The sequence below is a fragment of the Molossus molossus genome, unplaced genomic scaffold (genome assembly GCF_014108415.1).
Source record: "Molossus molossus isolate mMolMol1 unplaced genomic scaffold, mMolMol1.p scaffold_m16_p_23, whole genome shotgun sequence".
NCBI classification, from domain to species: Eukaryota; Metazoa; Chordata; class Mammalia; order Chiroptera; family Molossidae; genus Molossus; species Molossus molossus.
This window is the reverse complement of record NW_023425359.1, coordinates 25664935-25790061: the sequence shown is the minus strand read 5'-3', so window position 1 is coordinate 25790061 and position 125127 is coordinate 25664935. Positions and strand designations below refer to the sequence as shown.

At 56.3% G+C, this 125127-nt stretch overlaps 3 protein-coding genes across 10 annotated transcripts; 2 read left to right on the top strand and 1 right to left on the bottom strand.

Annotated features, from left to right (window-relative positions):
* Positions 1–5583: 5583 nt before the first annotated feature.
* SYT2 (synaptotagmin 2) lies at positions 5584–10563 on the top strand. Its single transcript, XM_036277590.1, has 8 exons — positions 5584–5767; positions 6605–6771; positions 7806–7925; positions 8203–8370; positions 8603–8770; positions 9441–9558; positions 10132–10265; positions 10357–10563. The coding sequence occupies exons 1-8, from the start codon at positions 5590–5592 to the stop codon at positions 10561–10563; spliced, it is 1260 nt and encodes a 419-aa protein (XP_036133483.1). The 5' UTR covers positions 5584–5589.
* Positions 10564–16658: 6095 nt separating this feature from the next.
* Positions 16659–105984, bottom strand: PPP1R12B (protein phosphatase 1 regulatory subunit 12B). Of its 8 annotated transcripts, none has more exons than XM_036277414.1 (25): positions 105709–105984; positions 85404–85534; positions 83632–83750; positions 82649–82808; positions 81406–81550; positions 80415–80489; positions 79930–80009; positions 79199–79335; positions 78501–78613; positions 76771–76989; positions 75871–75953; positions 74900–75022; positions 68665–68844; positions 52777–52867; positions 51390–51593; positions 49634–49787; positions 49443–49555; positions 48813–48854; positions 32008–32024; positions 29268–29412; positions 28753–28857; positions 26439–26489; positions 25581–25631; positions 22767–22936; positions 19397–19453 (listed from the first exon to the last, which is right to left on the bottom strand). In XM_036277414.1, exons 1-24 carry the CDS (start codon positions 105982–105984, stop codon positions 22802–22804), a joined length of 2949 nt encoding a protein of 982 aa, XP_036133307.1. In that variant the 3' UTR covers positions 19397–19453; positions 22767–22801. The 8 variants fall into 8 exon arrangements, 7 of the variants coding, with proteins under 7 accessions (XP_036133309.1, XP_036133312.1, XP_036133313.1 ...); XM_036277415.1 differs by having other exon boundaries at positions 76789–76989; XM_036277416.1 differs by lacking the exon at positions 22767–22936 and having other exon boundaries at positions 16659–19453.
* A 4763-nt stretch (positions 105985–110747) lies between these two features.
* On the top strand, positions 110748–116144 carry UBE2T (ubiquitin conjugating enzyme E2 T). The gene is made up of 7 exons (XM_036277542.1): positions 110748–110791; positions 113410–113580; positions 114330–114399; positions 114738–114843; positions 114939–115037; positions 115155–115238; positions 115814–116144. Exons 2-7 carry the CDS (start codon positions 113472–113474, stop codon positions 115937–115939), a joined length of 594 nt encoding a protein of 197 aa, XP_036133435.1. The 5' UTR covers positions 110748–110791; positions 113410–113471; the 3' UTR covers positions 115940–116144.
* Positions 116145–125127: the final 8983 nt, after the last annotated feature.

The window sequence follows — 125127 nt, the reverse complement described above, 5'->3', positions numbered from 1 at the left end:
TGGGGTTCACTGAGGCTCCTGGTGGTGAGGGGGGCAAGGGGCCCCGAGGAGAGAGGCCTCGGAGGGAAGGGCGGAGCTAGGTGAGGAACCACAGCAGGAGGCCTGGACAGGGCCCGATGGTGTCATCTCCTCAGGCCTCCAGTTCTGATTATGGGGAAACTGAGGCTCGGGGAGGGGTGCATCTTGCCCAGCACCACACAGCATGTTAGCCCTGGAGAAGGGCTGCACCTGCCGTTGGGGACCCTGAGCTCAGTGCCCCGTCCACTCTGTCCACTGTGCACTGAGCGGTTTTCCATCCCTTCCAAGGTCAGAGTGCGAGGTACGAAGTCTCGCTGCAGCAGGACAGGGCCGCTGGTGGGAGGTGCCTCCGGAGCCGGATGCCGAGATCGGCAAGGCCAGCGTTCCCATTTGTCAGATTGGAACACTGACGCCCCCCAAAAGGACTACTGCACGGTGGCCCAGAGTCAGAGACCCGTTTCCTGGCCATACCTTCCTCGCTGCTGGTCTGGGTCCCAGACCCCACCTGTGGGGACGGAACCAGTGGGCCCGGGCGAGGGGCAGGACAGAGGTTGTAGGACCGGGTGTTCTTCCTTTCCTGGCCCGTGTCCATGGCCCTGCTGACAGCCAGGCCCTCCGAGAGGGGAGACAGGCCCCCTCGGTTCCCAGGCCACTGGCTACACCGGGAGAACAAAGGCCGATGCTGCCCCGTGGTGGGAAGTCATCCGGCGTGGGATGCGGGCGGCTGCAGCGCCTGGACCCGGAGCACGCGACTTCCGAGGGACATGCTCAGGAGCCCTGTGTGTCCTGCGCTTTGCCACACCCCCCAGCCCAGCTCCCAGGTGACCCTGCTCCGGGGCGGAGGCCTGCGGGCCTCTGTGCAGCCACGAGGGCTGCCCCCCCCCCAGCAGAGTCCTGTCTCCGGCCTGTCTCACTGTCTCTCCTCCTCTGCACCTGCGCCCTGTGCTGTGTCCGGAGGTGAGGGGTCTGGGTGGGAGGCCCAGAGCCCACAGCTCCTCCTCAGCTGGAATGACATTCTCGAACTCTCGGCAGTTGTCAGCTGCTTTTTGGCTTTTGATTTTTTTAATCCTCACCCGAGGACATTTTTCCATATTTTGTTCAGATAGAGAGGGAGGGAGAGAGAGAGAAACATCGATGTGAAAGGGACACATCGAGTGGCTGCCACCCACGCGACCCCAACCAGGGCCGGGGACAAACTGCAACCGAGGTACATGCCCTTAGCGGGAACCGAACCCGGGTCTCCCTGGACCGCAGGCCGACGCTCCAACCGCTGAGCCAAACCGGCCAGGGCTGCTTTTCTGGCTTTTGTGATGCTGCCCGGCTGGTGATATTGCACCTTTTAGGAGGGTCCGGGCTACCCTGCAGCAGGAAGGCTCAGGGGCGGTACGAGGAAGGACTTCCGGCCATGGGATGGCCCTCTGGGTGGGATGCTGCTGAATTACCCGCCTGCGGAGTCCGCTGGCTTCCAGGGTCCTGGCTGAGTGGTCCCATCCCATCCGCCAGCTCCTCCCTAGCCCCTGGGCTCAGCTCTCCTCTTCCGGGAAGCCTCCCAGCGCCGTGCTCCCTGATCCTTGGAGTTTGGCCCCATCTTCCCAGCAGGAGCCCCTGTGTACCCTGCACCCCAGCACCACAGAGCGCCTGCCCACCTTGGGTCCTCGGTCAGGCTCCTGCTCCGCTGCGTTGCCTTGTGACTGAGGTGTAGCTGGGACTCAGCAGGTGCCTGCCTGGCTCATTGGTGGGTGTCCCCCTCACCCTGCCTGTGGTTTCTCTCCCTGGGAACCCTCTCAATGTGGATGTTCCTGTCTCTGGGTCCTGCCTGCACACTCTCCCCAGGTGACGGCAGGGGGCTGCTCTCTCCGAGCCACCCCCCCAGCAGGCCCCTCCTGCAGTGGCCGGAGGAGGAACTGTCCCTGCTCTGGGAGGACAGGGTCAGACCCTCACGCAAGAAGAACTTGGAAACAAGAGCAAACCCAGCCCAGCAGCCCGTCTTCAAGGCTGCAAGGCTGAGCTCGGAGACCAGCGAGGCCGGCAGGGCAGGGCAGGCCCGCTGGAGGGGGGCCACAGGCTGGGCAGAGCTGGGACAGGGCAGTGGCTCAGAGGGGGCCCTGCAGCCCCCGCAAGTGCTGGGCGTACCCCGGGTCATTGGGAAAGGCCCACACCTCTGCCCCCGGAGCCTCCCGTGTGCGCGCTGTGGCCTGGCCGGCCCCTCAGGAAGGGAAGCGGGCACCTGTCACACTGCCCCGCATTGTCCCGGGCCCCACGACCCTGGGAGGCAGGGTCCCTTCTCATTCTGGTTCAGGTGGAGAAGCCGCCGGCCCGAGCCCACGCGGCCGCCAGGGCAGAGCCAGCCGACCGGAGGCCGGGTTCTGGGACCTGCAGGTCAGACCTAGTCTGCCACCCGCTCCCCGGCTCCTTCCGAGGCCCCCTAGGCGGGACCCAGTAGAATGCCACACTGGGATTTTCCAATTTGGAATTTTCCCCGAGTCTCTTCCCTCCTCCAGCCTGTTGGCATTTGAGGCCTTGGCTCCCCCCCACCTGGTTTCCTGTTCCTGCCCCCAGGTTGGGGGGGGAGGAAGTGGCTTCTCCGGGGAATATAATTGTGCCCCCAGGGCTGGCTTGACCCACTTTCATTCCCGGAGGCTGCGGCCTGTCAGAGGCGCTGTCAATAAGGGCGTCTGTCTGGGTGGAGTGAGTGGCACCTCTCCCGGGCCGCCAGGTCTGGGAGGGCAGGGAACAGACTGTCCTCCGGGCTCATCCATCTGTGTCTCAACCCCTGCCGAGCCCCCCAGTCCCCAGCTCCCAAGGCCCACTCCCTGCCTCACACAGCTCGCACTCACCCAGGACCCCCAAGGCCCCAGCTTTCCAGAGCCTGCTGGTCCTCAAGCTTCCCTGTGTCCCCCACTCCGTCACCATTCGGGGACCCCACCCTTTCCAGCCTGCCCCCAAGCATCCTGGCGCTCGGCCCTGAGGGACCCTGCCTGCAGGGTGCGAGGCAGTGGGGACCCCGTGCAGGCCCAGGGCTCCAAGCCCGGAGGGAAGGTGTGGGGGCAGAAGGAGCCCCTGGGCTGACGCAGCAGGCGGCTCAGCGGGACGGGCCATGACTCAGCAGCTTCCCCTCGGTGGGGTGCACTGTGCCTGGTTCAAGCTGTGGTCCTGCTGGGTGGCATGGGGACATTCCTACCCCGCCCTCCTCACCCCCACAAGAGCTGTCCAAGATTGGGCATCACCGAAGGGCTCGCTGGGGCTACCTAGAGCAGGCCGTGGGGGGTAGGGTGGGGGTGGTGAGCCACATCCAGCCTGTTGTTTGTGTGACAGGGCGGGACCCACACCCCTCTGGGGCCTTGGTTTCTTCATTTCCATACAAGGGCTTCCTTCTGCGTTTTCCTGCAGGGTCACCCGAGCTCCCAAAAGTACCCACGCCCAGATTCTAGGTGCAGAGAGAAACCTCCGGCAGGTGTGCGGTGCTGAGGGCCAGGCCAGCAGAGCAGGGGGTGAACCCTCACTGAGGGGTGCACACAGGGAGACTCACAGGCTGGAGGCCCCACAGTGCAGCGAGCGGGGCACCGGGGAGACACCGGCCGGCCGGCCTTCAGGCTCTGAGCCTCAGGCCTCCGCCGGCCTCCTCTCCAGGCCGGGATCTGCCGAGCTCAGCCTCGTTGTAGGAGGAGGAAAACAAGTCGCGACAGCAGGAGAGACTAAAGTTAGACACTGGAAAGACTTTCCAGCTCCCGGGCGCCCTGGCGTGGGTGCGTACCCGCCTTGGCACGCAGGGAACTCAGAGACGCAGTAATTCATTTTCAAAATGTGCCTGAAAATTAATTCATTAAAACTTGATCTTCTGTCCCCCAGGGCCAGTGGGTCCAAAAAATGACACGAATGTTCACTTAAGCGCTGAGCTTGGTTGGCCTGCGCCCTGGGCGAGTGTCCAGCCGGCCAACCCGCTTCCGTCTGTGAGTGCGGCGCCTGCACACACGCAGAGGGCGGCGTCCTGTCCCCCTGGCTTCTCGTTGTCTCACCATCCCAGCCTTCAGTCCGACCCCCTCCGTGGGGTTTCCCGTCAGTCTAGACCCAGGAGTGCAACGGGCTCTTCACCGCCGGTGTTTGAGCTCAGGGGTGTCCCATCCTCTGCAACGCGACCTCTAACTGGTTAGTCCTTTGAGGCAGGTGTACGTGGCTGGTCCCCGTGGCTGCTCACTAGTGCTCAGACATGAGTGTGCAAGGACCGTACCCGCCACCTCGCCGGGTCCTGCCACCCAGTGCAGACCTGACCCACGCGGCCAGCACAGCGGGCGCCTCCGCCAGCCCCCGCTCAGCGCGGCATCTGCCTAATGGCCTGTTTCACGCTTTCCCGCTCCGCAGCTCTGAGCAGACAGAGTGCTCACTCTGTTCTGGGCCCCTGGAGCCCCAGGTCATTTATCATCCTCAGCTCTCAGCTGCCACCGTCCCAGGACTGCAGCCTGAGCGGGAGGGGGCCTGCAAAGGGACCTGCTCCAATGCCTGAGCCCGGAGCCCTGGCTGAGCCATCGCCCTGGGGCCCAGGCGGCCGCGCTGCGGGAAGGAGCGTGCGCTGTGGGGCCTTGGACCCCCTCACCTCTCTGGGCCTCTTTTCCCACCGGAGTCTTGAGAATGGGTGCTGACCCCTCTGCATCTCTGAATTGTTTTCATTTTCTTTCGCAGAGACTGAGTTTCGTGGCCATAGAATTTGAATTTTGGTAGTTCCAAATCATACAGCTCACATATTGCTGAAAGTGTTACAGATGTCCCCCTTTTTCCCACTGGCCCCCCCACCTCCCCAGCCCAGTGTCCGTGTGGATTGGTTGTGCATATTTGTGTGTCTTTGATTTGTATCCTCAGCAGGTGGGGTGAGATACCCCTTAGGCTGATCCAAAGAGGGAATACGACCTTTTTTTTTTTTATTATCCTCACCCGAGGACATTTTTCCATTTTTTGTTCAGGTAGAGTGGGAGGGAGAGAGAGGAACAGAGAGAGAGAGAGAAACATCGATGTGAAAGAAACACATTGAGTGGCTGCCACCCGCACGACCGACCAGGGCCGGGGACAAACTGCAACCAACGTACATGCCCTTAGCGGGAACCAAACCCGGGTCTCTCAGGACCGCAGGCCCGACGCTCTAACCGCTGAGCCAAACCGGCCAGGGCTACGACCCTTTGTTTTTAACAAGTGTCTGCGGTGGCCGTGGTGCGGATACCACAGTTGTTCAGGGCTGGGCAAGGTCGCATCCCAGAGCCGAGGCCTCCGCTGGGCCGTTCCTCACTGAGCACCTACCACGTGCTGTCCAGGTCCCTGCACTCGTGGGTCTTACATTCTAGTGAAGGGCAGACAACAGATAAAATCGTGTCGGTGACAAGTGCTGTGGAGAGAATTACATGGTGGGGGACGCGGGGGTCACCTCCCTGCGCTGGAGCCGGGAGCCCTGTGGGCCTGCAGGAGGAGGGGTCCAGGTCCAGGTCCAGGTGCTCGGAGGGGCTGCTGGGCTGGGAACAGCTGGGAGGGCCCTGGAGGGCCCTGGAGGGCTCACTGCTCCCCCCCCACAGCCGCCCCCTCGCCGCCATGTGGAACATCTTCAAGAAGAACCAGGAGCCCGAGGCGGCTCCTGCCGCCACCACAGCGACAATGCCCGTTGGGCCCGTGAGCAACTCCACCGAGAGTGGGGGTGCTGGGGAGAGCAAGGAGGACATGTTCGCGAAGCTGAAGGAGAAGTTCTTCAACGAGATGAACAAGATCCCCCGTGAGTGCCCCTCAGACGGGGTGGGGCACAGGGCCCGGCTGGCTGGGTTCTTTCCTAACTTCGGGTTTGGGCTGCGTTATCGGGGCACCCCTCACTAATGGGGTGTGGACTGGCTTACTGAAGGCAGCAAGGGAGTCTGTGAACCAGCCTCCCAGGAAAAAGTTCTTACACAACTTAGAAAAGTGTCAGGAGATGAAGAACTGTGGAACTGTCGTTCAGGCCCCATCACACTCCGAGACGGTGAAAGCTTTTCCTGTACACAGAGTGTCCCCAGAAGCGCACACAGGTCTCCGCAGATTCGCTGACGTTTGGAAAATAAGATGTATTTTAATGAACATGAGCTTTACAATTATTCAAAGTTGTGTCTACCTTTTTGGGGATGCTCTCTGTATAGTTACGACTTTATTGTATTGGTTTCAGGTGCACATAGAGTTACAGTGCCCCCTGCCTTCTGAATTCCTAGCTGAGTCTGTGGGAGACAGAGCCCCCCCTCAGGGGGCAGCCTCACCGGCGGGACTGGTGCAGGACCCCGGGCGGACGGCAGCCAGAGCCCCTGCTCCTGGGCCCGGGGTGGGGTGGAGGCTCCTCCCGCCCTGCCCCGGAGGACTGTACCGTCCTCTGCAATTCGACCAGGTCGTACGTAGGTCATCCTGGTCGCCACGCAGAGTCCAGCCCCCCCTTCCGCTTGTTCAGCCTGGGGGCCATCTCCCATTGGCGGGGTGGCGGGGCAGTGGGCTGGGCACCTCGGGAAGGTGGGCCGGGCACGTACTCAGGAGCGTGTGGTTGGTGGTGTGGGCTGGGCGAGCCCTGCTGACCACTGGGCTCTCCTGTGGGCAGTGCCGCCCTGGGCGCTGATCGCCATCGCCGTGGTGACCGGCCTCCTGCTCCTCACCTGCTGCTTCTGCATCTGCAAGAAGTGCTGCTGCCGGAAGAAGAAGAACAAGAAGGAGAAGGGCAAAGGCGCCAAGAACGCCATGAGCATGAAGGACATGCAGGGCGGGCAGGTAGGGCGGGCGGGGCGGGCGGGCAGCGAGGGGTGGGGGAGTGGGGGACGGCCGCGCCCCTACCCCCAGGGGCCAAACAAGGCCGCGGGCTCTGCAGCCACCCCGGGTCCCCTCCAGACTGTGCGGTCCCCACTGGCGACATCTGCAGCTTCACCTGTCTACCCAGGTGCTGGTGGGCGGGGCCGTGTGGGGGCCGTCCTGGCAGGAGCAGAGGAGCGGACGGGCGTCCACCCCAGGAGGCTGTGGGGACGAATGTTGGGAGAGAGACCCCACCACCAGTAGCCTTTCCTGGGGGCGGGTGGTGACTCGGACTAGACACCAAAGTGCAGTTTGTCTGCAGTTCTGTCATTATTCACCCGTCCTTTGGGCTGGTCAGCTGGAAGGTCCCAGGTTTCTCCTTCGAAGTCTGCACATAAAAGTGGCCCCTGAGTCCACTTTTCCCCACTGGGGTGACGGGTAGTTTCTTGCTCAAGGCAGCAGACTGCCTGTGTGTGTGTGTGCGTGCGTGTGCACATATATATGTGTGCATGTGTGCGCACGTGTTTATGTGTGTGCATGTGTGCACACGTGTATGTGTGTGTGTGCTTGTGTGCGCACATGTATATGTGTGTGGGGGGGAGGGGTCTGCAGTGTTGGGGACCGGGGGCTCCAGGGATGCTCAGGCGCAGTCCAGCCTGGTGTCCCTTTGGCTGTGACCCAGGCTGGTCTGAGCAGAGGATTTTTTCTCAACCACATTCTTTCTTCTTTCCTCCCCACCCCCATGGACCACCTGTTCCTGGACTGATGCCCGGTATGTCTTGCCCAGGGTGGGTGAGGCCTGAGCTGGGCGAATTATTGGGGGGCTGACAAGGGAAATGCTGGCCCTGCAGGGAGGGAGGCATGGGGCATGCTCAGGGGGATTGCCCCCCCCCCAGTTCCCGTCCGTCCCAACACCAGCTCTGAGCCAGAGCCGCACAGGGCCTCTCCCATTGCCCCTGCGCTGAGCCGGCTGCTGTTCTCCCCTGATTCTGTCCCTCTCTCTGAAGCCCCCCCAGGACGATGACGACGCAGAAACCGGTCTCACGGAGGGAGAGGGGGAGGGAGAGGAGGAGAAGGAGCCAGAGAACCTGGGCAAGCTGCAGTTCTCCCTGGACTATGACTTCCAGGCCAACCAGGTGTGGGCCGGAGGGATGGACACCACCCCCCATGGAGGGCGGGCACAGACCCGGCTCACCGGGCTCTGGGGAAGGGCCATGGCCAGCCTGCTCTCGATCAACCTGCCCAGTTTGGCCAGCTGGTGACCTCTCAACTGCGGGGACCCCTGTGTCATTCCGAGTTCCCGGGGGGTTGGTGGTGGAGGGAACCTACTCCTGCCCCCGCCCCAGCTGCTGGCCTCTGGGAGGCTGCTGGTGCTGGGGTCCCAGACTCAGGCCGGCCTCGCTGTCTCCACAGCTCACCGTCGGCGTTCTGCAGGCCGCGGAACTGCCCGCCCTGGACATGGGCGGCACCTCAGACCCTTACGTCAAAGTCTTCCTCCTTCCAGACAAGAAGAAGAAATATGAGACCAAAGTCCATCGGAAGACGCTGAACCCTGCCTTCAACGAAACCTTCACCTTCAAGGTGATGACGTGGAGGGCAATGGATGGGCTGCGTCCATCTCTCCTGCCTCCCGCTCACCCTCAGCTCAAGGGCGGCTGGACGGTGCCCCAGTGTTTCCTCAGAGCCTGGGTCCTCTGTCTCCACAGACTCACTGGAGTCCTGTGGGCAGTGTGGAGGGAGCTGGGACCTGCCCACAGCGGCTCCTGTGGGGGGTGAGCTGCTCTGACCCTCTGCCCCTGCCTGTGTCCTGCAGGTACCATACCAGGAGCTGGGGGGCAAGACCCTGGTGATGGCCATCTACGACTTCGACCGCTTCTCCAAACACGACATCATCGGGGAGGTGAAGGTGCCCATGAACACCGTGGATCTCGGCCAGCCCATCGAGGAGTGGAGGGACCTGCAGGGTGGGGAGAAGGAGGAGGTGAGGACAGAGACCGGGCCGGGTTAGGGTCCCGCTGTGAGACCCTGGGCTCCTCGCTTCATCTCCTGGGGCCTGGGCCCCCTCTTCAGCCTGCAGGTGAGGACGAGTGATCAGGGCTCTGTGCCTCAGTTTACCCACGAGGAAAGCCCACGTTCTGAAGGATTCTCAGCTGGGAGCTCATCCTCACTCCCTTAGATTTGTCAAGCTGTGTCCAGGCTTGCCGTCTGTCCTGGCCAAGCCCTGCAGTGTGCCCAGAGGCCCCAGCTGTGGTGGGGGGAGAGGCTCTGAGCACCTCCCGGGGACACGCGCCGCAAGCGAGGGCCCACACCTGAGCCGCAGGTGGCGGGTGGAGCCCGTCTCTGAGGCTGTGTCCGCACCTGGGCTGGCAGAGACCTTAGGAGTCAGGAGCCCGGCTCTCTCCCTGCCCCCGGGCACAGCTGTGGGGCGCTGAGCACATCCTCCCTCTGTCCATCTGTCCGTCTGTCACTGCTCCGAGGACTCCGCCCTGTCTGCCTGAAGGAGTCGCAGTGACAGTGACATAAGGAAAAGTCTCCGCACCCGCATCTGTCCACCCGCCCGGCACCCCTCAGCCCTCCAATGTGGCGCCTGGGGCGGCCATGCTGGAGGCACTGGGGGCTGAGGTGACCAGGGCTGGTGTCTCCCCCGACAGCCAGAGAAGCTGGGCGACATCTGCACCTCCCTGCGGTACGTGCCCACGGCCGGGAAGCTCACCGTGTGCATCCTGGAGGCCAAGAACCTGAAGAAGATGGACGTGGGCGGCCTGTCAGGTACCCGCAGAGCTCCAGCGCGTCCCCTGGGGGCGCAGACGTCAGGCTCCTGTCTGGGTCCCGAGGACAGGCCTGCCGCAGGCTCCCCCAGCCCCCCCTCTGAGGCCCCCAGCCAGCCCTGAGCCGCCCCTGGGCTCCCCTGTAGGGAATGGGCGGCTGTCTGCGCTGCCCCCACAGTCCACAGTCGGGGCACTTGTCCCTGGAAGGGCTGGGGGAGGGGAGTGCTCTGGGTGGGCCTGCCCACAGCGCAGGCTGCATGTTCTGGTGGGACCCACCGTCTGGCTGCCAGCCCAGTCCTGTCGCTGACCCAGTGACCTGGGGCAGGGCAGGTCTCTTCTGTGGGCCTCAGTTTCTCACCTGCCAGGTGGGGAGGACGAGGTGGGGTGGGGACCTCAGGCAGCCTCACACTTGCCCAGGGCCTGGCGGGCTCAGGGGGCCTCATGCAATGCCCGCAGCAGCCACAGGGGGGCAGAGGTGGTCTTCAAGGGAGACCAGGCCTGGGGCCCCGAACGGGGCAGCTGGCACGGCCGCGGGGAGGAGCGGGGGCACCTCTGGGCTGCTCTCCCCATGCAGACCCCTACGTGAAGATCCACCTGATGCAGAACGGCAAGCGGCTGAAGAAGAAGAAGACGACAGTGAAGAAGAAGACCCTGAACCCCTACTTCAACGAGTCCTTCAGCTTCGAGATCCCCTTCGAGCAGATCCAGGTGCCCGGGCCTCGGGGCGCGCGCGGCCGTCTGGGCGGAGGGGAGACGTTCGGTCGCGGGAGCCAACCCTGCCCTCCCTCGTTTCGCACAGAAAGTCCAGGTGGTGGTCACCGTGCTGGACTACGACAAGCTGGGCAAGAACGAGGCCATTGGCAAGATCTTTGTGGGCAGCAACGCCACGGGCACGGAGCTGCGGCACTGGTCGGACATGCTGGCCAACCCCCGGAGGCCCATCGCCCAGTGGCACTCGCTGAAGCCCGAGGAGGAGGTGGACGCTCTGCTGGGCAAGAACAAGTAGCCGCCGCGCGGACCTGCGCCGCCGGCTCGGACTGGACGAGGCCAGAGCTCTCAATACCTCAGTCCCGCCCCTGGAGCCCCTCCATCTGTTCATGGTCGCGCCCTCGTCTCCCTCCCTTTTGTCTTTTTAAAGACGCTTCCCTCTGGTGGCTCTGCGGGGAGCACCCCTGCGCGGGACCGGACCCTGGCCCCCGTCCGTCCCAGGCGCTGCCCGCTGCATGCCCGTCCGTCCCCTCAAGGCCACGCTTCACTTAAGCCTCACCGGAGCGGCGCCCCCTTGTGGCAGAGTCGCAGCACGTCCCGAGTTCTGTGTTCTGGACCAAGGACAGGGCACTTCCGGCCTCCTGTCAGGAAGGCGACACCCTGGCCAGCCCGCCGGGTGTCCGGGAAGGAGCCGGGGACGGAGCTTCTGCAGGGACGGAGGCTCGTCGGGGACCCAGACACCACGGGAGACCCTCCTCGTGGGCGGCCGTCTGGGAGGCAGGACGCGGAGCCTGGGTTTGTCCAGAGAAGGACCAGCCCCCCGACATCACAGACTGCCTGCTCCCAGCCGTGGTTTCCGGGACATTCGTGGGCTGAACTGGTCGCTAGATCCGCAGACTCCAAGAGGGACTGTCAGTCCTGGGACCTCGCTCTCGGTGACGGTTCCTGTCAAGCCAGGAAGAAACAGGAGAGGCATTGCCCGGGAGACCCCGGCACCCCCTGGCCCGCCCCGGGAGGGACCGGCTGCTCGTTTCCCATCATGCTTTGGCCTGTTTCTCTGTCATCCAAGTGGAGCAGCCTGTCGGAGGACACGTCATCTGGGCCCGAGAGCTCACGAGGGAAGGTGAACTGCTCCCGGTTCCCCTGAGGTCCAGGTGAGAGGGGAGAGTGGTGCACAGACAGACGGCAGGTTTCCCAGAGGAGGGAGATGCCCTTCCTGCCGGCGGCGGCGGCGTGTGGGCAGCCGGCTGGCCCAGCGTCTGTCGGGGGGACCCCGCCACCGTTCCTCAGGGAGGCATCTCTAAATTCCAAGAGGCAGGGCACCCTTTCAGACAGTGGAAGACATGGGGGCTCCTGCACCCCACTCCTGTGCCCGATCCATGTCCGCCGCTGTCCCCAGCATTGATAAAAAGCCATATATATGTTCCTCAAGTTTGCACTGAGTCCCCTTCCAAACCTGCAGCCTGGGCAGGAGGCAGCCCCCAGGTGCCACCCCCAGCCTTGCCCCCCCCCCCTGCAGCCTGCAGGCCCTCCCCGGCCCCCGGCCCCCGAGCTCCTTCCTAGAAGCTGCCCCACCTGGGCCCTCAGCTTGCTTGGCACCGGGCACAGGTGGCCAGTGTGGGTGGACCAGGAGTGAGGGTGCAGCGTGAACAAGGTGCAGGGTCCTTCCTTCATGGGGAGGAGGCGGTTTTGGTCTTTGCCACCTTTCGGCTGGAGTAGGGGTGAGGGAACGGCCCGGGACAGGCCGGGCGCTCAGCCTCGCCAGCCCCTGAGGCACTGCTCGAGAGCGGCCTTGGGACCCCATGTGCGCACGTGTGTGTTCTCACGATGCGGCGAGAGGCCCTGACAGGCAGGACAATGAGCATCGCGGGAACGCGGGGTGCTGTCGAGGCAGGTCGAAGGTCTGGGCGCAGCTCCCCTCCTGAGCAGTGGGTTAAGCTGTTTTCTCAGGGTGGCCCTATCCTCACCCCCTCCCTCCTCCTGTCGCCTCTTCCCAGCCCCCCTGCTCCCACGGGGAGGCTTCCCGAGCCGGGGTTGGCCCCGTCCTCAAAGGAAAGGAAGCCCTATGCACCTCTGGTGATGGTGTCCGCCTGTGCCCACCTCTGGGGGCAGCCTCAAGGGGCAGGGCAGGGGGCCGACAGACTCGTAGGTGTCAGAGCCTTTGGCTCAGATGAGCTGCCGCAGCAGACGGCACAGTCCAGCCTCCCTGTGTCCTCTCACGGGCTGAGTGACGTCACCCACGCCAGAGTGTCACCCCGAGCCCTCTGCTCTGTGGGTTTCTTCCTGGGCCGTTAGGGTGCTGGGACGCAGGCCCACCCCGTGAGCCTCCTCCGGGAGCCATGAAAACCCACCCCAGCCCCACTCTGAAACCCAGGTGAGGCCCAGCGGCTCCATTCTGTCCTTCCTCCTGGAGGGTCCTTCCAGGGTCCTTCCGGAACCCTCCGGGCCAGGGCACAGGCAGGTGTGTGGACTGTGGAGGTTGTGGGGGGAGCAGGTGCTGGGCATGAGCGGGAGGCGAATCTCTCGCTCGTCTCCTGCAGACTCCGTCTGGGGTGCCGGTGCTGGCCCCGGGCTTCAGCGGGAAGGAAGGTGGGCTGCTGCAGCCTCGAGGTAGTGGGGTGCTTGAGGGTGAGGCCAGAGGTTGAGAACCCTCCTTGGTCAGGGAGTGAGAGACCCCAAGGTCCTTTAACATCCTGAGTTAACTGGTGGTCTTGCCCAAGCTCACAGAGACAGGCTGTCCCTGGTGTCCCTCCCCCAAAGGCAGGAAGAAACTGAGCCCCGAGCTGTCCCCTCCTCCACTCGGCCTCCTCCCCCTGCCCCCAGGGGGTGGCCGATCGGGAAGTGTCCCAAGGCCTGAGCCCATGACAGATGAGTTGCCAGATCTGGTAAATCACTCAGGATGCCCAGTTAAATTTGAATTTCGGGTGAACAGTGAATACTTTTAAAGTGTAGGTATGTCCCAGGCATGACTTGGGGCCACTCCGCTGAATGTGCTTTGCTGTGTCCCCGGAATCACGACGTAGCTGGCCGGCTGTGCTCTCCTGTCCCATGCCCCACCCCTCGTCCTGGCTGAAGACTGGTCGCCAAGGGCTTCACTTTCCCTGGTTTGGGGGCTGCAACATGAAGGGGACCCTGTGACGTGAAGACATGTGAATAGACTTTATTTTTTAAGTGACAAAACCAGAACCTCCCGAAGCCGACGGAGCCTCGTCTGCCCCTCCCCGTGTGTGCAGTTCCCTGAGACGTCTGACCGACCACGTCCCGAGATGCATGTCTGCCCTTTAGTGCATGGCAGGGCCGAGCGCCCGACACCTTCGAGTCTGCGTCACTGCCCCCCTTTGCCCTGCCGAGTCTCTGGTGCCTGGAGGCCCGTCCCCCAGGGCCACCTGTCCGCAGGGCCGGCCGACCCCCGGTGCACCATGCTGTGTCCAGCCCAGTGTCTGGTGTCCCGTGTCTGTGTGGCATCCCCTCAACCCAGTGTGTGGATTCACTGAAAAGCCATAAAGGGGCCCCGCCAGGAGCCCCGTCCCCTGCCTGGCTCCCACGGACCACTCACGAAGGGCTCACCCGCTGCCTCCCTCTGCTCAGCCCGTCATGAGGACCAAGGTGTCCAGGGCTTCTGGTGGGGCCTGGCCAGCTGGCTCCCCACCCCGTCTGCACCCGCGGTGGGCAGGGCTGTGCTGGGCACGCCATGGTTTGGGCCCCTTTCCAAGGGCCAAGACAACCCGGACGCTCAGGTGCAGCCGGTCAGGGGCTCGGCCTGTGGTCAGGGTCCCGCCTCCACCCAGGGCTCACTTCACGCTGCGGGGTCAGGCCTCTGGGCAGCCAGCACAGGGCTCCGCTCCTCCACACGCCTCCCCTGTGTCCCACCGGGGGCTGCCCGGCTCCTGGGAGTGGAGGGCAGGCTGGACGGGGTCGCTCAGGCCCACGGGGCTCTGGCCTGCAGCGCCTGCCCCCTGACCCGAGGCAGGAGTCCCGGGAGCTCACTGCAGGTCTGAGGCAGGGTGACACGGGGGGGGGGGGGGGCGCAGGGGGGCGCAGGGGCCGTCTCCGAGAGGGTGGGGCCAGGGGCTGCTCTGCAGCCATCCCCCCAGCAGACAGAAGTGAAGGCCAATGTGTCTGCCGTGGCGGTGACCTGGGGACGGGCAGAGGGTCCCACCCAGGACCGTGCCAGCAGGACCAAGACCCCTCAGGGGCCTGGCCCTGCACCCTGACCCCATCTAAGGACTGGATTCGCTGCTTTCTGGAAACTTCAAAACCAGGCAGGCCGACCCTGGCCTGTCTGGTCCCCTGGTTGCTTGGCCCCACCCGGACCCCCGCTCAGCAATGCTCTCCACCCCCATGTGGACCCTCGTTCCTGTCTGATCTCTTGTCAAACTGTTATTTTGTAACAAGCTTCTCTCATTAAAGAAATGAGCTGAGAGAAACCCGAGGGAGGGGCGTCTCTGGCTGCTCGCTGGGCGGGGCCGCGGGTGGGCCAGGGCCGAGCGGTGTCTTCCTGAGGGACAGCGGCCCCTGCTCTGGGGAGTCTGGAGAGTGGGAATCTGCGGGGTCCTCAATGGCCCTGTCGCAGTCTTCAGATGTGCGGCTGGCGAGGGTCCCCATCATGGCCACTGCAGGCCCCCAGGTGACACTGTCCCCACAGAGTTGCCGACCAGGAGCCCAGGTGTCAGAAACGCTCACTGTCCTGGGTTTAGAGGGTCTGAAGGCATCAGCCGACAGCGGGCGTCTGTCCTGCTGTCCGGAGCGGAGGCCAGGCTGGAGGCGTGGGGGCGGCCTCCTCTGGGACCACCCCTTTGAGGTTGGATCTGTCCAACCTGTGACTGTCACGTGGGTGCAGAGGGCATGAGTGTCCACCCGGAAGGGCGCGGCACCTGTCACGGAGTCCTGCCCTGTTTCCATAGAAACCACACTCCTCGCCGACACTGGGTCCTCGTCCTGCCGATCCTGGTCGAGGCCTCGCCCCGGACTCCACGGACCCTGCTCTCGGTGGTGGTGGCCTGTGGTCCCGGGACAGAGGCAGGAGGGTGATGGGCCCGGACATGGGGGCCCACGGACCCCGCCAACCAAGCTGTGGACACAGTCACAAAGCTGACAGTTTATTGATTCGTTTATAAATACTGCTGTGTTCACAGGCATACAGGTGTGAATATATCCCAAACTCCCACACAGAACACTCAGTGCTGTCACATGACCACCACCAGTAAAGCAAGTCCACTCACCACAGGTGGGAAGGCCACTCAGAAGTGCATGAAGTACATTCGGTTCACAGCAGCCCCTCCCTCCCAGCCCCAGGTGTGTGCAAGGGGCTGCAGCGGGGCCTCACCTCTGTGCCCACTGATGGGGGACCGAGGGGTGGAGCGGGCGGAGACACGACAGGAGAGGCTCGGACCCGTGTGACCCAGGTCAAGGCAGAGGACACCAGAGCACACCGGGCCCCTCTCTGGACGGGCCCAAGGGTGACCGTCTCCCTCCTCGCGGCCTGCAGGTGAGCAGGTGATGTCCAGGCCTTTCCGGGTTCAGGGAGGTGGGCTCGGGGGCTGCGTCCCCCCAGAACCTCTTTTCCAGGCGTCCCTTCCTCAGGTTCTGTGCTGGTTTTGGGGAGGCCCGAGCTCCCTGCTGTCCGCAGGCCGGAGCTGCCCCAGGCTCTGACAATGTCCCAGAGAGAGGTGGCCACAGCTCAGGACACGAGCCACGGACCCTGCCAGGCGGTGAGAGTCGCAGGTCCTAGTCCGAGCTCAGGTCTGTGCAGCCGGCAGCCCCCAGGGAGCTGAGCTGGGCAGGACGCGGTGGTGGCTGGTTCACGGAAAACCTCTGCAGCACCATCAGCTCCCAGTGAGGAGGCAGGGAGCAGGGGACGTGGTAGGAGGTGCGTGGGTGGCGGTGTTGGGGCTGGAAGGGGCATAGTGTCTCGGTGCCACCTCTGGGCTGCCCAAGCTCACTAGAGCCTCAGGGGAACTCGGAGGAGAAACGAAACCTCTGCAGATCCACCCTAGTGCTAAGGGGCTGGGGGGCAGGGACAGCAGGTGACCGGGGCCAGCGCACACCCCACGCCCACGCGGGCAGACGGCGCACAGACTCACTCACTTGCCCGCCGACCAGGACTCCTTCCCAGGGCCCACTCCCACCACGGGGCAGGCTCAGGCCGCCCTCGTGCACGTGCCGAGGCACCGCCTTCCCAACTCTGACTGATGTTCCACCCGGCTGGCCCTGAAGGGCCCTGCTCCCGCCAGGTGGGCTCCCACCAGGTGGGCACCCGCCCGGGAGAGCCGCCAGCTGCCCTGCACAAGCTCCGCTGCAGACCCTGCCCCAGGCTGGCGGCCGCTGCGCTCTTCATCCCAGGGCCGGAGCTTCTGCCCCTCCCCCCTGGGGGCCCTGCCCCTCCGCCCCACCCCACCAGCCTTTCGAGAGCGAGGTCCTTGCAGGACCGGACAACCGAGTCTCCTCTGCGGACTCGTCCAGGGAAAGACCCCTAACTCTGCCCCACTCCCTGCCTTGTCCTTGTTTTGGGTCACAGGACTCATCACGGGGCAAGATCCACCTCACACACGGCGTGGGGACTGCAGCACAGTGGCCAAGCTGTGGGCAGGGACAGCTGTGTTCAGTGGGGCGGCCTGGCCTGGCCTGGCGGTGCCTTAAAGGGAGGACGGGCTCAGGCAGAGCCACCCAAGGTCCGGGCCCAGGGAACCAGCAGCCCCGTTCCCATCGGCCTGGCTGCAGGGTCCCTTCGGGGTTCCCTTCCGGGGAGCCAGCAGCCTGGACACACCACAGAGCTCTGTGCCCCATGGTCCCTCGGCCACCTCATGTGCCCAGTAGGACAGAAACACCACCTGTCTGGGCGGCCAGGGGCCAGGGGCCAGGGGCCGGTAGGCAAAGACCCAGCCCAGCGCACGGCTCTGACTTTCCCGTTCTCTCCACTCTGGCTCAATTAAAGCCCCGGGGAGACGGTCAGTAGTTCACACTTTTGTGGGGTTCACAGGCTGGTAAGCGGGGTCTCGGCTCCTTACTTCCTGAGTGCGACGTTCGGGCCAGCGCCCGTCTCGTTTAGGGCAAAAGGACGGTGAACCGACCTGACACCACCTCTGCAGGCCTCAGCGGGCAGCACATCCTGGTCTCCAAGAGCGGCCAGGGCCAGGCCCCGGCTCGAGGAGAAGCCGCCCACAGTGGGACGCGGGCCAGGCGCCAGCCAAGGAGCCTGCCCGGCAGAGCTCAGGGCCTCCTGTTCTTCAGACTGCTTGGCAGCGACAGCCGGTCAGCGTGCCCAGAGCGGTGGGGAAGGGAGGCCCCGGTGGGGCCCCTGCGGCCACCTCACCCCGCAGGTCGGCTGAGATGCCGAGGAGCACAGGGTGTGGGCTGGCCAGGGCCCTGCCCTCCCCACCGACATTCCACAGACAGCTGCCCAGTTCACCGTCCACGCAGCAGGTGGCCCTGCTGTGGCCCCAGGTCCGCGCACAGCGGGCTCTGGTCAGCGGGCGCGAGGATGTGGCGTCTGCTCCCTGGAGACACCAGAACCCAGTCCGTCTGATAAAGCCGACGGCAGGCAGCAAGGCCGGCACCCCAGGGGCTACACTTTCACGAGTTCTCGGCCATAGACCCGGTATTCCTGAGAGTGAAAAACTAGTCACTTCATCACCACAAGGAGAACTTTCTGGCAAGAAAAGGCATCTTGAAAGCGGAGGGCACAGCCGAGTCTGAGAGCCGTCCCACGTACGGAAGGCACACAGGCTGACAGCTCCGGGCCCCTCCGCCTGCCTGCTCAGGGGAGAGGGGCGGCCGTCGTCCCGATTCCACCGTCTTTTCCTGAGTAGGGGCAGCCACCCGTCCCTCCCCACACCCAGGGCGTGCCAGGGGTCGGCCAGGACTGTCCCTAGGAGGAGGTGCCTGGGGCTGAGCCCACACCGCAGGCCCGTGGTGGGTGTCCGGAGTGAGGGTCCCACGGGGCAGCGCTCATCCCGCGTGGGCGTTGGCTGAGAGCACTGTGCAGGACGTGCTGCACTTTCTGGGAGGAAGTAATACGGTGACGGAGGCCGAGAATGGACCACGCTAAGAACCATCACCAGCAGCCGCACGATGAAGAGGGCACTCAGGGGGCCTCACACGCATGGGGTGAAGCGCTGGCACAAGGCACGTGCCCAAGGGGGGTGCTGGGCCACCGTGAAAAACTGAGGTCTGATTGCAGGCAAGCCGTCCACAAGGCGGTGTTAGCCCAGGAGGAGGGCCAAGGTGACCAGCCGCCAGAGCACCCAGCTGTCCCATCTAACGGCTCAGGACGGCGGGAGCACCCCAGACCTCAACTCACATCAGAAAACTTCCTGGGTATTTGTGTGCCCCCCCCCCCCCCCACCTGGCCACAGGCTGGAGCTGTGGGGCAGTCCAGTGCAGAGCTTGGCTGAGGGCTCAGGCCCTGCAGCCCTCACCTCCAGACTGGTGACCGACTCCTTCTGCGCGTCTAGGAAACAAGCGTCTCCCCCTAAACAAATGCCCTGCAGTGCAGGCTCCAGGGCGCGGCCTCTGCCACCCACACCTGCCCCACCCGCCCCCTGCCCAGCTCTCCATCTGCCCTGGGGCATGTCCTTCTCCTCAGACCAGGAGCCAGAGCGAGCAGGACAGAGCCACCTGCCGGGGACAGTGGGAGGGAACCCAGGTGGGCACCGGTGCCTCTCGGGGACAGGGCCCGGTCCTGTGTTCAGTGCGGTGAGCGGTGGAGCAGAGGGAGGAAGTAGGAAGGACGGGACTTGGAACCAGGGCCACCGAGCCGCAGAACTACTCAGGGGTGTGACAGCTGATGACAGAAGCCGCCACCACGCGGAGCTAGGGGAACGCAGGTCCGAGGTGGCTTGAGCGGGGCAGTGCTCGCGCCCCTGGGACCTAACAAACGTGACGACCACCCCACAGCTTCTCTGTGCCGAGGGGCACAGGGCCCACAGCTGGGTGGGACACAGCGGCCCTCGCCAGGCCCTGTGAGAACTGGGGTAAATCCCGGTGCAGGTGGGGCAGGGCCAGCATGGGGGGCACAGACGGCACAGCAGGTGACGCGGGAGGGCGGGGACAGACCTTCCCGCAGCCCGAGGCGGAGGCACCGACCGCCTCTTGGCTCCTGGCTACTTGGACAGCTTGCTGATGACTCTGATGAGGGCGCCGTTCTCATCTTTTAGCCTCTGGTTGTCGGATTTCAGTTCTGTTAACACCTGTGGGGGCAGAGGGAAGGGGTGTCACAGCCTGATGTGACCAGGCCGGGCAGCCCAGGGAGCAGGCCTCTGGGGCAGCCTGTGCAGGGGGCGGCCACTGCCCTGCTCCCAGGGATGGACGCCCCAGACCTCGTGTCCCTGGTTGGCAAGGGCACAGCCTTGCACCTGGACCAGTACGTCCCGCTTCCTGGTACACGGGCCTCACGCCCCACACTGCACACCCTCGATCCCGCCCCTGAAGCCACCTGCAGCCTCAAGAAGCTGGGACAAGTGAGCTGGAGGGCCCAGGGAGGCAGTGTGTGTGTGGGGGGGGACGGGGCAGGATGCGCCCAGCCCTGGCCTCAGGGCCTCCTGTGGCAGAGCCTACGCGCCCACTTTCGACCACCGGCATCCGGACCGTCAGGTTTGATGCTCCCCCAGCTCTGCTCCCCGGTCCCCGGCACCAGGAGGCCTGAGGGTCAGGGGGGCTGTCGGCAGCTGCTCGGCGGGGCTGCCGTTCGGGAGCAGGTGCCTGGGCCACTGGGAACGTCGTGCCATCCAACTTGGGGAGCGGGGCTGCAGCGGCCCAGAGCCCGCACACGTGGGAACCCCCACGGGTCTGGCGTGCAGGCCTGTGTGGGTGCTGCCGGAGCAGGACAGCTGGGTCAGAGGCCCCAAAACCCACACCGGTGACGTCAGGGCAGGTGCCTGGTGACGGCACTAACCCAAAGGCCTGGGCAGGTGATTCTCCCAGTGATGGGGGCTGGGCACAGGGGGCACGGCCTGCAGCTAGGGGCCCCGACAGGACAGCAGCTTAATGTGTCCCCCAGGGGGCACGGGAACCCCAGAGCCAGGTGCGTGGCAGACACGTCAGGCTGGTCTAGGGAACGAAGTGGACACCATGACATGTGGGGTGGACATCACTCCTGGCCTCACTTCTCTGAGGTGCCCAGCTGCTCACACCTGATGCCGAACCTGCGTGTGCGTGACTCCAAAGGCCCCCTGTCCGCAGAGCTGGCCTGGGGCGGACAAGACCGGAGGCAGCTGAGCGCTGGCCTTGCTGTGGGCACTCTGCCCCTGGAGGGACCGCTTGACCTCCTGGTACCAAACCTGTGGGGTCCTCCCAGTGACGGGGCCGCATGTCCGAGCTGCAGGCTCTGCAGGCTCAGCTCCTGCCCCACCGCAGGCTCCCCAGGGGCTCAGTCCAGAAAATGCCGACTCAGGATCAGACCCTCCTGCCCCTGCCCCAGCCCCACCTGCTGAGCCTGTGGGGTCACACGGGCACCTGGCTGCATGTCATCCCTCCGGCCTGAGCACGCCCCCCACCCGAGGGCACCTTTTCTTTGATCTAGAGAGGGGAGGAGAAGGGGGAGCTTCCCATGCCCCCCGACTGGGGCGCTAGCCTGGAACCTGGGTATGTGGCCTGCCTGGGGATCGAACCTGGGACTCTTCAGTCTGCTCTGACCACTGAGCCAAGCTGACGAGGGCTCCATCCCTTGTAGAAACGTGCAAACTACTCGTCAGGCCTGGGTGACACAAAAAACTTAATTCTTTAAAAAGTAAAAAGCTGTGCAAGGCAACATCCCAGCTGCCCTGACCGGAGGGCAGGAAACGGGCCGGACTGCTCTCGCCTGAGTGGCCGGTCAGAACACCCCCGAGGCGTGACCGTGCTGGGTCAGTGAAACTCTGGACATCTGCTCCTAACCTCTGCCCCCAGGTGACCGCGGTCTGACGTGGTGCCTTGGACAGACAGAACAGGCAGAGACAGGGCGGGGCGCGGGGGCGGGGCTGCGCGGCACTGGGACAGGCGGCGGGACCATGGAAACCACCAGCACGGAGGCAGGGCCTGTGGCCCCCGCAGGTGTCTCTGCACGGGGCTGGGCTGTGGACAGCTCAGGTTTGGGCCACTGGCCTTGGCGGCCATCCCCAGACACAGGTGTGGCGACCACACGGACAAGCCAGCCTGCCTCAGTTCCAATAAAGTTTTATTTTTGGAAACTGAAATTTGATTCATATAATTTCATGTGTCTCGGAACATTCTTTCCATTTTCTCTAACTATGCGAATGGCTCAGGGGCCGTCCGAGGGCCAGGCCTGCCCTCCGCAGGTCAAGGGCTCGCGGGTGAGCCTTCCACAGGGGGGCGTGGGGCGTGGGTCAGGCTGGGGCTCTGGACCTCACACCCTCAGCTTGAACTTGGACCCCCACTTACTTTGAGGGATGGAGTCTGGAGCTCGGCTTTCTCGTCGGAAGGCTGACCATTCAGGCAGTGAGTGAGGAAGAGCACATATAGCGCCGGCCAGGCCTCAACACACGGCGTCACCATGGTGACCGTCACTGTGGTCACCAGCCCCTGAGGCAGATTTCACCCCCACGCTGGCGGGGCTTTGCCGGAGAGGGACCCCAAGAGCAACGAGGCCTCTGTGGCCGACCACCCAGCTCAAGTCCTCCAGAGCCTGGAGGTGACGTGGAAGCGTGAGGTCTGTGCCATGGACGTCCATCTAGCAGGCACGAGCTGCTGACCAGAAGGCACCACGAGCAGGCAGAGGCGACCCTGGCCAGGCTCACAAGGCTGCCTCGTGAATTAGACAGCCACCCAGACCCTCAGCCCTCGGGCTGCAGCACGTGGTGCCTGTGGGTTCGTCCCTCAGTCCACACTTGGGAGAGGCTCAGCTTACCACACACTTCGGTTCCCAGGGGAAAATGAGTCCCACCTGCCTCTGCAAGCTGGCCCTGGCCTGCCACCGCTGGGCCACACGACGGGGCCGGCAGGTGCCAGGACCGACTGGTGGTGGCGGGGACAGCCTGCTCCCGGGAGGGAGGATGGAGACCAGGCGGGAGTGTATCCTGTCCTACCCTGGGCCACGCAGCTCGGGCCTTCAGCTCAGCCCCCACCTGCCACATGGTCAGAGGTGGGAGCGGGCTCTGTGTGGTCCCCAAAAGGCCATGGTTCTCAACCACGTGGCTTCACAGAAGCAGCAACAGGGAGTTTTGGGTCTCGACCCAGACCCCTGCCCCTTGTGGGGTGGCCCAGACACGTCTACATGCGAGTCTGACCTCGGTCAGCCCCCAGGCCAGGCTGCACCTGGGTGGGCAGAGGAAGCGTGGACTGACCCACACTGGAGGTTGTGCCCAGCACACCTGTGTGCCGCCGAGGGGCGTGTGCCGCCGAGGGGCATGTCCCGTCAGTCTCCGGCCGCAGCTCCCCTCCCTGACCCAGGCGGTGTTGCCCTGAGGCCTCGGTCCTGCTGCTTCACGATTGACCTCTGCAGCCCCTGCGGGGCTCAGGTGGGGGCCCGGCGCTGCCGGGAGCAGCGAGAAGCGCACGGGGACCTGCCTGCACAGGTGGAGGAGGGGGTGAGGCGCAGGGCCCTAGAGCTCCTGCGACTGCGAGGACTCCATGGCCGCCGAGAGCCGGGCCACCACGCGGGCCAGGGCCCTGTTCTCAGCCTGCAGCTGCTCGTTCATCTGCTTCAGGGTTTGGATCTGTTTGAGCTGGTGGAGGTTCTGCAGGGGATGGAGGATGGACAGAGAGACAGAGACAGACAGACCAGGAGATGAGAGCAGAGCAGAGATCACATGACTGGTTAGTTCGAGTCGGTGCAGGAAAGGGCAGGAGAGAGGAGTCGTGGGCGGGGAAGCACCAGCGGGGGCCCCATTCCCGGCAGCGCCAGCCATGCACAGGCTCCGGCCCCAAAGCACGTCTGCTTGCTTTTCAGGGTGACAGCCCCCCCACGGCTGGGCCTGTGGGGCTCTGAGCTGGGTTGCTGTGGTTGAGCCACAGCCCCAGGGACCCTCCTCCATCACTGGGTGTTCAGGGTGCACCGTGGCCCTTGCTGGTGCCCCCATCTTCCCAGGGGGGCCTCTGCTCTGGCTTTCCTTTATGGGCCCTTCTTTACTGCATTGGTTTTTCCTTTAAAGGTAAAGGGGCCTCTGGGCAGGCATTCTCTGTGCAGGGCTGCTAGAAGCTGAAGTGACATGTTCAAACGTGGATGGTCCTCTGACCTCTGACCTGCTCTGAGGGAAGGTTGTCACTCCAGGACCCAGGGGCCACAGCCCACCTGCCCTGCACCGAGTTGTCCAGGGCGCCCTCCACTCCATCCAGCCCACGGAGACGCTGGGGAAGTGCACACGCAGCGACAGCAGGGGGGCTGGACGGTGCAGAGGAACCAGCCTGACTGGCCCTGACCCCTTGCGCCCTCACGGGGCCCATGAGCACTGACACGGCCGCTCACTGCTGCATGTCCCTCCTGCAGGCCGGCAGCCCCAGGCGGGGGAAGGGTTGGTGTGCGAATCGGCTTCATGAATGCAGAGACAGTCTGTGGGCGGTAGTGGCCACGGGAAGGTGCCAGGACAGATGCAGGGTTAGGGTTACAGTCGTCTGAGTGAAGAGCGAGGAGATGAGGTGGCATGAGGGGGACAGAGAAAAGGAAACACAGGCAGAGATAGACGCTGAGTACTGTTCCCAGAGGGGCATGGCCAGCTCAGAACAGCGTGGGCACCAGGTCGCCACTGAAGGGCAGGGACCAAGCACGCCGTCCTGGGCTGCAGGGAAGATGGAGCTAGGCCCCGGGCAGCACACGGAGACGCCAGCGGACGGCAGGGGCCCGGCAAGTCCCTGGCTCTCCCTCCTCTGGGCTGAAACGACCACTGCTCTCAGCACCGGCTCTGCCGCCGCACAGGCCCCGCCTCCTGGGAGGAGCAGTCCAGACGCGGACATGGAAGCCCCTGGTGCGTGCTGTGTGCCACGGACGTGGGACGCCCCTCGCATGCCTGCATACGGGTTGGGAGGTCTGGAGGGTCTCAGCAGGATGGAGGCAGGAGCTGTCTGGGGCACTCTCCAGGGGAATGGCACTGGACAGGCAGAGGCACGGGCGCGGGGGCTCAGGCAGCAGCCCTGGGGTGTTACCAGAGGAAACAGTAAACCCAGCCCCGATCAAGCATGGACGGCTGCTGGGCAAGGACCTGGGAAGGGCTGGTGCTTCTCAGAGGCTGCGGCCGAGAAGTGAGCAGGCCTGACGCAGGCACGGCCCCACCGGCGTGCACCCCGAGCCGGCCTGGCGCCTGGGCAGGACGGGCAGGCAGGGCAGGCAGCCACCACAGAGCCCGCACACGGCTCGTGGTTCTCCGTCCCGCGTCCCACCTGGCCTCATACTTGACCCACCCGAGTCAGCAACAGGGACGGGAGGCACGTCCTGTCGCCAAGCCCGGCTCTGGGAGGGTTTGCGGAGTTCCCCCCTCCGCCTGCTGGGCCCACGCTCCAAGGCGAGAGTGTCCGCGAACTGAGTGTGCAACAGTGTGGCCCTGCCCTGAGCCCGACCAGCCCAGCCTGGACGGACACTCTGGCCATGGCTCAGCACACGCGTCTGCGTGAGGAGCCTGAAAGCTAACCGGGTGCCTTCTCAGAGAGAGGCCTTCAGGGCGGTCGCACAGACTTCACACTGTGAGCCAAGGTCGTGAGGGTTCTGCCTCCAAAGGCACAGCCCTGGGCAGGTCCTGGAAGCCTTTTCCATAAACACCAACGTCCGGAGGCCAGTGCGACAACGCTCTTCCCACCTGCACGCCAAGGCACCTGCACCCCAGGGTGGGGACCACCCCTCTGTCACCAGGCAAACGCTGTCTCAGCTGAGGGATGGAGGCCCTGGAGGAAGGCGGGAAGCTGAGCCAGCTAAGCGGCTGCGGGCTGGGCATCATGCACGGCAGGGTGGGGTGCTCCCAGCCCCCAGGCGGCCGGCCACAGTTCCATGGCCCTTCCACTCAGGGACGGGCCCCTCGGGCAGCACTCTGGTCACTGCAGGCTGCAGTGGGGGGGACGACAGTGAGCCCTGAAGTGTGTCTGTGGCCTCAGTCTCTGTCCCTAGACAGACTGGACGTTACTGGGTTTTCTGGGGAACAAACAGGGCGGAGACCAGCGTGTGTGCACTCGACCTAGCTGCAGCACAGCTCAGATCGGCTCTTTCTGCCGGTGCCGCGACGGGAGGGGGGAGCTGCAGCTGTCCCCCCAGCCCCTCGATGGAGCCAGTGCCTGGGAAACCGCAACCGTCCACCCAGGTCAGCGTCCAGCGTCCCCTTGGACCCGAGGCAGCACTGCTCCCAGAGAAGCCTGTGCTTGAGGGCTCAGCCCTGGGGCGCACAGAGAGGGGACCCCTACCTTCATCTCCTCCTCCATCTCTGACATCTTCCGCTCCAGGGCACGCCTCTCCTGTGGAGACAACGTGTGACCAGCAGGGTCAAGGCTCAGGCACTGCACACAGAGGCTGCGGGCCCCGCCCTGCTCCAGGACAGAAGCCACATTCTCTGCCCCTCCCACCACAGTCAGAAGCATGCGACGGGGCAACACGGGGCACCTGAGCTCTGCCCGGGGTTCAATGGTGCAGGTGGCCAGAGCCCCTGCTCGACGGGCTGGGCTCCCTCCAGGCCCAGCGCCTCAGGGCTGCAGCACGCTGGGAGCCAGGCCGAGTGCTCCCTGCTGCTGTGGAGCCCCCCCCGCCCCCACAGGCACGGTCTCCCTGGGCAGTGAGGCTCCGTGATCAGGCCGAGGGAGACGTCATGAAGTCAGCTGCTTTCCAAGTTAACCGGAGAGCCTCCCAGGCCAGTGCCTCCAGGGTCAGTCAGAGCTCGGGCTCATCAACGAATCCGAGTCTCCCCATCTAAGGACGTCCAATCCCAGCAGAAGGTCCTGAGTGCGGTCGGGAGGTCAGCAACTGAACCGGGTACCCTCCCTTGGTCACAGCGCCGAGCTGGGCTCTGCTGAGACTCCCTCTGCTCCGTGGGGGCGGAGCCAACAGGCAGCAGGGACCCGAGGACCCCCCCCCTCCCCCGGACATGTGCAAGCACTGGCCATCTGATGGAGCCAAAGGGCCAGCACTGAGCTGCTGCCCAGCGTCAGACGGAATCTACGACCGAGCTGGGAAGGAATGTGGTGGGGCCTTGAGATGAACCTTTGCCATCGGCACAGACAAGGTCAGAGACTCCGAGGGAGGAGCAGGCGAGGGAAGGAGACGCTTACCCGCTTCTCCACCTCCAGCATCGAGGACCTGGCGGCCGTCTTCTCTTCTTTCTGCCAGAGCCAAGGAGGGACGGCCATCACTGGCTGCCCGGGCCGGGCCCCTGGGGCAGCTCCGGGGCTCCGGGCGCCGTGGGCCTGCAGCGCTGCCCCTCGGCCCACCGCCCAGAGGGCAGCAGGCTTCTCTGAAGGATGCCCTTGTGAGCGGGGTCTGGGCCCCGGCGTGGGGTCTGGCCCCCTGCACTCTGCCCTGTGCTGGGCACCGAGGCTGCCTCTCTCTGCAGCGGCTTCCCCGGCCGCGGGCTCTGGGGGCCTCAGGAGTCTCCTCGATCCCCCCGCTGGGATCATGACAGGCCCACTTCTTTTACATATGGAGCTAAGACCACATTTGTATAAAAGATAAGAACTTCACTTTAGATCATCCCTGACTTTCCATGTACGTTCTGCAGAAGCACCAGACAGACTCAGCACCGCAGCTAGAGAGCAGAGCAGCCGCAGGTCGTGGCTGCTCCCCGGGAGGAGGGGCGGCCTTGGCACCCAGAGCTGACTGGAGCCCACACTCGGCAGGCTGGGCTGACACATGGCCAGTGCAGACACTACGCTGGTCAGCTTGCAGAGGTTCCCTTTTCCAGAAAACTAAGGAACAGCCAGAAGGAGCAGTACAGCTGAGGTCTGGCCTTGGCTGGGCTCTCACGGTGTCAAGGTCACACCGTCCCCCCTGCACCTCCCCAGGCAGGAGACCCCAGGGCTCGTCTATGTCATCAGTTAGTCTTGCTTCCCTGGCTGAGAAGCAGGATCCGTGAGGACTGCACTCAGTCCACATCCACAAAGAACCGGGCTCACAGACCGTGGTGCCCGAGTTCGGTGGGCCTGGTGGGCCTGCTGTGCCGTGTGCACGAACCATACATGTCCCCGTGGGGCCGGCTCCACGAGACTGGGAACCCCGCCCCACCCTGCCAAACGCTCCATTTTTGGTCGACAGCAGAGACTTGCTTTGCAGCACCACCATTTCTTCTGAATTTCAATGACTCGTATTTGACAAGACTAAGCTATTGCCACATCTAGCCAGCAGCTGGAAAGTGACCGGAAAGGAGGACTTTATGTCCAGTGCCTTGTGTGACTGTCCATGTCAGCAACTCAGACGGCGGGCGCTCAGGCCCGAGCTGCAGGGTGGGAGGGGCAGGTGAAGCCCACCCTCCGAGGAGCAGCGCTGGGTCTGCACTGATGCAGCCCGTCTGATGAGAGGCCGCCTCGGACACCGGAGGGTCTCCTGTGGAAAAGGCCGTCTGCAGCGGCGGTGCTGGCCCAAGAGCCTGTCCTTCTGCCTCACGGTCTGTCTTTCAAACTGAGACCTGCTTTCAGGCCCCACTGCAGTCGCTCGATCCCACTGTCCTCCGTGCTGCAGCAGCCCTAGGAGTTCCCGGTGCGAGCCAGGCTGGGGCAGGACCAGGCGGCCACGCGACAGGCGTTCACCCAGGCGCAGTGGATCTTCTGCTGGGCCCCAGGCGGCTCCCCAGCCCTGTCTCCTCAGCAGGTGCCCTGCTCACTCTGCTCTGCAGGGGCTGCAACAGGTTTCAGAGGCGACGTAGCTACCCGGCCCCCCCCAAGCACGCGGTGCTGCACCCTGGTGCTTCAGTCTCTGCTGCTGTCATCGCAGCCACCTCCGGCCTTCGTTCACAGCCCGGAGAGAGCCCCATCCACGTCGCTCCAGCTCTGCAGCCTGCCGGTCCGGGCATTCCAGGGGTTGGCAGGCTTCCTGCAGAGCAGCCCAGAGCACCGGCCCCAGGACAAGGTCGTTACTTCCAGCTCTCTCCGAGTGCCACCTAGTCCCATCAGGCCTGGTAGCGGGAGGAGCGGCCAGCCTGCTGCACTGACACCCTGCCCCAGGCCGAGAGGTGCAGCGACCGGGAGGATGGGGCATTAGGCCCGAGGACAGACTTCCTGCTGGGACGGGCCCTCTGCCCACACCACCTCTGTCCTGAGCGGCCATGGTGACTTGTGACCCGTGCACTACGCTTCAGTCTCGTCTGTCTCTGGGAGGGGACACGTGGAGGGGACACGTGGATGGCCTGAGCTGGAGCCTGGTGCACGAGGCAAGGACACGTCTGGGACCAGCCTCACTGCCCGACACTCACGATCAGCACTGAGGCCACCAGGACTGTTCACGGGACGAGCAGCTGCCCCTTCAGTCAGACGCTGCTCGAAGCTGAACTCAGTCAGGTCCAGAAGGCTGTGACCTCGTCCTGAGGACACCTGCTTCCCACCCAGGTCCTCAGTCTCCTCTGCGCCCTGCTTGCCCCGCCCGCCACGCCCTCACCTGGGCCACCTGCTCCAGCCTGGACTTGACGTCTGCCAGCTGCAGCTGGGCCTCCTGCAGCTTGGTCTTCAGTTTCTGGTTCTCGGTCAGGGCGCTCTCGTACAGCTGGGGAGGGAGCGGCACTGGGTCACCTCCGGGCGCCACCCGGAGGAACCGCCTCGAGGGGAAGCCTGGGCACAGCACGTCCAGACACGGTCTCCTGCTCCCAGCATCACGGCCCCCGGCCAGCACAGATGGCGGCCCGGCTCCCACACTGCCCCAGGAGGCTGCACGGACCCCCGCAGGGCCTCGCCTCTCGGAGAACGGCTTTCCCAGGGCACCGGTCCTAGTGGCGCTGTGCTTAGCAGGACAAATGTCTCCCAGCAGGAACATTTCCTCCTGGACCCTCCTGGGAGAGGGAGGGTGGAGTGTGACTCCGTCTCTTGCAGGCCCCCTGACCGGGAATCGAACCTGCGACCTCTTGGTTCAGGGTCGACACCCAACCATGGAGCCACATGTGCCGGGCAGGACCCTACCTTTTTATAGTCCTTGCTGCTGTCCTCTTCCCCTCGGCCGGTCAGGGAGGCCAGGCGGGCCTCGCGGGCCTCCCTGCGGGCTCTTGCTGAGGCCCGGTCACCGTAGGAGTCGCTGGTCACAGGGTTGCTCCCTCCAGACTCCAACCTGTGGGGGGACATGGGGGCACGTTAGAGGTCAGAGTCCGTCTGAGAACTGGGGCGCTGATGGGCGTTTTCTGAGAAGCACTTGGGAGCTTGGCCAGAACCGTGCAGACGCCCTTCCTGAGGTTCCCTCCTCCGGCTCCTGGGACCTCAGGGCGGTGCTGCCAGCTCAGAGGAGGAGGCTGCACCGGTCCAGAGTGGAGCTGACTCGGACAACTGGTGGTTTGGACCCAAATGCTGCCTTAAACCGTAGAGCTTTTCAAACTAATTGAGGGTTGAACTGCTTCCTCAAGTGTGTGCTTTAAAAAGCGAATGTTTCTTGGATCCCTGGGGCTCTGGGAAACGACTCCGCCACCTGCAAGTGGATCAGAAACACATGCAGAGCTCGAGCGGCAGGCCAGGCGGGAGTGGCCACGGGCTGCGCCTGCGTCCTGAATGCCCCAGCGCCGGCCGGCCGGGCCTGTGCTTCCTCCCCTCTGCTCTGTGTCACCGCGTGTAGGGTTCCCACATCTTTGAGCGATGAGCTTAGACTTGAGGGTGGTTTTGGTGCCAGTGTTCCCAGAAAGGCGGGTCTCTCCGCTCTGACCTGTGCCATGACAACCAGCATCCTGACCCTCAGCTCCGGTCCACACTCTGAGTCACGCTTTCCTGGGACCTGGCTCTTTGCAAACTGAAATGTGAGGGGACACGGGCAGCAGAGCTCTGTGTCCTCGCACGCGGGGCGGAGGGTCACCGCGTGCCTCTGCCCTGTGGCAGCTGCAGCCTCAGGTGCCAGGAGCTGCACGTGAGGTGGCGGAGGAGCAGGAGGGGCAACCAAAGCCCCCTGATGCCAGCCGCCACCTCCCTTTCACTAAGTCCTACAATATTCTTCTCATCTTTAAAAAATTTTTTGTAAACAGCATTCTCTTCATGGACTTTCCTGATCTCAAAAGCAACACAGGCTTGTGGAAGACGTAAGCGTCTGAATTAGAAAGTGAAAGTCATCCCATAATCCTGCCCAAGGAATAGCCACGCTTCACAGTTCGGCTCGTACTCTTGCAGGGTGTCAAGTGCACAGACACGCTAGCACATTCTATGAGTTCAGAGCACGTGTGGTCTCCTGACGCCCCCTCCCCCTCCACGCACAGGCGGCTCCGCACCGAAGTCAAGAAATGACTGCCGTCTCCTGTGTGCTGCATGATTTAACCCTCCACCGATAAACATACTCATTGACTTGAATGTTTAAGCTAATATAATGTGACGATGAGAAGACCTGTCTATGAATCTCGGTGCATCTGTCCAGGTATTTGGGGATGAGATCTTACGAGGGGTACACAGACTTCGAATGTGGACGTGCACGTTTCCACACTGGCCCGCAGAGCTGCCGTGTTCGTGAGGCAGGGGAGAGACAGCTCCCTGTAGCTGGTGCTCTAAGCCCTGGGCCACCACCTCTGGCTGTGCGTCGGCCTCTGCCCGCCGTCCCCTGGTCGTGCTGTGGGCGTCCCGGGGCGGCAGGGCTCCGAGACCACCCTGCAGACTGCACAGGCCCCTCCCTTGCTGTCTTTTACTAGCAAGTCGTTCAGTTCACGTAAGTTTGACAACTTGTACCTTCACGACGCAATGCTTGGGAAGGGCTTTCCTAGGTACAGACTATGACTTTCTCTTCCACAACATTTGTAGTCGATACTTTTTCTCTTAAAAATTGTGATCCATCCGAAATCTATTTTGTTCTGTTTTATTGTGTTGTTTTTGGTGTGGTTTCAGGGAAAGGGATACTTTCCTGAATAGACAGTCAACTGTCCCAATAGCTGCAGGGTTGGACAGCTACCCCACACCTGCCCTTTGGGCCGCTGACCGTGTCCAGACCTGCTCACTGCCTCCCTCACTAATCCCTGCAGTTCTAGGCGTATTTTGAAGCTTGCAGAGAAAGCCTTTCACAAAAGGCCTTTACAATGTAACGGAGTTCAGGAGAGGCGACTGCAGGAGAACAGCGCCTCCCACAGGCCTGCGAGCTAGTTCCTGCAGGTGAGACGGGACCGTGTCTCCTCAGCTGGTGCGGTGAGAGGCTAAGTGGAGGAGACTCCATGCCGCTGAGCAAGACACACGGATAACCCTCCCGCCGCCGATCAAACACGAGGTCACTCCCTGTGCGACCCCAGCTCGGCCCCCTCGGTCTGCTCTCACCCCCACAGGCACAGAGGAGACGGAGCTTCACACGCGGGGCCCAGAGCCTCTGCCCCTCCTCTGGTTCTGCGGGAGGCTGGGCGCTCAGAGCAGGCGAACAGCTGCAGGGCCTCAGCTCCCAGGCTCTGACAGGCTCCTGACTCCGCAGCACTTGAAGTCAGGCACTGAGCTCATTACCACGAGGACTGGGTGCCCTGCCGGCTGCCCCTCTGCCGCCACCGGCCACAGGGCGCTGGCACCCCTGCGGCCGAGGACAGTCTCGCGGGTGAAGCACACAAACACCGGTGGCGGGAGGCGGGCGGGAGACGCCCTGAACCGCTGTGGCCGTGGGAATGGCAAGGACGTGAGGGTCACACGAAGCCAGGAAAGCCGAGCTGGATGAGACATGCACTCACAACACAAGAATTAAGCATGCGTATAAAACGATCGTTCTTACCTAGAAAGTCTTTCGTGCTAGAGAAAGGAAGAGACAAAAAAAAAAAACAAAACAAAACCAAAGATTAGAAACCAGTGTTAGCAGGGACAGTCATTCATGTTTCCTTTACAAAAACACACTTTTCAGACCAGGAGACGTGCAGCTGAGGAAGGGGTGCGAGTCGAGAGGAGCGGCTCAGGCTGCAGCACCCCCTCTGTGCCCAGAACTCCGTCCTGCAGACTGGGGACGGCACCTCCCAGAACCGGAAGCCATCCCAACCTGCCCCCACCTCACGCTCCCGGAGTGACTGACTCTGGTCTCAGCACCTTCCTATTACTTTCCCTGGGGTCACAGACCCCGCAAACATGGAGGCTCAGGACAGCGCCTGGCTGCCTCCCAGGCCTGCGGCGAATGCAGAGGGCAGCCCTCGTCCCCGGAGGGCGGCGAGAAGCTCTGGGGTCTCAGCAGACAGGACTTGGAGACGCAAACCAATCCTGGACCCAGGGTCATGGCAAATGCCTGAGCTTCACATTTACCCTCCGCATCGCCGGCCTCACCCTCCGCATCGCCCGCCTCACCCTGGTGTCTCCACAGGCAGGTGACGCCCAGCGGGGTGGAGGGCATTTACTCAGCTCCTCTTCCGAGGGTTAACCATGTCCTCAAGGACAGAAAGAAGGGCGGACAGAAACGAGGGCCCAACACCCCACAGAACAGGGAACGGATCATGCACCACGGGAGTCGCCAAGAACCTTCTGCTGAAGCGCCGCCGACACGGCACACGTGCAGCGGCCACCCGCCCGCGTGCAAAGGCGGGCCCCAGCGAGCCTGCACCGGGAACTGTCATCAGAATCCCCTCCGCCTCCATCTGGAGACTCAGCGGGTCGAGTCTCTCAAAGGCCCGTCTGTGGGCAGCCCTGGGGAGGAAGCAGGTGATGCGCCTGAGACATGCCCACGGAGGTGGGCGCAGCCCCTGGAACCGCAGCTTGAACTGCGCACACCTGCCGCCTGCAGCCCAGCTCTGCTGACTCAGCCCAGGGGAGTGAGCTCATCATTCTGCGTCAACATTCACGAGGCGGGTTTTTCTCTTATTTGAAGCCCTTTTTCAAAAAAGACATTGAATTCCCCCTCTTGAGAATGACTTCATCTACAGAGTGCTGCCTGGTCACCGGCTCTGTGATGAGATCCCGCCTCGCACGTCGGGGCGAGGTAACAGAACCCAGGGAAACTGTAAGCTGTGAAATGCTGAGGTCCACAAACCGAGAACGAGGTTCACAGGGCACCTGCCAAGGCCCCGTGTGCAAGAGCCACTGTGTGCAGAGCCCCTGGGGGAGGCGGGGGCAGGGCCGACAGCTCCGAAGCTGCGAAGGGAAACCTGAGTGCTCTGGACACCGGGGTGACAACCGGGCTCCGGCGGAGGGGAGCAGTCCTTCGGGAAGGAGACCCCCGAAGCCTTCCCATGACAGGGGGCCCAGGCTCGCTCCCACTCCTGCCCTGAAAGCCGGCCGTGTCCCTGGAGAGCCACTGGAGACGGTGAGCGGCACCGGCAGTGAGGCCGTCTGCGTGTCTCCTTCCAGGCGTTTGGTCGGTGCTGTCGGTTTCCCGCTGGGCGAGCTTCATGCGCGCACGGAACACGCAGCAGCGAGGACCCGTGCCGACCCTCGGCCTTCCCTCACTGCCCTGACACCCCAGCCTTTACCTGACGCTGGAGCCCGGGACTTGGGGGTCCTACTGCCCAGGGTGTCCGGGAGGGCCAGCCTCGCTGACCGAGGGCAGCACGGACACTCCGGAGGTGGGTGCCGCCCAGGGAGCAGCCTCGCCACAGCGAAGGGTGTTGTTTCGAAGACGACCGGGTTGCTCAGATGGCGGCCACTAGAACAGGAACGGGCCATGAGCCACCTGCAGGCGCACGGCTGGCTCGCGCGAGCACGAGCTTCCATCGACGGCTGTTCTAGACCAGACGTCCTGGACCACCCTGGCGGACAGCTCCAGAACCTGATGATCGGTGTGTGGTGACGAAGCTCTGGCTGATCTGGGAGAAGACTGGTTCCCGCTTCCTCCTGCTTTCCCACCCGAAAGCCGAGGACACCTGCAGGGGCCGGCAGACCGAGACTCCGGAGTGGACTCGGGAGTGAGGCCCAGAAATGACAGGGAAGGTTCTGGGGTCAGCCCGGGGCAGCAGAGAGGGACAGTCCCAGGGACCCAGCCGGAGAAAGGGTCACAAGCCCTCTACTGTGTCTGCAAGCTCTCGCTCTGAAGAACCCCTCTGTCTGAGCAGGGTCTGGCAGCCCATCTGTGCAGGGAGACACTCTGTCCGACTGTGGGTCACACGTGCCGTCACGCTCCAGTGAGGAGCCCGAGGAGCTGGTGCTGGAGACTCTGTCGTGTTTGGTTGCTGTGCCCTCTGCAGCCCCAGGAGCCACCGCAACAGGACAGGACTGTTCAGGACTTGTCCCCACAGCTCGACAGCCCCTGGGCAGCAGGCTGTGTGTGGAGCCGGGGGCGGGCAGCTGGGACGGAGCAGCGAGCAGAGAGCAGAGGTGGAGGACTGAGGGCTGCCGGGCCAGCTGTGAGGGCCACTCCCATCCCGAGGGGAGCTCCTTGCTCTCCCACCTCTGAAACTCCGCCAGTCTCCTCAGTGGGGCCTGTTTCTGACAAAGGGCGAAGGTCTCCATCGAGCTGAGTCGGATGGCAATCCCGGGCAGGGACAGAGCCAGGCTGGTGTCGATTTGTGGAATGTGTATGGCACACAGAACACCAGACGCTGCTTAGAAACACCTCACAAAGCTCTTAACTGGAACGTGACTGAGTTCAGGAAGGCCCTCAATGAAAATCAAACCCTCTGACCAAGTTTAACATAAAGTGGTGGCTCTGGGGAGCTGGCCCGAGGGAAGGAAGGGGACCAGGTCACGTGTCTCCTGCCGACCCCTCAGAGCTGGGCCCGACCCCACCGTGCCGGGGGAGGCCCTGCCGACAGTTCTCTGCCAAGGGACCAAGCAGGACGTTTCACGCTGTGTCCATGCACCGGTGGGCCACGGGGCAGGCTGCATTATTCTGAGGTGGCTTCAGAGAGCCAGCCCCTCCTGTGGGGCCCTTGGATCCATGACCATGGTGAGTCGGCCAGTGAGTGTGGCTGTGCGGGATCTTTCAGATTTCCAGGGCAACTGCAGCCCCAATCATTAGTAAGTCAACTGAAAAATAGCATAATTTTATAACTTTTTGAGGTTAAGGGTCACCCTGGTTTCCTGGAGGTGCCTGAGAGGGACCAAGGCTGGCCCGTGAGGAGCCCTCACGCCTCGGGCAGTGGGGTCCTCGCACCCGAGAGGCCTGCGGGTCTGCAGCTCTGGCGGCCCTTCTGCGTCTGGTGCGGCAGCAGAGTGGGACCCTGCACAACTCGGGAGCACTCTGAGCACAAGGTTCACGCAGAGTAGCAGCGGCAGAGACGAGGATGCGTCGGCTTCTCCCACACGTGAAAAAGGACATTCGTTAATATCAAGTTTCCTGCTGCAAATCACCAGACAACTCGGGCTCAAGCACCCATTTATCACCACACTGTTCGGGGCGAGGAGTCCAGTGGCTCTGCTGGGTGCCCTGCTCCGAGGCTGCTGCTCTGCTCACAGGGGTGCTGGCAGAGCCGATTCTGTGGCTGAAGGTCTGAGTCCCCGACTCGGTGCTGCCTGTCAGCAGGTGGAGGCCCTGCCTGCCTCCCTCCTGACCAGTAGGAATCTCCTCCCGACAGTCGATGGTGCCAAATAACATAACGTGGGACAGGGGTCTCCTCCTATGCACAGGCTTAGGGATGAGGCTGGACATCACTGGGGCCATTTCAGAGACTCCCAGTCACAAGGCTTCCCCTGAGGAAAAAAGTTCTGCTTCATCTGGAATGTCCTCAGTGAGTAGGATCCCTGTCACGTCCACTCACGGCAGCCGGTGCGTGTGAGCGGTGGTGACTCGGCACCGGCCTGGCCGTGCGCAGGTGCGTGTTAAAGGTGCAGCAGTGAATTCCGTCACCTCCACGTTCCTGTCCGGGTCTGTCTTCACTAAGTACCTGACACAAATAAAGCAGGCAGGAGCATCAAGGACGTGGTATGTGCTGTCTGTGACGCTCCTGCAGGCCTCCCGGCCAGGTCGCGGCCACCCCGTCGCTGCCAGGTCAAGGTCACGTGGAAATGATCTTCTAGCTCAAGTTCATACAGAATAGACGCACCGTCTGCTGCATCTGCAGGTCCTGCCACACTTCTCTGAGACCTCAGACGGCCACGTCACTTCTCTCTGTACCACCTGCTGCTCCTTCCCATCCCGTCCCTTGTCCCTTCAGTCCCTGGGCTGTACTTGAGCTGCCGCGCTCCAGGGAACGGCCGGGTTATTTGTAGTTCTGACTGTCCAGGCCCATTCCTACTCACCCTCTGACCCACTGCCCAGCCAGCCAGGTGAAGCTGACTTTGGAAACGACTCGAAGGCTGGCAAGTAGCTTTCTCGCTGAGCTGAGCGCACCTGCAGGCTGTCTCGCTCACCTGGCAGGTGCCGCTCCTGCACCGTGTGGCCAAGGGGCTGTGCTGTGGGTGCAGCGCACAGGGCGGGGGCAGCAGCAAAGGGGCTGGGACGGAGTCAAGGCCGATGGAGCCCCTCGCTGCTCCCTTCGGCCTCTGGGCTCAGGGCACCCGGGTATTAGGAGACTGGGAGGAAGAGTAGGAAGCAATGCTGAAGGATACGGGGACGACTTCAGATCCGAAGAGCTGCACCTGGTCACACAGTGCGTTATGCGCCGGAAATAAGAATAAAACTGGGAACTCCAGCTCTTAACTGACCCTGAAATGACCTGAATTTCTGCATTGAGAACTGAAGCTTATCACCAACACAAAGTTGAAACCAACCTGCCCCCCTGACATCAGGCTGTCCACCCCCTGTGCAACCCTGGGGACTGTGCGGGGACGTGCATGCCCTCTGCTGTGGCCCTGTTCATTCTCGGCTCCTTCCTTCGGCCCCACCCCCATGGCTCACTCATGAAAGTCCATGTTTTCAGCCCACGATTCTCTCCCGCGCTGCAGACCTCGTCCTGGACACCACCTCCGCACGTCCCAGAGGACCCCCACACTCGGCCCTCTGCCCTGTGTCCGCTGCTCCTCCCACGCGCCTGCACCACAGATAAGACGGCCGCTGACGGCCGCTTTGCGAGGGGTCTGACCCCCGACGCACTAGTGCAGTTGACTGGAGAGAGTGCTGAGCAAACCACAGCCTCCATCAGCATCACTCACCCAGGTACGCGTTTCTTGTGCACAACAACGAGCAACAAAGTGGGGTCAGGGGTGACTCAGACCGGCAGTGCTGTGAGCCGGCGGGGCGAGACCTCAGGGGGGCAGGCGGCAGGCCCAAGCCAGCCACGTGCCGCCCGCTGATCCGTCAGCAAAGCTGGTCACGAAGCGAGCGTGCTGGTTGGCCGTTCCCTGTGTTTGCACCGACGGCTGGAGGACAGTCAAGTGAGGCCTCGCATTTCTGCAGACGCTGGCCCTGAAGGAGCAGCCCGCAGATTAGACGGGAAATGCTACTGACTTGGTTTACAGACGCTGGTCAATCCTATTATTATAATTACCGACCAACTCAAGAACATCCGTCTCATTAGCCTCCCAGGGCTGAGCTCATGACCCGAGTACTTCCAGACTGTTCAATATAATAAAGCGAACAGTAATTAAAACGCCAGCGCTCACGGTGTGCAGTTCAGAGCTATCAACCTTCTTTGATGCTGGAAAGCGACGTCCAAAGAGACTCCGTGATGGCCGTGAGCCCTGCACCCATTAGCAGTTTCAGAGGACAGAGGCTAAGCCTCCAGACCCTCACGCACAGCGCGTGTGGTCCGGCGGAACCCAGACAGACCGGAGTGCTGTGCTCCTGAGTGGGAAAGCACGGCGAGAGACCTGGAACTCGGGGAGCTCTAGGCTTTAGAGTTAGAAGAGATGTGAACACAAGAAAATTGTTAAAAACAAACAACAAAATACATGATCTCACGACTCAGGGTCGAGACCAGACAGCAGGAGGAACCCGCCCCTGGCAGTGTGCAGCGCTGGGCCTTTGGGAAGATGGCGGTGACATTTTCCTCATGGAGAGGGGACCATGTGTAATAGTATTTCGTGTGCAGAGAATGAAAAATACTTTTGCAATGCAAACTGGAGAAAGTAAACAAAAATCTTGGCTGGTGAGGACATAGTGATGTTTCATTAGGGAGGATCTTGGTTGCACAATCTCTGGGCAAACATTAGATTTTTATGCGAACGAGGGTCCCAGGTTTCCCGAGCAGACACACTGGCCACGCAGCACCAAGAGCCCCTGAGGCTGTGGGAGTCTGGCGGGAAGGTGCAGAGACTGTGGCTTTCTAGTGGCTGAGGCTTCAAGCGGCTGGTTCTGGAGTCGCACTGGGGCCCCTGGTGCAGCCCCCAGCCGGCCACTTCCCGGCGCCCAGCAGTCCCTGTGCACAGCATGGCCTGCCTCCCGGGGAGGACGTTCTCCTTATACGGAAGCAGGAGCGCTCAGCCCTTCCACAGCGAGAGAACCGTTTGCACCCCTGGCTCTGCTCAGAGCCAGAGGAATGCTGGCCCAGAGGCACGCCCCTTTAACTCCAGAGCCCCTGGATCACATCTGCAGGGGGCAGTGCACGCTTCCCCATCTGAACACAGACACTCGGACAGGCCCAGAGCTCCCGCCACCAGAGGACATCGGAAGCCCTGCAGCCATGGTCTCTTCCAGTCCAACAGAGACCTGAGTTGGCCCCTCCCTGTTCTGTGGACACAGCTTCCCTCCTTCCTGCAACTCTGGCTCCGGGTCCCATCAGGTCTGACTGTGGGACTCCCACAGCTCCAAGCTCTCACCTGTCCTCGTGGACGCTGGCACGTCCCTAACCTCGAGACAGGTTTGATCAGAGCGCAGTGCTGTTCACGGATGCGGGTTTGCAGCTGGAGGCCGAACACTGCCTCCTGGCAGAGTGACGCTGTGAGCCAGGGTTCCCTGGGCATCTCAGGCCCCCCACCTATGAACAGCAGGCTGCCGCCTCACCTTCCAGGGAGTCAGAGTGAAGGGCCAGCACAGGCTGGGTGTTCTGGTTGTGACAGTCACGCCTGTGCTGCACCACACTTCAGAGCCCTGCCCCTGGCCCGTCCTGCAGAGGCCACAGAACAGACATTCCCTTGTCTGCCTCGCCCAGCAGCTGCCACACCTGGTGCAGTGGGGTCCCAGCAGACAGCTCGGCCCTGAGTAAGGCGCGAGCGTCCAGTCTGTGCAGTCTCGGGCTGTGGGCCGCAGGGCGTGGGGCACAGTGAGCTGGTGTCACTGAGTCACCGGTGCTTTGGTTTCCTGCACCCCAAACCCTCAGTGTCGGGTCAGGGCGAGAGGGGATGAGGCGTGAAGGTGGACAACTTGTCGAGATACAGAGGGGCGGGAGCTGGCGTCAGTGTCTGGACCTGGCTGCTGACCCGAGCGCTGAGGTGTGGGTGGTGGGATGAGGGCGCTGGGGGTGAGGGAAAGCTCCGTCTGAGGACCAGCAGCTGCTGGGAGCATCTGCGGTTTCTCGGAAAGGACAGCCCCAGCCCCGGGGAGGAGCTCGCAGTGACGGAGACACACACACACACACACACACACACACACACACACACACACGGCCTCCCGATCCCCTGGGGAGGAACTCATGAATAAACAGCTGTATAAGGAGTCGTTCTGGTGTCTGGGAACGAACACCCCTGGCCGAGGTCCTGGACCCACACGCACACCGAGCCCCACTCCGCGGTGACGGCCCCACAGCGGACAGGCTCCCGCAGGCACAGGCGCAGGCTCTGCTGGGTTCCTGCAGGCCTCCTCCACTCGGCCCCAAACAAGGAGCGAAGGCAGCACCTGCTCTGTGCACAGCGGGCTGTTCCCTGACAAGGCGCTGCTGCCCGACTGCTCCACATGCCTGCGGGCTGCTTGCCGCCCAGGGCCCCGCGGACAGGCTGCGGCGGTCTGCCCGCGACACGCTGCCCATCAACAGGCAGCAGCGGCTCCTCTGGCTTTCTAAGCGCCTTCCTGGGACGGAGGAGGAAGGCTGCGTCTAGACCCCTGGTGCACGCGGTCCGTCACGCACTCACAGGCTCGGAGCGGCACGGAAGCTCCTGCACACGGCTGCACGGCCACGGGGAGCTTCTCTCTTAAAGGCACAGTGCCGACCCAGAAAGCACAGGGAGGGGGTGCCCACAGCAGGGCACTAGGAGCGGGCCGAGGCCCCCGGATCTCACCGCCCAGTGGCTGACACGAAGGGTAGCAGGGTGGCAGGTGAGAGCCGCTGTCACTGGAGCCGTGCACGAGGCCATCACCTCCTGCACAGAGGTCAACAGGGCCTTTAACACTGTTTTCCTGCCTGACTCCCTCATGCCCTGACACACCTGTGCCCAAGCTCACATCCCAGATGCACACACTCTTCCCTGCACAGCACAGGAGCAGAGAGGAGACTCACTCGGAGCGTCTTGGCCGTTGGGGAGGGCGAGGCGGGGGGCGAGTCAGAGGCAGACTTCCTGCTCCTCGGGAACTCCTTGCTCCGGGTGTGCAGAGAGGACATGACTCCCGCTGAGGCGGCTCTGCCGGCAGAGCCCAGGGGAGGATGGAGCCACCCTGGAGTCCAGCCGCAGCTCTGGGCCCTCCCGGGGAGCCGGCTGCGTGCGTGCCCCTCCCCTCGGACGTCCAGCCAGGGTGCTCAGGATGGCGCGGGGGTGGTGCAGCTCACTGCTCGCCTAGACCGAGTCCCGGGTTCTCCCGAAAGCTCCCTGCTCGCTGAAGCCGCCCCAGCAACACCAGATTAAATCCAGAGGAAAGCGACCTTGGGTCCTGCGGGAGGAGCCTGGGAACAGCCAGTGCCCCTCACCCAGGGGGAGCAGCAGCCCTCAAGGACTGTGCTGTCGGGCCCCACGGACGGGACGGGGCGGGTGACGACTGCCGAGACAGACTTGGGTTAGCAAATAAAAAAACAAAAAAGTATAAGGCACCAAGATCTGAGAAGGAAGCAGGCGAGGGGACGGGGCTGCGAGCCCTCCTGGAGAAGCGCTCGCAGAGGCACCGGTCACACCTCCCTCCCCGACATTCCACACTGCCTCAGCCGGGGAGCTGGCGCCGAGCCAGGGGGCCGTGCTCAGCCTTGTTGGCTGGCCGAGCTCTTCAGGAGCCAGCGCAGCTCTGGGCACGCAGGGCTTTGGGAACTCAGGGGTGCACGCCGGCAGACCCTTCTCGAAGCAGGCACTCCTCCGACAGGCGTCTCTGAAGTAACAGAGCCCAGACAGGCGCATCTGTCAAAGCCCCTCAGCCCTCAGACACACGTTGAGATTTGCTCACACGTGTTGGAATCGAAACCGGGCCCCTGCAGAGGGCACGCTCGGCCTGGGACACAGCCCTTGTGTCCTCTGAGCGCCCGATGGGACGACCACGAGGGCACAGGAGGTCAGGGCAGGGGCGGCACAGACAGCAGGACACAGGACCAAGTCTCCCAGGGAGATCAGGTCAGAAGGAAAGGATGTGTTTGTGTTTGTTTGGCCTCGAGGAGTTTGGGATTTGACCACAGAGCCTCTTCTGCACTGTCCCCCCACATCCCTGCTTTTGGCCAAATGCTAAGCCATGGTCACCCCCGAGGAACAGCTCAGCTCTCCAGCCCCATCCCTTTCCCACGGGTATTCACACTTCCCTTCCCATCTTCCCAGTGTGCGCTTGCTGCCTTCTTTGGTCTTATGACCATTTTGTTTCATTAAATCAGGAGAAGTGCCTGGCTACTTGGGGGCTGGTCTGAGGATTCAGGCCGTCTAGAAACTTCCGAGGAACAGCGTCCACCACACCCTGGGGGCTCGGGCGTCCAAACATCACTCATCTCAGGCGCCACTCATCCCGGCAGAGGGCGAGGGCGAGGGCGAGCGCCTCTCCCTGAGCTCTTCAGAGGGATGGGCTGGTGGGCCCTGGATGGGAGGAGCCCCCCAGGGGACACCACTGCTCCCAGAGACGCAGCTGCTGGGCTGGGCTCCCAGGGCAGCCGGCTCCCCACAGAGCCTGTCCTCTCCCGGGGCAGGTCTCGTCGGGCAGCGCCCACAGCGGTGACCACTCACCAAGCTCAGAGAGGGAACCGAGGCTCTGAGGCCACCTGACCTGACAAAGACACACCTGCTGAGGAAGCAGCTCTGCCTGAGGCCGGGGGTCTTCAAGGACCTGACACACTTCCCCTGGAGCTTGCTAACCAGCTGTCTGTCCGGAATAGTCTTCTAACAATCATTTCTAATGGTCACTGTCCATATCAAACTCGTTCCTTGAAGCCCAGTTGTAAGCTGCAGTAAACACACATTTTCACGTCAGCAACACCTTCCTGAACACCCTGGATGGTCCCTTTGGAGCCTGGCCCTCTGTGGGTTCAGTGAGCATTTCCGGAAGAGAGGGGCCTGGCTGCCTCCGAGCCCGTGGGTCCCACAGCCGCTCCCACCTTTCAGGTGCCTTCCTGGGACAGCAGTGACCCCAACATCTTCCCTGTGTGCCTGTCAGGCTGGGAGGTTTCTACCGTGGAGATGTGGGGGCCCCCGTCCTCCACCAGCCCGTGCCTCCCATTCAGACTCCTGAGAGGGGCCCCCAAGTCTGCACAGTGAACACAGGCCAGCCTCTGGGTCTCAGCAGTGGTCTGTGAGCTGCCCACATCGCAGTCCACTGGCTTATCCCAGTGCCCTGGGAGCCCTATCGGACTGGGCACCCACTGGCCTTTACAGACAGAACTGATCTCACGTGCTTGGCGCAAGTCAGCTGTGCCTGCCGCGACAGTCCCCACACACGATGGGTCTTTACTGGGACGAGTTGCCATCAGCTTCCATCACCTTTTCCTTAAAGTGGCTGAAGAATCAGAATTCTAGCTTCTCTTTCCAAAAGCATTTCCTCTCAACTACCATTTCAAATAAGCCCAGGGCAAAGCTTTGAAGATTTCAGCCACCTCCATAAATCTCCCCAAATTCTCTGCGTGGATTCTGGAGACTGAGAATGAACCAGGCCAGAGACCAATGAGCTCCAGCACCTGCGCCTGACCCAGGCATTCCCTGACAGCCAGCGACTGCCCTCCGACAGCATCTTCCGGGAACCCAGGCTTAAGGGCCAAGTGGTCACAGAGCCCATGATCCTTTCCCAGCCTCAGAGCCAGGCCTCGGAGGGCAGGTGTGAGTGGGGTCAGAAGGGAAGAGCAGAGCGGGGCAGAACCGCCCTTTCCGAGCTTCCCCGAAAAGCAGGAGATGACCAGAAGGACGTGGAGGTGGCGAGGAGGTGCCCTCCCTGCAGCCTTCAGAGCTCAGTCCTCAGCGCGGCCAAGGTCAGTGCTCCACGTGAGAGCTGACACGCATCCCCCAAGTGCAGGGGCTGGGAAACGCTTGGCCACTGGCGAGGACACTGTCGGGGGAGGTTCTGCAGCAGCAGACACTCTGAACCTGGCCACCAGTCTGCTTTCAAATAGCAGGGTTTTTATTATTATTATTTTTGTATCCTCACCCGAGGACATTTATGCATTTATCTTCAGATAGAGCGGGAGGGAAAAAGGGGGGAAGAGAGAGAGAAAAATATCGATGTGAGAGAGACACATCGACTGGCTGCCACCCACACAACCCCAACTGGGGCCAGGGACAAACTGCAACCGAGGCACATGCTCTTAGTGGAAACCGAACCCGGGACTCTGGTCTGCAGGCTGACGCTCTGACCGCTGAGCCACACTGGCCAGGGCCATACAGCAGATTTTATCAAAACACAGCTCTCCACTGCCTGGTGTGGGCCCATAGCCGCTGGTGTCGACCCACCGTGATGGCAGAGTCAAGGAGTTCCACGGACAACGTGACCTGCAGCTGGCCGGGCCCTGGCCACGTGACCAGCTGGAGACAAGGCTCACCCCCCCCAACACACTGCTGGGGGGCAGAGCACAGGCCCCACGACAGCTGGCAGTGGCCACACGGGACACTGGAGAAAGGACAGCCTGGTGTCGGCCACCAAGGTGGCCACGATGCGCCCACATGGCATATCGCGTGTGACAATCCCCAGCACCCAAGTAAAACATCACAAAATGTTTTATTTGGTTACACAACACCCACACATGCCCTTTCCCGCTCAGAATGCTTCCATCGCGAGAGAATTCCAGAAACAACCAGAGCCACGAGCCCCAGGCGTGTCAGGGTTCAGTCTGAGCCATTGCTCTGCCGACAGGCTCCTGAACCCCCTGCCCCCCTTCTTCTCAGGAGCAGGAACATGGCAGTGTCGAGCATGGAGAAGCCGCGTGAGCCACACTCTGCTGAGAACTGTGAGCCATCGCCCGCCGGCTTTCAGGACCACGTCTGGGTGCGACTGCGTTTCTATGGAGCAGACTCACAGTGCTGAGTGGCGGCTGAGACGGCAGAGACCGCAAGCCTTCGTCTCACATCTCCCTGCACCAGCCCACCTTCAGGTCCCACCAAAATAACACCCTGCAGGCGACAACAGTCAGGGCCTGGAGCTCAGTGCTCCTGCGGGGCACCACTGTCAACACTCCGTTTACTGAGAAGACGCGAGCCCCACACTAAGCGGCTCCCCAGCCACGGGCCAGGACTCCCATCAGCCACTCCTCAGCCACCGCGAGCCCTCTGCGGCCCCGCCCCGCCGTCCTCAGAAGAAACGCACTCCCCGGACTGCCAGGAGTCACTCCTGGAGGCCATAATCAGCCGTCCCCAGACTGACGACTCTGATAATCAGAGTGGAACCCACGTGCTTTGAAGACGACCTGACCAGACTGTCATTAGGGTAATGATGGGGTCCCAGGAACACTCAGGGTGAAAATGATCCCTTTCTTAAGAATGTCATTAGCTGGTTTTGAACATGTTTTTTTTAAAAAAGCAACTTAGAAAAAATACCAGCAGGAAATTCAGCAGAATGTTAAACAGTAATTTCTTCTGAGCAGTATGATTTCGAACAATTTTTTCTTGTTTTTTATAGCAGAGAGAATTCCCTTTTGTAACAAAATTTTCTAACACACCCCAACCTTTACGACCCTAAAATGAAATCCACAGATATGAAACTTAGCTAGAACCGTAACAACCCATCGCGTGGACAAGCAGAAAGTAATCTGGGATGCGATGCATGACTCACGTTAAACTCTGGGCCAGTGACACCAGGAGGCCCGAGAGCCACTGGAGGCCCGGCGTCCTGGAGCAGACGGCAGACGCGGGCCTGGGTGCAAGCTTTCAGGGCCCCACCATCAGAGAGAAGCAAAACGAGGTAGTTTCCTCAAGTTCATGGTGGTTGAACTTTCAGAACCTCCCTCTGCGGAAAACGTGCCTTCCCATGTGAGATCAAGGGCGGTTTGGACTCGGAGAACAGAGCTTTCATCCCCGACGGTGCAGGGTGCCGGTGCCACACAGGACACCGGACACGCAGCCCCGCCCATTGCCGGACCCTAGTGGGACCCAGGACTCCACTGGGGCCCTGCGCTCCCCGGGACTTCCTGCCCCCAAGACAACCACGAGGTCCGGCAGGGCTCACGCTCCCCAGTGTCCCTCTAGCTAAGAGGCCGAAGGTCGCAGCCACCACCACACCCAGAGGCAGTGACGCACAAGGAAGGAAGGGGGACAGGAGAACCAGCAGGCGCCGGCTCCCTCCCCGGTCGCGGACACACCTTCCTCGTCCAGGCATGAGACGTTGAACAAAGTCCACACGGATCCCATGGAATCAATTTATTCTGTCTCAAGAAAGGTCCCTGCCTGGCTGGTGTGGCTCAGTGGTCAGTATGGCCTTCATACTGAAGAGTCATGCTCGATTCCCGGAAAAGGGCACATACCTGGGTTGCAGGTTTGATCCCTGATCCCAATCAGGGCACATGTGGGAGGCAGTCAATCAATGTGTCTCTCTCACATTGATGGTTCTCTCTCTCCCTCCCTCCTTTCCACTCTGTAAAAACCAATGGAGAAAATATCCGTGTCAGAATTTACAAAAAACACAAAGAAATACAGTAAGAAAGACTCCTGACTGACACAGAGCGCACTGGTGCAGCGGGCGCTGGGCCCGGCTACAGGGTCTCAGGGGAGCACATGTGAGCTCTGATGATGGGATCGCCTTGGCAACAGCATGACCTAAAATTAACCGAATCCTAAAAAGGAAGATGACAAGAGAAGCGCAGCACAGCCTGGGGTGGAAGGTCCATGTGGCCCTCGGGGTGCAGGGCCACCTCTGGGGCAGACCCCACACACAGTCTCAGACACCGGCTCTCAATTCCGCCTCCTTCCCCACGGCCCTGCCCTGGTGACTGGCCAGCAGCGCCCGGCGGACAGGACAGCGTCTCACGGAGTGGCTGTCCCCACGAGCATCGTGATACCACCCGACTCCTCGCACTCCCCAGAACGCCTGTTTCAGGAGCAGGCCGATCCCCCCTTTCTTATCGGGGTAAGATGAAGAGGCTGAGGGGGAACATCTATGTCTTATTCTCCACTCACTCTGTTCAAAGGACTGTGGCTGTTACACGGATACCGTGAGCTATGTTATTTCACTGTCTGAATAACAACCACCTCCCATGTCTTCCAACCCGGCCAGGCAGCGGCTGAGTCTCGGCAGCTTGCCGGGACATACCTAACCATATTAGGAGTCGAGATAGAAAGGGAGGTTCTCATTCCTGGATTTTACCCAGAAGGATGGAAAATCACCGGGCACCTCCAGCAAGAAAGGGGCTTCTACAGGCTAAGTGACAAGACCGAGGAGCCCTGCTCGAGAGCGGGGAAGCACCCAGCGGAAGGCCAGGAGCACAGCTGAGAACCAGAGCAGACAGGAACAGGCTGCCATTTGCTGGGAGAGGCGTGAGCTGCCGGGAACATGGACAAACAGGGACACGGCCGTTCAGGCGTCAGGTGGAGCCTCCCTGATGGAGGACAAACCTCAGGGCTCAGAGCGAGTGGGAACGTTGGCCCCACTCCTGCCCTTCCCACTCAGGTCTCTTCTCCCTCCCGGCAGCCCCTCTAGAATTTACTTCTCAAAACTCATCAGGACACTCACACCTGTTGGAGGGGCCTGAGCCACCTCTGACCCAAATGATCCCTTCTCCGCAGACAGACTAGTAAGTGACGTCCAGTCCCACAACTCTAAGGCCAACGGAAGAGTCCCTCTCACCCCGACTCAGGAGCCTGCAGCTCTGGAAGGTGGCTCAGTGGGTCTCGAGCACCCCAACCAAGTCACTCCCGTGTCTAAGGGTCGACCCGACAGCACTCCCATTCATACACGAGGGAATGGGGACACAGCCGAGCCGGGCCCAGCCGCCGGGCTGCAGTTCAGCGTGTCCACTCTCGTGCCTGCCCCACTAGGGTGTCACCTGAGACTAGAACAGACTCCAGATCCACCTGACATCCTGCAACCGCCGCAGACGAGCAGCACGGCAGTGACGCAGCAGCACTTCTCACCTCTGGGCCTCAGCTCTCATCTCGGAAGTGCGCGCTGGGTCTCGTGGCCCGGAGGCGGGCCCAGAGCTGTCTGAGTGGGGCACAGCAGCCCGAGAAGCCCGCTTCTCACAGAGCCTCCCGGGTGAGACGGGGACATTGGCTGTTCACAGGGGTCCTAAAGCTGAGGATGGTCAGGAGGGCAGAACATAGGGCAACCGTCTCAGACGTCCCTGGGCTCCGAGGCCTCGAGCGAGGTCTACAGAGAGGCCGCAGCTCGTTTCAGAAGTTTCGGAGGCTCTGGGACACCACCTGTCCTGCACCCCCAAGCTGACTCCACAGGTAATGTCCAGCAGGCGGGACTGGAGCAGCCCTCCTCACATTAGGACTCAGGTTCAGTTTGTCACTTAGCAAGACAAGGCCTCGGGGAGACGCTCACACGCCGGGGCTAGAAACCCACCAGACGGTGGGGTAGACGCGACTGCCAGGGGCTAAGGCGTGGAATCATTGCCAGGCTTGCTGGTTCACCCACTGACCAGCGGGGGCAGGTCTGACGGCCATGCAGTGCACTGGCTCGAGCATGGTCCCTGCCTTCTCAGCATCACTCCTGGTGTCTCCGCCACAGAAACTCACGGCTGGTCTGTCCTGTCCACAATGGAGGGCAGCTGGCAGGGCCCCTCCAGCCATAACCTCATCTGCGAGGTGCTGGCATCATTCAGATGACGGGCATTGCAACGACGCCGCAAACAGTGCCGGTCTCCACTTCCTTCTAAAGACTCGAAGGCACGAGTCAGGGACATTACCACAAGGGAAAGGAGACAGGCCCTGCAGCTGTGCTGGAGATCGCAGGAGACAGACACGGAGGAAGCCGCTCAAGGTGTTCACAGCACAGACAGCAGGCAGCCCCTGCGCCTGCAATGCGGCTCCAAGGAGGCGGTTTGCCAACGGCCTGTAGCCCCACTCTGCACGGCCTCCCCTCCTCCATCAAGGTGCCCACTCTGCACGGCCTCCCCTCCTCCATCAAGGTGCCCACTCTGCACGGCCTCCCCTCCTCCATCAAGGTGCCCACTCTGCACGGCCTCCCCTCCTCCATCAAGGTGCCCACTCTGCACGGCCTCCCCTCCTCCATCAAGGTGCCCACTCTGCACGGCCTCCCCTCCTCCATCAAGGTGCCTGCTCTGCACGGCCTCTCCTCCTCCTTCAAGTTGCCTGCTCTGCACGGCCTCCCCTCCTCCATCAAGGTGCCTGCTCTGCACGGCCTCCCCTCCTCCATCAAGGTGCCTGCTCTGCACAGCCTCCCCTCCTCCATCAAGGTGCCTGCTCTGCACGGCCTCCCCTCCTCCATCAAGGTGCCTGCTCTGCACGGCCTCTCCTCCTCCTTCAAGTTGCACGCGCGCAGGCCCGTGAGGGACACCTGCACTGGCTGTCACTTACCCACGCTTCCTTCACCTCTTCAGAGCCATCGGCTTCATCTTCCTGACAAAGAGAGAGGAAGAAACACAAGAGGGTCACAGTCACAGACGCCCCGACAGCAGGAGGCTTGGCCATCAGTGAGGCACCCAGGCCCGTCAGCACAGGGGTAGGCGGGGGTCGCCTGCTTCGACCGCTGCAGACAGCTCAGAGTCCTACTGTCTCAGCAGCGTCACGGTATCGATGGCGCCCCGGACGAGAGGGGAGCTTTAAGACGAACAGACCTGCCCTCCCCTCTGCCAAGTCAGTCCACTTGGTCTCCCTGTCAGAGAACTGGTCAGCCCCTGTGGTGTCCCAGAGTTCCTACTTCTGACCTCTCCCTCTCAGACCCCGGGCGGCTGACTTCCGGGGATGTGAGGAGGACTGTTGAGATGGCAGGCTGGTTCCCGGTGTGAACCTCAGTTTTCACGCATCACCTGTCATTTACTGAGCACGGACCCCGAGGAATACCCCGAGCGAGCCTCACACTAGCTCCTTCTCCTTCCTTCTCCCATGGACACCCCTGACTAGCTGCACCAGGCACCACGTGGGGACTCAGCTCCACAGAGCAGGCGCCCACGGCCAGGCCAGGTGCCCGCACAGACCGTCACTTACGTCCTTCATCCAGAAGTTGATGCCCGTGCCTCTCCGCCGCTCTCGGGGCCGCCTCCTCTCACGGATGGACAGCCCGCCAGAGGACGGGTCGTCCACACCTGCTTCCTCACTCTCTGCCAGGGAGAAAGCGAGGAGTGAGCACTCAGATTCGGGGCACACACAGGGGGCTGCATGTCCAGGGGCTCACCCACCATCTTTGTCCATGTCCTTTGTCTCCGGGTCAGGGGCTGGCGGTGTGCTTGTCCGCAGCAGGTGGGAGCTGGTGCAGAGGGCCGATGTGGACGGGGACACAGCTGTCGTGGGCTTGTCTGGCGCAGCTGCACACCTCAGGCGGCGAGGGACAGGCTGGAGGTGACCCATGGGAATGTTGCTGGTCAGGCCCGACCAAAGGATATGCACAGCAGGTTTGCTGGGAATGGGCTTTTCTACCCCAAAATGCTCCATAAATAGCTGAAGTTAGTTTATTAGCTAGAAAGGAAAGAGCTCGTGGGTCCCTACCCTGATGCTACACTGCCAAAGGGTTCCCAGGCAGCATGGCATCGGATCGAATGCCTCTATGACTCTGGAATGGGAACAGGAAGGGCAAGGACCATGGGATGAGGCCCTGGAAGCCCCGCATAGTGCCATCGGAAAGGGGGGGGGGTCTGGGAGCAGAGACCAGCGCTGCAGCCTCCACCAGAGTCTCCGCTCCCCCGACCTGCCCCAACCCGCACACTGGTGCTCGAGAAGAATCCCCATTTCTCTCGTGAATGTTTTCCCCAGGAGTTAGGACAGACAGAGCCTGACAGCAAGCCTTAACTTGGTTTATCAAAGATGCAGAGACAGAGAAATTCTTACTGCACATAGTTTTTTCGTTCATAAATCATACAGACAGAAGCGATAAAATACAGTGGACTTTGGAGTCAGAACTTGGTCCAAATTCTAGCTTCAGCATTTACTGCTGTGTGACTCGGATACGTTACTTAACCTCTCTGAGCCCCAGTGTCCTCATCTGTAAAACAGGGACCCACTCTGGGAGGGGCTGTGTGGATGGAGCATGGAGGTGCTGAGAACGAGCTCAGCAATCAGCTGCCCATGGAGCAGCCCTGCAGGCAGGTCAGAGTAGGGAGGCGTCGTCCCCGTCGCCATGGTGACACTGTGAGACTGGTTGTGTGGCTGGGACACACTGAGGGAAATGAAGTGGTTCTGACAACTGCAGAGATGACGGTGTGCTGGGACCACCTTAGGACAACCAGGAGCTACATCCACAGAAATAGGACCTCGCAGCCCTGACCGCTAACTCCAGTGGAGTGGTGGGACCACAGAGATGGCCATTCCAGCAGTGACCCCATGTGTGCATGGGGCTAAGGGGTCTGTAAGCTTGGAGGTTGGCCGGAATTTGGAGAACAACACTCTGCCCACGTCCAGATCCTCGTTTAACCACATCTCAGTGCAAGACGCTGGGCGAGCTGCCCTACCTCCATGACACTTCCTCATGCTAAAGCAGGAGTGGTGTCTGCCGCAGAGGTTTTATTAGAGGGCTAAACAAATTGATACATATGCAGCAGTTAGCATGATGCCTTGTACAAAGTAAACACCCAATAAATACTCATATTTCTATTTGCAGTCTATTAACCTACAACCTCTTTTAAGAATAGGTTAGGTTAAATTTAGATAATTAAACTCACTGTGGTGATCATTTCACAACATACACCTACCTACATCAAGTTATCACATTGTACACCTAAAACTGTTGGTGTTATATGTCAGTGAAATCTCAGTAAACCCAGAAAAAAAATCCGTTACTCCCAGAGGAAAACACCACCACTTAACTGATGGACAGCTCTGAAGCCCTCAGCTGCAGGCTCACCAGCGAGCATGAGGCTGCTTCCGGGAGCCGGCCACGCGGCATCAGGAAGACCTGCACCACCTGCCCCAGCACAGGGCGTGCGGCCGACACGAGCTCACCTCTTCATCCAGACCCCGGGCCCAGGGCTGGCGGCCCTCCCCAGCGTCCTTTGCAGGGACTGCGGAGGTCTCATGCCTCTCGGCGTGGCTCTCTGGCCCTTCGGTGCCCGCCGGCTTCTGGTCAGGCTGGTCCTGAGCCTGCCGCTCTGCCCTGGACTGGCTGAAGGTCCTCTCTGCCTCCTGCAGGTCTGTCAGGGTCACTCCCTGGGGAGATTCCACAGGTCAGAGAGGTTCCATCCTCACCATGGACCCCACAAATGCAACCCCAAGGCAGCTGTCAGAACGAGGCCATCTCAAGCAATACTGGCTCAGAGCAAACGCACGCGTGCATAGAGAACCCAGACCCGAGTCCAGGTCCATTCCAAACATGACACATTCGCTCCCCAGTCTGAGCTCCGGGGACAGTCAGCATCAGTGCCTGACCCTGGTGGGCGCACTTCCTCCCTGCCCGTGTGGCAGCACCTCCATCGGAAGCACTGCCCTCCCAAGACCAGATGCTGCCAGCAGAGCTCTGAGCAGCAGGCACCGGGGAGCCGCAATCTCACTCAGAGGAAGGAAAACCAGGCTCAGAAAAGGGACGATTCAGAGCCACTCAGGAGCCACCACCCCAGTCTCCTAACCAGCTTCCCTCCACCTTCCCTCCCAGATCACTTCAGGGCCGGTCATCCCCACACCGAGGCTCCCAGGCCCCAGGCAGCAGCTCAGTCTTCGGGAGGGGGAGGTTCCAACACTACAAGGAGCTGAGCAAGCACTAAATTCACAGCTCACACTTCTTCTTTTTAAATTATTTACTAATTTACTCCCTTATTCTCTCTTTTTTTGTACTCTTCACCCAAAGACTTTTTTCTATTGATTTTTAGAGAGAGTGAAGGGAGGGACAAGGCTCACGCTCTCATCTGGGGCCCACTATTCACTCCAACAGCTTCCCACTGGGGCCCATGAGCCAAACCTGACCGTGCTCTGCCCACCTCTCCCGTCAGCCCTGCCTCAGCCCACGGCCCACTGGTCTGCTCTGTTTGGCACTGAGGGCAGCCACGCAGCATGCTCCCTGAGTGGTGCAGCTTCACCACACGCCAGCATCAGAACATTCTCAGCCCGAAGGAACCCACACCCCCCAGCAGTCCCTTCCCCCCTCTGGCCCCAAAGGCCCCTCTGCCGTCGTCTCGGGATCTGACGGTACGTGGGGTCAGATCTGGCCTCTTTCCGCTGCCACGGAGTTTTCTTAGGTTCGCCCTTTGCAGCGTCAGCGGGTGGCAGAGCCTCACTGCTGGTCACCAGGTAACAGCCTGTTGCGCAGGCACAGACGCAGCGCCGTGTGCCGTCACCAGTGAGTGGGAACTCGGGGCTGTCACAGGCCACGAGGACACGAGGACGAAGGCACACTCACCTGCGTCGACCTTCGGGTCTGCCGGGCTTGCCTGGAGCGCGCTTTCCGCAAGGACTCGGCCTCCTCGTCGCGGACAGGGGTCAGATACGACCTGCAGGGGAGACGGCACAGGGTGAGGCCCTGCCCCGGCCGCCCTCAGGAAGACGAGGTGTCCACGCCCTCGGGTGATTCCCACCCCAAGAGTGCAGGCATGCGGAGATTATGGGAAAACGGAATAAGATAATACTGAATTCTTAGGATAAGCTTAGTGTGGTCATCTTTTTATACAGATTCAGTCTTTTTTAGTTTATGTTTTCTCCATCTGTGTTCATGCAAGAAACTAGTCTGTGATAATGTCTTATGATAACTGGCCAGGTCTGGAAATTAAGGCTATGCAAGTTGAGAAGAGTTCGCTCCTTGCCTGACATTTTCGGTATGAATCTTCATATGATAGGGGTCTTCCCTCCTTAAATAACTGGAAGAGTGCACCGATGAAGCCATCTGGGTTCAGGCGTTCTTTATCGAAAGGTTTGAAATAAGGGGTTCAACTTTTTAAAACATATTTAAGCCTATTCATATTTTGTTTTTATAATCTTAGTACAAAATGGGCACAGGATTTAAATAGACATTTTTCTGCCCAGCTGATGTGGCTCAGTGGATGGAGCGCTGTCCCAGGAGACTGAGAGGTCCTGGTTCCATTCCCAGTCAGGGCACAGGCCCGGGTTGTAGGCTTGATTCCCAGTGGGGGGCGTGCAGGAGGCAGCCGATTAATGTTTCTCACATCGATACTTTTTTTTTTTTCAAATCCTCACCTGAGGATACCTTTTTTTCCATTTATCTTCAGACAGAGTAGGAGGGAGAGAAAAAGAGAGAGAAAGAGTGAGAAACATCGACATGAGAGAGGCACAGAGACTGGCGCCTCCCACAGGACCCTGGCCAGGGCCAGGGACTGAACAGCAACCAGGCATGTGCCCTTGACTGAACCTGCCGCTCTTTGGTCCATGGGCCGATGCTCCAACCACTGAGCAAACTGGCCAGGGCATCACATTGATGTTTTCCTCTCTCTTCCTTCCTCTCTCTCTAAAAAAATCAATAAAAACATATTTTAAATATTTTTCTAAAGAAGACATACAGGTATGGTGCTAAATATCACCCAGCAGGGAAATGCAAATCAGAACATAATGACCCCGGTCAGTGTGGCTCAGTGGTTGAGCACTGACCCATGCACCAAGAAGTCACTGGTTCGGTTCTGGGTCAGGACACATGCCCACGTTGTGGGCCAAATCCCCAGTGGGGGGCATGCAGGAGGTGGCCAGTTGATGCTCTCTCTCATCGATGTCTCTCCCTCTCTCTCTAAAGTTAATAAAGAAAAAAAATTTAAAAAACAAACAAACAAAAACAATTAGATACCACTTCATGCCTGTTAGAATGGCTATTATCAATACATCAACAAACAAATGTTGGCAAGGGTGTGGAGAAGAGAAGGCCCTCAGCACTGCTGGTGGGAAATGCAGACGAATACAGCCACTGTGGAAAGCAGTATGAAGTTTCCTCAAAAAATTAAAAATGGAACTGCCATTTGACCCAGCAATCCCACTTCTAGGTATTTACCTGAAGGAAACAAACACTAACTCAAGAAGACATCTGTACCTCTATGTCCATTGCAGCACTACTCACAATAACCAAGACACGGGAACACTGATGGACGAGTTGATAAAGAAAATGTGGCATGTGCACACACAAGCACGCGCGCACACACATGCGCACACACACACACACACTTACACTCAAATATGACTCAGCAAAAAAAAAGGAAATCCTGCCATTTGCAATAACATGGATGGACCTTGAGGGCATCAGCTAAGTGAAGTAAGTCAGACAGAGAAAGACAAATAGTATAATCTCACTTGTAAGTGAAATCTAAAAAAATTCCAAACTCGGATACAGGGAACAGATGGAAGGCTGCCAGAGGCAGGGGTGGTGAGCGGGTGAATGGGTGCAGGGGTTGGAAGGTCCAGATTCCCAGCTTTCCAGCCAGTCCTGGGATGCAGTGCACAGGGCAGAGACTGGACTTAACAGCACTGCACCGAGTGGGATGCATAGACACCTGGGATGCAGTGTACAGGGCAGAGACTGGAGTGAACAGCACTGCACTGAGTGGGATGCAGTGCACAGGGCAGAGACTGGAGTGAACAGCACTGCACTGAGTGGGATGCAGTGCACAGGGCAGAGATTGGACTTAACAGTACTGCACCGAGTGGGATGCATAGACACCTGGGATGCAGTGTACAGGGCAGAGACTGGAGTGAACAGCACTGCACCGAGTGGGATGCATAGACACCTGGGATGCAGTGTACAGGGCAGAGACTGGAGTGAACAGCACTGCACTGAGTGGGATGCAGTGCACAGGGCAGAGACTGGAGTGAACAGCACTGCACTGAGTGGGATGCAGTGCACAGGGCAGAGATTGGACTTAACAGTACTGCACCGAGTGGGATGCATAGACACCTGGGATGCATTGTACAGGGCAGAGACTGGAGTGAACAGCACTGCACCGAGTGGGATGCATAGACACCTGGGATGCATTGTACAGGGCAGAGACTGGAGTGAACAGCACTGCACTGAGTGGGATGCAGTGCACAGGGCAGAGATTGGACTTAACAGTACTGCACCGAGTGGGATGCATAGACACCTGGGATGCAGTGCACAGGGCAGAGACTGGAGTGAACAGCACTGCACTGAGTGGGATGCAGTGCACAGGGCAGAGACTGGAGTGAACAGCACTGCACTGAGTGGGATGCAGTGCACAGGGCAGAGACTGGAGTGAACAGCACTGCACTGAGTGGGATGCAGTGCACAGGGCAGAGATTGGACTTAACAGTACTGCACCGAGTGGGATGCATAGACACCTGGGATGCAGTGCACAGGGCAGAGACTGGAGTGAACAGCACTGCACTGAGTGGGATGCAGTGCACAGGGCAGAGACTGGACTTAACAGCACTGCACCAAGTGGACCCTATGGTTCTCAGCACAAGGGGGAGCCTGTGACTGTATGGTGAGGGGTGCTGTCCAGCCTTGCTGTGGTGACTGTTTTACAACACACTCATCACATCGTAATGTTGCACACCCAAAGCTAGTACACTGTTATGCATCCATTACATCCCAGTAATAATAAAAACAGATAAGCAAAAATGAAAAACTGCGTTTTCTTTCTTTTTTTTTTTTTTTTTAATCCTCACCTGAGGACATTTTTCCATTTTTTGTACAGACAGAGTGGGAGGGAGAGAGAGGAAGAGAGAGAGAGGGAAACATTGATGTGAAAGGGACACATCGAGTGGCTGCCACCCGCACGACCAACCAGGGCCGGGGACAAACTGCAACCGAGGTACATGCCCTTAGCGGGAACCGAACCCGGGTCTCTCCGGACCGCAAGCGGACGCTCTAACCGCTGAGCCAAACCGGCCAGGGCGAAAAACTGCGTTTTCAATACCACGTTGATATCAGGAGTCTCTATACACTGGGCAGAAGTCGGAATCGTCACCATAGGCAGATACAAGCTTCTCAAAATCAAATTTTATAATTGTCAACAAACACTTGACGTGCCGGCTCACGCTGCGACGTCCTTTCAGGGGGATGATGCCCCCCATACCAGCAGCTCCTGCTTCCTGGGGCCTAGCAGATGTGTGCCAGATGCTCCACTTACAGCGACTACGTGTCCCCCCCCGCCCTTCCATATCCGGCTTTCACCCTGGGCACCTTCTCCTGTGCTGCTGACGAGCTCAGGGCCTCCTGCGAGCTGGTCTGCAGCCTGGCTTCCCCATCCAGCACCTGCAGTCCTCGCCCCCTCCCTTCTTTCAGGGCGAGCTTCCTGCTGAGTTCTCGCTGTGGCTCCTATGTTCTGAGCACACTGACCTGCCTGGCACAGTGAGTCCTCTGAGCTTGGCCGCGGCCGTCGCTGCGAGGACCTGGCCTGTCACCAGGGAAAGCTCTACGGTGCTTGGAAAAAAAGAGGGGCTGGGCGTGTGGTGACATCCGTCCCACAGCCATTGTTTCTGCTGTAAATGATTCATTTGGAAGAGGCCTTCGTTTCCTTGAGAATATTCTCCAGGAAGGTTCGAAGGGCAGAGCAAAATAAAACCACTTGAAGCAGAAGAACAAGAGAAATAACCACAATTTCCTAGAACGATGACAAGATACATTTCCACCTGGACTTCACCCACAGGAAGTTGGCTGTGGAACAGCAGGAAGGAGCCTGACACCTGACATCTGTCCTGAGAAGAGGGAGCACACAGAAGGGACTGAGCACGGCAGCAACTTCCACGGTACTCGGGATGTGCGCTCATTAGGCACTGGGTGTCTGCTGGCCTCGCGAGACAGCCTATCATTCCCTGGACTCCTGCACACAGGACACACAGGCCAAAATGAACTCCTCCTGTTCAACCTGGAAGCATCTATGGGAAGCTACGAAGGAGGGGGAATCCGGAGGAATCAGAGCGACAGGCTGGTGGCCAGAAGCCACCCATCAAAGTCCAAGACTCCAGGCAGAGACAACAGTGATTTCTACTATGCAGATGAGTCCGCTGGCCTAAGGGAACATTCAAATATGTAGCCAAGGCCACAGTGTTTGGCCACAGACCTGGAGGCCCTCCCGGCCGGCACCGTGCTGCCCTCACAATGTGGGTTTATGGAGCAAGACCAGGACTTATTGGCAGTGTCTCGTGCTCAACTCTCGTCAGCATCCTCAGCGTTTCCAGAGGGCAGCACCACTGGCACACTCAGCCATCGTGAGCAGAGGAGAGAGGATGGGACACGAGGACGCAGCTGGCTCCCTGCTGCTCCTGGGAACAGCCACCTGTGGTGTGGCGGAGCACACCTGCCTGGCTGCTCGCTCACTCGGCTCTGCTTAGTGTGACCTTCGGAACCTGCGCTTCCTCATCACACATCACGCTCCGGAGGCCACTCCTCAGTAGACACAGTCCAGCAGAACTCTGCACAACCTGCTGTCCAGCATGATGGTCCCTGTCAGGTGTGGCCACTGAGCACTCAAATGCAACCAGTGTGACAGAGAAGCTTGACTTTAACTTGTCTTCAATTTTTAATTAATCTAAATAGCTACACATACGACCCCACATGGGGCAGCCCAGTCCGGATGTCCCGAGGACCCACTTTGTAGACCCGAACACGGAGCAACTCATCTCCTGGAGCTGCACGACGGGCGGTCTGAGCACCTGGCGTGGTTTCTCCCCAGGGGACAAAGTCTCCTTTTCCTCCCTTGCTTCTTGGAGGCGTCGCGGCAGCAGGACCGCACTTTCACAGGGTGAGAGGCAGCGCTGGGCTGCCACCCAGACGCCCCCAGGAGCAGCTCCAGGAATTGCGGCCCCTCAGTCCCAGCTGCCCGCCCCCCCCCCCACTTCCCTCTGCCCCGGGCGATGGCTCCGAGACAGACTGTACCTCCTTGCGCAGGCCTGCATCGCAGTGTGAAGGTCAGGGGCGCGTGGGGGCAGACACAAGAAAGGTGGTGGCTCCCGGGACCGGGATGCTGGCTGCCAGCTGCCACTCGAGAGTGCCGAGAAGCTGCCGTGGAGAAGGAGCCGGAGGTGGAAAGGGAAGGGACGAGGCAGGAAGGCAGAACCCTGGGGCTCAGCAGAGCCAGGCTGGTAACAGTTCTCAAAATACCATTGCGTCTGCTGCATATTTCATCACTGTCCCGATCAATACTCCCGTCTCACGGGGAGGGGAACGCTCCTGCGTGGGAGAGCAGGCGAGCAGGGTGCAACCTCCAGTGCGGTGTCAGCTGCCCTGGCCGACGGACACGTATCAGCAGAAGAGGGACAGATCCGAACACCTCACAGACAGGTGCGGGGCCGTGTCCAGATCTGGCCCAGGTGCTCACAGATGGAGGGGGCAGGAAGAGGTCCAGGTCCCCACGTGTCACGCCCCGGGGCAGGGGCTGATTCGTGGTTCAGGACAAGAACACTCCATGCTCAGGTGTCCCAGGGCCTCCAGCTCAACACTGAGATCAGAGCTGAAGTTGAACAAGGAACCAAAGCTACACCTCCACAAAACAGAGTAATTTTTAGCCCTGGCCAGTTCGGCTCAACAGTTACAGCGTCGGTCTGCGGACCAAAGAGTCATGGGTTTGATTCCAGTCAAGGGCACATACCTCAACTGAGGTTCAATCCCTGGCCCTGGTCGGGGTCGTGTGGAAGGCAAACAGTCAATGTCTCTCTCTCACATCGATGTTTCTCTCTCCCTCCCTCCCTCCCTCCAAATCTATATGAAAATCAATGGAAAAATATCCTTGGGTGAAGATTAAAAAATACACACACACACACACACACACACACACACACACAGTAATTTTTAAGCAAGAAAACTTCCTTCTACTAAACTGGCATTTTCTGAATCCTCTAGACCAATACTCCAATACTTCTCAATAGGGGACAATTCTGCTTCCCAGGGGGCACCCACAAAGAATTACCTGGTCCAAAATGTTGATAGTGCTGAGTCTGCAAACCTTCCTGGCGAGGGGTCAGGGGCCGAGAGCTCTGCACACCCTGAGACTGCTCAACAGCTCACACTCAGTAATAAACCAACGGCGCGGCCGCCTGTGGCCATGGAGCTGCAGCAGCTGGATCCACGGTCCTCAGAGCTCAGAGGTCACTGTCTGCCCTTCAGAGGAAGTCTGCAGAGCCTGCTCCAGACTCCGCGCAGAGGATGCGTCCTTCACACACCACGTTTGGCTGTTTCTGACACACTTAGGAAGGACTAAGTCATCCCGAACTCCTGTACTTTGAAATGTCGGTTCCATGAAAACACTCCGGCCTCGAGTGCCAAAGCCACTGTCACCAATGGGACTGTTTCTGTTATGTAGGTCACCGCACAGTCAGTTCATGGGTCAGCATAGGTGTTACGGAGCCAAGAATGGCAGATTCCAGCACCAAAAAAGCCAGCTAGAGCTGCTCTATTTCACACCCACAGGCTGGACCAGCTGGACTGGCCACCTGTGGGCAGCATTTATCACTGACCATAATCAGGCCAGGTCAGACTCAGCACCAGCATGGACTTTTTAAAAAATACATTTTTATTGATTCTTTAGGGAGAGAGAGATAGAAACATTGATGTGAGAGAGAGAGACATCGATCTGCTGCCTCCTGCACACCCCCCATTGGGTACTGAGCCCACAACCTGGGCATGTGCCCTGACTGGGAATCGAACAGTTACCTTTCAGTCCATGGGATCTTGAGTATGTAAACAACTTAGAGCAATTTAAAAAAGGTAAAAACCCAACAGAAAAAAAAATCAGCAAAGCATATAATCAGGAAGTTTACAAATCTGGAAACCCAGAAGCCTGCAAACATAAGAGAACATTCAGTTCCACTAATAATCACGAAATCCAACGATAGCAGAGGCCGCTCACCGTCCTAAGACTCACAAACACTGACACTGTGAAGTGTCACGTCAGTGTAAAGAACAGGACTTAGATCCCTCCTTTGCTTCCTCAGACAACTTGTAACCTTCACAGCTAAAACTTGTCACTGTAACAAATGGTATTAAGAACAGAGTACTGTGCAAACAGTGAGAGATACACAAGACACGAATTGTATCCACACTGAGAGAGCTGTCTCACAGCTGTGCCCAGTTCTAAGGAAGGTAAACATGCCAGGAAAAAGGAAGAGGCAGGCCATCAGGTTGGTCCTGGGACAGAGGCAGTGAGGCAGAGTCAGGGGCAGACTGGCCCCCACCACTGCCCCCCCCGGAGAAGGCGCAGAGGGTGGGGATTAGGAAGACCCCCGCCCCCAGACCTGTGGTTTTAACCTGTATTGAACTCTCACCTACTTTGAACAACCAGGTGACTATACTGTCTTCCCAAAGAAGCATTTATGTCTCACAGAACCTTGCTCTCAGTTTCAGGGTTCCTGGGCCCAGTTGGGAAGGGGAGAGCCCACGTCGACCTTCCGAGAAGGCCCATGAAAAGGCCCATGAAGCAGCTTATCACCCCGTCCAACTCCCACCTCCAGCCGACCCGCATTCCTGTGATTAAGACTTGATGGCACTCCGTTTCACTGAGGTCTCCCCGGGGTCTGATCCACACAGAGGAAACCTGCCCTTTTTAGTGGACAGGTCTCTGCGTCACCCATTCTCTCATGACCCTTTGCGGTCCCCAGCCCCAGCCCAAGGAGAACTTCTTTAATTACAGAAAAGGCTTTAAAATTCACAACTGAAGGAACACACTGACTTTTTCAATCACACTAAAGTAATGTGTAGCTACTGCTGTGGCTGCTGAACCAGGGTAGCCACCAAACCAGGTTTAAACAGAAATGAGCTTCAGAGCTAGTGAAATACAATCCTTATCTCCTGTCCTGCTCCCGATGCCCACTGAGCTCCAGGCTGGTCCTCGTCGCTGCACACGAGCAGGTGCTGGCCTCAAGGCCCGGCCCCGCCTGACTGAGCAGAGCGAAGGTCATGGGGGACTGAGAGCCTGCGCTGTTACAGTTTGTCTTGGAGTTGGCCCTAAGTACCCTCACTCGTTTATTTATCAGGTAGGAGGGCAGAGCTGATGGAGAGCAGAGGCCGGAGTCGCAGGGTTCTGAAGGGGAATGAACGATGGACAGGACGTGGTGACAAGTGCGTCACTTCTTGGTGAGATGTTAAAAACTTCCAGTTTCTCAATTGGGTGACACTCATGAGAACCATTAATAAAGGTTAAAAAAACACGGGAGGACAGACAGACTTTCTTCCCTGCCTTTTTAAGGTCACAGGGAAAGAAGTGGTTTGGTTTACTTGTTTTACCCTGTTTCCAAAGAGGACGTGAGAACTCTCACACAACACCATGAATACATGAAGAAGTGTGTGTGTGTGTGGGGGGGGGCCAGCTGCAGCACAGTGGCACCCAGCAGTCAGGAAGCCTTTGGGGGAAGGGCCCTGAGAAGACGAGGGAGGCCTGGGGACCAATAGATACTGAAGGTGTTTGAAGAAGCAAAAAGCCAAAGGGACACAAGGAGCAGCAAACAAGGAAGAAGTGAGCGGGAGAGGAAGGGCTGCAGGCCAGGACGGCACGGCCCCGGGCAGCCGCCAGCACAGCGCTCACTGCCCACATTCCAGGTCTGGAACGGAGCCTCTGCCGGAGCTCTCTCTGCGCAGGCCAGTGGCGTGCAAGCTCTCCATCAGCAGGCTGGCCTTTCCCGGTGACAGTGGATGACAGGAGGGAGAGGGAGAGAAGGCCCTCCTGGAGGGCAGGGCAGCCCCGGAGGTGGGTTCATCAGGGCGGGAGGCGCGCATGGTCAAGGTCACGCCAGTCTCTGGGCAGAAGCATCCCTGCAGCACTGCCTCCATCTGGAGAATCTGCACCCTCTCTGAGAAGTGTCCTCACAAAGGAAGCAGTCCCTGTAAGATCCTGGAGCTGGGACTAGATTTTATTTACACGTCCCTGAGCTGTCCTCAGCATGAGGACGAAGTGAAGTTCTACTCCCCTTCTCAGGTTCGAGGACTAAGGGCTCTTTGGAGGAAACAAATAAAGAGCTGGTCAGCAACCAGCCAGAGTGAACTCGGGCACTGAAAGGACCTGTGAGAAGAACCAGAAACAACGGGCCATCCAGGTAACTGTTGCTGGACAGTCCCAATTTTCAAACACTTCTCAAAAGAGAGATGTGCCTGCCCTGGCCCTGGAGCTCCCCAGAAAGGAGCTCAGACCCAGCCCCCTCCCAGAGCTTGGCGCAAGTCAGCTCACCAAGACGCCTCATCGGGCTCAGGAGCCCTCGTTTGCACCTGGCTCTCGCAGAGGTCAGAAGTGTAACTCCCAGAAGTCTCGTCTCCGACCAGGATACCTGGGCGCTGCTCCGTGGGCTGAGGAGCACACACGGGCTCTGCGTCCCGACTCCTGGTCTCAGTCCTCTCTGCTTCCACCAGGGTAGTATCTGAGCCTTCATTCCCTCACATGTACTGAGAAAATAGTATCACCTGCCTCGCAAAGTCACAAGGATGAAGTGCATCTCGGAGGGTATAGGCATGGAATAAGCGTTCACAATATCAACTCAGCCCATCTAAACCTGTCACATCTGAGAGACAACTGGCCTCACGAAGCCTGTTCTAACCTCTCCACCCATGTCACTCGCCTTCTTCTCAGAACGCCCGGACACCGGCCTGAACACTGCAGGCAGGACACATGCCCCAGCTGTGTGCACCTGTGTGCTTTTTCTTCTTGTCCCACAGCTCTGAGCACACCAAGGACAACAGAAACATAAGGGAGACTGGAGAACGTAAGGGCCTGCCTGAGGAGCCCTACTGTGCGCTTGGCTGAAGAGTTATCCTCTCCTGCCAAGGGCAATTCCACCAAGGGCCTCCCCAGGTGCGGGACACTTGCGCCGTGCTCTGAAGCACCTCACCCCGCCTGGCCCACAGGCTCATGGATGGAGCCCCGCGGACGTCTCTCTGCTGCCACCTGCTGGACGTGGAGGGTACCGCATGCGAGAGACCACTGCCCTCAGTTACACTGATCCAAGCCTGCCAGGCGTTAGTTAGGCTCTGCAGTGGAAGAAACCCCAATAAAAAAGCGCCCTCACGAAGCTTCCAGTGTGGCGTTGGCTAGTCCCACCGTCCCAAGACCAGAGCTGCAGCAGCATGGTGTGGAGGCCGCCCTGGCTCTCAGAGTGAACGGGCTATGCTCAGCAGAGGGGGACAGGCATCTGGAAAGAAGCACAGCAGGGCCAGAGGGGCACACGTTAAGCACATCCAGGGTTTCTGGCGGGGTGCACAGTGCTGCAAACAGCAAAGACACAGCACCAGGGCCGTGATGAGGGGTGAGCTCGAGCCTCAGAGCCATCTGGAGCTGGGATGACCACCATTAGCCCGTGTTCTATGCACCTGACTCAGCATGATTTTGTCTTTTGCCTGGAAACTTGTCCTCCACGCATCCAAGACCAGTCAGAACATGTCTCATCTCACACGCATGGGAAACACTTCCACTGGTTCCACCTTAGCCCAGTGTGCAGTCAGCAAGCAGCCTGTACCCAGACCCCAGCCACTGGACCTCTTCACTGACAACTTCCTGTCACTGGCCGACTCCAGGAGCCGACCGCGCTGGGTCCTCCACCAGCTTCTCTATAACTGCCCTGAGGATCCGAAAACTGCTTTGCTTTATTTACTCAACACACACATTATGTAAAATAAAGACACATAATACAACCACCCAGTGCTACCATCCAAGGTAAGGGTCACGTCACTGACACATTTCCTCCTAGAGAGAAGCATGTTCCCACTTCTCGTACTCTGTTGTTCTGACCTCCTGGTGATCCTTCCGTCGGGGCACAGCTCACACTTGTCAGGAGCAGAAAGAAACTCCAGAGAGGCTCCACACTGTTACTCTGGCCTGCTCTTACTGTCCTCCCCACACCTCCCCTCCCCCATTGAACTACCACCCACAACTCTGCAACCACACTGGCCTCCCAAAGGACCATCAGGAAGAACCAAGGAGAAACGACCACAGGTGCTGAACCTCTGCACCGAGGCCTGTACCTGCCGCCGCTGTTCCTGTGAAGTCCTGGCGGTGTGGCCTGGCGCGGCCCCAAGAGGCAGAGGCTGTTTCCATGCCTAGAGCACAGAGATCAACCTGCGCCTCCGATCCCCATCACACCAGGAACGGAGGGAAGGCCGTTGAGTCACTGTAGCCGGGGCCAAGCTGCCTCGGATGCACCTGTTCGACAGCTCACCCAGAGCCCGGTGAGCAGCAGAGGGGGCCACCTGGTCGCCCTTCCCCAGCAAACACAGAGCTCACCTCATGGGACTGCCACAATTGACTGTCTTGTTCTAACATGGGAAACCGACTGGAAGAAGGGGGTGGGGATGAGGGCACAACATTTTGGTCCCTCCTGTGTGTCACTAATACTCACAGTTCTGAAAAAGGAACCACCTTATCAGAAGGAGATTAACTGTAAAAACTGCCTGATAAGGACCCTGAGCAGCAGGGGTCAGGTGACGGCTGGCTCCACTCCCAGGTGCTGGGGGGCGGGGACAGAGCCACGAGACTGGGCGGCACAGAGGGCTCTTGGCCTTCCTTGGTGTGAGAAGAACTGTGACAAATGCCACTCTCTTGGGGAAATGGAGTTGGTGCCTCAATCGCAGTGTTCAGCAACAGAAATACAGGGAAAAAATGAGACTTTAGTTCAAGACCTTAAATCTCCTCCAGTAAGTAGCAGGCATGCCCAGTCTTCTCTCCCCAGGCGCTAGGGCCCAGAGCCATCAAACTGCCTCATCGCGATGCAGTTTACGTTGTCAGCACACATTCAACGTCTGCAGTGAGCTCACGGGCATGCAGCTGTCGACACAACACACTTGAGAACATTCTTCACCCCCAGAGACTCCATCCGCACCAGCAGTCACTTTCCACCTCTGTCACCGGCTCAATGGGACGTCACCATCGAACAGAGACATCATCACTGCGGCCCCTGCTCGCACGGCTGTTTCTTTCCTTTCACCCTGTGATGTAAGTTACCGAATGGACGTCTAGGCCCACGCACTCTGCTCCGTAGGACAACACTCGTGCATGCGCAGGGTCAACGGTCACGACAAACTTCGTGACTCAAGACGTCAGTGTGTGGGAAATGGTACCCGAGCACCAGCACCAATGCTGCGCGGTGTGAGTGGACGCGTCACAAGACAGCAGAGACCAGTGTCACTGACGCAGGGATCATGTGAACCATCTGCACAGCCAATAAGTCGACGTGGCACCTAGTCACAAGCAACCAGAGCCCCCGAAGGGGGAATGCAGAAGGAACACCTGTGCTGCACCCCTTCTGTGCGGCCTCCGGGCCAGGAAGACGCTGTGCACGCCCGAGGAGCCTGGGCAAGCCCAGCAGGCCGCAGCCTCTCAGACGGGGAGAGAAAACGCTTTTGCAGCAAAAATGAACGGAGACCGGAGGAACCTCTTTCCTATAGTCCTTTAGCTTGGAGACAGAGAGATGAGTCAAATGACTTTTTAAAACCATGACTCAAATTTTAACTACTCGCTCAGTTTAAATTTCTAACCTCCAAGGACGAGGCCAAGTTAACTCGCTGAGAGCATCACACTAGTAGGAGTAACCTCCTGCTCATGAGACCCCCTCCTGGCTTGCAGAAGTCGCCAGGTGTGGTGTGTGGGACTCAGCAGGGACTGACCTTATCCTGACCTAGCAAATCGGAGTTGCATGTGGGCTGGTTGGGGAAAGAGCAAACATCTACTTTCTTGTGCAGAAAAGATGTTTAAGCCACTTCTATAAAGAAAAGAAAGTCCACCCACAAAAAGGAAGAGAAGATTCAGGGCAGGGCTGGGGGAGCGGAAAGGGCCCGTGGAGCCAGAGCCAGAGGGTCAGAGGCCAGCACTCTCGGGCTCCAATATTAGTCATGGGAACTGTTTACATTGTTGCTAAGGAAAACTTAGAGCTTTGGAAAATGAGCCCAAGCTCCGGCGTGACAGCTGCGCACGGCCGGGGTCCCTGCAGAGTTCCCTGCTGCCTGCTTGCCGTTCCTATCCTGCCAATCAGGTGGCCCTGGTCTCTGGAGTCCTCAGAGCCAAGTGGGCTGCAGGACAGCAATCCGGGAGCTGGAGGCAGAGTGACGGTCCAAATCCAAACTTCCATTCTTCCATCTCAGAGAAGTGGTCAGCGAGCTGGAGCAGGAGGGGCGTGCCCTCAGGGCCTCAGCACTCCCACCCTGGTGGCTCCTCGCTTCCACCTGGTACTGAGAACGCCTGAGGGCACTCCAGCTTTTCAGGATAAAAAAAGAAACTTTGCAAAGCCAAGGTCGTGGCCTTGAGAGAGGGCTGTTGCAGAAGTCTTGCACCAAGCTTCCGTGGCAGGAACGTAACTTACTGGGAGCCCTGCCAACCTCAGATCTCGACTGTTTACTCCTCAGTGCGGAGAGCGTTCTCACAACTCACACCACAGGAGACTGTTGTCCTGGAGTTAATTTTCTTCAGGCTCTTCTGCCCCCTACCCCATTATAATGGTAATACTTTATCACTCTGGAACTTTGGAAAATGCAGGGGAAAAACAAGAAAAGAAAAATCACCCACAACCCTCAGAACCACCCACTGCTGACGTTCCCGTGTGTGTCACTGGGTGTCACCACGTCCCCTCAGTACCTGCCCCATCCAATGGACACAGCTCAGCTCACATCCCCGGTGACAACCAGGAGTGAACAGAGACTGGCCACTGTTCTCAGAGAAGGAAGCTGTGCAGGGTCCACATCGGGCTTGCCCCAGTCCACGTGTTCCCATTACACTGCGGATGGGAGCTCATCTCTCGGGTGGCTTGTCCATGGGCTAAGTCTGGCTGGGGCCAATTTTAAAGCCCCATTTACCCAGTGGTCACTAACTGCTTCCAACTGGACCTAGGAACACAGGCCTCTGCCATGGATTCCTAGCGCGAGTCACACAGTGCTGCCACCACGCGCTGATCACCGCGAGAGGTGGCTTCAAGGAAAGAATTAGAGCCCCGCAGGCTCTTTTGGAAAGAAAATTCAGCTATTCTCAAAACATGATTTTTTTCTTTCAGCTTATGTTTGTCTAGAACAGCGGTTCTCAACCTGTGGGTCGTGCCCCCTTTGGAGGTCTAAGGACCCTTTCACAGGGGTCACCTAAGACCACCGGAAAACACATATTTCCGATGGTCTTAGGAACCAGACACCACTCACTCCCCTATTGTCTCCAGGCGGGTCCACCCACATGCAGACACACCCACACACAACAGGAGGAGCTGTATTAAAGGGTCACAGGCATTAGGAAGGTTGAGAACCACTGGTCTAGAGGGAGAAATGAAATGGTTTTAATTTTGTAACAGCTTGAATGACACGTGTTCCTGGATGGACACACCCAGGCCCACAGGGAGCACAGCTCTGCCCGCGCTCCGGCCTGCAGAACGGTCCTTCCTAGGTGCCGGGGAGAACAGAACTAGGCCATGGACACGGGCATTTGAAAAGCGCTGTTGGCTCTGCAACCTGTGAGCCCAGAGTGAAATGTCTTCAGTTTTCATGTAAAGAAATTTTTAAGAAAAGGAAGAACGAGAAAGAAGAAAAACACTATTTTTCAACTTACTTACTTAACATCTCCCTCCCACTTCTCATAATGCGTTTTAGAGTTATCTTTATGATAAACACCTAAAAACTTGGACTGGTTGTATCTCATACGATTCTCAAACTTATTTCACATCACTACACACTCACAAAATAAAACCTTCCTCTGAAATTCAGAATCAAATGAAGTCAACTGGAATGTACATTCTGATGAGATGTCACCTCTTTCTAGTCTGAAGAAAGGGGAGGACCGTGGCCTCCGCCAGGGGCCATGGCGCCGTCCCCTTGGCCACACCCTCCCAGGCCTTGGAAGGCCAGCTCCTCCAGCTTCTACCCGGAGTCGCTCCTGTGCCGCCCACGGCTGCTCCTCTCAGGGCCCCGCAGAGCCTCTGACACGCGGTGCAGTCGCCATCCCGCTACCATGCCGCCCACACAGTCTGCATATCCTGTTCTGGGATTCTTCTCAAATTAATTAAAACTATCCTTCCTCGATTTCTCTGAGCCTTTTATTTCATTCTTGCCTTTTTTAGCTGCCAGAGTCATCACGGATGACCCACAACAAAACAGATGGTCCTTCTCTGTGTCAGGTTCTCCATCGCAAAGTGGGGAACACGGTCTGACAATGATCTCATAAGACAGACAGAAGGAAGACAGCCTGTCTCCATGACATAATAGGCATCTCTATGAAATAATCAGTAATACTTTTGATCTTCACTGAAAATCTCCCTGAGGCAAAGTCCAAAACCCAAACTGTAATATACAGATCTATTTTCATAAACATATTTGAGACTGGAAAAGGCGTCACCCCCACCCCTCCCCCCACCGCACGGAGAACCCTGCCAGTGAAACCAGCGTGTGACACACCTCCGTCTCTCCCTGGCTTCCGCAGAGGAGTCCGTCCCAGGCGTGGACAGCAGAGTGGAAGCTGTGACCCCGTTGGCAGTGCTCGGCAGGGGGCGATTGGTGATCACACACAGAGGGGTGCTCGGAGAGACACTGTCTGCTTTCTCTGCCGTGGAGTCAGCGGGGGACTTGTGAGGAGTCCTGAAATCAGAATGGATGCGGCAGAGAGAGGGTGTTCAGGCACGTGCACCACAGAGCAGAGAAGAGGGTGCGCAGACTGGCCAGAGCGTCTCTTCTCGCTCAGATTTTGTCTGTTGGTTGATTTTTAATTCTGAGCTCTTAAATCTTAGAACAGTGTGAATACACATTCAATCTGACATCTTCTGCCTAAGGAGTAATGTTTTATGAAAAATATGTTTTTGCTTGAGATTAAAATTAAAAAAAAAAAAAAAATTAGCTATGGCACCAAGCGAGGCAGTGACGTACGCGGAAGAGCTTGAAAGACCCGCAGCACCGCCTGGTCTCCGCGTGCAGAGGCAGCCGCCTCACACCTGAAAACGACCTGCAGTCGCTTACTCGTCCCCTCCCCTGCTCCCAGTCCTTGACAGTGAGCTTGGCACAGTCCTCAGCCTGGATAGTGACCGGCCCCTGGGACTGTGCAGAGATGCCCGCTAAACTGTGACCCCGGGACGGTCAGCCCACCCACCCCCAGCTCAGCAGCTGTGTTCTTTCCATTTAGCCAAATGCCTGGCCATGTGTGTTCACAATTGCACACAGGAGAATCAGAACACAACGGAGAGGGTTCTGTCTGTAAACTTAACTGCAGGCTTCCAGCAGACAGACCTGTAATTACAGTCATGTACACAAAACAAGATCTTTGTTTCTCAGCGAAGAATGAGACCAACCACTGACTCTCCACCCAAAAAGCTGTTGGTGGCGATGTCACAGCTTGTTGCTGTGGTAACAGACCCAAACCTGACTCACAGAGACAGACAGAGCAATGGATGCCGCCGATGCTGACGAGCTGTTTTTCTCACCTCCTCACAACGACCAGACATGCCAAGTAGCTATAATCTCACTTTTTCTTAAATACACTTTTTCTTTATTGATTTTAGAGAGAGAAGAAGGGAGAGGGAGAGAGACAGAGACATCGATGAGAGAGAACATTGACTGGCTGCCTCCTGCATGCCCCACACCGGGGATCAGGCCCACAACCTGGGCATGTGCCTTGACCAGGAATTGAACCAGCCACCTCTTGGTGCAGGGTGGACGCTCAACCACTGAGCCACGCTGGCTGGGCTCTAAAAGCTCACTTTTAAATAATCACATTATTAGAATAAGCTTAAAACAAATAATCAGATTCTAAGAGTCCAAACATGGTACTTAGACTCGAACATAAAACAGACAGACTTGGAGTGGGATCAAAAGAACAAGGCAAAATGTGTCTCACTTATTCTTTTATTTTTTATTTATTTATTTATTTATTTTTACTATCCTCACCCGAGGGTATTTTTCCATTTTTTGTACAGATAGAGAGGGAGGGAGAGAGAGGAAGGGGGAGAGAGAGAGAGAAACATCGACGTGAAGGGACACATCGAATGGCTGCCACCCGCACGACCAACCAGGGCCGGGGACAAACTGCAACCGAAGTACGTGCCCTTAGCGGGAACCGAACCCGGGTCTCTCCGGACTGCAGGCCGACGCTCTAACCGCTGAGCCAAACTGGCCAGGGCTCACTTATTCTTTTAAAACTGGGGCGAATAACTCCTCAGACTTCAAGATGTCCAAACAAAGTACTAATAAAATTAGGCAGAAGGAATGCTCTAAAAAATGACACTTATCGAAACCTTCCCTGAAATTCTTTTCAGGTTAGTAACACGTTTTGGTCTCTCTGCAATTTCTCATGCTGTAGAAATGGCAAGGATTTTATCTTATTACATGATGGAATAGGACTTCCACTGTGACTTTGAAATGTGGTATAATTTTACAAAGAGGGTGTTACGAAAAGCTCCAGAGCGAGGATCAGAGACTTTGGGGTGACTTCAAGGCTAAATTTCAGCCAACTTAACCTCTCTGATCATCATCTGTAAGAGGACCATGGTACCTTAAAATGCAGGGGTCTCGTGATGACTCAATGAAATACAGTGTGCAGAACACTTAGTGTGGGGCCCAGAATAAAAACTCCATTGAAACACAACAGCACAACAGACAGGAGCTCCGAAACGGGAAGCCTGGGCCCCACCCTCTGCAGGGCCACACTCAGTGGCACCTGGGCAGAGGCCCATGCTGGCCCCTGGGTCCTCATCTCGAAGAGGAGACTGCCGTAAGTGACATCTTGCTAAGGTGGCTAGCTGCCGAACCCATACTCATTTCCCTTTTCTTCCTGACTAACAGAGCCTGTATACTATTGAGGGCAACAACGAATCTGGTTAAAAAAAATCCACATTTTCTGAAGTCTCCTGGGCTGCTACAGGTAGCCAGTGAGACATAGAGGAACATGAGTGCTTCTGGGAAAAATTCTCAGTTCAGAGGCATCCTTCTTTGCACAGTCCCCCCTTTTCTCCTTCTTCCTGCCTGGAATGCAACCATGATGGCTGAAGCTCTGGCAGCTATTTTGGACCATGAGGCAACCAATGAAAATGGAAGCCATGATCTAAGGGTTGTGAAGTGAAAAGAAGAAACCCGAGCCCTTTAATGACTTTGGAGCCATGTGCCGTGTGCCAGCCCTGGTCGTTTCTGGACTTTCTTAAGTCAAAGAAAAACAAAACAACAAAAAGAACCGTTACCCTATTGAAGCCATTATTATCTGAACTCACTGTTACGTGTGAGTGAAGCAAATCCCAATATAATTTCTGTGCAGTGCGCAACCCAACACCTGGCACACAACAGGCCTCAACCAAGGCAGCTGCTGCTTTTCCAGGCCCGGCTCTGAGCACTCAGTCCAGGAACTTCCCTGAGGTTCAGTTTCCCCCTCGATGGGGATGATGTTTATGACGCCTGTGCAAATACATCGCTATGACAACCCCATAAGTTTCTACATAATTATATGGTGCTATTCTAAAGAATCCACCCTAAGCCTGTCCCTCCTGGAGAGTGGACGGTCACCACACACTTCAGGGAATGAGCTGGGAACTGCTGAACGTCCGTCCAGCACCAGGTCCTGGCAGCAGCAGCACCACCATTATTTCATTTTCTTTGTGTTGGCTGCAGAAACAAGACCCCAAAAAGGAGTCCCTCTGCCGTACCCCAGAACAAAAGGTGTCTGACCACACCAGGGACTGAAGCCCAGTTAAAGCCACAGTGATGTCCTCTGTGCTTTCACAATGACACTCTGCGCCACCCCCAGATGACCCAGAATCCCAGCAGATACTGCCCAGGAACAGGGTTAGACCAGCACCCATCTCTCCCTTCCTGCAGCACTTCCAGCAAAACACTCCTTGGCTGAAGAGTTTTCAGAAGGCTGTAGGGCTTTTGAGACAAGAATTAGCTTTCCTTCTGATCTGGTTTGTATGCCACCTTCCAAAGAGATTAACGAAAGAGTCCAACTCATAAGAGCTGGAAAATCCATATAAATGAAACATGGGAGTATTTTTGGTGTGCGATTTAGCACAACAGTAGGACCCTTACATCACAACCACGGCTGGTAAGGTGACTGAGGGACAGAAGCAGTCACTCCGTGGGTGCTGGACCCCGAGCACGAAACACACAGCTATGCTGTCCAACAGGCAGCTGCTGGCTGCAGGCGACGCCACAGCAAGAGCAGCCTCACGGGGGGGGGACGCGCCTCAGGAGCTCTGCTGCTTCTGCGGTGACGGCCCCCTGGGCTCCCATCTCCCGAGCGTCCAGAGGCGCCCGCTGTGATGGCCGTGACCACGTGGCTCTAAGAGGCCTTACCTGCATACGGTGCAGGTGCGCAGTGTCTGCACTGCGGGGCGCAGCGCAAGAGGAGGCAGGCTGCTGCCCGGCAGGTGGAGGAACCATGGTAGTGGGCGAGGCAGCAGGAGATGAATTGCGAGTGGCTGAAATGGAGGGACGTGTGGGGCCACTACTCCTAGCAAAGGAAGCACTGAAAGACACACACATCGCGTTTCTCAGGACATGCTGCCCACCCACCACGCCCAGCACCTCCTTCCCCCCAGTGTGTCACCAGAAGGAATGCAGGACAGAGAGGGCACTGCACTGGAAGAGGCGGGACCAGCTAGAGCTGGCCACTGGCAGCAAGCAGGTGCCTGTCAATCACCCAAGGAAGGAGGAACGTGGAGGGCAGGCCATATGCGACCAGAGAAAGCACATGGTGGGGTGAGGCCAAAAAAGGAAAGAAGAGGAAATAGAATCATTTTGTTAGAAAAACCAATGCCCAATCAACCCTGAGGCAAAAGGTCATGCACCACTCCCACCCACCCAGTGTCCACCTGTTACAAAAGTAGCTCGAAAAGGCTGAGGAAGACCAAGAGTCTGGAGAGTCTGGAGCAGACACTTCAAATGAGAGTGGATTAGAGTCAAGAAGCTCTGTGTATAGAGCGCCTCTGTGTGCCTTTCAAGCTTTGAGCCTCGAAAGCCATACTGGGTGGGCAACACCAAGACAGCTTTTCTACTTCAACTGAATATATGTTAAGAACCATCTCAATCGCAGCATTATTTGAGTTAAAAATTTTTAAAAACCTTGTCTATGATAGTCGAGACAGTTGAGGGAATGACCAAAAAAAGCTATGAAACTTCTTCGAAACAGATGCATTTTTTGGGCCAGGAAAAAGGACTTTCTGCCTGCAGACAAGAGGTGACTAGAACCTGGGAAGCGTGCTGAGGCTCGGCCCAGTCCAGGTGAGAGAGTCTGCTAACACTTGTCTTTCAAACAGAGGTGGCGCAAGATTCTTTGCTTTTGAAAAGACCCTAAGATTTTTGTAAATTCTAAAAGGGCTTTAGGGTTACAAGAGAGAAGCTTTGAAATCCCAATGAAGCACATTCTCAATCTTTTCTCAAAACGTGCCCCCATCAGGAAGCCGGCTCCCCAGCCCCAGAGGCAGCCCTTTCTCCTCCGCTCACCAGCTATGTGCAGTGACCTCGAGCAAACCACACTGCTCCTCACTCAGCGTAGAGCTGACACCCTGGACTGTCACGGAGCACGACCCGCCTGAGCATTTAATGGCAGCCCCCTCCGTCCTACAGCTACATGATGTTCTCAGAAAACCCAGCCACAAGCAGGGACGATGCATCTAGCTTGGCTGGCGCCTTGGCCTTGAAGACAGAGGGGCTGGACTCAGCAAGCCGAGGATGCTGAGTCTGTGGGACAGCACTAGGGAGACCAGGGGTAGGCCGAGCCCTTCCTTACAGGGTGTCTCCGCAGGGCTGGAGACATTAAAAGGCAACAGCGGCTGTTCGTCTTACAGCGCACATGTTCCAACATTAACTAGTAGACAAGATTCTTCCAATCAAATAGAAATGAGTGTTGATCCCAAACATAATGTAAGACCACAGCCCATGTCTCCGCTGGCCCAGCCATCCCTAATCCACCTGCTGTGAGGGTCACAGCACGAAGAGGCAGCTGAAGTGAGCGAGCAGAAGACAATTCAGAGTGAGCGATGGGACTCGTGCCTCCACATCAGCAGCCAGTTCGAGCCGAAAGGCTAATTACGGATCTGGCAGCGTGGTGGCTCTGGCAGAGGTGCTCCGCTTGCTGGCTGGCACATGGCAGAGAAAGTAAATGCAGAAGAGGAGATACAGAGGAGAAACGGGAAAGGAAGCCCATGTACCTTCTCTGCACCAAACTTGCGAGTTTCACATCTCGATGGATCTGAGGGCCATTAGTCATAAAAAGAAAACAAGAACTCAAGTCCTAAATCGACAGGCTTCAACATGGGACTTCAACACACAACTGCCCTGACTCCCCCTCACCACCCTGCAGGGCACCCCTCCTCCTTCAAAACCAACTGCGATGAGCACGCTGTCCTTTCAGACCCAGGGCAGCCAGCCACGGGCCTGCTCAGCTCCTGTGGCCACAGCTGCTAGGCGGTTTAATGGGGCCCAGAGAGTGCAGTGTGGTTCAGGCCTGGCTGTGGTGAGAATCTAGAATTAGTTTACTTCAATTCAGTTAAGAAAATTAATTAATTTTGATTTCAAATCAAGTGTTCCTCCCACGAAATTTAAAGTAATCACTTCCTGACTCATCCTGTGGTGCTCGCTGGCTGTCATCTGCAGTCACTGCCTGCACGACTGTGGCCGCAGTGGGCAGCTGCCTCCCGCCCGCGGAGCCCGGTACCTTTCCAGGTAGGTGGACACGTAGGTGGAAGGGACGACGGGCTGTGGTGCTTCGCTCCCCCTGGCTTCGTCCCTCCGCTGCCGAGTGTAGGAGCCGCTCCTCACCAGGCTCACAGCCGACTCTCTGGAGGAAGAAGAAACCAAAGCAAAGACTGACCTCTACCCGAGCGTCCGCCTGCGACACCGCGACCGCAAGGAAGAGCCAGGGAGCAGCACGTGCGGGGCAGCCGGGCCTCGCTGCCTGCCTCGCTCCTGTCCTCTGTGCGGAGGGCGAGCAGGGCCACGTCTGCAGCCCATTCTCAGCTTTGGAGCCGGCTCGTCTCAGCCAAGGCCCATGTCCAGGCCTGCAACCCTTTCCCCAGAGCTCTCTTCTGTTCCTCCCTCACAAAGCTTTGCAGATCCAGCCCCAGTAGGAGGCAGAGAAGGGTAGGTGAGGAAGATGTCACAGGGAAAGAAGAGAGAAAAGGGCCTGCTGCAGCGTCGTCAGAGCACCAACGAAAGGCACCTGGGAAAGGGCTGAGGCAGTGGTTCTGACCCAAACTGCCGACTCCAGCCTTCGCTACAAGCCGTCACTCCCGGCTCGCATGTGCACTTGAGTCGCCCATGGACTGCCGTTAGGGTGAAGATTCCAGCTCAGCGGGCCTGGGTGGGGCCTGAGAGGCTGCACTTCTGACATGTGCCCAGGTGATACCCGGAGGACTGCACCTGAGACACGTTCTAGGTCAGGTTCCACTCTGAGACTCAGTGATGCATTCATTTTAACTGATAAGACAGAAGGTTTATCTACTCACAAACTAGAAGCTGATCAAGTCAATGAAACAGCAATGTTGTTCGTCATTGCCCTGAGTGGGCCTGTGGTAGGCACCAGGACACTTGAGAAGCCGGAGACCCTGCCATTCCAGCACCTGCTGCAGACGAGCCCACCAGGGAGGGGAAGGTGTGGAAAGTGTGCTCTCAGCCTCACTCGGTTACCTGTTCTCCTTCTCTTCGGCATCACTTGTGCTGCTGAACCTCCGGGGGGCCAGTGAGCTAAAGTAGCTTTTGTTTTCTCTCTCCTGTAAAACCAAGACAGGTGACACACAGGCAGGCACCCCAGACACAGTGATCAAACGCTCATGGTGGAAAAGCAGAACCTGATACCCCCGCACCATCTTATTTCTCGTTGCAGTCCCAATCCAGGTGGAGTGGTGTTATGAAGGGCTAGCTCTCAAATGCTTATTCCTAAGTTTTCTCCATGAAAAACCAACATGCAAGGAGATGGTGCTCCCGGGAAAAGCCAGGACAATCAGATAAGAAGAGCTGTCGCATGGACCACACAAGCAGCAGTGGAGACAGAAAGGGCTGCTCCCATCCCTGAAACCAACCCACCGCTTCCCAGCCCGGGTTAGGGGCAGGGGCAGGGCTCCGAGGGAGACTGCCAAGGGTCTGGAACCAACAGAAAGGGAGACATGCTCATATGGGCCGATGTGCAGATGGCCACTTGTGGACTCAGCCTGACCACACCCACGAATGAGAAGAGGAGACAATGAATCCCACCTAATGTGAATCTCCCATGAGCTGCAGCCACGTGGAAAGCCCAGCTGAGGAACCTGGCTTCCAAACATTGAAAAGTAAATTACTAGTACTGGTTCAGGAACCTTTGGGGCTGTATCAAAGCTTTCATGCTTCTGACTCACTTCTTCCCACAGTAAGGGGACAAGGAGGGATGAGCGTAAGCTATGCCAAAAGGAAAAGGGTTTTCTTTTTGCTAACCAAATAACAGCGAGTGAACAGCTCTTGATTAAACCATCCACATGCTGGTCTCCCAGAATCAATCAGGGCCAGAAAACACTTTCACTTGTCCTGAGAGTGAATTTCTCAGGAGGAAACTACCTTGGAGCCGTGCTGTACCTTGTCCCTGTTGTCCAGCAGAGCGGAGATTCGAGGGCTGGATGCCGAGCGGGAGAGGGCAGAGCCCCGATCCCTTGCAGTTTCCCGGGTGTCGGCCACCGCACTCAGTGTGTTGTGGCTGCCAGTCTTTCTGAGTCCCAGGCGCCATGAAGAAGGAGACTCATCTTTGGGCTCCTCCAGCTTGTTAAAAAAGCTGGCGAGCTGCAAAGGAAGAAGGAAAAGGAAAGAAGGGGTCTGATAACTCCTCCAGTGAGGAGTACAGTGGGCCACACAGGCTCTTGACTAGGCTCCCGTCCTGCCTGCAGATGCCACGCCCTTCAAGACTGCCTCTGTCCCTGAGCCAGAGCCTCAGACTCTCAACACAGCTTCCCTGATGAAGCTACTCTGAGAAATCAGACGCATTCCTGTCTCTGGGCAGCAAGCGTCAAGCTCAGATACCCAAGATCCAAGTCCTAGTCACACCTCTCTCAACCTGCTGTGTAACTGAAAATAGGACACTTGCCTAGGTATCAACATGCCCAGCTGAAAAGCGGGGGTATAAACTTCCTCCTGACCCTGAGCCGAGCCCAGGTGTGTGCATGCATGAGGTGCTGAGATTGGACGTGGTGCCTGATTTAAGGAATTACTAGTGAAAATCTGAAAGGCCTTGCACTCCAGTTATAATTTCATTTCAAGGAAACAGTTATTGGATCCAGCACCATCATTTCATTTAAAACTTTTAACCATCATAAAGAAGCTTATGAAAAGCTTACACTGTCCTCAATTATGTCATTTTGCCGTAAACCACAGAGAACGTCAGAGTGTTGGCCCAAAGACTGTCTAGGGTACAGGGTCTTCCGAATGCCAGCTGACCGTCTCTTCCCGGTCCCCACCCAGGCACCAGGCCCCATTATTGATGGGACAGTGAAGGCACAATAGAAATGCAAAATCATTCGTCAACAGCTTCATTCCAGAGAACTTGGATCCATTCTCCATCTCAAAACTAGAGCAGCCTTTGTTGGTCACAGATGGTCCCCCAACAGGCGTGCACAGCACAGAAGAAGGTGCTCTTGCTACCTCAACAGGCTTCTTCTACTGTGCGCTCTACTCACCACAAGCTAGAAAGACTATACTCGTAAAAGAAAAATTTAAACCAAAAAAAAAAAGGGAGAGTTGTCATCAAGAGTAATACTGGATGTGAGGTGTCTTCCTGGCCCAACCTTAGCTCTACATATCCTTACCTTCACCTCAGGTATGGAGAAAATAGGCAACCGACATTTTTTTTTTTGGCCCCAGGCTACTATATCCTGTATTATCTAAGTATAATGTAGCCATTTTGTTTGGCAATAGTTTTATGGCTTTTGTGGCACTGTTGCCAATGCAACATTTGTGTCCCTCTCCCCCCTCTGAAATTCGTGTGGTGAAGCCCTAACCCCTGATGTGACTATACTGGGAGATAAGGTGTCAGTCGCTGGGCCAGAAAGGGAGTCCTCACCAGGCACCGAATCTGCTGGCACCTTGATCTTGGGCTTCCTGCCTCCAGAACTGAGAAATGAATTTCCATGGTTTAAAGGCAGCCAGTCTGTAGCATTTTGTTAGGGCAGCCTGAGAAGGCGAAGATAGGCAATAATGTATCTTTACTATTGTGCAATAATGTATCCTTAAGGCCTTTCTAATTGTATGTTACTGCAATAGGAGGAAACATAATATCCAAATTAATCCCAAATACTCACCCTCCTGGCTGAGGGGGCAGAGGAGGTGTTCTGAGCTGGTGCTGGTCTCTGCTCCGTGATACGGCCCTTGCTTTCTGAGTTGGAATGGTTGACAATGGCCTCTGGCTTCCGATCTGCCATTTAAGACATGGGAAGCACAAGTGTATGTGTGAAAATCTTGTCTCTGTGTATCTACTTTCCTGCTAACAAAACAGATTTTACCCATTACCCAGACAGACTAGGGCTGTATACGCTTGACCTCAAAGTGATAAAATCTCTAGCACCTGTTCCTGGAAGACAATAAACTCAACTAAAACCTTCATTGTGGGCCCCGCTATGGCTGAGCTCAGGAACACAACTCCACTGTACACTCGATGCCAGCCTCCCCTCTGATGGTTCTCCCCGCTGGACCGACAGAGGAGGCAGCCACCAAGTATGCCTCTGTGAGACCCACCTCCTCTGCCTTGCCCAGGACCTGAGGTCGGAACGGGTGGCCCTTCACACAGGACTTCTTTGCACACCTTGTCCTGTGGCTACAGGACAACTGTTCTAACTCAGCTCATTGTTTTTACCTCCAAGTTCTCCCTAGCAATTTAACATGTCATTTCTGAAAACAGACTTGGTGCTCTCTTCGAGGCCTCTGAGGCCTCAGGAGCTCTGAGGGGCAGTGTGTGCCTCACATGGGGAACACAGGACCTGTGCAGGAACATCTGCATTACCTGCCTCCTTCTCAGTTTCGGACTCAGACGCTTCGTCTTCACCCTCCTCCTCCGAGCTAGAGCTGCTGGATTCCTTGTTTTCTTCCTCCGCTTCATGGGACTTGGGTGTCTCCTCCTCATAGAGCATCTTCTCTTTGCTAAATTAAAGAAGACAGTTTGAGCATCCTTAAAAATGACAACCATTTCTTAAGTGCGTTGACAGTCGGGCATCAGAAGAACGTGTCTATGAGCCTGTGTCGCAGCTATAATGGAAACGTATTCAAATCTTCTCTGTATCTGTGCCCCTAAGTCCCTGCTTCACACACTGAGGCTCACTGTTTGCCTATGGAGGGTGACTTTAGGAGCTTTGGCCTGTTCATACAGGAAAAAAGGCCATGGGTCTTGGTGCTGATGGAGCAGGTGAATATAAATCATGTAACGGCATTTACTGAGGGTTTATGACACGCCAGGGATCCTGCAGGCACTGGGTGGTGGTCCCTGAGCTCGTGGAACGTCCTGATGCGGAGGCGGCTGGGACCCAGGACCCCTCATCTGGGAATAAGAAATGCTGCCCAATGTCCATTCCTAAACTTAAAATACCCCCATCCAGTGTCTCCCCATGTATCAACACCCCTCCCTGCCCTCAAATGTCCCCACACGTTCAAAGATCATTTGGCTAAAATCAAACAGTTTTCTTATTATACAAATCCTCATGCTAAGTGTGTCACACGCATGTGCCCCCAACTTCTTACTTCTTAAAGAGTCCACTTTGCAACCTGCTGTTCAGGTCTGACTCAATGAGCTTATTCCGCGTCTCTTTTTCACTTCGAAGCTGGAAAGTGAGAAAAAAGGCAAGAGGCTGACCCTTGGTAAAAATCAGCAGAGATGAGAACTCGAAATGGTCCTGTCATTCTGGAGAAGACAAGGCCATCACCAAAGAGGAGGAAAGAACTCTGAACAAACCACATTTATTTTCTAGACGCAAGGCTAACTGTTGTTTTAACTTTTAGCTGATTGAAGGCTTTCTCACAACGAGCAAACTTCAGCCACAGTTCTGGGGTATTTCCTTCCAACAGACTGCTGGCAGCGCCCGGGGGCACAAGTGCCAGCTCTGGAATGCAGACAGGACTACAGCAGGTGACGGAGATGCCTGGTGTGGGCTGAGACTGTCTGGTAGCTCTCAAGCACCCCACGGACTCTCAAGCACCCCAGGACTCTCAAGCACCCCACAACTCACCACACTCTGCTTCTTCTGCAGCATCTCCAGGTGCTCCACAAGGCCCTCGTCAGCCACGTCAAATGGGGTCTGGCCCTGGCAGAGAGAGGGCACCGTGACCACGAGAAAACGCCAGCCCCTATCAGAGCGATCTCCAGAGTTCACTCCCTGCCTGATTCCAGAGACAGCCGCTTCCCTCTCAGAGGGGCTCTATGTGGTGACAAGGCCTACGTTGTCTATCACAGAGAAATGGCAAACCCTTACAGAGAGATCTGTAGTTTGTGAAAACAGTACTGGGGAAATGACCACGCCATTCGAACACCATTGCCTCTCACCTAGACCTGCTCCTAAATGGTCTAACTGCTGCCATAAACTCGACAGACGCTCTCAAAGCCTCAGGAGGACCAGGGCACAGACGCGCTGGTCGCCATGAGACCGGCTCCTCAAAGAGAAGGGCCGTCTCCCCCATGAAACAGCAGCACAGTTGAGGACCCGGGCCCGTTATCACAGGACAGACCCCAATCAGGAGAGGTGGGAGGCAGATAAGAACACACACATTAAAGGGCCGTGTCTCTGGATTCCTAGAAAATTCCTCAAGTTCGGCAGTTGTAGGAAGTGAATAACACGATTTCAACCAAACTCAAGGATCCTTGTCATTACAGCATTTTAAATTACTAAATAGGAAGGGAGTCCAGCTATTAAAATCTTTGAATAAAAATAAAGTAAGATAAACTCCCCCACACCTCACCATAGACGGTGAGGCCCCCCTGTGCTCACCTTGCCAAGGGCAAATACCTTTACCCTGCTTGCTTGTTTTAGGGGCTTCAACATCAGCAGAGTCAGAAGGCTAGGTGGGCGGAGCTTTGTTCACACAACAACCCCTCTGTGTTGATAACGGCACAGGGACAGACCCACAGCTACAGTGGTGTGTCTCCCACGTCCCTGGACAGTGAGCCTGGCCGTCTCAGACTCCACACCTTCTGTCCAAGCCCAGCACAGTCCCGTGGCTCACCAGCTTGTTCCTGACGTCCATGTCACAGAGGGCCTCTGCCAGGATGGAGCAAGCCTCCTTCACCCCCCAGTGTGCAGCGGCATGGAGGGGCGTCCAGCCGTCATGGTCCTGCACGTCCAGGTCATAGCCAGCCTGAATTAACAGTCTAAGAAAAAACCCCAAACAGGCCATTTATATACTCTTTTTCAGTTTCTTGCCCAGCACCCTGCCACCTAACAGAAGCATAGGGGACTCAGTTACCCCTGCTCTAAGGCACAACTCAGGTCCCAGTTACATTAAGGCCCGATCACAGGCAACACTGACCCACCCCCGAAGGCCACACAGGAACCCAAGGCACACTGTGTTCTGCCTACAGGTGCTCGGAGCACCTGAGTGTGACTGAAGCCTAATCCGACTACCAAAGCCCATGGCTCGACACCGGGGTGTTTTCTGTCTCTTAGTGCAGGCGGGAGGTGGCCCCTCAAATGAGAATTAAGTTCTTGTCAGGGCACTTCACTTACTGGCTTTCTGGATAGTCCTCCCGGGACAGCCCGTGCTCAACGCAGACCCTCACACTCCAACTTTGCCCAAACGTCTGCAGGGCTGTTGTGAACCACAGGCTTTAATCTACGAGTGCCTGCAGCAGGAATGGCCTGACCCCTGAGGAGACGGCAGTCACCTACATCGTGGGCTCCAGACACGTCCCGGGGGAGCCGGGCATGACTGCCCTGCAGCCAGAAACCCCGGGCAGTGAAAGCCGACGCCCTGCAGTCTGGCCGCACCGAGAGCCACGTGGAGCCGCGTGGATTCGAGGAAGCAGAAGGGGAGGAGGCAGCAGAACCCAAACCCCGTTGCCCAGGTGGCCATCGACTCCAGCTGGACATTCATACTCCAGACCCCTGTCCCTGACTAGCGAGCCCAGGGAGACTGTCCAAAGAGGACCAACCACCACTGATGTGTGCTGGGCAACGTGCCCCAGAGGAAGAGGCCACAGGGCTGTCAGCACCCACCCCTGGAGTTGGAGAGGCCCTGTAGGGTCACCTTCTCAGCCAGTGCACCATGACACCTGCCAGGGACAAGCTGGAGGGACAGCAGGGGCTAGAGGGCGTCCTGGGAGGAACACCAGAAAACTAAGAAAAGATGGCGTGGTCAGAGGGGAAATGCAAAGAAACACACCACACTGAAAATCGACTTCAGTCCCTGCTTCCAAGGCCTGTCTCATTTCGTCCCCACCTCTCGACCTCGGTCGATGCAGATGACACACCTGAGGACCTCGGAGTAGCCCTTGGCAGCAGCCACATGTAGGGCGGTGGCCCCAGAGCGAGCCTGCCTGGTGTCCTCGATCTTCCCGCTGTTGAGCCACTGCCTGGAGTCCTGAAGCATCTGCTGCTCCTCCTCCTTCCGCGCCTGCTCAAGGTCGACCCCTGTGGGAGCCACACACGGACGCCAGCGTTACCGCCCATGCAACCCGAGACTCGAACCACTTCTGTTCACAGCCACAGCACTTAGACATCAGTTGTTTCCCCGATGTCAGCGTCTCAGGGGTGTGTGATGGCAGGTCCACTAGGGACACACCCAAAAGGGTTTCCAAGTCTAAGAACACAAAGACCAAAGGGCCGTTACACTTGTATCACCACTGCTGTTCAAAGCCGTCCACTCCAAAGTCCTCTTCCAGGTCGTAGCGTTCGTTTTCCAACAATCCTCTGACGTAAAAATAATAAACACCACATCCCCAGGTACAGACGAGGAAACAGACACAGAAAGGCCACAAGACACATTCGAGCTGCCGCATGAACTCTGGCAGCCTCGGTCTGGGTGGGACACTCAGCATCCACTCTTCAGTTCGACAGGGCACAAAACCACACGAGGGAAGGCAGTGGAAACAAGCATTTACTGCCCTAGAACAGGGGTCGCCTTATCTTCCGTAAGGGCCAGGCATGGACATTCTGTTCTGGCTCGTCTGCAAACACGTGGCCATAGCCAAGCTGGCCTCTCCTGACGGCCACACCCTCGGAATGAGCGCAGGTCCTGGTCCAGGCAGTTTAACAGAAAGACGAACCATCACCACTGATCACAACTACAAAACTCTGTGCCCATCCTGGCAGACTTCTGAAGCCCCGTGTCCCTGCTGTCTGACGAGGGTCGCTGGATGTCGGGGACTGGCGACTAACACTGCGCACGCGGGACAGCGGCGGCTTGCTGTGGTGCTGTGTCTGAGTCCCCCTGGCAGCTCGACCCCCGGGTTACCTTGCTTCTTCACTTGCTCCAGAAGGAGGTCCTTCATGGCAGGCTCTTCCGCAAGGTCGGAGGGGACTTCCCCTTCGCTATTGACAATGCTCACGCTGGCTCCATGGCTAAGGAAGTACCTGTGCAGACGAGACCAGAGTCAACACTATGTCGCTCCAATGCATTTACACTCATGCGCCTGAGACTCGATGCAGAGCAAGGCCAGTTCAGGAAACTGAGGCTCACAGGTGTTGAGTGATTGTCTCAGAGTCACAGCAGCAGCAAGCGGCCGAGGCTATGGCCCCAGTCTTATGACTTCATGTTTAGTTCTTCTTTTCACAAGATCAGCGAGAATCCCAATAATGCTAGGAGCTCTATCAAATGCTCGGAAGTGTTTAAGGAGAAAAAAACCACTTAAGTTAGACTTCTACCCTTCAACAGTTCAGTGAACATTTTTTGGTCCCCTATAGGCTTAAGGTGCCACATTTTAGACACTGCAGGAGATTTTTAAAAAGACAAGATATGGTCACTGCATCCAAAGAGCTGGTGGAAGAGAAAGAATCAGCCAAGGCTGGATGTGGAGCCTCGACGGGGCTTCCACAATGCAGACCAGCAGCATGCGTGGTCTCCTTCCTTCCCCTTCCAGCCTCGAGGAAGAACAACACCCCTCCACCTGTACTACTTCTTCACAGCCCAGCTCTCGTCACTGACCCCTCTTTCCTGCATACACCAGAGCTCCTCTCCTTCACCCCCAGAAAGGCTCAACCCCCTTGGGAAAAAAATGCAAATGGTACGCCCACTCCATAAACACTCTGATTGAACTGCACTCTGCGCTCAGCAGACAGAACCACACACGCCCACTCAGACACCTCAGCTTGAGCCCTTTCCTCGACTGGATGAGACACCCTCCCCTCCTCCTCTCCCTTCTAGAAACTCTTCATGGCTTTCAAGTCCACTTAAAAGGCCTTGCCTTCCTGAAGCCTTTGCTAGTCTTACCACCTGAATTTTCTCCCTGCTTCCTGCAGTTCCTCCTCCTGCCCCCCCCCCCCGGGACTCTAGGCTCTCATGACAGACACTGTGGGTACCACCGCAGTGTCTTCATCACCGTGGTCCCTGCCACGGCACCTGACCCCTTCTTCCTGTGGCCTCCGCAGCGGAAAACAAAGGACAATCTCGACCTCTGCTTGGCATCTCTCCCTCCCTGGACCAGGAGAGTCACCTGGGTATCTGGGCCCTGCTTTGCCTTTGCTGACCTGTCTGTAGGCCCGTGGCTCAGAGGACTCATTTCTAGAACATACTCCGGATTGCCACAAACCAGGAAGAGATTATTGTTAAGTAGAGCTACCTTCCCAAACCATTTTTAGAATAAAAAGTAAAAAAACCTCTTTAGTTTCACACTTACCCCTGAATGAGAATAAATATCAACCTATGAAGTAATATTTACTTTACCCCTGAGAATCCTTATAAGTTACCCAGAGGCTCAGAAATACCTACTATCTCAATAAATATTTCCCTTAGAAAATAAAGCCTCCTATCCATCCTAGCTCATCACTGATAGAAGGTCTTTTTGCTACTCTCCCAAGGGAGGGAGAAAGAATATGAAATGTGTTTAAAAACAACAACAACTCAGAATTAATTAGCACCCCAACGAACCTGTGGGTTTAGCAGCTACGTAAAACACAGTACCAATTATTCCTTAAAAATTAAGCCCACTTCCTGCTTTTATGATCTGTCACAGAGAGGGCTGTGACCATTCACGAAACCGCAGCCCTTCAGAGCAGAGGAGGACTCACTCTGCGATGTTGAGGTGGCCGCAGGACGCTGCCGCGTGCAGAGGCGTCCAGCCCTCATTGTCCTGCTGGTTCACGTCGGCTCTGTTCTCCACCAGGAACTTCACCATCTCAAAGTTCTCATCGATGCAGGCCTGCAAAGAGAAGTCCATGCATTCACTTACTGACCTCTGCCGCAGGCCAGACCCTGTGCCAGGTGCCGACGGCACAGCAGTTCAGCGGCACTCTTTTCCAATTTCTGCACGAAGCTGTCCGAGTGAGCATGACTTCTCAGCTCTGTGATCTGGTGTGAAGCCCTGAACCACCCCATGCCTCACGACCCCACTGGGAAACAGGTGTAAGGCACTGAGCCTCATCCACGCAGCCAGCAGGACTGACTGGAGGTGGTTCTCGAGTGAGCTGTCACATCGCCATGTCATAAAAACAGGTCATGTTGCAATCCACAAATTTGCTTATGAATTTTAAAAGAAAAGAGTCACAGAGGTCCAGACCAGCTCCTCCGTGGGAAGCTTGGCCACAAATGCAGGGCTGCCAAGCAAGCACTGCTGTGTGAGAAAGGGCGAGGCACACTTCAGACAGAAGGGATGCATTTCTCATGTGTTTTCTGAAGAGCTTCAAACAATATGGCAAAACCTGTCTGCAGTTCTGGGCAGCCAAGGACCTCTAGCTGCCCGTCTCACAGCACACTTAGGGGCACGCAGAGGGGCTGTCGGAACCGAGGCCTCACAGACGGGGCTGTCCTAACACATCTACAGACGGGGAGCAGCCACGTGGACCCAGATCATTGCTGACAAGCCTTAGGTGGGAGCATTCAGGACACAGAAACAAATGAGGCTCTTTTCTTTTCAAACCTGGCATTTAATCCCCTCCTTAAAAACAGGAAGTTAAAACTTTAGCTGAGAAACAAGCATGTAGATCAAAGTGATTTTTGTAATGACCTTAAGACGATCTGCCCTCTTGCCGGCTGACCCCCGCACTAACTGACCGTCGCACCAGCCACAGCAGCGCTGCTCAGCCAGCCAGCTCCCCCAATGACAGTGCAACGTGCTCGTGTCATTAACCCTCAGTCCTTGTCTGCAGTCTTTCCAGCGCTGTGTGACCAAATGGGAAGGCCACGCACAGCATCTGGGCCGCAGCCGAGCGGCGCCGCTGCCGAGCGGTGCCGCTGCTGGGAGAGAGCACACGCCTCTGTGGCCTGCGGGAAAAACTAGCCACTCTTTTCATAGGATGTTATTTTTACTCAAACAACTGACAGACAAATTATGATCAAGACCTGAAAGTAAACAAAATGAGCCTATCAGTTTAAATAAAATAACTACTATGTTTTGCCAATAATAAAATGTGACCCTTCCAGTGAAACTTGAATTCTAGGAAACATCCACAACCACCAGCTGGGCTTCCTAACACGCACACTTCTGTGAGACCAGCGGCGGCCACGCCTAGGACTTGTTGACCTTGTACAATGGAGTGTATGTACCTGGAAGACCAGCACAACCCAGTGAATCCATTATTTCCAAAAATCAAATGCATGATGCTAGAAAATTGTGCACGGGTAAAAGCTTCATTCAAAGTGCAATTCAGACCTCTGAATTTTTTTTTTTAATCCTCACCCGAGGACATTTTTCCATTTTTTGTTCAGATAGAGTGGGAGGGAGAGAGAGGGAGAGAGAGAGAGAGAGAAACATCGATGTGAAAGGGACACATCGAGTGGCTGCCTCCCGCACGACCCAACCAGAGCCGGGACAAACTGCAACCAAGGTACATGCCCTTAGCGGGAACTGAACCCGGGTCTCTCTGGAACGCAGGCCAATGCTCTAACTGCTGAGCCAAACTGGCCAGGGCCAGACCTCTGGATTTTAATGTCACAAAGTGAGAAGAGTCCACACCATGGTCTCAGATTCCACATGGCCACTAGCAGGTGAGAAACTACCACTTCAGGCACTTGGGTCTAGCGTGCAAGGAGAACCCACAATTGCCTGAGCAGGCAATTGAATACGCCCCCCTTTATAGCTCCCAGATCTGTAGCTATGTGAGCCCAGATTTTCTTTATATACTTTAATCAAAACAATATATCACAACAGATCAAATCCAGACATTAAAAGAGATTTATAAAACCGTAAAACAATGCCACTTTTATCATTATTTTTTTATTTTTGAAAGTATATAGTTATTTCAATTAAAATATGTGATTTCTACTAACATGCAATACGTTATTGCTATTTTAAATGAATTAATGAGTATTTTTAGGATTTCTCAGTAATATATAATAACCCATATGAACAAATGTTCTTTGAGGTCCTGACTAAATTTTTAGAGTGTACAGAAATTCTGAGAACACAGTTTGAGAATCAATGTCCTCGATTAAACATACCAAGGGGTATTTTATGGTGATACTGAGCAACTGTTTACACAGCAAACGATTAATGTGGTGAGATTCAAGTTAGAACACCGGAGACCTCTGTGGCTGGATTTTACCAGGAGAACTTATGGGAACTCCCCCGAGGTAAACCTCACGTCCGTCCTGCCCAACAGAGGGATGGATGGACATTTAACGAGGTAACCCTGGTCACAAACAGCATCTCTGCTCATTTCCCAAACCATCTGACTTGGGCAATGACTGTCTACTACGCACAGCAGCCTGCACGGGCTTCGTGACGACGCTCTCCACACCTGACCTGAGGCCCGTCCTAAAACCGACGGCCTTTTCCAGTAAGCAGCTCCCGTGTTGCACTGCTTCTCAATGTTTCCTTAGGTCTGTCACCTCTGACAGGCACTCCCCATTAACTCCTTACTTTCTGACCACGCAAAGTATTTCATAACTGTGCTTATCACCGAATTCCTCGTTAACTGCACGCCTGCCACAGGGGAAGGGTTAGACACCTCGCTGCAGAGCGCCTCGATAAAAACTGCCCAGAAAGACTTTCAAGTGAAGGGATGCTGGGGATACTTTGCAAAAAGGCACTTAAGTTCAAGGAGAAGGACGTGTTCCAGAGGGTGAGCACACTGTGCCAGGCAATAATAAACTCCCACGTCAAGGCAGCCGAATGTGCTGCCGGAACCTGCGCTGCGCAGTGGTGGCTGCTGCTGGCCTGGCCGCAAGTCTCCTCTGGCTCAGAGAGAAGGACGTCTCCAGGCTCATCTGCAGCGGCCGTGCCGCCAGCAGGCGGGATTCTGGGAGCCGTTGTTTCCAGGACCGGTCTCTGCCCTCTGAAGACGCCAAGAGCCAAGTGCCAAGAGCCTACATGAGCGTGTGTGTCGCAGGAGAAGAGGCTCTCTCTTCCTTCTGTCTCCTCCCCCAGCACTTGAGCTCTCCTCCTTCCCAGCTCATGATCTTGGGTCTGTGAACATAAAATCCTTGACCCAGTATGTTTGTAAGGAGGACGCTGAGGCGTTTCAGAGAATGACCACAAGCGGCCTGATCTGCAAGGTATGGAACATGTCAGCCTCCAGAATCATCTCAGACAGTACGGAGGCCAACTGTTGGATCACCCCCAGACCCTCCAAAGTGAAGGGCAGCTCACTGTCCAGTATCAGCTCGGGGGCAGAAAGACCCGGCCTTGCGTCCAGCTCTGCCAATGTGCGTCTCTCTGGAGGGAGGTGGAGAAGCTGAGGGCCATGCACTTGTCTAGAGCATGGGAACACCACTTGCCTTACAGGATTGTGTGAGGACGAAGGGAACTAAATAGTGAAACAGTGGAACAGTGGCTGGCATTGCTTTTAAGCCAATAGCCTAACGAATAGCAACTCCCCAGGAAAAAGTACAAATTATACTTATCCTCACCCGTCACTGCCATCCACCACCTTAGTATCTTATGGGAGGGAGGCAGCTGACTAAAAATGTCTCTGAACAAGCAAGACTGTAGGGTGTGTTTATTAAGTCTGACCTCAGGAACTTCCCTCAAGTGTCCAGTATCCTGCGGGATCCTAGAGAACCATCCTTGGAAAGACCCATCGACAGAAATGGCTTGGAGTGACCGGTCATTCATGTTTTCTCCTTTCCTGCTGCCTTCAGAAGGAACAGGCTGAAGCCACGAGGGAGAGGCATGTCCCTGAAAACCGCAGTGAATGACGACTGCATTTAGACACACTCTGTTCACCCACCTCGGCTGTGCGGACTCACCCATGAGGGCAGGCTGGTGGTCCACAGCTTCTTCTAAGCACCGTGTCCGGGGCCGTGGACCCCAGCACCTGCCTCCATGCAGAGCTATACTGACTACACAGATGACTGGGTCTTTTCTTTCCCTGAACAGGCAAAGGAGGCTAAATATTTTTTCTGACGTTCCTCAGGACATCAATGGGAAAATTATTCTTTACATTTAACCCAATTCCTTCTCCTATGGTTCATGTCCATTTCCTTCTATTGTGCATTCTGAAGACATAGAATATTACTAAAGTAGCCACTTGTTCTAAGCTATTTAAGGGATGTTTTGTTGTTATTTAATTAGTTATTAGTCCAGAGAGTACTAGGAACATTGTAGGTAACAGTCTGAGGCTTCCTAAAACGAGCATGTTACATTTCCCTGGTAACGACAAGCCATCTCCAAGGAAAACACTTCATCTTAGCAAACACATGGGGGGCCAGTGCAATGAGCTGCCTATCATAAGGATACTGCTCTCCGTATCAAAGGCAAAAGTGGCTGATGGCTGATGGGTGCCAGAGTTCAATCTGGGACTACAGAGAAGGCCTTACAACACAAAGCCTCCTCCGCTCCCAAAATAGCCTGCAACTGTCACCGCCACTGAGTGCCAGCAGCTCCAGAAGCTGACCTTGCTGCTATTTCTCAGAATCCTGCTGCGACTCCCTTCCCCACAAAGCCCAGCTCCAGGTGCCAGGACAGGTGACACACCTAGTTGTCTGTATATTTCAGCCCACACTTGCCTGGATTTCAGTGAATCACACCAACATAAGAGCTGGGTGGCGATGATGCTGGTGATGAATCCCTGTTCCACACCTTCCACTGCTCTGTCCTGTGTCCTCCTAAAATTTATGTAACTCAAAAATCACAACATATGTAACTTCTATAGCTTAAAATTTATATAATCCCCTAAATTATATAATTTCAACTTTATGTTGAAAATTCTAAACACTTGGAAAACAGCAAAGACCCCGATTTCTTTTGTTTATCAGCCACACACCAAGTCCCTGAAGCACCTATGAATTTCTCAAGTCACTGCTGCGTATTTTCTGGTGTAGCCCAAACACCTAGAACAGCACTTGGCACCAACATCTGTCAAATGGAAGAATAGGTGCTCAAATGCACAAAGAGTCACATTTTCTGTACATTCGGTTGATTCCCAGTCATCAGAATTGCCCAGACTTCTCTGCAGGCTGCCAGAGGGACCCCACCCAGACCACGCAGCACATCGAATGTGGCGCTGGCAGATGGGTGCTGCACACTGCTGCCTCCCACCTTGTACTGTCCGTGCTTCAACTTCCCACTGCTATCGTGTGCTGAATGCGCCCCAAACGGGTCCTTGTCCTAATCCCCAAACCCTGTGCAGGGAACTGCACCTGGAAAGGGTCTTTGCAGATGTAATTAAGGATCTTGAGATGAGCTCATCTGTGGATTATCTAAGTGGGCCCTAAATCCAATGATGAGTGTCCCTGTAAGAGACAGTCATGGGGGATATGAAGCAGACAGGAGAGGAGGTGGCTATGTACCCACAGAGACTGGAGTGAGGCAGCCACAAGTCTCCCAATGTCTACGGCCCTGGAAGTTGGACGAGCCAAGAACAAAACCTCCCCTGCAGCCTTCAGGGGAAGAATGGCCCATCAGCACCTTGATGTCGGACTTCCAGCCTCCAGGACTGTGAACTAATGGATTTCTGTCGTTAGAGCCACCAAGTCTGCGGCACTTGGTTAGTGAAGCCACAGGAAACTACAGTTGCACAGAAGAGAATTCGGCGTTGGAGAGGCTGCCATGTCCTCAATCTTTGTAGTGATGAAACCACAGCAGGGATCCAGCCCTTCTTTGCCAGGCAAAAAGTGGTTGGAAAATTAGTTATACCACTTTTAAAAAGGCAATTACATTTAATATAAAGTTTTAGGGTTTTTTTTCTTACCAGTCTTTAGCCAAAATACCAAACGCCCTCCAAAACCTGACCTGGTGCTCACAAGAGGCATTTTGCTGAAAGTATTCTGGCTGAGGACTTAAACTAAAACGAAGGTGCAGTACTAATCGATGAGTGTACTGTGGGACCCAACATTTCTAGGCTTCAAGTCCTCTCGCTCCAACTGGAGAGCCTCATCCTATGACAAGAATTTATACAAATAAATTAAATATGATTTTAAAAGAGTCAGTAAATTTGGAATTCTCAACTGTCAGCACATGATCCCTATGGAGGCTTTCACATATTAGTGGTTAAGGACTGATGCAGTGTGTGAGTCAATCCTTCAAGTACTTGTCTCTCCATTCCCATCATGATACAGTGTAACTACTGCCTCTCTCTCTCTACTCCTATCATTATACAATGTAACTACTGCCTGTCTCTCCACTCCCATCATGATACAATGTAACCACTTCCCTAGTGAGAACCACAGTAGCAGTTTAGCAGTGGGCTCCAACATGACAGGTGATACCAGCACTGTCAGCCTGTGTGAAAGACTCAAAACTCCCTGGCACGGACAGTTTGGCTCCAAGAGGGTGAGAGCTATGTATCTGATTATGTCCTCAGTGGTCAGACAGGCTCTGGACACAGATCTGTAACCTTTTAGGAGAGACAGCAGGAGTAAAGAATTTTCCATGGAGCGTCACACTAAGATTTTTATTCTTAGTAAACTGGCATATTGTCCCCAAGACTACACATTCATGATGTGGGAACAGAGAACACTTTCCTGCAAGTAAGAACAGTTGACAATATTTAGATTTCAAATATAGGTTTATTCTGGATCCTAACAGAACCTCCAAGCCCTCACCCTTCGAGTGTTTCTCTTTACTGTCCCCATACCCTGTGCATTCATCCCCTCACATGAAGATCCACCCTTTGGGCTGTGCTCCTGGCATTGCCTTTGTACTACACCAGGTACAGTGGGTACCAGGCACATCTGGTCTAACCAGTCACCAAGGCAGGTTTAACAAGTTAAGAAGAGGAAGGGAGATGGAGAAAGGGTCCAGAAATTAAAAGCTGTATCTCCTTGCCCGGCTGGTGTGGCTCAGTGGTTGAGTGTTAACTCACGCATCAAGAGGTGTCCAGTTCAATTCCAGTGTGCTTCCCAGTCGGGGCACATGCCCAGGTTGTGGGCCCATCCCCAGTGGGGGCATGTAGGAGGCAGCCGATTGATGTTCTCTTATCGATGTTTCCGTCTCCCTCTCCCTTTCTCTGTCTCTAAAATCAATCAATTAAAAAAAAAACATATTTTAAAAAGCTGTATCTTCTCAAAGCCCACAGTTCTTCAAACAGAAGTTTCATAGTTCCAACCTCCAAACCTCTACTTTGTTCCTTGTGGATAATCCTAGTTTTGAGGAATAAGTGCGGCCTAGTAATGGTGTAAAAATCCTAGCAGGAGTTTCTTTTGGGTCCAAGAGTGCACAGAGCTGAATCCCCAACACCTGTCCAGAAATAAGAAAGCCTTGGCTGAAGTTACCTTCTTACAAATTCTGCACGTATGAGCTGAGACACAGTGAGTGACCGAATGACTCATCTCAACCAATTCGATCAAAAGAGATTCCTTGCCAAAAGTAGGTTATAACAAAGCTATAAAAAGAAGAAAGAATATGGTAGCTGCAGCAATAAACATTAGGACGTCTCACTTTACAGAAGGAGAAACTAGGCCCAGAAAAGTTAATTAAGGTTGGTCTTTAGCTACTAAATCACCCACATGTTTTCCACCTGCCAATTTAGAGGCATCCAACATTGGGTTCAGGTCAGGCTCAAGCTACTACTTGGCTGATGAAACATTTCTAATTCCTGATACTATCTTCCTAAAAATGACTTTGCTTTGGTATCTATAGGGTGCACAGATATTAGCCAGCTCACCAATAATTTCACACAAGGAATGTCCCAGGTGGTTGGTCTGAGGTGGTCACTCCTGACTGGACTAAATGCAGAGCACAGGAACCCTGTGAAAGTGCTCTGGTGGCCACTCTGTTTATCAGCTGAGTCTGGACTGAAAACCTCCACATAACTTGGCTACCTGTCTGAACCACAGCCCCCCAAGGTCCATTCTGATGCCAATTTGGCACGCAGGGCGAACTGCTGTCCCCTCAGAGGATCGTGCTACTGAGCTCCAGATCACTCTGTGCCCACAAACAAGTGTTTCACAAGCCACAGAGCACAGCCTGGAAGCTACAGCCTGGCCAGTGGGTCAGAGCTGTCCTTGTGGAAAGAAGGCAGGCAATTCTGGGATCTGAGTTGGGTGAGGAAAAAAAGCCACAAAGAAATTAGAGGAAGATTAAATTCTCAGAAAGTATAAATCAGTCCTGCAAATTCTATCCATGAAAGGAGAGATTAAACAAGAGGCTATTGTTTCCCAGTATATTTTCATCAAGGGTTCTGCAAAGCTGGGAATATGAGTCCAGATCACTCCCTGCCATGTCTCCACACCTGCAGAGTCCTATATGGTAGGAGATACTGATAAAGCAGTTATGTAACCCATCCCTGTACAGTGTACTGGCTACGAGTGCAGACTATGGAATAAGGCTTCCTGGGTTCAAATCCCAGGCATACCAATGAGTAGTTTTCTGTTTTTGGAACAAGTTATGCCTGTATTTCCTTGTCTGTAGAATTCTCATACCAACCAAAGCACCTACTTCATGGCGTTACAAATGAGCTAATGTGCGTACAAACACTCAGTGCCTGGCTCAGAGCTTAGTGCTACCCAGCCGCTGCTATTACTATTATTACTGCCACTGCTGCCACCCTTGTTGAGTCTCTAAGGGTTAGCAGAAACACTCCTTTCCACAAAAAAGGGCAAAACTGTACTTTAAATAATTCCATGTAGGTTTCAGTAAATGCCAACAGACCACTGTCAGGTTCCAGTAATAAGAGAAAAGCTGAGTTGGTAGGAAAAGGGGAGACAGCAGGAACGAGTCCTGTCGCCGCACAGGGAGTCGAGGCTGCAGACGACTTTTACCATCAGAGGCACTGGCCACAGAGGCCCATCGAGCCTATTGTTAGCACAGGCAGAACATCTGAGAAGTCAGCTTTCAGCTCCGGATCTGACACGGGCTCACATTACCAAAGGACAGGTTAGGAATTTATCTGAGTAATGTGTTCCTTGACTGTAAAGCACTTTTCCATTTATTCATGTGACAAATATTTACTGAGGCCTACACTCTGCCCAGCACAGTCCTCAGGGGAGAGGCACCCCTCACCATCAGTGGTGCAAAGAGTCACGTCAATGACACATGCAGCAGAAACCACACTGCAGCATTTACGAAAGATGAGTACAAGGGTCATTCTTTGGAGTAAGAAGTCACTAACTCAGTCTGAGGGTAACAGGAGACACTTCCCAGAATGGATTATTTACCCGAGTCATGAAGGAGAAGGCATTAGCCAGTTGAAAAAGGGTGAAGGAGGGAAAAGACAGCTTTTGGAATGAGGAGAGGTTCAGCATATCTGTACTCAGACGGAGTGGGACATGCATGGCGACCCGAGCAGGCTGCCTTTGGCATCCTGAAGAATTTGAAATGGTAGGACAAGAGGCTGGCAAGTGGCAGCATTGAAGGTCCCTGTCCCCTAATAAAGAGCTCAACCTTACCCCAAGGCCTCAAACCAGGAATGACAACTTGGGAACTGAAACTCAGAATGACAACTGCAATGAGAACATGAGACTGGGCTGCTGGCAGAAGTCGTGACAGGGACGCTGCTCAGGGCATGGCCATTGTGGCTGGGGAGGGTGTGGAGGCACCTGAGCAGAAGGGACAGGCTACTCATTAGAATGCCAATGGTGCAAAGGACAATACTGAGATGTTAAGAGCTTCGGTCCCTGGTGAACTGAGACACACTTAGCCCAAACAAGGACCATACGAAGTCTCAGGAATCTGGTGTTTCTGACCCCCAGCCAGTGCTAATCTCTCTTCACACCTAGGTGACCCGCACCCAGGACCCACACCTGAGCAGGGAGCTAGCTGCTCCGCTGCTGCCCTTTCCACCCTGAACAATCCCAGAGCGGCCCAGGACGCCAGTGCCAACCAGCCCAGCCTCGCAGCTGTCCCCTGCCCCCAGCACAGCCCTGGTTGGGCAGTGTCACGGACGCTGTGGTGTGGCCCTGGCACAGCACAATCGTACAGCGGCCCGCAGGACAGAGCCGAGATGTGGCATAAGGTCCCAGCTACAGCTAAGAACTCTGCAGTCGCAGGTCAGCGTGTCAATGGGGACTTTGCAACTCAAGGGCACACCTCCAACGTCTTCCCTCAAACTGAAATCTTAGGGATAGAAAAATAGTAAATTAAAAACATTGTTTGGGCCCTGGCCAGTTTGGCTCAGTGGTTAGTGTCAGCCCGTGGACCAATAAGTTGTGGGTTTGATTCTGGTCAAGGGCACGTACTTCAGTTGAGGTTCATCCCTGGACCTGGTCAGGTCATGCAGGAGGCACTAGTCAATGTGTCTCTCTCATGTCGATGTTTCTCTCTCTCTCTCCCTCACTCCCTTTCATCTGATGATAAATAGAAAAATATACTCGGGTGAGGATTAAAAAAAAAGGAAAAAAGTATTGTTTGGCCCTTGTGGCATTTTAAAAACAAAGATTTTATTCACATAAAAAAAAAATTCATATGTAAGGCTTAAAAAATCAGAGTATCTGGTAAGGCTGGGGCCAGATTCCCACAAAGCAACGAGCAGTTGAAGTTGAGCAGCGGTGCCCGAGGCCCATGCCCACTTTATGAATTCACAGTTCCTGCCCACTCCCTTTGGGCATCTCCCCCAAATATTTCACATTGACAGGTCCACACATGCAGGTGGAAGGACCTCACAGTGACGCTCTCTGCCTATCGTCAACTGTGCCTTTCCTGCTCCATCGCATGAGTCCTTCGCTGTTACCCACTTCAGACACTCCCAATAATCTCCCTGAAACCTCACTGTGCACGTCATTAGCTAGAGTTCAATACGTGTTCACAGCACTATTTTCCTTTTGAAGTAAAATGTACATACAGTGAAAAACGCAAATCTCATGCACATAACCACTGCATTCTGACAAGTGGGGCTTGGCTCCCTCTGAGCTGCCTCCAAGGCCCAACCTGGGAGGTGCAGTGCCATCTGCGTGGCTCTGACCTCAGTGCTGTCAGAGGCCGAGGCCATGCTGGTGGGGGCAGCAATGCAGCTGACCTCTTCTAAGGTGGCATCTTACTTCTGCTGGGCCTTAACAGACCCAATCTAGGCATAATCAACTCTGCTGGTAATAGACATTCACTATTGAGGCTGTAAGAGAAGATGCTAGTGGCTGAGACTTTAGAAATCTTAACTACTGTCTTTTCTTGAAAGCACCCAGCCATAATTTAAGAAGCATGGCCCGGAGGCAGGGAAGAGGAAATGATGATAACACAAAGCCAGAAATAGCACAGACTCACAGGAGTAAGACTCCTCTCTCCCCACTGGCCCAGTGGTAGAGCCGAGGTAACGAGAAAGGCTTCTGCTATTTACTTGTTAAGAGGAGGCATTTCGAACCCCAGAGAAGCTCAGGAACTACAAAAAGGTAGGTCCAAAGGTAGAACAATGGCCAAGTGAAACCTGAAAAACAATTCAAAGTGTACGGTTAGGTTAGAGACTTCCCACACAACCGGACATGGCAATGGCCCCCGTAAGGAAAAGAAAATGAGGAGCCCAGCTCCTCTGAGGGTAGGGGCAGCTGACAGGCAAAGCCGAGCCTGCTGGAACCCTGTGGGCATGAGCTCCGAGCAAGGTGGACAGCGCTAGGCAGAGACGTCGTGAGGGCTGAGGTTACGGACAGTGTGTCACCTGCTGTCCCAGTCTGTCTCAACTGTCTCCTTTACGGCATGGCCTTGGGCCCAAGCTCTGAGCAGTGGTCCATCTAGGACAGGGGTAAAGGGCGAACTGCAGCGCGGAGCAGGAATGTTACCAGACACTGTACAGACAGAGACGAAGTAACGCCACAGCCTCCGATCCCCTTCCACAACCTCGATTCCTCGCTGGGACAGAAAGCCACACCTAGCCTTCCTTTGCCTCAGGGCTGACCTGAGGACACATGAGATAGATGCAAAAACATACATACATATATATATATTTTTTAATGTTTTTTTCTTTATTGATTTTTAGAGAGAAAAAGGGGAGAAGGAGAGAGAGATAAACATCGATTGGCCACCTCCTGAATGCCGCCCACTGGGGATTTGGCCCACAACCCGAGCATGTGCCCTGACCAGGAATCGAACCGGCGACCTCTTGGTGCATGGATCAACGCTCAACCACTGAGCCACACTGGCCGGGCCAAAAACATATTTTTAAAAAGATAAGTATACTTATATCCAAGTACTGTTATTAACACATGTTCTTTGTGTTATTTTGTAAAACAAAATATGCCGTGAGACAGCCTTGTGCGCTAATTTAGAGCAAAGGTTGGCCCTCTTTCTCTGCCAAGAGCCAGACCGTGAGCACTGTAGACTGCAGGCTGGATGGCCTCTCGGAAACACTCAGCTCTGTGCTGCCGTGTGGGAGCACCACAGACAACACTCGGCCAGTGCGGCAGGCAGTGTCCAGCACGTGGAAACGGAGTCTGAATTTCAAATGCTTCACACGTCACAAAATACGGTTCTTCTTTTGCTTTCTTCAACTAATTAAAAAGGCAAAAACCATGTTTAGCTTGTAGGCTGTATGAAACCATGTGGTGGGCTGTCTGGCATGGGGTTATAGTTCGCTGACACTATTTCAGAGCCTTGGCCAGAAGCTTGAATTCAAATGCTGGCTGTGAAATGCAAGACCCTCGGGAAGCTGCTCTACTTCTCCGTCTCGGGGACCTGCCTGTGAAGAGGAGTGACAATCAACTGTCTTACAGTGTTATGAGGAGGACTGCATGACAATGTGTGCACAGAGTTCTAACTGTTCCTGTGTGTTGCTATAGCAACAATACCCTGTTCCCTAACAATGCTCCAAATGTGCACTTTCGCAGGTCTCCATGCACTTACACACGCCATGTCCTCTGGCCGGAGCTTCCATAGGTTCTCAAAGACTCCACGAAAACATCACCTCCTCTATGAAGCCCACCTGACTTCTTCCCATCCTAGCAGAGTTCATCACCACCACGGTGCTCTGTATTTACTTAGTTATTGTGACAGCCAACTCTCCAACCAGACGGTGCATTCCTTCTCTGCAAGGACAGTGACATACTAACTATACCCCCTGGAACAATGCTCTACACACAGAAAGCATTCAACATGTAGTTATTATTAACCTAATATAGTAAGTGTGACTGGGATAGAAATCTCCTGGTTACATGATACACATGTGACTGTCACTAACTATGAAAGTAATTCCTAACATCCTGTGTGGTACAACCAGTCATGTGGTATTCAGCACCAGGCTTGTCCAGGAGCATCCAAAGCCTGTTCTCACACTGTGTGCTGGTCACAGACATGTTAGAACACACACAGCGATGATCACAATACTAGCTTTTAGTAATTCACAAATCCATCTCCCACCTCAATTTATACAGAATAATCTGCATTTGGTAGTGAAGGAAAGGGGACTCAACAGAAAGCCTGGACTTTCCACCAACGCAACACTGTATGTGGCAAAAGGCAGTAAGTCCACAGAGAGGGAGCGCTTTTCTGACCCTGCTCTACATTCTTAACAGTCAGTGATCAGAAGGCTTCAAGGCCATGGGGGAGGGGTGCATCTAGGCTGGTTAGGGTCCTACTTGGACACCCAAGGCATCACACTGCTGAACTCAGCACGCAGGGTGTCTGCCCCTCTGCGTAAACCTCTGTGGCTGTGCCAGACACAACACTCCCTCGGACACGAGGCTCCTGTGTCTGGCGCCCCTGGGCTGACCAGTACCACCTGGCTTACTGTCCCTGAAACGGGACAGTTCTTTTGGAAGAACAGGTTAGAGGGGTGTGAAGTTACATTTCCTTGTGGTTTTGATTTGCATGTCACCATGTTTCAATAGCAAAACAAAATAACAAAGTAACTGAAGAGTGAACACTCCTGAAAGGCAGTTTCATGTCATCGGAATCAGCCGATGACATGCTCTGACAGCCCCAGAGAGCCCCATGAGGAATCACATCACAGCCTCCCAGGTGACACCACCGTGAGACCATCATGGGGAGCTTTTACTATTCTGTAATAAAGTGAATCAACAGAACTGGGTCTTACTGTATTTTAGAGCCAGATTAATTTCAGGGAATAGTAAAATAAAAATAAATTATAATACTATTCTTTCCTCTAAAATGCTAGATCTTAAATATATTCCCATGGGTCTTCCCCAAAGTCCTCTAAGGAAGCAAAGGTGGGTGAGTACTGATAACAGTGGTATAGCAGCCAAGGTTTTCCGAGGACCATTTGAAGCTGGGCATGTGGATAAGAGATGGGAAGAGAGTGGCATGAACAGAAGACCTAGTACCAAGCTTTGAGAAATTCTAGCATTTAAAAACCACATAGAAAAGGATATGCAAACAAGAAGGAAGGAGAGAGAGAAATTTATGGAGGAAGTGCTAGGGTACAAGGGCTTCAGGAAGGACAGCGTGGTTGACGTTGCTGAGAGTCAAGTAAGACAGGAACACGAGGTCAGAGCAGCAATCTGAGCAGCACTGATGAGCCAGCGGTTCAGGCAGCAGAGAGGCGAAGGCGAGGTGGAAACGGAACGAACAGTAACGGCTGCTGTGAGCCATGCTGCTGTAAACATTCATAAGCACATTTTCACAGGCATGTATGTTTTCAGTTATCTTGGATACATGCCTAAGAGCAGAATTGCTGGGTCATAAGGTAACTTTATGTTCAACACTTTGAGGAACTACCAGACTGTTCCAAAGTGGCCACACCATTTTATAATCCCACCATCAATGTGTGATGCTCCAATTTTTCCACATCCTCACCAATCTCTGCTATTGTGTCTTTTGTATTAAATCCATCCACGTGGGTGTGAAGTTACATTTCCTTGTGGTTTTGATTTGCATGCCACCATGTTTCAATAGCAAAACAAACAACAAGCAAACATCATCCTGAAAACAGCTCACATGTCCATCAACAGATCTTTAGTTTTGGTACAGTCACTGACCATGTGAAGATGAACAAGTGTGTGCCCATGTGTCAAGTGAAAATGAATGGACAGTGCACTGCTCTGTGCAGCAACACAGACACATCTTACGAACGTTAAGTTTTAAAGGTGCACAGCAAAAAGAAGTGTAGACTATGATGCCCTTTATATAACACTAAAAAATATTAAAAATGGTATAAATTATTTAGGAATACTTTCCTGTGAGGTAAAACTATAAAGATATGTTCAACTGCATTGCTAAGAGTCTATTTCTTAAGCTGGTTGGTGGCTACACAGGTATTTGTGACTTGAGACCTGAGTCCTTCAAGTGTCAGAACAGAGCATGACTCAAATATGAAGAATTCAAAAGGAACATGCATAACCATTTCTTAGGAGAAGAGGTGTTAACAGGGATGCAGTCAAGTTCAGAAAGAAAATCCATCAGGACAGACAGGAGTGCCTTGGCATAACTCAGTGAACAAAGCAGGGTCCACCGAGGCAGGGAGAAGGCCACCACTGACCACGACAACAGGGCAGCCAGGGGCCAGGTGGGCAGAGGGCACCAAGCCTCAGGCCCTGCTGTCAGGAGGAGGTACAGTAGCCAGCCTCTGAAGTCAACAGAAACAAGTACAACCACCCAAAGTTCCAATCACACTCACAGACACTGTCTGAACACACTTCTGTCCTCACCCACAGGTCCATCAAAACCACCTGATCATAGCCCAAAATATCCTTAACTCATGAAGAATGAAGCCATTGAACCAGCCAGCCACTACCTTGCCAGAGTCTTCGTGAATATTTGGGGCCTTAATTTACAGTTACAATCATATTGGTGGTAGAGCTATTTTTTCCTTCCAAAAGTAATCAGAAAGACTACCAAATTATGCTTAATAGGAAAAAAAAAAACTTCATAGAATCTCCAGAGAAGTCCTCAAAAATATGTTTCTACTCATACTGCTCTCTCAAAGGTTATAAATGCCCACCCCGGCTGGTTTGGCTCAGCAGTTAGAGTGTCGGCCCACAGACCAAAGAGTCGTGGGTTCGATTCTGGTCAAGGGCATGTACCTCGGTTGCAGTTCGGTCCCCAACCCTGGTAGGGGTCATGTGGGAAGGTAGCCAGTCAATGTCTCTCTCCCTCTCTCCCTCTCTCTCTCTCCCCCTCCCTCTCTATCTGAAGATAAAAGGAAAAAAATATCCTCAGGTGAGGATTAAAAAAAGAAGGGTTATAAATGCCCAACCTGAAGAGGTAAACCACTGAAATAATCAAAGTGACTGTTCTCATCCACAACAATAAAGAAGCGACAGGTGTCTCTTCACCCCATACCGCCTCGTGTCCTGTCACTAAGCAGACTTCATCAACATACAGGGCAGGACAGAAGTCACTTTGCAGAGCAACTGTGACAGGAAGACATAATGAACTTGGAATACAAGGGTCAGAATACAAGTTTCATTTTCCCACACAAGCTGGCACACACACATGCTTCTGTGCACTGAGTTGAACACAGCACCTCAGTCTTCTGTCTCCCTTTGGACCACTCTGAATCAAACTGCTGTTTTCTCCCTCTCCCTCTGTTCCTTTCTCCACCTCTCTTCCAGAGGAAGAGATCATTCTAATCTCCCTGAGGACTGAGGTAGCCTAGGACGACAGAGGCTACTACGAGTTGAATTCCAGTCTGGGGTGACCCTGAGGTCCAAACATGGACTCTGGGACCATTCCAAAACCAACCCGAACTTCTAATCTCCTAGGTGTCCTCCAAATGAAGACTGGTCTGACTGGTCCAGAGATGAGACCTGTGATGGGTCCTCTACCACACCCAGTGCAGACATAAGTGCTAACGTAATAGACTCTGGAGGAATAAGCTGGTATTCGTCTTAAAAATTCCCAGCAAATCTTTCAGAAAACAAGCACTTGCCTCTTATAGCAGCCCAATAATTTGGTAGATACAGTTTTAAGAGCCTCTATCTAGACCTAAAGCACCCAGGATCATAATGCCTAGGGTACCAAGACAGGTGACAATGATCAACCTTGCAAAATACAAAATAAAAGGTAAAAGATTTTAGGACAGGTCAGGCTACCCAGAACTCAGCCCTCACTCTGTGCCTTACAATGAAGTGGGAGCTCCTCTGTGAGGGGGATAGCATCAGATTAATGACTTTTCCACAGAAGACTCCAGGATCCTAAGGGCACACACACCAAATCTTAACGTGCTCGCCCAAGTTTCGTTTGTCTGCACCAGCATCAAGACCTTCACCAGAGCAGGTCCAACCTTGAGATACTTCTATTCCAGGCTAGTTCCAGCATTAATAGGCCCCTGGAGATCGTCATCTGTGACTCAAGCACCCCATGGCCTAAGCAAAGGTTGCTAAGAAAAGAAAGGTCTCCAAGTCGGAAGTAGCATCCAGGCACCACAGCATGAGGTGTAGACCATCCACTGTCACCTGCGGGGGAAGAAGAAAAGCGTCCCCCAATATCACCTGGGGGTTTCTCCCAGCAAGCCAAGATGATAATCCACAGCTGGTCAAGGGGCCAGGGCTAAGGGAAGAGAGAGAAAGGAAGCGATGATCCTGATAATTCATGTCATGCTTGTGTAACAGATGGCTATTTTAACTAAGTCACTCAGATAATTGTACCACTATCCATTTCACGGGACAATCAGTGATGAAGTAGGCTGTCCAGCACACTGAGAATGATCTTTATGTACCTAAGAGTTCTTCAGGCCAGAGTCTGTGAGCCAATAAAGGCCCCTTTCTTGATTCACACAAAGAGATGGTTTCTCAACAGAGGCTGGTTTGAGCTACAATCTCCCAGCAGCTTCATCTTTAGCTGGATTTGTCTCATGTTGACCAAACCTGTTCAACCCAAGTCATCGCCAGTCACGTAAGGAGGGAGGGACGCCTACACCGTGGGCCCTCAGTGTCTGTGGAGGTCTGCTTCAGGCCCGCCTCAGATACCAAAGTCTGAGGACACTCAGCTCCCTAGTCAGCCCTCAGGATCCACGGATACGGAGAGCCAGCTCTACTGCATTTGTAGGTGTTTTTGTTGTTTTCTTTAAATCCACAGCTGGCATTTCCTTCCAATCCTATGTGAGGAGATTACTGAATGTGAAGAGCATTTTCTTTTTATCCTCACTCGAGGACATTTATCCATTTTTTGTTCGGATAGAGTGGGAGGGAGAGAGAGGAACAGAGAGAGAGAGAGAAACATCGATGTGAAAGGAACACATCGAGTGGCTACCACCCACACGACCAACCAGGGCTGGGGACAAACTGCGACTGAGGTGCGCGCCACTAGAGGGAACCGAACCCGGGTCTCTCTGGACCGCAGGCCGACGCTCTAACCGCTGAGCCAAACCGGCCAAGGCGTGAAGTGCATATTAACTCAGAGAAGCTCCACTTCTCTGGGTGGGAGTCCAGAGAGAGGGAGAGGCACCAAGGTCAGTGTTGGGAGAAGGGATCAGAGATGAGGTGACCGGTATGGGAGAGAGGTCTACCAGGAGGGACCTCAGGGCCGCTGCTTCTCTCATGGGCCATTAAAATGCATGTGGTAAGGACCGGACCCCACTAGGAGAGCCTCCTTAAATGAAGCGGGGCTGCTGAGCGGTGCTAAGAAATGTGCTCCCACAGAACAGGGGCTCGATCAAGGAACACGTGGACTAGAGAGCTGGTTCTCCTCTGCCCGCTGTGCGCACAGGAGTTTCTCCCAGGATCCAGGTCTGTCTCCTTACCATCCCTGTAGGCTGGAATTTAAAGTAACGAGTAGAGCCTACTAGCATCTATCTCATTCCTATTCAGCTCCTTCTCAGGTGGGATAGAAAGCTCTGAAATGTTAAGTCTGAAAAGTTCATACCCCACTCTCCTTTCTGATCTTGCCCAGGTGACAGCTTTCTGCGTTTCAGATGCCTCATCTGTAAAATGGGAATAACAACACTACCCACCACATCTACTTCCAGGATCACTGCTGAGATTCACAGAACGTGACACGTAAGAAATAGTTCCAGGCAGCAAAGGACTGGATGAGTGCTGGTTGCTACCTCAGGAGCGCTGTTCTGAGCAGGAAAGAAAGGACACCAATGGGATGAAGAGAAGAGGTTCTGCCACCTGACGAAGAAGGGCTGTGAGCATGGTGAGGAGTAATTTTCAGCCGTCAGCCTAACACTGAGGGGCGTGGGTGACCCGAGATTGACTTATTATTTAAAAGTCAGTTCTCATCTGGCTGGTGAGGCTCAGTGGTTGAGCGTTGACCCTGCACCAAGAGGTTGCCCATCGATTCCCGGTCAGGGCACAGGCCCAGGTTGTGGGCCCCACCGCCAGTGGGGGGCGTGCGGCCTATCTATGTTCTCTCTCGTGGATGTTTCTCTCTCTCTCCCTCTCCCTCTCCCTTCCTCTCTCCCTAAAATCAATAAAGAAAAAAAAAAAAATCAGTTCTCATGCCAACACATTCACTTTGCACGATGGCAGGAGGAGAAAAATAAGAGAGACGAAGAGTGGGTGCCCAGGGCTCAGCTCGCCAAAATAACCACGAAGTTCCACCTAGGGGGAGGGTGGAGCTAGCTGGACGGTCGTGCAGGCAGAACATTGTTGCATAAGACGACGGCAGCGAAGGTGTTGCCACCAGGCCCAGAAGTGCGCTGCAGCTACATCCGGGCGTGCGATGTCTACAGAAGGCTGCGTGAACGGAGAACGAGAAAGGAAGAGGGTCCATTCCGTTGCATCAAACAAACCTAAGGGACTCGGGAGGCCGGCTCCCCGCGGGAGGCCCCAGGGGGGTGGCGCTGCCGGGAAGGGGGAGAGGCACCCACAGCACGAGGTCAGGGAGCTGCAGGCTGAACCACAAACCAGCGGGACGAGAGGTCCGTTCCCGGGGTCCTGCTTCGCTCCCCCGCGCGGGGACCCGGCGCCCGCACACCGGCTGGCTGAGTCCCCGGGAAGGGACCTGACGGACGCGCGAGGGCACGGTGCGCGCGCACCGAAGCATCGACAGCGACAAGCCGGGACCAAGTCCCCAGTAACCATGACAACCCGAGGAGGTGGAGGGAAATCCAAACCCGGGCCGGGCGGGGACCCTGCAGGTTCGCGTGCAGGCCGGGCGGGCAGAGGCGGGCTCGCGGGGCGGCTGTCAGCGGACGTGGCCCCGCGCCCCGCGCCCCGCGCCCCGCGGGTTACCTGGTGCAGGGCGGTCAGGCCGTCCACGTTGGCCGTGTTGATGTCGGCCCCTCTGGCCAGAAGCCTCTTCACCTCGTCGGTGTCCCCGCTCGAGCAGGCGGCCAGGAAGACCGCGCCGTCCTCGAAGCGGACCCGGGGGGCCCCGCGGCGGGTGCGCGGCTGCCGCTCGGCGGGCTCCTGCTCGGTCTGAGAGCCCCGCCAGCGCCGCAGCTGCTCCGCCCGCCGCACGCGCGCCGACTCGGCCCGCTTCCCGCCCAGGTGCTCCAGCTCGGCCATCGCTCGGGCCGGCGGCCGCGGCCGCACTGCCGCCACCAGACCGCTGCCGCTCGGGTGGCCGCCGCCGCCGCCTCCCTCAGAGCGCGTCAGCCGGGAGCAGAAGGCGGAGACCCGCGTGCCGCCATCTTTACTTCTCCGTCGCCTGCGCCGCCCGCACGCTTCTCCGGCTTCAGCACGCAGGCGCGCCGCGGCCCCGGAGCATCACGGGACTTGTAGTCGGAGACCGGCCCCAGGGGCGCCCCGTGGCCTTCAGGGAACTACAAGTCCCTGGATGCATCAAGAAAGGGGCGAGAACCGGCTGCTCCCTACTTCGCCGCGGGACCCAGCGGGGTCACCTTTGCCCCAAAGCTAGGAGTGATTCCCGGACCCGTGGCAGCCTCTTTGGGCATTTTGGGAATCGTAGTTCATTCTTGTTTTACTTACCAAGTAATCTTGGCTCCCTAATTATCACACCAGTTCTTTGAAGTGGGAAAGAGGCAGTAATTATACCTATTTTCTATTGGGGAAGACTAAAGTACCTGGCTCTAAATCCAGAGTTTTATGAACATTATAACGTGTAATACGTTTACTTGTATTAATCACTGAGTGTCAGTGTGCGTGAGGAGAAGGAGCATGCACACGTTATACACAAACACATTGAACATGACACTTATTTCTAGGTCTGGAAAAGATCCTGGAAAGGATGCATCCAGGTAGCGGGATAAGCTTTTAATTCAAATGGAATTCACAGTCCTAGATAAATTAGTTGACTTCTCCCAGACTGTTCCTTATTTTTAGAATGGAAATGATGATGCCTCACCGTATCCATGTGGATCAGATAATAATATATGGAAGAATACTATCCCTGGCATAGATCAACTCACAAGATGTATTAAATTCCCTTCATTCTCCCTCCTCTTCCTCTACCCTTTTTATGAATCTTAAATTCTCAGGAGACAGAATGGATGTCTGGTCTTCTGTGATTTCCGCCCCGCCCCCCCAAAGCTACAAAAAGACACCGTGGAGCATACTACTAAACTCCTAAGGCAGCAAATTGGACATTTTCATATTCACAGTGAACTTGGTTATAAAACCTGTCAGATTGATGTAATAACTATACCCCCCAGGACCTTAGCCCTGGACAAAATTAATTAAATATATTATCCATAATGAAAGAGAACATAGACAATTACAAGGTTCTTCAAACTTTTCAGTATGCTTAAAATTTTTCATTTAAAAATGTTGCAAAAATGATTGGGTCATTGTAAAGGGAAACTTTATTATATCCCATCATGTGAACAATTTCCCAAGATGAACTGAGATTCAAATGAAGTTACACGTAAATGTAAAATAGTTTAATAATACTATGTCAATCAACAATATGCTTTAATTAGGTATTCTTAAATACTTTATAAATACTAATTAAGTCCTACAGCATCTTTATGAACTGTAAATTATATTATTTTCCTTGCTCTGTGTGTTTTCAGTCACCATAGAACTTGTCATGCCTCAGCATCTATTGCAATTAAAAATTCTTTGTGAGCCCAGCCACTGTGGCTGAGTGGTTGAGCATGGACCCATGTACCAAGAGGTCACTGGTTTGATTCCCAATCAGGGCACATGCCTGGGGTAGTGGGTTCAATCCCCAGTAGGGGGCATGCAGGAGGCAGCCCATCTCACATTGATGTTTCTATCTTTCTCCCTCTCCCTTCCTCTCTCTCTAAAAGTCAATTAAAATAAATATATATATATGTATATTTAATCCTCACTCGAGGATATTTTTCCTTTTATTTTCAGATAGAGTGTGTGTGGGGGGGGTGGACATCAATGTGAGACAGATATATCGATTGGTTGCCTCCCCCATGACCCTGATCAGGGCTGGGGACCCAACTGAAACCAAGGAATGTGCCCTTAACCAGATTCGAACCCGAGACTCTTCAGTCGGCAGGCCGACGCTCTAACTGCTGAGCCAAACCAGCCAGGGCAATAAAAAAAATATTTTAAAAAAATTCTGTGTGAGATTTACTTTATAACTTGTCAACATGCAACCTCTTCTTATTCCAACTCAGCCTTTCTAGCTGATAATTAAAATTGCCCACAAACTCTCAATAAAACTTTCCTTACAGGATAAAACAAACAAACAAACAAAAACACTGACATTAAAGCAGATAGGAAAGACGCCTAACAGGTAGAAGAAGCCTAACCCTCTTCAAGAAATCATTATTAGCTAAATTGCCAATCTGGTAAGGAAGCCAAAAAGTGAGGAGGGGCAAGGTTTTGGCATAACGCAAATTGCTGAAATCTCAGGAGGCACATCTGACAACAATCCAAGTACACTGTTTTAATACTATGCTCCTGGTACACAACCGCTGCTCAAAAAAAGTATGTATAATTAAACTGTATATTTTATCCTGGTTTTCTAAAAAAATTTTAATGGTGTACATTTTCAGGGATCGATAATGTTACATTTCTTTGGCTATATTCTTTTCACATTCAAAATCAGGAAAAAAGAGATATCTGTTCCCGGTTGTATAAATAAGCTAAAATTGGTCAAGACTAAGTTAAATCCTTACTTTCCCAAAAGGTATGAACTTAAATTTCAACAGGGAGGATTCAGTCTCAATACCTGGAAGTTTCAGGAACTACTTACTCCCTTACATGTCTATTTTATTTGCCACCCCTCACCCCACCAGGTAGTGATAGAGTAAGACCCTCTTTGGATATTTTATTTTTATTTTTTTAATCCTCACCGGAGGACATTTTTGCAGATACAGCAGGAGGGAGAGAGAGAAACATCTACTGAGAGAGACACATGACTGGCTGCTACCCACACAACCCCAACCAGCTGGGAGACAAACCCAATCGAAGTACATGCCCTTAGCAGGAACCGAACCCCTCCACAGGTGGACGCTCTAATCGCTGAGCCAAACTGGCCAAGGCCTCTTTGGGTATTTTATATAAAAATAAGTAGCTAAGTTCCTTGGATAGTTTAAGTGGATACCTGGAAAGGGAGGAATGTCTTCCGGCTATGTGGTTATGGAAAGCAGCACTAATTATCTTAATCTAATTAGTTTAACTGCCGTTCCAGCCAAAAAGAAGTTATGCCACAAATATATAATGGCTTGAAAAGTTTTTCAAAATTAACGTCATATCAGTTTTTTTCTGAACATTTTCCCCCAACTGGGACTCTCTAAGAGTGAACTTATATAATCAGTTCATTAAACAAACATGATAGTTTGGAGATACTAAATATTCTTCCCTAAAGAAAATATATTTTATATACAAATGATTAAATCTTGACAAACAATCCTGTGTATACATAAAATGTAATTTTTGTATATTTAAACGTAGAGTTGGCTATGATGCATATATATTCTTGTATAAAGACACTTTTAAGTAATTTCCCACATATACACTATACAAAGTAAATGACAATGTTAGAATACTCCGTCTTTAAAAGAAAGAACGCGTGTACCTACAGTTCCTGAAATCTTTCAGCCTGGCCTCTATTCCCACTAGTTAGCACACCTCCCTCTGGTGGACAAACGGACACTGTACAGTTAACCCGTGCGGTGCTTCCACTGTTCTATCCAATCCGTTCCGTTGGATTGCCAAAACCACAGGTATTTGCTCGTTTTCTCACGCCATCCCTCCTCTCTACAGTTCCCGCTTTTTCTAAGAGACATTTTAAAGTCACTTTTCAAAGAGAACCACCCAGGAGGAAATTCATTTCGGTTCTGAAGACGCAGCTGTCACTGAGATACATGGACGGCTAGGGTAGGAAGAGAAAAAGACAAGACAGGATGTGTTAAAGCAGAAAACACCAGTATTAAAATAAGCAGCCAACTCCAGAACGATGGCCAAGCACCACCACAAAGAGGAAAAACCGGCCCTACACGCAGGACGCCAACAGCTAACGGGGAGACTGGGCAGGACTCCCCGTGTTTGTCCTTCACCAGCCATGTTCGCCGCTTCATTCCCACGACCAGTGTGAGGGTCCCCGGGGCGGGATCTGGACAGAGCCCTGCGTGGGGGTCTCGGAAGAGAGCACATACCATGCGGCGGCCTCGGGGACCCCCATGCGGACTAAGTGCAGAAGCCACCGCAGCGGTCACAGTACTGGCTGGCGGGCCACCTCTCCCGTGGCACCGCTGTCCCCAAGCCCACAGTGAGCGGAGAGCAGTGAGATGGGGGCCCGGGGGTGGGGGTGGAGCGGGAGGCCGGTGTCCCCATCTATCAGTGCACCAGGTGTGGGCCTTCGCCCGGGCGGTGTAGGTGCCCCAGGTGCTCCCGGGTCAGCACCCACGCTTCCGGGCCGGAAGGCGGTTCGGAGTGCTGTCCCGACTCCTGCCCGGCCAGGACCCGTCTCCGCAGCCCGCCCGTTCGGTTCCGAGTCCTAACCAATCGCTGGGCTCAGTCGGGACCCTTGACGTCGCAGACGCGCCCTCCAGGTCACGAGAAATACCGGGCGGCCTGCTGCACATCGCATCTTCCTGCTCCCTTCACTGTCCTTCCGGGGGCTCGTTTCCAGCGCCTTCGCCGTTCGGACCACAGAGCCGGCCGGGTGACCCGCCTCTCGGCCGCAGTGGCCCAGGTGCCCTGCTCAGAGGAGCCCGCGCCGGACGTGAGCCCGCAGGGCCGCGCGCTCCCAGTTAAACCCGTGAGCTCAGAGCGCGGGCCAATGGGCGGCTGCGCTCGACTCCCTTCCTCGCTGCGGGCCAATCGCAACCCGCGCCGGGCGGGAGGCGGGGCGACGCCCACCTCGGCTCGCGCATGCGCGGGTGGCGGCAGGTCTGCGGGCTGGCGCGCTGTGAGGTGGTCCGTGCGCGTAAGCGAGGAGCTGGTATCGGGTCCCCGCGGGGCCCCGCGGGTGTGGGGGGCGTCCCGCCCCTGGGAGACGTGGGGGTTCCCTCCGGGGAGGGGCTCTCGCGGTCGGGCGGTCGGGAAGCGGGCGGGCGGACCGAGAAACCGCCGAACCGGACGGGGACCCGCCCTGTGACCCGCCGCGCGACAGCCTGTCGGAGCTCACGGCGGAGCCGGCGCGCAGGCGGGGCCGGGGCCGGGTCCCTGCCGGGGCGGCGCTGCCCGGGCGCGCGGGTCCGCGGGGGGCGGGGCGGGGCCACACTCCAGTCCGAGCGGACGCAGGCGGGGTGCGGGGCCCCCCGGAGAGAGCCCCGCCCGCTGGTGTCCCCGCCTGCGCGCCGCGTCCCGGATAAGGTGCACGTGCACTTGTTTCTTTGGGCGCTTAGTTTATTGCACTCAGTGTCCACCTACGGAGAAAAAGTAGTGAAACCGGGCAGTACAAGGTGTCAAAGGTGAAGCTGCCAGCCGCCAGGCGACCCGCGCAGGGATGGTGGGCGCACGGGCGAGGACGCTGTAGTTGGAGGAAGTGGTTGGAGGAAGAACGCAGGTGGCCGGCTGTCGCCGAGCAACGGGTCCACCGGTGGCGTCCGTACTTCTAAGTCTTTCGGGAAGACGGGGCTGGAGCAGGTGCCTGGAGGTTAGAAAAGGGCCACAGACCACTCGGCCTTTGCGGCACAGGTCACAGCGAGCCCTGACCCGCCCAGGCCACCAACAGTCCCTTTCACATACCCTGGGTGACACAGATGCTCAGTCTGAGTTCACGACCATCATCAGTTACCACCACCTGACTATCCTTCATTTCCACGTACAGATAACTTAGGGACAGGCTGTGTGGAATTAAAATTGTTACTGTCTTTTCACAGATTAATAAATCGACCTTTTAATTAATGTTGCAGTCATTGTGAGTGAGCCTGGCATGAGCTGGTCCATCTAAACCCTATCGAACCGGGGTTTACTGCCACACTGAGTTACGAGACTACAAAACTGAGAACCGGAGCCTGAAGTGTCCACAGAAGGCCTGGCTTAAAAAGTGACATTGTTTTCATAACATCCCCACTTGATCTCTCACTGTTTATTTGAAAACATTTATTAAGCCAGATAGTCACTTAACAAAAAAGAAAGAAAACTGAAAATGTGCCCTCAAAGCACTTTCTGTCCAACAGAAGAAAAGTTATTAATTACGTGTAGAGCGTCATGGATCTTTGACATTTAGACGGGCTCTCTCTTGAGATCTTTTTGAATCTTCAAACTCACTGTAGAATTTACTTTTCGTCATAAAATACTGTAAAATGTAATTTGGAAATGTCAGGGATTCAGATCCTCAGTGATACTACCAATGCAAGATCTGAAGTCATATATTATTAAAACAAATCTACATTTTGTTTACTCTTCAGCTGACAGGCATTTGGGTTGTTTGCATTTCTGGACTGTTGTGGATGCTGCTGCTATGAACATCCGTGTGCAGGGTTTTGTGTGCACATGTTTTCAGTTCTCTGGAGTATAAACCTAGGCGTGGGACCACAGGCTCATCAGGCAGTGGATGTTAAATAAACGTTGGGAGGGGCTGGCAGACTGTTTTCCAAATCGGCTGTGTCATTTTGCATTCCCGCCAGCGACGGAAGGGTTCCGTTTCTCCACATCCTCCCCAACATTTAGATGTTATCGCTGTGATTATAGTTATCCTAGTGCTGTGAAGTACGTCATTGTGGTTTCCACTGGCATTTCCCTAGTGACTGATGATGTCGGGCGTCTTCATAGCTGTCAGCTTTTAATCCACTTTGTACTGGAAGTTATAGATGGAATAGGAGGGAAGAGCAGGATCAGAGGGGAGGAGTAAACTGTTTATTTGTGGATTGGCTCTGTGGAGGTTCCAGCCCCACCCCGCCACCCAAGTAGAATCATCATTAGTACCGTTACGGTTTCAGTTAAAAATTATTGTATTTACGTACACCTCAGACCGTGAAGCACCAGCTTATAAATACCTCAGAGTGAGGACCCCATGTCATCATCCTTGCTCCTCCCACAGCTAATGTGTGGGTCCCAGTCTGTGCCAGGCATGCTGACGGTGCAAGCAAGATGAGACCCAGGCTCTGCCTCGGGAGTTTATAATTTATCAGTGGAGACACATTATTATAATTTTTCTTTATTGATTTTAGAGAGAGAGGAAGGGAGAGGGAGAGAGAGATGGAAACATCAATGAGAGAGAACATCAAGTGGCTGCCTCCTGCACCCCGCCCACTGGGGATTCGGCCCACAACCTGGGCTTGTGCCCTGACCGGGAATTGAACCGGCGTCCTCTTGGTGCACGGGTTGATGCTCAACCACTGAGCCACACCGGCCGGGCAAGCGACACATCAATTTAAAACACCTAGTGTTTTTGTTTCTAGCTAGAACTTTTTGCATCTTTTCTACTTTATTTTTAAAGTGTGTTTGCTTGAGTAGATAACGAAGAAAAAACTCAGACTCCCATTTGGAAATAGGGGCTCATATGAGGAGTCTGTCTGTCCTTCCTAAGCTGAAACCATGAGTTAAAAACCCCCAGTCACTATTCTAACTGTATCGCTGTTGCCCGCTCTCTCCTAGTGAGTCCCACCCAGCTTTTAGTGTGGCGAGGGAACTGAGTGGGGCTCCCGTTACGGGGCATCATGCAGAGAGCTTCACGTCTGAAGAGAGAGCTGAGCCTGTTGGCCTCTGAGCCACCCCCCGGCATCACGTGCTGGCAGGAAGCGGGCCAGATGGGGGATCTGCGAGCACGTAGGTATCCCGTGTTGAGACGACCCCTGACCCTGCCGAAGGCTGTGCTGAAATTCAGACATTTGTCTCCTCAGATGGGGAACAGTCACGATGTCAGAGTGCCGCCGTTTTTCTACCCTAGTTTGTTCACGTCTGTGAAAGTGCGGCTGGCGTTTCTTCTTTGCCCTTTGTTATGCCTTTTGCTGCTTTGCAGCCAGGAGCTGGCATCAGCCCTGATGCGGTGTTCAGGCCAGAGATCAGCATCTCGATGCCTTTGAGCGCAGACAGGAAACACGTGACTGAGCACTGTGGTCCAGATGAGGCAGATCTGCAGGTTGCATTCGATCTGTGCCAGTGTTTTCCGGCTTTTTTTTCTTAATGTAATCCTCACCTGAGGACATGTTTATTGATTTTAGAGAGAGGAGAGGGACGGAGAGAAACATCAATGTGAGAAAACATTGATTGGTTGCCTCCTGTGCGCCCTGACTGGGGATCGACCCCGCAGCCTTCTGGTGTACGGGGGCGACGGTCCAACCAACTGAGCCACCTGGCCAGGACTCCCAGCTTGTTTTGACCTTCTGTGTGTCCTTAGTTGGACACCACCACCTTTTGGGCACATGGTGCATTGTATGAGGAAGGGGTAGAGCCCAGAGAGCATTACTGTCCTTGACCCAGCCTCTCTGCAGGACCCTGGATGGCGTGGGTCTGCATGGTGTGGTGATTCAGATCACCCGATTACCGCTTAACTTCTTTTCCTTTTTCCTTTTAAGAAATAATAGGTGGGGCCAACACACCTTATGAAAAAGGTGTATTCACGCTGGAAGTGATTATTCCTGAGCGGTGAGTGTGAATTGGGTTCTGAACCTACAGGGTGAAGCACAGTTATTGGAAGACCGAGCAACATAGGAGTCAGGGGCCTGGATTTTCATCCTGATCTAACAGGATTTAATGCTGAAGCAGTTAGACAGGAAGTGGCCCAATCCAGGTGGTTGGGTATACGAGTGTTTAAATGCTCTTATTTCAACTCTTCTACGGTTTGTACATTTTCATCCTAGAAATCTGGGGGAGAAAAGGTTAGCCTCTCAAAGCCTGTCTTCCAGAGCCGTCACAGGAAGCTCTTTGTAATGTATTAAGCGGCAGGATTTTAATAAAATGTCTGTTGTCCTGTGCTTTCAAAGGTACCCATTTGAACCTCCTCAGATCCGGTTTCTGACTCCAATCTATCATCCCAACATCGATTCTGCTGGAAGGATTTGCCTGGATATTCTCAAGTTGCCGCCCAAAGTGAGTGGTGAGGAAGGGTGACTGCAGTGCTCTGTGGCCGTCAGGTAGGCACACTCCCACTGCTCGGTCACAGCGCAGCTGCGGTCTGTGTGCAGGGCGCCTGGAGACCATCTCTCAGCATCGCCACGGCCTTGGCTTCTATTCAGCTGCTCATGTCAGAGCCCAACCCGGACGACCCGCTCATGGCTGACATCGTGAGTGTCCTCGTGCCCTCTCTGGACCTCTCACCCTGCCAGTTAGCAGCTGAGCGGCTGGCGCTCACCACTGATCCCTCTTCTCTCCACTGACTCTTTGCTTTGGTTTTGTCTCAGTCCGCAGAGTTTAAATATAATAAGCCTGTCTTCCTCAAGAATGCCCGGCAGTGGACAGAGAAGCATGCAAGACAGAGACAGAAGGTGTGTTTAACAGCTCTGGTCTCTACCGTCGTCGTCCTCAGTGGGTCTGTGTTAGTGGGTCTGTGTTAGAGGTGTGTCGACCAACAGTTGTCACCGATTGACAACACTAGAGGGCAGGCAGCCTCTGGGTGGTTTACATTCTTGGGGGCCGCTCGGGTAGATGAGAGGTGACTCAGATTCTTTTTGCTAAGATTTCTTTTTAACGCGGAGGAGGGACTGTTACAGGAATCGGGAAAGGCGAAGGGGACGGAGGGAGGGAAATCAGCTTTCTATGGGACCATTTGCCGCAGCAGGAAAACTTCCCCAGTATAGGTGGAGTTTCCTCAGTTCACAAAGTGCAAACACAAGAGTCAGGAACGAGCATGTTCTAGTTCTTGCCGAGTCACAATGTCCTTGAGGTCGAGCTGAGTAGCAGTTAGTGTTACGTGTGGAAAGAAAGAACTGAAACAGACGTTGAGGACGATGCTGGTGGAGGGAATATCGTGTGTAGGAGGCGCAAGCAGTGCTTGGAGGTGATAGCATCAGGCTCTGCTCTTGTCCCGGTGCTGGCGTGAACCTGGGGTTTTACTCCACAGGGTGACGAGGAAGAGCTGGCTGGAGACTTCCTGGCGGCTGGTGACCCAGAAGCGCACAGCACAGCGCAGAAGAGGAAGGCCGGGCAGCCGGGAGGCACCGAAAAGAAATTCTGCCCTGGCGTCTAGGGCTTTGCCCGGGTTTGTCTTAGTCACCGTGGTCTCTGTCGGGATGGCCTGGTTTGCCTGCCTTTTAAATGTGTTCTTTGTATCTCATGACAGTATCATTGTTGTGCCTTATAAAACAGACCTTATATATTTATAGATTTCACTCATATTGATTCTCTAAATGGAGTTTGTTTTATTTAGTTTGTACATATGTATTTTGAAACCTTTTAACCTGAAAAATAAATAATCGTTTAACGTTGAGTGTGTGTATCCTGAATGTGTGTCTGGGAGCAAACTGGCCAGAGACCTACACAGTGAGAATGTCGAAATAGCTAGAATTGTCCTGTGTTTGCCAGCTCACCAGCACGAGGGCCCTGGATGGTTGGTCTAGATGTACAATAGCTGCGAGCAACATTTCAGGTACACCAGGCCTCGGGTTTTGGGATGCAGAAGTCCTCACACCACGTGACGTCAGGTGACCTCGCTTTGTTCACCGTGAGTCACACGGCTGGTCGGGTACAGTGGTGTTGCTTTCGTTTGCTCAGCAGGTGTTTACTGAACACCTACTGCGTGCCCAGCTCTGTGCTAGTGTCTTGGAGTACAACAGCAGGAAATCAGACGTGGATGAAGTAATCGTACAAGTTCAGGGAGTTTTTCAACCCCTTCCTGTCCCTGGCTCAGAACAGCTCAGTGCCAAGCCCGCATGCCCTCCTCGGGGTTGTAGAGCCCACGCAGGCTTGTCCTTGTTCTGTTAGGTGACAGAGAGCACAGACCCGGCAGAAATCAGTGAAGTGGAAAGAGGTTGCCCATGCTGAGCGAAAGGCCCTCCGAGGAAGGAAGATGCCAGCGCTGCAGCCTCCCTGTCTGTCCCGGCGCAGTGACTAGGCTGCGGGGGGCGCCGGCACGGAAAATGTGTCTGAATAGGCCGTTCCTGTGAGTCACGTGGTCCCCCCGCCTCCCTAGAACACCCATGGCATTGCAGTCACGGCCTGGAGACAAGGACGCGGATTCATGTCCATCAACCACAGAGGGTGGCAAAAACCGAAACACAGGTCCCCACACACCCCCATGTCCTCAGTCCCCAGCTTCTGCAGGACCCTTGACCCACTCTGTCCTTGCTCAAAGCCCAGGGCTTCTTTTGCGCTGGGCTTGTTTCCTCCACTTGTCCATACTGAAGTTCAAGTTGGGGTTCCCAGACTCATCAGTAAGCCAGTTGGGGTGCTCTCCGGAGTTGTGGACGAGAGGTGTTCTTTGCCTTAAAGGGAAGTCCAGGGCAGCGTGAGCATCTGGACTGGGGTGGGGTCAGACTCAACCCTGCTGTCTTTCCACCTGCCGTCCGCAGTGGAGGCTCCGTCAGGGGGTCTGCCCCTCCCGTGAGCACAGCACCAGTCGGTCACGAAGTCCCTTACATCCACAGACCACGGCGAAGTGCCCGTGACTGGACCGCCCTGAAGCCGACTGCGGTGGCCTGGGAGCTCGGATGTGCCGGGAGAGGGACTCAGCGCAAGAGCACCTCCTACAGGACAACCCCACACCGGAGAAGTCCTGTCAGCCCTCCAGCCGCTGCCCTGCCTCCCCCTCAACACCAGCTCCCGCCGCTGCCTCCGCTCCCTCGCACGGTCACAGCCGTGACCTTGTGTGTTGTCCCCCCCTGACCCTCAGTAGTCCATGCTTCTCACGGCCACAGGAATGATCTTTTGATGATGTAAAAGCCAGATTTTACTTCCCTCCTGAACGTCTTCCGAGTGGCTTCCTGCCCCGGCCTGCAGGGCCCTGGCCCCGTCCCTGCCCCTGCTTGTGGGTCCTGTCCGTCCACCCTGACAGCAGCTGCCACCCCTCGCGCCTGAGTACCCACCCTGAGCGCACCTGGCTGTCCGGCCTCAGCACCTTCACAGAAGCTGTCCCCGCTGCCTTCCTGCTCCAGGATGGTCTCGGCTCAAAGGCGCTGCCCCAGAGTGTCCTTGTCTGTCCCGTTTGAAGGGGGACCTGCAGCCCCAGGCACTCCGGCCCTCAGCCCCTCCCGGGATCGGTTTCACTCTGGGTCTGAGCACACTGGCTCCCAACGTGGGGGACCAGGGACGGAGGCTTCAGAGACCTGGCTCTCTAAGTGCTGCACAGCAGGAGGCCACCCACCGCCTCTGACCGAGCAAGGTCCAGGGCTTGGGCCGGAGGGCGGAGTGAGAGAGCAGCCCGAGGAAGGACGGACGGACGGGAGGGGCGGAACCACGGGTCCCTCCCAGGCCCTGCTGCTTGCGTCTGTGCACTGCCCACCCTTCCACACTAAAACACAGCTGGCGGAGCTGACTCTCACCGTCCTGTGGTTCCGACTCACGAGCGGTGAGGACTGACTGAGACGCAGAGCCGGGGGCAGGGCCTGGGGCCGTGCTGGGTGCCCTGGGTGCCTAGCGGCACCGGGATCGCGATGGTGGCCAACGCAGGTGTCCCCTAGAGCTGCTCGGCCTGCCCCGCCTGCTCGCTCTGCTCTGTTCCTGGGAAGGACAGGCGGGCAGAGCGACCCCAAGCCCCTAATTAAAGAGGAGCGATGGCACCCGTGACCGACCACAGAAACACTGCGCATCCCAGGCTCCTTGCCCTGCGCCCTCCCCTCCTCACCGCTCCCCAAAAGCATCTAGACCAGAACAGACTCTGCCACCCCCCTCGTGGGCAGTGTCTTAGCGGAGGCTGGGCCAGCTATCATCCTCCGTCTGCTGCGGGAATTCAGCACATACAAATAAAGCTCCTTTTCCAGCTGAGTGTGTCTTTTTCCGGCAGCCTGCAGCCCCCCTGCCCAGGTTGTCTTGTTTAGGTCACGGCAGCCTCGGGGAGGCAAGGATGGGAGGAGGGGGCTGTGGTTTCAGAACCTGCTCCCCAGGCAGGCCGGCCTGCAGCACAGCCTGGGGTCCTGCGCTGAGATGCCGTGAGCCGGGAGAGGCGGGGGCTGGGCAGACCCACTGTGTCCAGAAACAGCACGCCCCACTTTTTAATCCTCACCTGAGAATATTTTTCTGTTTATCTTCAGATAGAGTAGGAGGGAGGGAGAGAAGGAGAGAGGGAGAGAGAGAAACATCAACGTGAGAGAGAGAAATCGATTGGTCGTCTGCTGCACAACCGGACCAGGGCCAAGGATGAACTGCAACCGAGGTACATGCCCCTGACCGGAATCGAACCCTTGACTCCTTGGTCCCTGGCGACGTTCTAACCGCCGAGCCAGGCTGGCCAGGGCCAGCACACTGCACTTTGCCTTGCCCCTTGGGAAGGTACCCCAGCTCCTGCAGTGCCCCCGGTGCTCATGCCTCTCCACCACTCTCCGTTCCTGTCGGGTGCCGGTGACCCCTCCATCCATTCCCTGCACCCCTCCACCAGGGCCTCACAACTCCACTTCAGAGATGTCCTGCCGAGACAGATTTCCCCAAACCCCCAGCGCAGGTGACTTCCTCAGGGCTGAGGTTTCAGTCTCGGGGTTCTCTCCAGGACGTTTGGGGACCGCCAGGACAGGCTCAGGTGGTGCAATGGCCCCTCTGGGTGACTTCTGACTCCCCACCTGACAGCTCACCACTGACCTCGGAACCTGATGGGGAGGCTCCACCCTCAGGGCCCAGGGCCCAGGGCCCCTCCCACTGACCCTGGGGCTCCCTGCCGGGCTCCCCCTGGAGTGGCTCCAGGAACCTTAACTGCTGTCAAGCAGAGTAGTCCCCACACGGCCCACATTTCGGGGACTGAGCAGCTAGCTCTCAAGCACACACTATGCGCCAGGCATTTGCTTCTTCACACAACAAATCTTCAGCGTTTCACTAGCCTGTCAAGTTCAGGCCCCATCCTCATCCCCGTTTTACCAACAGCGACACAGACTCGGGGGCCAAGTGACGCCCTCAGACACCTGATGCTGCTGGCAGGTCTGGGACTCAAACCCGGCCTGTCTGACTCCAGAATCCTACTTGACAACTCGGGATCCTGTTCCTGTATTTACACGTCTGTGCCCCCCTGCCCCCAGCAGCTTGGAATCAGGGCGGCCCCTCCCCTCAGTTCCCTCCTCTACAAAGTGAGAAGGGCTGAGACGCTCTGCAAGGGGCTCCTGGTGCTGACTCTTGAGGTCCTGTGGCTCCGACATGCGAGGGCAGCGTGTGGTCTCAGTGCAGTGACAAGGTCAAGGAGGTGGGTCTCGGTCGCCTGCTCACTTCCCCTTCCACCAGCAATTCATGCCCTTGTGCAGGGACCCCCGAGGGGCCAGGACCCCTCTCCCCTCCCGATGGCCCCTCCTGACAACCCTCCTGCCGACCACACTCCCTGTCAGCAAGGCCCTCTTCACCTTGCGCCGTGGGCAGGGGATGCGGCGGGTGGTAAGAAGCCTTCCTGCAGGCTGCCAATGAGAATCACTGCTTCACCAGCAAGCAAGTGACGGTCTTTCAGCCCCAGCCCCGCACACAGGGAACCGGAGACGCTGAGGAGCTGGGTCGCATCCCACCTGGGCACGGGCAGAGGAGCCAGCCCACCTGAGCTACATCGGGAGCAGCAGAGGCCCCGCAGAGGGCCTGACCGAGGGGTAAGGGCCCTGACGTGGAATTTCAGAGAGAAAGGGGTTGCACAGGGTGTGCACAGGCCTGGGTGCTGGGCGCCACAGGGGCCGTTCTGGGGCACCGATGGGGTGCTTCAGACGGAAGCTGTTACAGGCATCTCCCGGCCAGGTGCCCCTGTTAGGTTGGGGAGAAGAATCTTTATGGATATATCTCGATATGTTAAATTTGTATTTTTTTCCCTAGCGAACCTAATCAAGCACCTACTCTGCGAGGCCCTGGGAAGTCTTCAGTCTGGGGTGAGGACACACCCATGGCCTTCCCTGCTGCGCCCGTGCACAGCCCCAGCCTCGAGGCAGCCTGTTCCGCCCAGCTGACCGCACATGGACACAGCCGATTCACACTCGAGTTCCATGGACCCAGACAGAACCTGGCCCAAGAGGGGTCAGCCCCAGCTGACTGCGGACCTGTGATTTGGCCCCGTGTGGAGGAAGAAGCTGGCTGCTGGGAGTCTCACTCAGCCTCCCAGGACGTCACCCTGGGGGACGCCAAGCGGAACCCAGGCCGCGAGCTGGGGACCCTGTGTGAGTGCTGTCAGCTCAGCGCAGTTGTGACTAAACAGCTGAGTCAACAGAAGGAGGGTCAAGAAAAGGCAGAATGACTCAGACCAGTCGCCATCTGCCTCTGAGGGTCACTCACCTCACTGGCAACCAGGACACACGGTCGCCAGGGTGGAGCCAGGGGACACAGGCCTCCCTGGTCTCAGCTTCTCCTCTGGGAGGTCCGCCCCCCCCCCCCCCCCCCCCCCTGCACACCTGCCGCAGATGTGCTGAACTTGCTGCAGGTGGAGGGACTCAGCCTTGCCTTACCTCACGGCTGCCCCCTGGGCCCCCAGCGCCCGCCCACCCCACGGAGCCGACCTCCTGGACCCAGGCTGCAGCTGGCAGGCCTGGGCGACCTCTCCTGCGAATTTATCTCATTCTTGCAGGTGGGTGAAATGACCTGTCCAGGTTACCTGTTGCAGATTGTTCATAAGAACAGAAGACTGGCCCAGCTGGTGTGGCTCAGTGGTTGAACATCGTCCCATGGACTGAGAGGTCCCAGTTAGATCCCCGGTCAGAGCACAAGCCTGGGTTGCAGGCTCAGTCCCCAGTAGGGGGCGAGCAGGAGGCAGCCGATCGATGTTTTTCCTTCACATCAATGTTTCTATCTCTCTCTCCCTTCCTCTCTCTCTCTAAAAAAATCAATAAAAACATATTTTTTAAAAAGGCCCTGGCCAGTTTGGCTCAGTGGTTAGAGTGTCGACCTGTGGTCCAGAGAGACCCGGGTTCGGTTCCGGCTAAGGGCACGTACCTCGGTTGCAGTTTGTCCCCGGCCCTGGTTGGGTCGTGCGGGTGGCAGCCACTCGATGTGTCCCTTTCACGTCAAAGTTTTTCTCTCTCTCTCCCCCTCCCACTCTATCTGAACAAAGAATGGAAAAACGTCCTCGGGTGAGGATAAAATATATACACACACATACAGAAGACTGGGTACCCCCACAGGCACGAGAAGGAACTAAATAAAGTCTACGAATGGTCTGTGGTGGGATGTAAGCCACCCTAACAGGACGAGGACACGTTCCCGTGCCCTGGGGAGGTCTCTGCGCCCTCAGAAGCGGGAAGGCAGGAACGGGCTGAGCCCTCTGGGGGAGGGTACGAACGGGCATCCTCCCACTCGCTTTGCGGGAGAGACCTTGAACGCAATGTAAGAACCGAGGACAGTGTGACCAGCAGGGACGAGAGGGCACAGAGACTGCTAACAGGCACATGTTATCTGAAAGCTTTGCTTATTCAAACGTCCCATTTTGAAAGCTTTCTGAGTAAGGGGTGAGGAGGGGCCGCGGGCCGTGCCTGGGAATCAGGTGGCAGAACGGGCAGTGCAAGCTGTGGAGGGGCCAGACGCCTGACCCCGGTCCCCCGGGCGCTCGGAGTGTATCTGGGCTTCAGGCCCCGTGAGGCCCAGCCTGCTGCCCGGCTCCGGTTCTCCACACCTGCCCTTTGAAGAAAACACTCTCCGAGGCAGCCCTGTGTCGGCCTCTCCAGCCAGACAGCCGGCAGGAGCAGCGGACGGCCTTCCCTGCAGCGGGGCCGGAGGGGTCGGCGGGGCTGGGGTGGAGGTTCAGGAGGGCACAGGTGCTCCTGGGGCACTGCTTCTCACCGCCGGAGGGTGTCAGGCGCAGTACGGCTGAGACACGGCTCTGGGGCTGGCATCTCAGCCCCACGATGGTGGGTGCTGCTGAACCAATCTCTTCGCCTTACCTGTGAAGCCCCCCACCCCGGTTTTCTTTTTTTTTTTTTATCCTCACCCGAGGATATTTTTCCATTTTTTGTTCAGGTAGAGTGGGAGGGAGAGAGAGGAAGGGAGAGAGAGAGAGAGAAACATCGACGTGAAAGGGACACACCGAGTGGCTGCCACCCGCACGACCAACCAGGGCCGGGGACAAACTGCAACCGAAGTACGTGCCCTTAGCGGGAACCGAACCCGGGTCTCTCTGTACCGCAGGCCGATGCTCCAACCGCTGAACCAAACTGGCCAGGGCCCCACCCCGGTTTTCTTGGAATATCACCCCCCTCTGAAGCAAGGCTTGGAGAGAAAGCTTCCAAGCAGAGAGGGACGAGGAAGGTGACCCCAGGAGAAGAAAGCAAGCAGATCTTTGGGTTCCAGCGTCAGGACAGCCCAGGAACAGGCTCGGGCCTGAGTTGCAGAAAGCCCGACGGTTTCTGCTTTCTTTACACGATGCTCTAACCCAGCGCCAAGCACAGAGGGTGAGGGAGTTGGGTCTGGTCCCCCTAGATGTCCACCCTGAGCCTCGCTGGCTGGGCCCCAGGCGCCCAGCTCAGAGGACAGGCTGGCACCTGACGCCCCCTCGAGGCCGTCCCTCTGTGGCTACACTCCAGGTCCACCCGAGACAGAAGCCCAGGCACACACGACACTTCACCGTGCTTTATTGTACAGAAGAATCCGAATATCTACATCCTGACAATTCTCACACTTCACACAGCGGCAGAGGGATGGGACTGGACCCGGGGTGAGGGGGTGGTGGAGGGAGACAGGGCCTCCCCAGAGCAGAGGTAGTTACAGGTGGGCCAGGAGGGGTGGGGCCCTGGCGACCTCGGGGACCAGCCCCGCTCCCCAACCTTAGACCTTCCATTCTCCCTGGAAAGGAAAGTCGGGAAGGAGGTCGAGGAGCTGGAGGAAAGGGAGGAAGGCAGAGAGGAGGCCTAGCTGGAGACTCTGTTCATCCACGTCCTTCAAATCAGCACCGAATTCGGGGCATTTCCCTCCTGGCGTGTCCAAGGTGCTTCGAAAACCCTGGTTTTTCTGCCAGAGATGTGTCTGCAAGCAGGTCTGGGAGAGGACGCAGCACCCCGAGTCCAGTCTGTACCCGTCAGCTCTGCCGTCCCCCACTTCCCACCACCCGCTGCCCAACAGAATGCATGGACACGCTGGGCTTCTTCGGTTTCTGAGTCTGTTTCAAAGTCATACAGAATCTTCCTAGTCGAAGGGGTGACCTACTCACCTGCCGGAGAGTCAGGAACAGACAGTCCCCCGCCTTGTTTTTAGTGAATGCGTAACGTCTACTAGGCTTTTCGACTCATCATCGTCCGGGGAAGACACTTCCACTCCGCCCCACCTCTCCCCGGCCAGGAGGGCCACGCTCGGGTCGTCACAATAACGCGACAGCGGCGTTTCCCAGGAGGTCCCAGTCAACAAGCCCGGCCCCGCGGGGGGGAGAGGCCGCTGCAGGGAACAGCTCCTGGAACAACACACCCCAGCACCGCTTCCGACCCCAAGGGGACAACGGTTACACGGAACGGGCAGCTGTGAGGAGGGCCTGGATGACTCCCTAGAAGTCCCGGCTCCCAAAAATCATACCCCTCGTTTGCTGGCTGAGGGCTCCCTGTCCCCCCGAGGAGGACCCAGGATTCGAAGGGAGGACCAGGCTTTGGCGAGAGGTGACATGACCCAGAAGCACAGGACGGTGACCCGGGCCAGAGGGAAGCAGCCACAGACTGGCCTGTGCACCCACCAGGACCCAGGAACCCTCCCTCTGATTTGGTGCTCGAGCTTGGGGAGCAGGTGGGAGGACCCCTGCTTCCTGCCCCAGGGCCCAGGCTGAGGCCGGAACCGCAAGGGCAGCTTCCTCCTCATCCTTCACAGGCGAGTGTGGAGTCTCTGCCGGTTGACGGAATCACCCACTTTACCCCGGTCGAGCTCCTAGGATCAGGGCCTTCAAGGGTTGGTGGCGCCTTGTGGGGTCACCAGGTGGCACAGAGGCCTCTGGGAGACAGCAGCGCCGAATTCTGTGACGTTGTCGACGTTCCACGGAAACCAACGGGCAAACAAAACCCGCTGTCCAGCAATTTGGGGAACAGGGTTAGACGCCGACAAGAGGTGTCGCTGCTGCAGGGGCCGGAGCCCGCGGTGCTGACATGTACGGCGGCCCTCCGAGAGGGCATCACGGGTCACATCCTCCCAGATGCGTCTCTGCACGGCACACGTCCAGGCTCGTGAGACACAGAACACGTGTTGTGTCCAGTGCAGGAACCACGGGGAGACGCCCAGGTGCCTGCGCTGGTCCCTTGTAGCCCTTACTCCGCGGGGGCCCTGGCCCTGGGCCTGCCCAGCCCCCCTTCCCTTAAGCAGACAGACCTCCGG

Coding starts and splice junctions, on each gene's coding strand:
- SYT2 (XM_036277590.1), top strand. CDS start 5,590: ATGTGGAACATCTTCAAGAAGAACCAGGAGCCCGAGGCGGCTCCTGCC. Junction 5,768..6,604: donor CGAGATGAACAAGATCCCCC/GTGAGTGCCCCT, acceptor TCCTGTGGGCAG/TGCCGCCCTGGGCGCTGATC. Junction 10,266..10,356: donor TCCCCTTCGAGCAGATCCAG/GTGCCCGGGCCT, acceptor CGTTTCGCACAG/AAAGTCCAGGTGGTGGTCAC.
- PPP1R12B (XM_036277414.1), bottom strand. CDS start 105,984: ATGGCCGAGCTGGAGCACCTGGGCGGGAAGCGGGCCGAGTCGGCGCGC. Junction 75,023..75,870: donor GCCGAAGAGAAGGAGAACAG/GTAACCGAGTGA, acceptor TTCTTCCTCCAG/AGAGTCGGCTGTGAGCCTGG. Junction 51,594..52,776: donor AGACCCGAAGGTCGACGCAG/GTGAGTGTGCCT, acceptor GAATCTCCCCAG/GGAGTGACCCTGACAGACCT.
- UBE2T (XM_036277542.1), top strand. CDS start 113,472: ATGCAGAGAGCTTCACGTCTGAAGAGAGAGCTGAGCCTGTTGGCCTCT. Junction 113,581..114,329: donor GATGGGGGATCTGCGAGCAC/GTAGGTATCCCG, acceptor TTTCCTTTTAAG/AAATAATAGGTGGGGCCAAC. Junction 115,239..115,813: donor ATGCAAGACAGAGACAGAAG/GTGTGTTTAACA, acceptor TTTACTCCACAG/GGTGACGAGGAAGAGCTGGC.